Source organism: Eleutherodactylus coqui, chromosome 2, assembly GCF_035609145.1.
Source record: "Eleutherodactylus coqui strain aEleCoq1 chromosome 2, aEleCoq1.hap1, whole genome shotgun sequence".
In the NCBI taxonomy this organism is placed as follows: domain Eukaryota; kingdom Metazoa; phylum Chordata; class Amphibia; order Anura; family Eleutherodactylidae; genus Eleutherodactylus; species Eleutherodactylus coqui.
Genome location: NC_089838.1, coordinates 117,502,273 through 117,631,502, shown reverse-complemented (window position 1 = coordinate 117,631,502; position 129,230 = coordinate 117,502,273). Strand labels below are relative to the sequence as shown.

The following is a 129,230-nucleotide window of genomic DNA, read 5'->3' as shown; positions in this document are numbered from 1 at the left end:
TCAGAGAGGCGGTCATGCGCAGCACACCTTTTTTATTTATATTTCCTGCACCACAGCTTAGCGATGACAGGGGTACCCGCAGCCGTACATAATGTAGTTACATATGGGCTGTGGGCATATCCGCGACCATAAAGCACAATGGGCTCTATGTTGCAGATATCCGCGGTAAAATAATGCAAAAGATAGTTAACTCTTTTAATAGAAACTAACCTATATCTTCATATTAGGAAGGACAATGTAGATTAGATATACACAGCATTGATCATTTATGTGGTTTCAGAGCAAACTAATGGTACATTTACATGGGCAGATAATCTACCTACAAGCATATCAGTCAGCGCTCAAAACCTCAGTGTACACTAGCAGATAATCCGCTGTATAGGGATGACCAATCGTTAACACGATCGTTCATCCCCATACAGCAGTTATTGATTTGCTCCACATCTCACCATTTACAAGGGCAACCAAGCAGCGATCAGACGATGAATGAGCGTTTGTCAGTCGAACAAGCATTCAAAAGAATGTTCGAGAGAATCGAGACCCATAATTGGCCTGTGCAAAAGTATCATTAGGTGAGAAAACGACACACTAAGCAGACCACGGACAGAACTCTGATGCACAATTGCTTGGTTGGAAGTCACAGAATGGTTCTTTTACACAGGCTGATATCGGACCTAAGCATTCCTGTGAATTTTTGTTTGTCCGAGAACTGGGTCATGCAAAGAACCAACAAGCATATGCTCATTCGTTGATTGAGTAACTCATTTATGTGTGCATTAAAATGCTAGTTGCTCGGCTGTACATCTCCCTGTGTAAACAGGGAGACGTGCTGATCAATCACAACTGCATGGGAACGAATGATTGTGTCAATGATTGCTCATCGCCAACAGCAGCAGATAATCTGACAATGTACATGGAGGTACTGCATGCTGACCAATTTGCTAATTTTCAGTCAGTGGTCATTAGCATGGGCAGATATATCCATCTGTCTAAAAAGCACTATTAGACACCATAAAAACATTAACCAGTTTTCCAATCGTAAATCTGAAGAGGGATAAAAATGAATTTATAGACATCTGCCCGCACTGATAACAAAGCAGCCCATTGTAAAATCTCCAAATTTCAGCACGTACTATTCACCTGTCTTAGCTCATATGGAAAAGCACAGGTATTGCTACTGGACCTATGGACATGTGTGTTTCCACCCCCAAATTATTATTATAAATGAGGAGTTCAGAAATTCTCCACATAATGGGATGGGGGTCACTTCACCTCCAGCTGGCCGATTCCTCTTCTTCCTGTGAGGTTACGTACATTGGCTGGCAGTCTTCTGCCTGACAGCCAATGTACGTTAAGTCACAGTTGACAGGCCAGCGGGGCAGTGCCGACCTACTTCAGAGGCTGTTCATGTGAGCGGTCTCAGCAATAGATTAGAACTCCTTCCTAGGCAGTGAATGCTACAGCACAGAGACCTGACCTTCACTGACCCAGCCAAAACGAATGCAGCCTTCATAACAAGCTGGCCAGCGTGTGGTGAGCTGACCCGGGGGCACTGCAGAAGCTCAGCTGGAAGATGATGTGGTAAGGAGACTAACCGGGAAGAAATAGGCGAGTACAGAATTTTTTTTTTCCAATGACAAAACCCCTTTTAAGTGTCAGAAAATGAGATTTAACAGCATATATCTTCTGCGTATGGACCTTGAAGGACATCCAAGGCATACACCCCTGTCAGACATTTTCAAATAAATCAATCACCATAATGAAACACGTAAAATAAAACTGTTGAACATAGGGTAGGAGAAGACTAAGTTGGGGAGGAACATTTGGGCCTTGAAGGGGATTAGAAAAGGAGAACCAACCCTACTGAGTAGGGATGTGAGAAGTCTAGATTGTCATTGGTAATTCCCCAGGAGAATCCGAGGGGTCCCGGAGCAAGCCCAAGAATAGCTGTTATTACGCCGTGACCGATCCTGGACAGCCACTGTTCCAATCTGGAAGACTACCTAAATTCCAGTCAGGGCTGCCACACCTCATAGAATGCCTTAAGATCTAAATCCTCTTCAGCTCTCATCTCTTAACGCGCAAGGGTGTTGATTGCCTTCACCCATTGAACTCTTGTTGGGGAAAGATTGGATCTCCACAATCTAGGGATAATCTGCCTAGCGGCCTGGACAAAGAATGTGATGGACCCCGGAAACAGACAGCAAAGCCATCTCGAAGGTGAGAACAACGGAAGCGCCACATATGCAGTTGTAATAGGCCGAGACATCTGACCACAATCTGCTAATAGAGGGCAATTCCACCATATGTGGCTCATACTACCCCTGCCCCCAGAGCATCTCCAACATATGAGGGAGGTCTGAACAAACATTTAAAGGGGTTGTCTCGTGCCGAAACGGGGTTTTTTTTTTCAATAGGCCCCCCGTTCGGCGCGAGACAAACCCAAAGGATGGGTTAAAAAAAAAAAAGATATATTACTTACCCGAATCCCCGCTCTGCGACGACTTCTTTCTTCCTTCTCCAAGATGGCCGCCGGGATCTTCACCCACGATGCACCGTGGGCTCTGTGCGGTCCATTGCCGATTCCAGCCTCCTGATTGGCTGGAATCGGCACACGTGACGGGGCGGAGCTACGATGACGACGCGGGACCAGCTCTCCGGCACAAGCGGCCCCATTCACAAGGCAGAAGACCAGACTGCGCAAGCGCGTCTAAAAACGCCAGAAGACAGCGAATTTAGACGGATCCATGGCGACGGGTACGCCAGCAACGGAGCAGCTAAGTGAATAACTTCTGTATGGCTCATAATTAATGCACGATGTATATTACAAAGTGCATTAATATGGCCATATAGAAGCGTATAACCCCACTTGCTGCCGCGAGACAACCCCTTTAATGTAAACGCTTGAGAGTTCTGTACCAACAAGACAAAATCTTAAAAGTTAAATCCTGGAGTCTGAAATACACTGTTCCTTTGTGTGTTAAAGTGATAGCTTTTTGCCATTGCTCCCAGGGAATGTGTCGACCCAACTCCCTCTCTCATGCTCCAACATATTCCGGGGCACTTTCCCCCTTCTCCGAGACAGCAGCATCTTATATAAGCACAATATTAGATGTTTAGGGGTATCCGTGGAGATGCATATTACCTCGAAGGACGTAGTATGTTTAATTAAACCTGCACCAGGTGTCAGAGTCCAAGGCCCCCCACAACTGGAAGTAGCTCAACAAGGCTACGGGCGGGATCTGAGTCCCCTCAAAGAACTCCAGAGGCTTCAACCCAACAGGGCTGAGAACATTCCTCGGACGTGGGATGGGGTCCGAATGCATAGACAGAAGATGTGTACCATGTTCGAAGGCCCTGAAATGGGGGTTAGCCAGCAGCGGGGTGAGAGGTCCAGGAATAGAGATCAACGAACTCTTTATAGCAAAGCATGTCCAAGCGGATATTAATTGTGAGAGTAAAGGGGATAGATTAAAGGGACTCACTAATGCAAACCCCTAGAATCCAAAACAGCCCCAGGGCTAAGTGATATATTCTATTTCAACCCAAAGCTTGGATGCTCGATGTTTAAGCAAGTTTCATACACAGTTTGCAAAGTTAGCTTTATAATATAGGGAGAAATCAGGAAGACTGAGTCCCCCTGAATCCTTAACCCGAGGGAGTATATTGTACTTTAATCTGGGCCTGTGACCCCTCCGAAAAAACTTAATTATTAGGGCACAAATGCGAAGCAAGTATAGCTAATTGGCAGGGCTTGGCTTAAGGAGAGAAATTTGGGGAGGGAGTCCATTTTAACAGAGTTCACTCTTCCACACCAAGACAAAGAGGATTCCATTTGTTCAAATCTTTTTCAAGTCTGGAAAGGAAAGGTTTGAAGTTGAGTAAATATGCTTGGGCAGGGTCAGCTGGGAGTTGAATCCCTAGGTATGTAATGGAGGTGCTTTGCCACCGAAATGGAAATGGATTCTTTAGGAGAGACGTTCCGGTCTGCAGCAAAGTGATGTTCAGAATTTTTAATTTTTTTTTTATCTTAAAATTGCTCACCTCGCCAAGCTTATTACACTCCTGAAGCAGAACAGGTATGCCTATGTTAGGGCAGGATAAGTACAGGAGTAAATAGTAAGCGAAAAGGGTCAGTTTATGATCGGTTTGGCCCACTGAAACTCCCCTGATGGAATAGTTTTGTCTGATAGCATTAGCCAGAGACTCCATAGTTAGAACATATGGCAGAGGAGACAACGGGCAACCCTGTCTAGTTCCGTTACGAATACTAAAAGGTTCAGACAGACCCAATGACTCGTACCCTGGTGGACGGATCAGCATATAAGGCCATTATCCAAACCCTCATGCGGAGAACCAGACCCACCTTCTGAAGAGCACACAATGTAGTTTTAAGATTTAAAAAACAAAAAGAAGTGTGACTTCAAGTCTTCTTGAAGTTTTTCTGCACAATTATACACCGGGCTCTGTTCATACTTGTGTCATAACTCGTATCTTCTGCTCTTTCAGAATCTATTTCAATTATGCTTCGTGATCTGACATCTCAATTGACGATTCTGTCATGGGCCTCTAGGATCACTGTTTGACTCATCTTGACTTATAATAGATATGTCAGGTATCAGATTTAGTTAGCTCTTCTTCTTCTTCTTCTTCAAGGGCCAGAATACTGCAACACGCTACACTATTCTGTTTCTCTCACTTTTAGGTAGTCAGAAAAGAGTACAGCCTTAACCCCTTAATGACCAGGTTGTTTTGTACCTTAAAGGGGTGGTCTCGCGAAACCAAGTGGGGTTGTACACTTCCGTATGGCCATATTAATGCACTTTGTAATATACATCGTGCATTAAATATGAGCCATACAGAAGTTATTCACTTACCTGCTCCGTTGCTAGCGTCCTCGTCTCCATGGTTCCGTCTAAATTCGCTGGCAGCTTGCTTTTTTAGACGCGCTTGCGCAGTCCGGTCTTCTCCTTTCAGCACGAGCCGCTTCAGTGTGCTCCCCGCTACAGCTCTTCTGCGCATGCGCAGACGAGCTGTCACTGCTCGGGAGCGCGCTGGAGCGGCCATTCTGTACCTTCCTCTGTTAGAGGAAGGTGCAGAGCTGCCGAGCTGTCCGGAGAAGCCGCCCAGCTGTCCCGCCGTCCAGGTAAGTGATGGGCCGGGGGGGGAGCTGTTGCTGCGCCGGGGGGGCTGTCGCTAGGCCGGGGGAACTAGCGCTGGGCCGGGGGGGGCTGTCGCTGGGCCGGGGGGGCTGCCGCTGTGATGGGGGGGGGGGCGCTGCGCCGGTTACCTTCTGCCTGGCGGTGGGTGACAGGTCGGCCGTGTTCACTCCAGGGGTCCGGTCGGCGGCTGCGGGGCGTCTGGTTGCCATGGAGACACAGCTGGTAGCGTCTCGGGAGCGCGCACGTCAGGCTACAGCAAACGATGCGAAAAGAGCTGGCGGCCATCTTGGGAAAAAGTTTTATAAGTTGCTGAAACGCTGGAACGGTAAGTAGAAACCAGCTAGGAATGTCATTTACAGGGGTAATTAGTAATGTATGTTTAATTAGGGGGACTGGGCAAAAAAAAAAATTCACTGCTTCCTCGAGACATCTCCTTTAAGGACCAGACACTTTTTAGGGATTTTACCCATGTGGCGGTTTTACTGCTCTATTTTTTTTCCTTTAGCTACCAAAATTATTTTTGCTGCGTTTTTTTTCCCGTGACATATAGGACTATTTTTTTTAATATCTTTTTCACTGACTTTTTTTTCCGTTTTTTAGTTTTATTGGGGGTTAAATGCTAAAAAAAAAATGATTTTTTTTAACATTTATAGATTTTTAAAAAATTATTTTTATATTTACACTAAAATAAAGTATGGGAATGGGTTCCTCTATTTGTTTCGGACGTTTCGATATATAGTATGTATGGTTTTGGTTTATAGGGCGCATACGGCGACGTTTTTTGTTGGCGTCTGCTTTGTGTTATTCTCTTTATGTATGTATTGTTGTTTTATTCTGTTGTTTTGTTTTACTTATGTATGTAATTATGTTTTTTACTATCTGTGTCCCCCATGACGTCATATAAGACCTCTGGGGGACACTTTTTTTTTTTTAACTTTATTTGACACTTTCCCACTGTAGCTGGGGCGTCCATAGGAGCCCTAGTTACAGGGGAAAGCAACCCCTGTGGTGACATTAGTCACCTGCAGAGCTGCCAGGGTCTAAGTCTGACCCTCCAGCTCTGCAGTAGCAGGGAATCCCGGGAGGTCACATGACCCCCGAGGCTCCCATAGTGAAAGTACTTCTTACTTTCACTTTGCCCATTGAGCACTGGATATCGGGGAAGCAGAAGTCAGGAAGGGTTAGAAACCCCTTCTGCCTTCTGCTCCGGGTTGTCAGCTGTCACTAACAGCTGATAACCCGTTCCTGCCTCTGACTGATTGCAGAGCCAGGAGACTTAGAGCACCGCTGTATTTTTACTATCGGCGGTCCTCTAAGCCCAGGACTAGCCGCCGTATATATATAGTGGCTGGTCCTAAATGGGTTAATGTAGATCTCGGAACCTGTCCGATTGCCAACTTAGAGTCATGAAAGAACTTCAATTTAGAACAAATTGGTGGATTAAATATTGGGTTCTGCCTCCTCTGGGACTGCTGAGGAGTTTTTTTTTTATAAAGAGGGTAAAATAAATTGCATGGAGTCATCCACCTGTAGGCACTGTTTTTTTAAAGGGGGTTTTCTTCCAACTTAAAATTGCTTCACAACCACTCTGTCCTTCCCACTTTCTGCTGATCAGGACATGTGACTGCTGCAGCCAATCACTGGCAAACAGCAATGACCTTCTATAGCCAGTGATTGGCTGCAGCAGTCACAGGTCTTGGTCAGCGCGGTTTTGAAGCAGTTTTAAGTTGTGGGAAAACCCCTTTAAATATTAGTTCTTACGAATAGATTCACAGTAGTTCTGCTGGTCACAGGCCGGCACAGTCCTGGCTTCCTGCACAGTGATATTCAGAGGGATTATAAAAAACACAAACTCATTTTTTATAGTCATTTTCAGATTTAATTCAAGTAAAAAAAAACAAAACATGTCAGCGGAGAGGCCTTTCATTTTCAATTGCTAGTTACTCTTAATTCTTTTTTTTGAATACACATCATCACTAATATATATATAAAAAGACCCGAACTGTAATTTGTCTACAACAGGTTATATAGCATTTTCAGAAGAAAACTGCAAGTGATTTAAAACCCCCCAAAACATACTCAAATGACATACTGACACTGTACTGCTGTTACACGTGCAACAATAGCTCAAACATAGCACCATAAATAATCAGGATGGAATGACCCTTGTCTGATATTTTCATATAGTCGTGTGCTTTGGTAGAGTTTACAGGGGTGTTACGTTTTCAAACAAAAGTTAATCCCGTGATAGATATTCACTACACTCCGCAGATTACTTCCAGTGGATAGAAATCTGTCCTGGTCATGTGATGGCCACACAGAGCTCCGATACATGTAAGGTAGCGAGCTGATTACAGAACCAGGACAGATCTTTATTTGTGGGGAAGTAAACAAGGAAGGTTGCTATTCAATTACTACAAGCAGAGATCTTGAAAATCATGAGAGAAACCGAAACAGAATTTAATTAGAGCACTGTATAATTTGTCATTATAGAAAGAATAAACCTTTATTTGTTGAAACCTTAAAGCAACAGTTCTGATCCTGGAACAAAGTTCTGTCCGGGTGCTGGAGGGGGGTAGTTATATTACTCGTTGTCGGCCTACTGTGCTGTGGTCCCTCTAATTTGCTGGTTATTTTTAGTCACTACAATCTACCGAATACTTAATCCACACTGTACGTTGGTAATGTTTAAACTACTGATGCACTATACTTGCTATGATTGGCCAGCACTGATCACGTGATCAGCCCTAGCCAATCAGAGACCAGAGCACAGTGGGTATTAGATAGAAGACTGTGGTGGCCATCTTGGATGACTGAAAATGGGGCCAGGACCTGGTGGACTGAAGGCACCAAGGAAAAGAAAACCAACAACACATAGTATAACACCCCACCCCCTCAATTTTGTCACTCGATTGGAGGGTCGCTTTAAAGGAGTTGTTCAGTAGAAGGGGAAAAAGCCCTTAGAGTGTACTGTATTAAATCAACAAACCAACATGTACTCAACTTATGGATGTCTGACTGCTTCCAGTTAATGTGGTCATGGGCCATCTGCTGTGGCCAATCACTGACTTCATTGGTAACGATGCCGAGTCCAATGATTAGCAATGGGGGTCACATGTTTAGACAGCATATGACAACACTACCAAGAAGGCAGACAGAGGCTAGAAGGAATGGAAGGACATCTGTAAGAGGAGTATAAGTTAGTGGTTTTAATGCAATACACTTGGTCAGGTTTCTCCTACTGGACAGCCCCTTTAATACCCTTTCAAACCCATCCTAGAAGCACTCAACCATTCCTCAGCCACAAAGGTTTTTTTTTCCATGTTCTTTTTAAATGAAAGATTTCTGTAAACAATAAAAATACAGTAACATTCTTACAGCTCAGCAGCCCTCAAGCCGGGTGTGAAAATCCTGCTGGTCGAGTATTCTTAGGAACGCTAGCTTGGATGTCAGGTCAGTGCTTGGATTATGTAAAATATCTGGATGTGGCTCATTTTTTTGCCTGATGCATTCTAAAATTCTGTTTGCCATACTATAGCTTGACTCATCCACACTGCAATACTTAAAGTACTGCAGGATGCATTTTAACTACCACATGGTATGACAACTTCACTGTAGCAAAGGAAGAGGTATATGAATTGATTAGCATCAGTCAAATCCTTCCCCCCATGTGCTAAAATGGGGGAGGGGGAAGGGACATGTTATTTGTATAGCGCCAACTTATTCTGCAGCACTTTAAGGTAATTTATTACTCCCCACCAAGCTGGGTACTCATTTTACCAACCTCAGAAGGATGGAAGGCTGAGTCAACCTTGAGTCAGCTACCTGAACCTTCAGGTTGTGAGCGAGAGATTAGGACTGCATACTGCTGCCTTAACACTCTGCACCACACGAGGCCCCTAAAACAAGATAATGGGGTACTTCTGTGAAAAGATATGATCTCACGTTTGCAGGAAAAAAAAAACAAATGGATGCAAAAAAACTGGAATTTGTGACATCAATTAAACACTCCTAATATTTGTGAATATCATTCACACCGCAGTCAGTCACATACGGCAACAATAAATAAATAAATCCTTGCCACTGGATTTAATTACACGGATTCTTCAAGTATAGAAACATTGTAAGATAATAAATAAAACGTTATTGTGATCGTGTTATTTCAGCCACGGAGCAATTTCTATTATTTCATATCAAAGTTTGAGTTTAAAAACATCGGGTAGCTAAACTGGTGTCCAACTACTCTACAGTCTAGTCACCAACCTCTCTGATAAAAAGTAGCATGTGAACAAAAAAATAACCCCAAACAAACAAACACCACATACCTGGCACGTGTCTGGGTATTACTACTGGGCCAAGCCCTTGATCCACAAAGCAGGAAACCATCATCATCCTCATCAGTTTTAAAAAATAAAGTTTGTCCAACATTTACAGAACTACCTTTAACAAATTCATATAAAAAGGCAGTTGGAACAGGTAACATTTCCCTCGAATAAAACAAAAAGCTGCAGTTTGTGAAGAACTGCAATAAACATCAAAGATGAGATTAAAAAAAAAAAAAAAAAAAAAAAAAAAAGAAAATGTACAAAAAAAGTCTACACACCAAGTGGTCTAGAAAAGTTCAAATCTTTCAATATAGCTACTACTTTAAAGGTAAAATCTACTATTAACGCTTACACTAGGATTAAGATCAGAGGTAAATGAGAACAAAAAGGCTTCAGTTCTTCAACTGAGGTTCAGTTCCTTGTCACTGCATTAAAACTGCAGCATGTTTGCATAGCTCGGAGCGCAGCTAGTCCTCAAACGCTGCCATTTTCTTGCTGCTGATCTTCACTATGATTATATGTAGACATCTGTTCAATAAAGGGCTGAGGCATCCATTGTCCATTCTGAGAATGTGCAGCCTCCTCGGAGGTACACAGGGCTATGTAGTGAGAGAGAAGAACAAAATATCATAAGTCATCCTAGTTTTATTGTTTTTTTTTCAACATTTTTGAAATGTTTTTCAAAAATCTACAACAATCTAGTGGTAGCAGAACGATTGCAAAATACGAGGAGGATTCACTTCCTTCTGGTAGTCTTCGTTACCTCTTATAAAAGCTATTCATACCAACAGGTATTGGTTTTCAAAGGGCGACTTCATTGTTCCAGTAGTAAAATAAAGCAGTGTAAGGTGGGTTTCAAAAGAGTATATTACATGTGCATTTCTGTGCCCGGAATATGGATACACGTCCCAGCCTGACCGCGAGGCCTACTGACCTGAACGCACAGCATTAAAGAGGACCTATGACTATGGGTTTGGGCCAGTAAACCCCACAGTCACGCTGGCACACATCCGTACTACAAACAAAGAAATGTACTTTAATACACTCCTCTGAAACCAACCTGGGGTGCCTTCACACGTCGCTGATTGCTGCAGATTTCGGTGCACATCTGCAGCAGATTTCACCCCTTCAGATTTAGATCTGTCTCTTTGCCAGACTCCCCATTGGGTATGTGGAAAGCTTCCTAGCAAAACTGGAACAGATTGGCAAAGATCAGCACTAATAAAAGCTAAAATTCTTTGTGCAGCTGACAGTGTACGCATTTCAAGTATCAGCATGCTTGAAAACACGTAAGCGTCTGTCTGTGTGCCTACCTGTTTACTGTTCAGAAAAAAATAGATCAGGGTTAAGAGTTTTTGCCAATATATTCCATTAAACAAGATGAACTGGCAGCAATCAGGAGGGCCAGGCCCATTACATAGGAGCTGCTTCCTCACTGTACATTACCTGCAGGGTTTGGCAGGTTACCGGTTCCACCCTCTGCATTAGGGGTCTCTTCAGCCGCATTCCCAAAGGCTGCAGTATCATATCCAGGATCAAACTTCTCCTCCTTTATAGCTTGTCTCTTAGCATCCTCTGTGCAACAAAGAAGAGAATATCACATAAATCAGAGGGTTAGGCAACATTGACATTGCTGTATTATATATGAAAGCAAGGGCAAATAGGTCTAGAAACCAATTCAGTTGCAAAGTGATGATCTGTGGCAAACTTTGCTACAATAGCGGTTATGAGACATCTGTAGATAGGGGCCAAGAAAGATGTGGAGTTCAATGTGCTGGAAAACCTGAGGCCATAATAGTATCAGGCTACTGAGATGTATATTGTAGTGCAAGTCTGATCTAGCCACATGGTTCTTTACGTGTAAGAGACGGGCAAAGTGTAAGTGACATTAGTTTAAAAGAAAAAAAAAGAGAGACCACAGCCCGTTACGGTCATCTGATACTGAAAGTGTTCAATACTTCATCAACCATACTTTTTGTGACATCCTCGACCAATAACACATGCTTATTAAAAAAGTTGTACATCCAACCGGTTATTTGAAAGTAGCCCACCTTGTGCCAATTGCAGGTCGAAACTGTATTGCACCTCCTGAATTTCCCGGGGACACTCGACACCCTTCAGTTGGTCTCTCAAATCTTTTAATTTGATGTAGTGATGAACCTTGTCTTGAGCGCGAGGAAACTGTGCACACCGAGCGCTGGATGAAGGCATGACATAGCAAACCTGTATCCCAAAAAGGTGAGATTAAAGGGGTTGTCCCGCGCCGAAACGGGTTTTTTTTTTTTTCAACCCCCCCCCCGTTCGGCGCGAGACAACCCCGATGCAGGGACGTACAGACAGCTTACCGGAGCGCTTACCTTGATCCCCGCGCTCCGGTGACTTCTATACTTACCTGTGAAGATGGCCGCCGGGAACCTCTTGCTTCGTGGACCGCAGCTCTTCTGTGCGGTCCACTGCCGATTCCAGCCTCCTGATTGGCTGGAATCGGCACGTGACGGGGCGGAGCTACACGGAGCCGCTCTCTGGCACGAGCGGCTCCATAGAAGACTACAGAAGACCCGGACTGCGCAAGCGCGGCTAATTTGGCCATCGGAGGGCGAAAATTAGTCGGCTCCATGGGAACGAGGACGCTAACAACGGAGCAGGTAAGTAAAAAACTTTTTATAACTTCTGTATGGCTCATAATTAATGCACGATGTACATTACAAAGTGCATTATTATGGCCATACAGAAGTGTATAGACCCACTTGCTGCCTCGGGACAACCCCTTTAAGAGAATACCCCAGCGGAAAGGTTTACATTACAATCTATCAATGGTGCGTCTGAATTACAGGAATACAGTTATATAGGGGAACTGCTAGAAAACATGATATACTGCGTTGTGTCTAGTGCATGAAGGACAGTGCATGACCCCAGCAGCACCAAAGTTACACATTATCCCCTCAGGCGCTGAACTGGGCCGCGGGAATCAGATAATCGTTCAGTGGAAATGCCGGCAGCGACTGAATGACGAACGATAATTTGATAGTCATTCAGTTTCTGCAGGCATAAAAATCAAATGGTGATTGGCCGGTGTTAACAGGCTGTTGTAAGTCTCTGAATGACGGTTTGTTTAATGTGAATGAAGGCGGGCGGCTGCAGCAATCTCTGGCGCGCTCCACCTCCATTCACTGAGCGATCCTCGCTCCTCTGTGAAAGCACAAGAGTAAATATCGCTGGGACGACTGCAGGGCGCTGAAGCGCCTGATACCCGTCCTGTGTAAAAGGACCATAAAGGTCTGTATAGACCTGCTGATTTCCCATCTGAACGAGCGAATGATGTTAGCGTTCGTTTGGGCAGCATGTTTATACAGCAGATACATAATTGGCTCGTTTAAACGAGAAATCGTTCAGTCCTTCACATTTGCTGTATAACTGAATGAGAACGACTGAATGATTAGAATTTAAAGCGAACAATTAGTGATTGAGCCAACGATGATTTTTATGTCTACATAAAATAAATGATAAACAAAAAGTGAAAGATTTACTTTCGACTGTTGGCTGTGTTTACGCTAAACGATTATCGCTCGTTTGAACATTAATCGTTCCATGTAAAAGGGCCTTCACGCTATAGCTCGACTTTGAACCCTTTCCAGTCCACTGTGACGTCTGAAGACATTCTGATTGAAGGATCTACAGCTCCGATATCGGAAGACGTCCGGCAGGGTATTCTTACTGTATATTACTGGCGTCTCTAGCATGTCCCATACCGCAGTACTGGCTCTTGCCAGCAGGTGGCACCATTGTATAATGACAGAAAGAGAAAGCCCCCTAGAAAACCCTGAATCCAAATTGGATTGCAAAGGGTTAATGTGATGTGATATCATGGTGGTTTATTTACACTTTAAAATTACCTTACAATGGGTTCTGCAGTGTTAAGAGAACAATATCTTTTTAGTGGGATAAGATAACTTTCTGCTATCACAATCAAGCTAAAATGTGTCCCATCTGTACAGCTTTCTGCCTAGTTAATGGGTTTAGGCACCAATACTACTACTTTCCTCTGTAAGGAATCATGCTGTAGCCTGCCATATATAGATGTAAACACAGCATATCACTCTGCCCCTTCCCCTATAGCCTAGCGATGCATTTAACCCATCATAGTACAGCTTGCCACAGGCTGCACAGACGTTTTGTTAAATTACTAAACAACCCTTTAACGATCACCATGTTTCAGTGACTCCGTATATGTTGGGGCTATAAAACCAAGCTATCTGCATAAAGGAAAAAAAAAACTCTAAGCAAAACAAAAAAGTTTTGCTACTGTTATATATAATAAAGATACTGATTTGAATGCATTATACTGACTGTTTCCGTCTCGGGGACTCTGTGCGGCTGCATTCCAAATTCAAATTTTTTAATCTTCACACCAAAAATTTCTTTGCTAAAAATTTCATATATACCTGAAAAAAAAGGGGAGAAAATTATGTCCGAAGCTTATTTAAACTGTACATGAGAATGTTACTGTAATAATTTGGACTGTAAGGAGGGGTCATCTCACATTTTCCATTAAAAGCAGCTATACGTGGCTTGTATTTCTGCAGCTTTTGTAACAAGATTCTTCCTCCTTCACGGAACTCCTTACTAGACGGGACAGAAAATACAATAGATTACATATTTTGTTCCCGCTAAACCAATGCTTCCCAAACTCCAGCCCTCATGACCCCCAACAGGCCAGGTTTTCAGGATTTACATAGTACTGTAAAGGTGATGGTCAGTGCCTCAAACATTGACACAGCTCTTCTCTTTATAGGATATCCTCAAATTATGACCTATTGAAGGGGTCGTGCGGAGTGGAGTTTGGGAAACACTGTGCTAAACAGATGCCACTCACCTAGACAGGTCCTTGCTCCCTGGCGTAGTTCTCTCCACCATGTTTGTGAAGCCAATGCCGTATTTCTCAGGAAGAGCATGGTCATCTAAGTGGTTCAGTTGCTGATCACTAAGCCCTGACAAGAAAAGGCACTTCCCTGGGAGGAAACAAGAAAAAGAAGTCTTATGAAACGCATAAAAGAAAGTTCATTTCTCCAAAAAAATGTTCCCTCTCTCAACTTTGACATCAAGGTAATACCTTCTGTATTCACTTTGTGAACGGATGAAGAATAAACATGAAAGCCCTTCTCCTACGTGTACACAACTCATGACCTTTCCAAGTATTCGCTAATTGGTACAGCAGCACCAATATGCCATTTGAGGTTGGCTGTGTGACTGCAAAGCTCCCGAATCACCAGAGCTCTAAAGTGACTTCTAAGCATCAATCCCTCATCAAATCCACAGCTAATTGGACATTACTTACTGCCCAGCACACCGCAGAAGGGGAAACAACCATTGGCAAAATTAGAGAAGCTGATCAACTTCTACCTCTCTTAGTCCCTGACACAGGACCAAGATGGTCCAGCTGGAGGGTCACATGGAAGCTCCCATGTCTGAACCTGTCGAGTGCTCCAACGAGTCTGTAAAATCAGAAGGGACGAGGTGAAGAAGATTTAGCTCCAAACCGTTGGCCAGTGAGAACTTTCAACTAAATCTTGCAAACCTGCTCGCAAGCTTGAAGGAAAACCCAATGAAAACTGATTGAGAGCTCCCAAAAAAAGTTGGTCATCATCAACTCTCTGACCACATGGTGTCTGGTATCAAAAGCAGTATTGGGACTCTGTATATCAATTACTGTGATGTTTAGTTGGTTATACAGTCCAGAAATCTCCCTCCTTAGGGCCTCTTTCATACTAGCGTATAGCGGCTGCTGGTTTCACGGCCGGCCGATATACGCTACGATCTGATGCATTGGATTCCATTCACGTATTCACGCGGAGTGAAAGCGCCCGGCCGGGCACTTTTCCGCCAGGCAGGAAAGATAGGTCCAGGACCTATCTTTCGGGCTGGAATACGATGGCCGTGGCATAGACTCCTATGGGAGCCAATGACAGCGGCCTGAGAACGGAGGAAGTTTAGGAGCGTGACTGCTAAACTTCCTCCCTCTTCTCTCCTACCCCCCGGCTGTTTGCAATGAAGGGGGGGGGGGGGGTAGAGGAGATAAGCTCCACCCCTCTCATTGCTTGCTACAGCGTGTATGTGCCGGAGCCCGTGCTGTCTAAATGGGCGCACAAATGTTAGATTTGGGATTACGATTTGCAGATTTCGTCTACAGCCATGTGAAAGAGCCCTAACCTCGATGAATATCGGCTACCATCTAATCCTACCGAAATTTCTAATCTTAGTGCCAGCATTGTAAAACTTATTTTGGAAGAGTACTGACATCTCTAATATAAGAGAAACTATCACTTTAATAAATCAAACATTTATTCAGGAAAAATATCTACAAGTAACACATCAAAAATGTTACATAAATGCTGCAATCAGCATAATTATTGTATTTAGCAGTTCTGGAAGAGCCACATGCTTAATTTGTAATCAAATAATTGATAACCCACAAGAGCTTTGTCTACCATTCTTCTCTTTGTTTTACCTACTAGTTATTCCCCTCCCTTTTATTCACTTGTTTATATCAATGGATGTGACTTTCATCTTATAATTTATGGTACATATTATATGTCTATGGATTTCTACAACTTCATTTCTTTACCGTTATATGTGCTACCTTGTTATTGTTTCTTTGGGGAAAAAAAATGACAAACACACAATAAATAATTATTGAAACAAACAAAAAAAAAATGCCACTTGGGAATTATACCAATTAATTCTGCAAAGCTCAAAGCACAGGGGAATCTTTATCTGGGTATAAATAATACACATGGGAGATCTGTGGTGGCAAGATAAAGACTACTTCCAGGGTGATGGACACAAAAAGATTACACATGTTAATTACCTGATCATTAAAAAATTTTTTTATATATATATATATATATATATATATATATATATATATATATATATATATATATATATATATATTATATATATACACACACATACATACATATATATATATATACACACACATACATACACACACATACTGTATATAGTACAAAACTGATATAAAACATCTTTTATTTACATAACTTATGGGAAAACATTCCTATTAGGCTCAGCTGATGCAACCTTCAGCTGTGCTTCGAGACTGTCACCATCTTTCTGCATCCCTCTCTGAGGGCAGTGTAGGGTAGTGACAGGTGATATGATAGCTGTGTGGATCTGTGCAGTAGTAGAAACTTGCCTATCAGTAGCAGCAAAGGCATAGAGGACTACTTAAAAGTATTTCTGGAGTTCTTGAGCTGAGGACTAGCTACACCTCCCCCTCCGTCAGGCGTTTGAGAGTTTACAGTGTGTTATTCAGCACAGCTCTCATAACATTATCATCCTTTTCTTTGATTATACCCTGATGAACCCGAGCAAATAAATCAAGTATAGGGTCCAGGCAGCATAAGATGAAAAGCTTGATAAAGACCCTTTTCTGTCGGGTTGAAACGTCGCTGTTTTTTTTCTATGGAGGAATAAAGAATAAAGTTTTATTTCATCTTATGCTGCCTGGACCCTATACTTTAATTTGGATGATTATTTTGGCCTTGATCCAGACCTGAGTCGGGCTGTGCATTTTTCTCCTTGCCTTGGATGAGGTACCAAGGGACTTCAATAGTCTCTAGCTGCTGCTGCGTATACAACCTTAAGTATTGAACCTGAGCAAATAAGAAAGGGAAAATGCGTTGGGGAGGACTAGGTGTTTGTTTCGACCACTTCTTATGAATGCTGGTGGCACGCTTATACAGGTTAGGGTGATAATATGGAATTTGTGAGGGCCAGACTTCACGACCGTACGAACGCTGTTTTCAGGGCAACCGCCCCGCTGTGAGGAGCACAATAGGGGTATATGTGTAGGGTTATGTAGTTTTTGCTACCTGTGCCCAGATGCTCCCCTGGGATGCCACCTGAACAAAATAGATGAAAATGATGGAGTTCCTTTATTACAGTAACCTGATCGCATCCTTGGCAGTCCGTAAGTACCACATAGTGGGGCCCGTTGTCTTTATAGTTGTATCCATGAACACCTTTTCATATATCATACATGGTTTGGTATGAGCTACTGAGGTTTACGTTACATGGTCCAATTATCTATACGTGTTATTGTGTTTATATTGGGTCAGAGATTTTAATTAGATACCAATAAAAGTGTTTTAAAAGAGGACTGATTATTAGGCTTGGTTGTCTACATTCTTCTAGAGCTGCATTTATGAAATATCCCATAAAGTTTGTTTTAACTTATGGCTTTCACTCAAAGTCAAAAGGAAACAAAAGAACAGTTAGGGTATGCTATTGTTTTGCAAATATAGTATTGAGCCACCCCCATGTAACCTTTGATGCAGGAATGGAAACTTAACAGTTTCCATTCCTGCATCTATAAGGCTTGATGTCCACAGGGACAGATCCGCAGCAAATCACCCGCACGCGTGATCCGCGCCCCATAGGGATACATTAGACACCCACAGGTAATTAAATACCTGCGGATGTCATTTTCCCCTGAGGCGCGGATTGCGTGTGCGGGAAAACACCCGCAGCATGCTCCATTTCAGTGCGGGTCTCCCACAGGCTTCTATTAAAGCTAATGGAAGTGGTCCGGATCCACGGCACACCCGCAGCTGAATTTCTGCTCTCCAGCGCGGGAGAGCAGGAGTTCAAATAAAGAGGGCACACTGCCGGCATGCCGAGCACATCCGCCAGGCCGAAGAAAGAAGATCCGGCCGCAACGGAGGGCAGATCTGCAGCGTCCAGACAGGTGAGTAAATCTTATTTTTAGGCCTCATGTCCGCGGGAAAGGAGGGACCCGCTGCGGGATTCTGCATGGAATCAAACAAGACTGTCTGGCGCTTCAGTGCCTGACAGCCGTCTCAGCGATAATCACTCTTGCACTTTTACACAGGAGTGATCAACGCTTAGTGAATAGGGGCGGAGCGCGATGGAGATTGTTCTGGCCTGCCTGGGTTTACGGATGAACAACTGCTTGTTTACAAAGGCCGATCGTCAATTGATTTTGATGCCTGCACGATCCAAACAATCAATGGATTATTGTTACTCTTCAGTGTAAATGCCTAAACAATCTGAAATAAAAGAATAAAGGCTTTCCGAGCAAGTATTGTAAATGCAGTCATAAACTTACAGAAGTGGTTTCCAGGGCCTGGGTAGTGATGGCCTTTGTATGCTGCCATAAGACCTGGGTTGATTCCGATCTGCGCAAAATTTGAAAAGACCCACAAAATGAGATGATACTATTACGCAGTTCTCACCATACAAGTGCAAACATAGCTTTCCTCCATACTTACAATGACTATGTCCAAGTTAAACGTTAGGATATCTGGCAAGGTTTTCGTTAAGAGCTCAGCTTCAGACACCCCATTAAATCGATCCACTTTCCTCTTCACTTTGAAAGCATCTGTGATCTTTTCTTGCTTCCCTGAGGACTTAGGAGCCTTAGGGGCTTTGGGAGCTTTAGGTGGTTTGGGGGGTTTCGGGGTCTTTGCAGCTGACTTTTTTGGTTTGGGTTCAGCAGGAGCTTTGCCTCTCTTTCTCTTTCCAGTAGGAGGCTCTTCTAAAAGCAGAAAAGTGACCCATAAAATAGCGACACACAGACAAAACGTAAAGACTTTGTACAGTAATAGAAGAACATGGCTGCTTTCATGCAGAAACTACGCCACACTTGTCCATGGCTGCGTTTATATTAGAGCTATGGAGCTTTGTTACACAGTGCAGCTTTACATTAACAATGTTTAAAGGGAACCTGTCATACCGACAAATTACATTATGGAGCTTGAAAATTAGGGAACGGGGAGTGGTGGTCGCTGCTCACCGGGCGCCCTGTTCCCGTAAAGTTGCCATGTGCACAAGGAGTGATTGTTTTTAGTTCGCTCTATATGGACACTCACCCACTCATCTCTATGGGACAGTGTGCACAGAGGTGGGTGAAAAGAGGCACGCTGTGGGCTTGCAGCAACTTCACGGGGACACGGAGCAGGAACTGGGCGCCAACTGAGCCTCAACCACAACTCCCTGTTCTCTTACCTTTGAGCTCCATAATGTAGTTTATCGGGCTTAAAGGTCCTGACCGCTTCCTGTTAACGCACACACATTTATACATTGTAAAAAGCATATTTTCCTCCCTTACCTTGCAGATTTCCCTGAGCAATGTCTGGAGCCCCCATTGACATTTGCATATCGATGGGCTCGTTGGCTGGCACACCTGTCAAGGTGTGCAGAACTTGTGGCTCATTGGCTGGCATACCAGAAAATGCCTGAAGCTCATGGGCTGGGACTCCAGTAAGAGTGTGTAGGGTCCTTTGTTCATTGCCTAATTCCATACTTAATGGACCATTCATCGCTTGATTGAAGGGATAGGCATAGAACGCCTGGGCTTGCTGGAAGTTGTAGTAACTGGAAATAAAATAACAATAGGCATGCCAGTGGTGATGAGAGAATTTGCGAGATATGGGCGAGCAAGCAATTTTAAAGTAAACTTACAAAAGTCAGAGATATTAAACGTAACGATCCCTCAGAGGGAGGCCCTGGATCTTGCAGAGGCCTTCCCCTTCAAGTGGAGATTTTCATCTATCAAATATCTGGGGGTCCAACTTCCCGCAAACCCCGCCCACATCTTTGAGCTAAATTTCCAGCCCTTCCTCTCTAAACTCAAGGAGGACTTAGAAAAATGGAACCCACTCTATGTGTCCTGGACGGGCAGGATCAATGCAGTAAAAATGGATACCCTGCCGAAATTTTTATATCTATGCCAGACACTACCTGTCCAACTAGACCGACGGTACCTGCTAAATATTCGCACAATAATCACCAACTTTATATGGAAGGAACGCAGACCTCGACTCGGCTTTGCGCTCCTCACACGCCCTAAGGAACAGAGAGGGCTGGGACTCCCAGACTTCACCTTATATTATAGAGCGAGCCTTGCCAACGACGTGCTATCACTCCTACGTGAAAAGAGATCGAAGCTATGGGTAGAGATAGAACACAACTTAACACTTATGGTGGTCCAGGGGGCCCCATGGATACCAAGACAGTTAATGAGGGAGATGCACATTCTATCACCACTCCTTAGGGGGGTACTAAGAGCTTGGGGCACATTTGCCCCGAAAATGGGCCTGATCTCCGTTCCGGGACCACTAACACTACTGACAACTAATCCCCAGTTCCGGGCCTTTGAAAGAGGAGACCCTGTCCTGTCCTTGCCTAGCTCTCCTATACCACGAGTAAAAGACATAGTCACACAAACGGGAGTGAGACCCCTAAGAGACTTCTATGGGGAAACTAGACCTCCACCGGGGACTTGGCTGAAATATTTCCAGGTAAGGGGGTGTGTGGAGTCCCTGATGCCCAGAGGATGTGGCACTTTGCCCCTGACACAGTTTGAAACGGCCTGTATGTCGAAGTCCCCCGTGGAACACGGGATCTCGATGGCATATAGAATGTTGGTGACCCGCGAGACAGAGGATGATCCCCCCGGATACACGGCACAATGGGAGCGGGAATTGGGGGTAACATTTACCTGCGCTGATTGGAAAAGGGCCTTTCTCATGTGTAACAAGAGTACCAAGTTTGGTAGAATACAAGAACAAAACTTTAAAATTCTATCACGCTGGTATAGGACACCGTCGAGACTGCATCAAACGGACCCCCAGGTCTCCCCTACGTGCTGGAGATGCCAGGGCAGCATAGGAACGATGCATCACATCTGGTGGGAATGCCCTCCAGTAGCCGAACTGTGGAAAAGTGTAGAACTTCTCTACAACAATATGACCAGATCGGCGGTGTCCATAACGGCAAAAATGGCCCTTCTACTAATGATACCAGGCTCCATGGCAAAGATTAAGTTAGGGCTATTGAGACTGGTTATTCTGGCGGTTAGGATGTCTGTCCCTGGCCTTTGGCGCTCCGCGGTCCCCCCCACAAGGATTGCATGGACAGAAAAATTTAATACACTTATGAGATATGAAGTGGATGGAGCGGAGGAGGAGAAGGAACGCATAAAGTCCTGCAACCTTTGGAGCCCGTGGATCGCCATGAGAGCATCAAAACCTTTTGAGAACTGGCTGAACACAGGTACGCTGGACCCATAGGGACCCGCGGAACCAAGTAACCGAGAGGGGTATGAGCAATCAAACAATTGCAAGCTCAAGCCGCCTACGCTAATCATGCTGGGTGGCTGCTGTGCATGTGGCGGTCTGCTGCTTTCTTTATCTAACACCAGTATCTTTATATGACGCTTGATGAAAAGCCTTGATAAGGGACTTTAGAACCGTGCTGAGCCTTAAACCCCATTAACACGTAAAGATGATCGCTCAAAATTCATTCAAAAGATAGGGAGGATGACAGTTTGAGCGATCATTTTGCATAAGGGTACTAATGCCCATTAATAGATTATTAGTACCTAGCATGTGGTGCGATGCTGCCGCCAGCCCCATTGAGAACAATAGGCAATGCCATGTGAGAGTAACCCCAAAGACACAGGAAAAAAAAAACAATCGCTCATGTGTATGACCCCATTCAAAGGAATGGGGTTCATATCCGTGCATCTCGCAACGCACAAATCTCATGTGATTTTCTCGGTTATGTGAAAACGGCCATAGGGCTCATTCACAAAGGCGTATTGTCTATAGACTTTCATTCTTCCATTCACATCTACGTTGGAACTGCAATAAAATGCAGGAGAAATAAATTTCAGCATGCTCTATTTATCTACGTCTCATATGGAGCCCTTAAAAAAAAAAAAAAAAAAAAAATCAAAACAATCGCCTGTCCTCAAAATGTATTCTGTATCACGGCATCCGTAAAAGTCCAAACTAGTAAAGCAACGCATTATTCATCCTGCAAAGGTGAAAGTCATCAGAAAAAAAATACATATCACCAGAATTTTGCATTTTTGGTCACCCCATCTCCAAGAAAAAATTTTTTTTTTCATAAAGTGATTTTAAAAAACTCATATGAATTAGAAAATAGTACCTATGGAAACCACAGCACATCCTGCAAAAAACAAGGAAACACTGACATGCAGAAGGACTTGGTGGTTTTAGTTAACTGTAAACTTATAGGGAGCAACCAGCGTCAGGTAGCTGCTGCCAAGGCAGATGGGAAAATGGGGGGCATCACAAGAGGTCTAGGGCCACATGATGAGAACATTGTTCTTCCTCTTTACTAGTCACTGGTCAGACCAGACATGGAATATTGTGGACAGTTTTGGGCACTGGTACCCAAGTAGGACATATCAGAGCTTGAGTGGGTACAAAGGCGGGCAACTAAAGTAATAAACCGATGGGTGAACTACAATACCCAGAGAGGTTAAAATTGGGTTATTGAGTTTAGAAAAAAGAAGGCCGAGGAGGGACCTAATTGCTATGTATAATATATGCAGAGATCTCATCCATGATCTGTTTATACCCCGGACTGTGACTAACAATGGGGCACCCTCTTCATCTAGAAGACATGTGTCCCACAGGCCAAATCCAGCCCGCCACGTCATTTTATGTGACCCACAGCGATGTCTGGATGCAGGATTGGCTCTCCACTTTTCCTGGTTGGTAGAGGGGGCAGTGGCAGCACAGGCAGCGGATGCCATCTTGGATTCTGAGCTCCGGCGAACACCTTCACACCGCCCTGTTCAACAACTCCCTACCAGCCACCCTCCAAGGTAGGACGGCTTCACAGCCATGTAAGGGGTAGTTATGTATAGGGCTCACTCATGCAGGCGTATCAAGGTTCAGTAGTGAAATGCACAATGTTTTCACAGACCAAAACGGTGTTCTCACAGCGGAATTGGACCTTCTTGTGTTTTTTTATTGCACAAGCATTCATTACATTATTCAGGTGCTCAAAAAACACCAGCCGGTCCCATAGATCTCTTCTGCATGTGATCCTACTGACTTTAAGGGCTCCTTTCCACTGGCGAGATAATCGTGCGTCTTCAGTGCGATGTGACAGTGCGCGCTCTCGCAGGAAAGTCCTGCACATGTTCTTCTATGACAGCCTTTCCATTAGTGATATTTAAGGGCAAGCTGCGATGCGAGGATTAAAAATCGCAGCAGGGGGATTGTTTCAGCGTTTTGCGTTTTTCTCTCGCACATACAGTGTAATGGCAAAACAGATTCTCGCATCGCAACGCAACGCAAAAACTTGTGATTTTGCAGCGATGCGATTTTAACATTGCGATTTTCCGGCAGTGATTATCGCTATCGCCAGTGGAAAGGAGGCCTAAAGGGTAACTGCAGTCTGTAACATGGGGCTTTTTTTTTTTTAATACTTGTTTGTAACACGGGGCTTTTTGCCTTTCTCTACATCAAGAGCGGAGGTAATAGGCTCAGCTGGGTGGATGTGGCTTTTTTCAGCCTTATGGCCCATTTAGACAACGATTATCGCTCAAAATTTGCTCAAAAGCCATCTTTTGAGTGATAATCGTTGTGTCTAACTGCACTGACATCGTGCAGTTTTCGTTAAGCCGCCGCTCATCGTTGTCTTTCAGTGTGCTTAAAGATCAGCCTTATCAGGAATTCACAGCGGGATACAGCTGATACTATTGTTTCAGCTGTATACCGCTCTCTGATGACAGACTGGGTATGAAGAACAGAGCGTTCCAGCTGTGTTCTCCATACCCGGTACGGGGCGCTCAGCTGTATAACAGCCAGCGCTCCGAGCGGGGAATAGCTGTATACAGAAGACAAGTGGGGACACCATGCTTGTCTTCTGCATCCTCCGCTCCGAGCGCTCGGCTGTATAACAGCCGGGTGCTGTGAGCGGGTAACAGCTGGATGCAGAAGACAAGCGGGAACACCCCACTTGTCTTCTGCATCCTCCGCTCGCAGCACAAGGTGATCTCTCATCTTGAGCGATCATCTTGCGCTGTAAATGACACAACGATTATCGGTCAGAAGTTGCTCAAAAGACATCTTTTGAGCGATTATCGTTGTGTCCAAATCAGCCTTACATACTACGTTACTATGGGGGATGGAGATGGTGAAGTCGTCGATCTGTATAAGGTATACAGCTCTGTAGGCGGTGGTAGAGCAGTGTGTATAGTGACGAGTGTACCCCTCCCCCGCGGCTGCAGCTCTAGGGGGTCTATAACATTATTACATGTCTGGTATAATGGGGGAGAGTTATGAAACCAAGGACACATTTACGCCCTTTCCAGGGTAATTCCCTTGACTAGACCCCATTCGTTCATGTTTGTGTATTTCGGTTGTGTCCCATCTTTGTGCGTATTTATGCCCTGACATGCTGTAATGAGTGTTTGGAGTGTGTAAACACGCTGTGCAAAAACGTACGTAACTGTGTATAGATGCTAAACCGCAGCACTGGAGAATGCAACCTAAGAGAAAAACTGGTCCTAGTTCCCCCTGGCAACCAATCACAGCACCGCTTTCATTTTATAATCTGTTGGGGTAAACTGAAAGCTGCGCAGTGATTGGTCGCTAGGGGAAACTACAAGACTTGCTTTCAGCCACTTCCCTGCATCCTTCATACAGTGTTCTTCCAGCTGGATGGGCACATATGGCGGACCCGCACAGCTCCGTCCACCGACAAACACTAGCCAGTAACTTAGTCTCTAGGACACGTGCAGTCCCAGCAGTCACCCAGCGCTCAGTGCTGGGGAGCGGGAAGTGAGGGGAGGACATGGCTGGCATTTAGGTCCCCGCTTCTTCCCTCCATTCTACACAATGGCAGCGGGACTAGCGCATGCGCACTGCGGTCTCTGTGATCCCAGTAGGCCTCTGCAGAAACCCTTCGGCCTCCGCCGGGCTGAGCGCTCACCTGCCGGGATCCTGCGCCTCCATGGCCGCGCTCGGTGCGGATGTGTAGTAGTAGCCGGCGGTTTTGTATAGGACACGGCTGGACCTCCGAGCTCTCCGCACTCAGCACTGTGCAGACGGCTTACACGTCACCGCCGGCGGGAACCAACCGGCAGCATCCTGGGGGGCACGTGACTGGGAAGGGGGGCTGCGAGGAGGCAATAACGCGGGGTATACGGAGGGGATATGCGCGCTGTTATTACACAGGGGGCTGTATACAGTGTACATAGGCAAGAGCACTTACCTCACAGCAGCCGGCGACTTCCTCACAGGCTGTAGGAGGCGCCACACCGTCCTCCAGGGAATAATTATCCTGGGTGGCAGCCTGGTAGCACTGACCCAAGACAGGAAGTACACAGACACAGGGCACTACAGGTCACATATTACATATATATATATATATATATATATATATATATATATATATATATATATATATATATATATACCCTGTTTCCCAAAAATAAGCCCTAGCATGCTTTTTCTGGATTTTTGAGGATGCAGAATGATTTTTCTGGATTTTTGGAGTATAGTCCCTATGTCAAAATTGAGCCCTAGTTACAATTAATAAAAAAAAGACAAAATAAATAGTGTCCAGGCAGCTATTCATGTAAAAAAGTAAAATGTATTGGAGCAAAATTAATATAAGACCCTGTCTTATTTGAAATTTGGCACGGCCATTCTTTGGGTCCTGAATAGGAAAAGTAAAAAGGTTATAACTTGATTATTATTAAATTTGAATAAAAAGGGGCGCTACTTTTATGGCTAAAAAGTGAGGAGAGTGGGAGAGGTGGCACATTCTGCAGAGGGACATCGGTACATGCAGTCTGAGGAGAATCTATCGCTCCTCTATGTGTATACAGATATTATTTCTCAGGTTCTCTGAAGTAACCACGACTTTAGAAAATTTTCTGTGTGAACAGCAGGCAAATACCTGTACCAAATTAACTCGGGCGAAGCTGGGTATATCAGCTAGTATATATATATACACTCAAACCCTGTATTTTCCATAGTCTATGGTATATTGGCTGCTATCAGTGTAAACAGGCCAGCAGCTGTGGACATGGCACATCAGGTGGCCAGACATCCCAGTATACAGTCCTGAATGAGCATCGTGGATGCCACCATTATAGGCTATATATAAGCCCCTTCGTCCGGTGTTACGTGGGCACAAGCACATTTACACCGCAGATTTGTGCAATAGGTGTTGAAGATTTGCGTACGCATATGCACGTTTTAGGTAGCCTTCACAATGCCGAGAAAATCGGGCTATTTTTTCACAATGCGAGAATGAGTGAAAACGCATGATTCTGAAACCAATGAATTTCAATGGTTTCCTTATCATTTTCGATATTTTCAATCCTGCGAGGCTGCGTGAAGAAAAAAAAATCGCAGCATGTCCAATCTTTTTGCGATATCCCCCATTGTTTCCAATGGAGCCAGCAACAGTTCTGGCCCCAATGGAAACAATGGGAGAACATTGCGATCCCCTGCCGCGGCTGTGACAGCTGCGGTGGAGATGAAGGGAACCCTTCAAATGAAAACACCGCACATCAAGGGTTTTCCAGATGTTATCAATGGGGCTGATGCCAGCAGTGCCCACCCCATTTATATCAATGGGAGAAAATCGTCATCTCCTGCCTTGGCTGTGACAGCTGCGGCAGGGGATTCCTTCAACCCTGCAGTGAAAACGCCTCACATCCAGGGCTTTCCAGAAGGATTGTGAGAGCGATATCGGGCAGTGAATCACAGCTTGATATCGCTCTCGCCAGTGTGCAGGAGCCCTTATTGTACTTTTTGCACGCGCAAAAAAAAACACAAAACCATGCTCCCATTCACTGAAAGAGGCAATCAGTGTAATTAGTTCAATATGTGCTCATTGCCTGCACAAATGTGCAGGAAAATAGAGCATGCTGCGTATTTTTTTGCGCAAGCAAAATGTGAACTAACCCATTGAAATCAATGCGTTCTATGCACTGCATATTGCATGCTGAAATCTTTTGTGCATAGCATAATACACTGCGCAAATACATTTGTGTGAATCTGGACTTAAAGTACTTTTACACAGGACGACGATCGAGCTCCAAGGCGCCCAACAGCCGCCCCGATGACTGTCAGTAGGTGCGTCAAAAAATTGCATTTTGACACCGAGATTTCTCTCTGTCAAAAGATAGGACATGCCCAATCTTCTGATGGCACGGCACCGGCGGCTCCCGTAGAATCCTATAAGTAGCTGAGCGTTAAAACAACGCTTGTGTGAAGGAACCCTAATTCTGCCTCATGTGAAAGCACCCTTAAGTAGTCTGACCAGTACCTGTCACTGTGTTCGCATATCGACAACCACAGTGACTCCATAACACTGAAAGCCACCGCAGTCCCGTCACAGTGGTAGCAGCAGTGTCCGACAAGAGTTAGGCCGGGCTTACAGCGGAATCCCGTTCTGTTCCCGGCTGGCAACTCCATGTACCTGGTATTGTCTGTGTTGCGGATGACCGCAGCAGCTACCCGCCAGTAATGCGCAGTACAGATTTTTTTGAAAATTTTGTTTTTCCTGCTTCATCGCTACCCGTGACCTATCTGCAATGGGCCGCAGGTTGGATGGCTTCCATCGATGCCGTCCGTGCGGAATCCGCACAGAAATAGAACATGCTGCGATTTTATTTCCACAATGCCATGCTATGTGAGAGATAAGTCACAGCCTGTTCTATCTAGCTGTGAGATCTCGCAGCGCAGCCTCATTGATTTCAACGCTGCAGTATTGGCTTGATTAAAAACAATGGGAAAACTGCGCAATTCTCTGCCATTGCTGCGACAAGGAATTCCCTTCTTCCCCACTGTGATGTGATGCTGCTTTCACTTGAAAACGCCTTGGGGCGTTCACATGGTGGGAAGGGCGGCATTGCCCTTGCTAGTGTGAATTAGCCCTCAGGGCACATTCAGATGACCGTATATCGTCCGGGTTTTCACGCCCAGCCGATATATGGCGTCTCTCTGCAGGGGGAGGAGGCTGGAAGAGCCGGGAGTAGTGCTCTGAGCTCCTGCCTCCTCTCCACCCCATCTCTGCCCCTCGCCACTATTTGCAATGGGAGGGGCGGAACGACAGCTCATCACACCACAATCAAGCCCTTATACGGCTATGTCAATAGAAATGTTTGAAAAATTGAGAGATGAAAGTCCTCAAAAATGGTTGCGGCCTTAGGACACTTTCACATGGCCCAGAAAAAAGCACAAGATGTGTGCGTTGCAAGACGCACGAATATGAACCCCATTCTTTTGAATTGGGTCATATAGATGAAGGAGTTTTTCCGCATTGCATTACAGTGTGGGAAAAATTTGTGGCATGTGCCATCTCGGGGCTGGAGGTTCACACGAGTGCGAAGCGACATATCCCATTGAAAACAATGGGAAACACTTGCCAGAGGATCACTACTTCCCAGGAGTGGGGGAAGGCGTTTTTAACACAAAAACGACTTGCATCCACAGGAAAATCGCACGTTCCTGAGTGTCATATTGACCCGGGTTCCACGGCCCGATATCGCACTTGCCTGTGTGAAATTAGCCTGAAGGGATTTGGCTGCCGGCGGCGGGCGGGGAGCAGCTGGGGAGAGCGGGGAGGAATGGAGGGAAGATCTCCCCCCCCCCCCCCCTGCTCAATGCCACAACTCACCCGCACCAGCAGCCGAACCTTTTCTCCCGAGCGGGCAGGTACTCGCTAAGGGCAATGCTCGATCGAGTAATTGTTCTTAGCGAGTATGCTCGCTCTTCTCTAATAAGCACCTATATGGGGTGAAGGGAGTCTGGGGATGTGCTTATTAGGGTATAATAGAGATTCCTCAGCAGACCATATAATATAAATGCCTCACTTAGACTACTAAACCAAATATATTAAATTACATACATCGCCACATATACAGAAATACATTAAGATCATTTTAAAAAGTTTCCAAACAAGGAACAGTAATAAGAGTTAACAGTGACCAAACCTTCCACACCTCTCCCATAGGACCCAGGGGGTTCTCTTTTGTGGACTGGGGCTCACTAGGCTAGAATTGACCCGCTGCGGATCCCAGTTCTGCATCACAGGTCCAATTTCCACAGCTGTTTTTTTCCGCATTGTGTAGTGAAGGAGCTGCTATTATTAGGCCTCCTGCACACGGGCGGATCGGACCAACGCATGCAGTATTCCCCCAGCGGAGATCGACCCAGCGCCCGCACAGTGACTCTAGCTTACCGCTCTGCTGGTCTTCACCTCTGCGCGGAATGTGCCAGCCGGCACATGCACAGTTGAGAGGTCGTCGTGCAGTCGCTATGGCGATGATGCGGCTCCTGCGGCCATTCTGTTGACTTCAATGGAAGCCAGCTGTGCGTAGCCCACACAAAATCGCAGCATGTTACGATTTCTCCCCCGTGAGCGGAAAAATCACAATCGATTTCCGCTCGTGGGCAGGAAATTGCGTTTTCTCATAGCATGGTATGGGCTGGATTTGCTGCAGAATCTGGAGCTGAAATCCCGCTCCGCATTTCGCAATGCAAATCCGCCCGTGTGCAGGAGGCCTAAATGCTGTGGATTTTTCGTGCGGAGGGTCTGCATGGAGAATCCACTGCAAAGCTTCGCCGTGTGAACATATTCTAATGACTCATTCACAGGGGCGTAAGCGCTTACCATTTGCATAAATACACGGCATATTTACAAAAAGTTGCTTACAAAACAGCGCATATTTAGGCAAAAAAAATATGCAGCAGGCCCCATGTATTTGCTGCCTAAATATGCAGGTTTCCTGTATATTCACCGCATATTCGCACCAGACCATTCACTTCAATTGCCAATTGGGGTGCGTAATACGCCTCAAAATAGGCTATACCATATATTTTTGATCGCTCATGTGAACAAACCCATTGAGATCTATGGGTTCTAGTCACCGCGTATCAAGCGTGTGAAAACGGCATGCATGATATGCTGCGTAAATACGCTTGTGCGAACCAGCCCTCGTGCTCAACTGTTTCCGCATGGTCACTGGTAGAAAATGGCGCTCAGTTATTTTGACTCTCTCATGCAGTGCGCACGCAGGGGTAGGCTGCATTCACGCTGGCGAGAAAATTGCGCGATTTTTGAGCGATGCGAGAGTACGCAGAATTATGAAACCCATGATGTTCAATGGCTTCATTCCTGTTTGCGATTTTTCCTGTCCTGCGATGCTGTGAGATCCGTAAATCGCTGCCTGCTCCATCGTTCTGCATTTTGCTCTTTTGTTTCCCCTCGCCCAGGTTTCCCTATGGAGCCTCCGATTTATCGCATCGCAACACACAAACGTGCTTTTTTTTTTAACATTAGCAACACATGTTGCCGTCTATCGCGAGAAAATCGCAAGCGGCAACGATGCGAGATTATTTTTCCGATAAAAGCATTGCTGACGCTCAGGCATCACATGAGCACATATGCCATATTGCTGTGATTTTCTCGCAGCGATATCTTGATCGCCAACGTGAAGGAGCCCTTAGGGATCAGTGGGAGGCCGCGCTCACGGGCTGACAAAAAAAAAAAAATCGACCTGACTGACTTGCTCCAACTTCCACAGGTGATAGCGCCGGAATAGGGAGCTAGGTGAGTGGAAAGAGCACATCCCTGACCTCCCTGTTCTCTGGCCTGTACACCATATTGCCCACGCCATACATTATAAGACGCTCAGGTACCAAGCACATTTTAATGAAATATTCTCTGTGGTATAACATTTCTATTCTGAATTATGAAGATAAACGCTTAAAACAGAATAGAACACAAAGTAAGCGTCCTCATGTAGCGGCCATATTGGTGAAGTCCTACTGTCATGTAGGCTATTTCCTCTTCGCCTCTAGAAAAATGGTCGCTGCTGTGAGAGTCCTGACTCTGCGCGGAGACAGTGTGGGGAAGTAGAGCTCTACCTCTAGCAGCTGAGGCGTGCCGGGCCGGCCGGGCAGCTGTGTGCGTCACGTGTTGCGCGCAGCAGGAACTAGAGGACAAGGTGAGCAGGGCGGGCGGCTGCGGGTAATGTCGTCGCTCCACAGGGCTTTCTATGAAACCTTGTTAATGCACTTATTAGTTTCGTGTAAAGACCAGTTTGTGCCGCATTAGGCTTATACTATAAATGTCCCGCAGGTGTTTATCACACGCAGCATATGACATCTGTGACCTTAGGTCTTCCAGACATGGAAGCTTTCCCTGGTGTCACCGGGATGTATGGTGGTCCACTCATTAGCAGTGGTTCTATAGGGTTCTACCTGAAGTACAAGTTATCCCCTGTCCACAGGATAGGAGATAATGTGCTGATTGGTGGGGGTCTCACCGCTGAGACCCCCACTGATCCAGAGAATGGGGGTCTTGTCAATTTATCACTGCAGGGATCGCTTCTCCCACCCGCAGTGATTTGACAAGGAATGGAGCGCTGGCCAAACATATGCGATTGGCGCTGCAGTCATTTTAATGGGTTTGATGGAATTACCCAAGTGCTCGTACTTCGTCTGTCTCCGCAGTGCCATTGAAAATGAATGGAGGACCAGCGCATTACGTGACCTTTGCCCCATTCATTCTCCTCAGTAAGGCTTTATTCCCACGAGCGCATATACGGCGCGTTTTCACGCCCGGGCGCATATATGGTACCCATGTGAAGCATTGATTTCCAATGCAGCCGTTCACATGGGCGAATATACGGCGCATAAATATGTTGGCAGCGCGAAAAAATAGAACATACACGCGGCCGGCGTATATACGCTCGGCCAAAGCATAGTTGTGGAACAATGTTTTTGCCAATATATGCCGGCGGGTCCCATAGACTCCTATGGGAGCAGGGAAAGAGAAGGGAGGGGGAGGCATTTTTGCAGCGTCCAACGCTGTGAAAAGCTTACAGGTGTCTCTATATAAGCACTGGAAGGCATCCTGACGATTTTGGCAGAGCGAGAGTTTTCCGGGGTGCGGCGTATTTTTTTCCGCTAAAAATGATGCTCGCGGTCGTGTGAATGGACGAGAAACCGCTGGCCGTAATCGCGGAAAAAAGCCCAATCAGGCGCTCATATGGAGCAGGCGTGAAAACATAAAAACGCCGTCGCCGTATGTGCGCTCGTGGGAAAGAGCCCTAAGACGGTGGTAAGGAGGACAAAGACCCCGAATTCTCGGGATGGGTTGGGATTTCAGCGGTGAGGCCCCCCACGATCAGCAGGTTGGCCCCTATCCTGTGGAATAGATTAATTCACACGTGCAGTTTTTCTCTCGGACCAATAGTCTGAGTTTGAAAAAAATTGTAGCATGTCCTCTTTTTTGGGGATTCTTTTTCAAGAATTGCCCTTTATATTCTATGGGAGCGTTAAAAAAAAAAAAAAAAAAATACAACCCCCAAAAAACTGATTGCACTTGCATGCCACATGAGTGCGACCTATTGTGAATGCATGTTACTATGGAGGCCCCATGGAAAAAAGAGCAAGGAAGTGCAGATCAGTGTAGAACGCGTGCAAATCCCCCATGAAAGTCACATTAACAATTACATGAACAATTACGTTTTTCAATAACCAAAATCGCACTCGCCCGTGTGAGAACAGCTCTACTCTGAGAATGGCTTCACAGCGACATTCACAATTCTGTTTTCCTGCTTTGCCATCTGGAATGCCGGATCCGTCCAATAACGAAAGCAAGCAGCGCTGGACAGACTCCATGCACTACAATGGGCCTCATCCACCTTCTGTCCGTGGTTTTTCTCTAACACATGCTGCGCTACTTCATCTGGGATTTTAGCAGAACTACGATTGAGGCTCTGAAGGGATGCCCAATGTAGATGTGAACACAGTCATAGTCCTGCTGTGGCTGTTCTGCTTGTGGTGGCTTTACTTTGATCATTTTCCATATCCCTGAGTGAAGCACTCTTTATTGAAATAATTTGGGCGGTCGTGACTGGCATTATTTTTTATTAGTAGTTTTAAAGTGTACCTAACTTTTCCGACAAGGAGTGCAGGGAAGCCAAGCCTGTGAAGGCCTCTTCCTCACAGCTAAGAAAATGCCCTAATGTCCCAGTTGCTAGAGAAGCTGAACGCCTAACGATAAGCAGTGGATTGCAGAGGGGTCACACTACGTCAAGCTTGATTTACAGTGGTAAAACCAAAATTTTTAAAATGAAAATATACACTCATCAAAAAAAAAATCAAGCATCTAGGAGGAGTTGTTGGAATGGAATGAAACTATCTTTGTGATTGTAACATTGATATAAGTTAGTGATTACATTGTCAGAGCAAAAGGATCATTTATTGTGAAAAAATTGAACTTGCGAAGGAAGACTCTAGTACACTGTTGGGCCGCCTCCAGTTTGTATGCAAGATGTGATACAGGCCAGCATGGAGGCTCTAGTACCCTGTTGGGCCACCTCTAGCTTGGATACAAGATGTGAGACAGACGGGCATGGAGGCTCTAGTACCCTGTTGTACCGCCTCTAGCTTGGATACAAGATGTAATACAGGCATGCATGGAGGCTCTAGTACCCTGTTGTACCGCCTATAGCTTGGATACAATATGTGATACAGGCATGCATGGAGGCTCTAGTACCCTGTTGTACCGCCTCTAGCTTGGATACAAAATGTGATACAGGCCAGCATGGAGGCTCTAGTACCCTGTTGTACTGCCTCTAGCTTGGGTGCAAAATATATGGGTGGGCATGGAGGCTCTAGTTACCCTGTTGTATCGCCACTAGATTGGATACAAGATGTGATACGGGTGGGCATAGAGGCTCTGGTACCCTGTTGTTTCGCTTCTAGGTTGGATACAAGATGTAAAACAGGCGGGCATGGAGGCTCTAGTACCCTGCTGGCCTGCCTCTAGCTTGGATATAAGATGTGATATGGGCAGGTAGGGAGGTTCTAGTTCCCTGTGGGGCCACCTCTAGCTTGGATATAAGATGTGATACAAGCGGGCATGGAGGCTCTAGTACCCTGTTGTTCCACCTCTAGCTTGGATATAAGATGTGATACAGGTGGGCATGGAGGTTCTAGTACCGTGTTGTTCCGCCTCTAGCATGGATATAAATGTGATACGGGTGGGCATCTCTTCTACAATATATGGCAGTATTTCTATATAGTGTATATTGTAGCTTTCAATGCTAGTCTAATAAGCCTTGCCTGTGGGACGCAGTAGCTGCTTTGACAAGTTGTGCATCACCTGCTCAAGCATAATATTCAATAATATATGGATGAAAAACATAAAAGTAGAGCCTTATATGAAGCCCCTCCTAGATGTCATGAGATTATAGTAATTACATTCACTGTACATTCTTATTGCAAGGTATGATAAATACATGATGCAATAAAAGGCTGCCTGTTGCCAAGAGGTTGGAGATGCTGGAGAAAAACTCGAGATGACGACAGTTGCTGGAAAATCTACAAGATCTAGACTTTATAGTATTAAAGAATCCTTGTTGACAAAAAGAAAATTAGGGGGACCCCTACCAGTTTAGGCCAAGTTCAGACATAGAAAACTTCAGCGTGCTTTGATTTCTGTGGAAACATTTTTTGACTCGTATGCCTGAAAACTCCATCAACTTGTATTGTACTGTAAATTGCTGTGGATTTACGGTGCAGAATCCACAGTGCAAATTTGCTGTATCTGGACCTCGCCAAATTATGTATTTTTCTTTTTAAATAAAGGCTAAAAACCAGTATTATGCAGGACGCAGTAAAATTAACTAAGACCCCAGATGTCCAACTCAAACTTTATACAGGAGGTCCCATACAGCAAAATTAATTCAGTCCCTGCAGTAAATTAATTGGACCCCTACAGCAGACCTCTCTTTTAATTTAGCCCCCCAGCAAATGCCATCACATCCAGAGCTCCGCTCCCCCACAATAAGCACATCCAGAGCTCCGCTCCCCCACAATAAGCACATCCAGAGCTCCGCTCCCCCACAATAAGCACATCCAGAGCTCCGCTCCCCCACAATAAGCACATCCAGAGCTCCGCTCCCCCACAATAAGCACATCCAGAGCTCCGCTCCCCCACAATAAGCACATCCAGAGCTCCGCTCCCCCACAATAAGCACATCCAGAGCTCCGCTCCCCCACAATAAGCACATCCAGAGCTCCGCTCCCCCACAATAAGCACATCCAGAGCTCCGCTCCCCCACAATAAGCACATCCAGAGCTCCGCTCCCCCACAATAAGCACATCCAGAGCTCCGCTCCCCCACAATAAGCACATCCAGAGCTCCGCTCCCCCACAATAAGCACATCCAGAGCTCCGCTCCCCCACAATAAGCACATCCAGAGCTCCGCTCCCCCACAATAAGCACATCCAGAGCTCCGCTCCCCCACAATAAGCACATCCAGAGCTCCGCTCCCCCACAATAAGCACATCCAGAGCTCCGCTCCCCCACAATAAGCACATCCAGAGCTCCGCTCCCCCACAATAAGCACATCCAGAGCTCCGCTCCCCCACAATAAGCACATCCAGAGCTCCGCTCCCCCACAATAAGCACATCCAGAGCTCCGCTCCCCCACAATAAGCACATCCAGAGCTCCCGCTCCCCCACAATAAGCACATCCAGAGCTCCCGCTCCCCCACAATAAGCACATCCAGAGCTCCCGCTCCCCCACAATAAGCACATCCAGAGCTCCCGCTCCCCCACAATAAGCACATCCAGAGCTCCCGCTCCCCCACAATAAGCACATCCAGAGCTCCCGCTCCCCCACAATAAGCACATCCAGAGCTCCCCCTCCCCCACAATAAGCACATCCAGAGCTCCCGCTCCCCCACAATAATGCCCACCCACGGCTCTCTTCCTCCCCCCCACAATAATGCCCGCCCACGGCTCTCTTCCTCCCCCCCACAATAATGCCCGCCCACGGCTCTCTTCCTCCCCCCCCACAATAATGCCCGCCCACGGCTCTCTTCCTCCCCCCCACAATAATGCCCGCCCACGGCTCTCTTCCTCCCCCCCACAATAATGCCCGCCCACGGCTCTCTTCCTCCCCCCCCACAATAATGCCCGCCCACGGCTCTTCCTCCCCCCCACAATAATGCCCGCCCACGGCTCTTCCTCCCCCCCACAATAATGCCCGCCCACGGCTCTCTTCCTCCCCCCCACAATAATGCCCGCCCACGGCTCTCTCCCTCCCCCCACAATCATGCCCACCCACGGCCCTCTCCCTCCGCATTAATCCCACCCAGACCTGTGGCCCCCCCCCCCCCAATAATGGCATCCAGAGCTCTCTCACCCCCTCACATTAATTCCATCCAGAGGCCCCCCCCCCCCCCCCCAATAATCCCACCCTAGATCTCAATTGCAGCAGAAGGAAAATCACAATTGTGCCATTTGGATTAGCTGAATAGTCCCGTGGGTATTAGTGTATCTTGACGCCACCGGAATCTAGGGGTGTGAGAGGAGGAACGCTCCTCTCACACCCCTAGCTCCTGATAGGTACAAGGAAGGAAGGTCCTTCTACAGTCAGGATACATTTCTGGCGGCCATGGAGGGTTAAGCTGATGGTTACTGTTCTTCTTACAGGGCTTACATTATTACCTGTAAATGCTGCCATGTTACCGCGGTGACATGCCAGCATTTACATTTGATAATGTAAGCCCTAAGACGAAGAACTGTCAGCCCCTCCCCACGGCCGCCAGGAATGTATCCACACACTGCAGTGTCTCAGCTCTGTGCCAGCCGGCATTTTAATGCCATGCGTTGCAACCGCCGGCCGCTGACTCACACCTTGGTCCCAGCCTCAGCCCTCCGTCCGACACGCCAAGTGTCAGCTTTGTGTTGGCGGCCGCATATGTCCTCCGTCACTCCGGCTCACCCGCTGACAGCTGGCAATTAACTTCGCTTTGGCCTTCCTGCTTCCCGACACCGCGCAGCTCTTTCAATACTGACCTGGGTTCCACCTCCTGCCCCGGCAAAATGGGAAAGATACCTGCATCTGTGGGTGCGCGGCTGCAGCATCGGCCGGGCCGCTGCATCCCTTGTCACGACAAATCTTTAGTGCCCCACCCCCACTCACCCCCGTGTGCTCAAAAGGGGCACCGAAATGTGTCGGCACCCTGGTTAATAAGTGCTGGAGAAAATGAAAGGTAAAATGTCTAAACAATGACAGGTGCCAGAGAAAAAAGGTACTAAATCCAGACAATGGCAGAGGTGCTGTGACGGCATGAGATTAGATGACATGGACCACTTTTTCAGACAGTTAGTCATTTTTGCCCGTAGGATTTGCTTACTGAAGTGGTTTCTGGAAAAGCTGCGCCTTTCTTCTAATCTGATGAAACTCCTTTTAATATAGAATTCCTTGGTTGGTGAGTTTAATATCATCAGATCATACAGAATTGTTAGACATTTGAAGATTAATCACCGGAAAAATCCACTAATATGTTTTTATTTCTCTTTAAGGACGCACCCCATCACCATGCCTGCAGGTGTAAGCTGGTCTCGATACATAATGCTGATGAGCGCTACCCTTGCATCTATGTTTGCAGGAGCAGAGGTTGTGCACAGATACTACCGGCCGGATCTTGTAAGAATGCACGGAACGGCGTCATATTGTAAAATGGTTAAATGCATTGCAGTTGATTTCAAAGGAGTTGCATCAGGTTTCCCTAGTAAATCTTAACTAGACGTATGTACTCTAATTTTAGTAGAAGTCTGTTAGTTGGCACAGTGCACTAGACCGGCGTGTCCTCTGCATGTACAACCCGAATAGCAGTTTCACATCCTGCAGTAAAGCGACCGAGCTCTCACTTCAATACAGCAAAACCAAGAGTCTAACCAACAATGAAAAAAAACTTGTTTACATGCCATTAGTCCCTTTTTTATCATTTCACTGGGTTCATGCTGCCTGAACCACGGGCAGCATGAACCCAGGACAGGTATGCCCATTGTCCCCATGTAAGTGGTGTTCTAAAAACGCAACGTTTCAGAATGGACACATTTTAAAAGTTTGACCAACAGAGTCAACGGACTCGGTGGACCGAGCTTGCCTCTCGCAGCCCACAGAGTGACAGCTCTGTTACCTTTCGTGTAAAGGGAAACATCTGTCACTCAACATGCTGTGGGTGCGGAGAGGCTGGTATAACCGCCTCCTTGAGTCGGGGCTCTGTTCCAAGGCAAAACTTTAAAGTGGGTGTGCTCTGAAGTGTTGCAGCGTTTCAGAATAGCACATCCACTGGATCACTGTACATGCCTGTCCGAGGTTCATTCTGCCCATAGTTCTGGTAGCATGAACCGTATTAGGTTCTCTTTAATGTTTACCAGCAGCATCCATCTCTATTCACTGGCATGAAGTGCAGTGCTCTTAAAGGCCAGTTTCTGATAAGTATATTATGGGTGCCTTCTTATACACACATTACAGACGAGCGTCCTGGCCCAGCTGTGGGTCTATGAGATCTTTGATGATGTGCTTGTACATCCGTAGATGCATACATGTATGCCCTCTAGCATTTGGGATTGCATGGAGTGGGATCGAGAGCTGATACCGCTACATATATGGCAGCACTGGATGTCTTTTGACAGCTGACACCCGCCAGCAACAGCTGCGATCAGCACTGATGCTGATCGCAGCTGTTAAGTCTTTAAATACCCCAATTAGAGTTTGGGGGTCTTAAGCCCCCACCACAATGAGATTATGAGGTGCTCTTCGATTGTCATGGCAGCCCAAGGTCTTTTGAAGCTGCCATAAATTTCTGCCTGTTAAGATGGGCTGTCCTAATAGAATGCTGGCAAAAATTACATATATTGCAATACTGAAGTATTGCAGTATATACAATTAGTAAATAGACAAATAAAAAAATAATAAGGCTGGGTTCCCACGGGGTGGAATTACCGCAGAATTTCCGAACAGACTTCATGCACGGAAATTCCACTGGCAATGTCTACCCCAGGATAAAGCAGCAAAGTGGATGAGATTTGCACACGCTGCGGAGAAGCTGTTGCGGCCAAGCTGCGATGAAACTGACATGCCGCAGGGAATTCTAGCCGCAGCATGTCAATTTTATCGCTGTCTCTGCTATGGCTTTTCTATGGGAAAATATGGCAGCAACAGAATGCAGGTGGCGAGTGCAAGTGCGCATTTTGAAGCTGCATTTCTGCTGCGGAAATCTTGTTGTATTTCCATTCGGTCTTTTCGCGGGATTTACGCCTTGTGTGAACTCAGCCTTAAAGTTTAAAAAAAAGACTTTTTCCGTGTTCATAATATAAAACCCACAAAGTTATGCCAAAGTTATGTATACAGTAAAAACAATACCCCTGCATAGATGGCGAGATTGCATTTTTTTTTCACTTCAATTACAATTTTCTTTCAGTAATTATTTGGGACATTAAATAGTACCATTGAAAAATACAAGTCATCCCACAAAAAACAAGCCCTCAGACAGCAACATCAACAGAAAAATAAGAGTCATGATTTTTTTGAAAGGAGGTGGAGAAGCCCCCCCCCCCCCCCCCAAAAAAAAGGGCCGCATCCTTAAGGGGTTACGGAATCCCTGTGCCAGTGAGCTTCTGAAAAGTACTGCAGTATACTGTACTTGGTATTATAAAGCTTTGAGAATAATGGTGAATGGTGTCAGTTTATCTTCTGCTGACAGCTCCTATAGTGCAACTGCATACAACTCTCTGCTGCTAAAGGTCATTCTCAATTCATTTGTGTGCTGGAAATATGCATTGTATTACAGTACAAGCAAAGTGCATGAGATTTAAAAGAAAGTTCAGCGCTGTAGCAAGAATTGCGCACTTGAGCTGTGATGTACAATTTAAATCCAGAGTATGTCAATATCCACTGCAGATTTCACCCTCTTAAAGGGAACCTGTCACCCCCCTACAGCACCATAAACTAACAGAGAACCAGGTTGTGTGTGTAATATATTGTTTCTCAGAAAATAAGACCTGTCTTATATTGTTGCCCGAAAAGAGGCGCTGGGTCTTATTTTTGGGGTATGTAGTAGTATACTTACACAGCAGGCTCTGTCCAGTCCTTCCCATTGCTCTCCAGAGCGCCGACGCGCTGAGCTGCAGCATTGATTGGCCAATTTATAAATATCCACAACATGATGGCTGTGATTTTTTTTTTCTTTGACCGCTGCTCAGCCAATCAATGCAGCGCTGAGAACCAATCACAGCCATTGCTTCCTGGAGGTGGATTTCTGAATCCTGTAACCAGAAAGTGATCCTCTGTGGGCGGCCGAGGACTGCAAGAAGCACCTTGGAGCTCTGGAGAGCAGTGGGAGGAACCTGGACCAAGCCTACTAGGTAATATATTCCATTTGTAAAAAAAAATGTAATGCAGCTAGGGCCTATTTTCGGGGTAGGGGTTATATTTCAAGCCTCCCCAAAAATCATGGTAGGGCTTATTTTCAGGATAGGTTTTATTTCCGAGGAAGCAGGGTTTTAGTGTGTGTGTGTATGTGTGTGTGTGTGTATGTGTGTATATATATATATAATATATACACACACACACACGGTATAGATGTGTGCATATTGTTATATGCCTTATGCTTCCATATAGGGATGGAGGTGCAGTAAAGGCTCCATGAACTACTATGTGTGCCCTACCCTGAAGAAGACCTATCGAAACACCTGAGTGAGAAGTAGGAACTGTTAATTATCTAGAAGTGAAATGTCCTTTTTAATAAGCACTATCCAACTAATAAAATGTAAGGCCAGTTTCTCATGTTAGTAGCTAAACTTTATCTTCACAGGTAAAAGCATTGTTACATAGTAGTGAATGAATAAGGTCAATGTGCTTATTAACCCTTTGCAATCCAATTTTGGATTCAGGGTTTCCTAGGGGGTCTTTTCTTTCTGCCTTTATACAATGGCGCCATCTGCTGGCTAGAGCCAGTACTGTGGTATTGGACATGCTGGAGAGGCCCCCAAGAACATAGCAGCCAGTAATATACAGTAAGAATACCCTGCCGGAAGTCTTCCGACATCAGAGCTGTACAGGCTTTAATCAGAATGTCTTTAGACGTCAGACAGTGGATTGGAAAGGGTTAATCCAAGTATCGTATGTTTTGCAGACTGTGCCTGAGATCCCACCGAAACCTGGAGAACTAAAGACAGAACTTCTTGGACTACAGCAGGAGAAAGGAAATAAACAGACAAGCTAGCAAGTCAATGCTAATACTTCCATGTTCTAAACAACGTTTTTATATAGTGAATTGTGCTGGAGGAATTTTACTCTATATTAGAGGTGATCAATCTGCGGCACTACAGGTCATGTTCAGAATAAAACAAAGATGCACGTTTATAACCTGTACACTTAATCTAATTATACACATACAATAGGTGGAATGATCATTATGAGATGAGGCTGTGCTGTCAATGTTTATTGTTTTGACATGTCTTAGCAGGGATATTCCACTTCTAGCTGTTCTGCTGTAGACCGCTCCATACATTGTGCAGTGGCCTGAGTTGGTACTGCAGGCTGAGTCCTGTTGAAGTGAACGGGAATTGGCTTGTACTGAGCTGTCTGCTTCCTGCACCAAAACAGCTAGAAATGGGACAATCCTTTCTATTCTAAGCACAGACTGTGTATAGAGGTAGTATAAAGGTGTTCCTGTTTTCCTCTAAATGGTCGCCACTCATGCCTTTAGTAAGAAATGGGGATATTGTATACGGCACTCACAAATTTTAACAGATTTTACAGAATGCGTAGGTGAATAATTCTGCAGATGCAGAGACATCAGAGTCATTAGGCAAAGGTTGCTGGCATTTAAGACACAATGTTTTACTCCTCTTCACCCCGTGGATATAATTTTGCCATATTAGGATAAATACAAAGTTGCTGGCAGGAAAACAGTACAACACCTGTACAAAGCAGATACAACCAAAGCAACCCCAATGCAGAGTGTGTGTCCACAAGGTTTGCCTGTGTTGTCTCAGGCTGCATTCACACAGGCAAGCTCCATATCGGTCTGAAAAACCCTGACTAATATCGTGCTTGTAAACTTGTGATTCTAGATATGAGCACAAATAAATAAAGGCATTGTCTTGCATCTACTTTGTTTCTCCAAATATAAGACACTGTCTTATATAAATTTTTGCCCCAAAAGAGGCACAGTGTCTTATTTTCGGGGGGGGGGGGAGTCTTAATACTCCCCTAGCAGACACTGTCGGGGGCCCTCTTGCTGCTCTCCGGCAGTCTTCTGTGTAGTCCTCAGTGCTGGAGAGCATTCTCTTCCTGGTAACAGAGCTTGAATACCCCGCCTCCAGCAAGAGATTGCTGTGTTTGGTTCAGAAATGCCGCCTTAGCCAATCAGAGACAGCGCTCAATGAACCAATCATAGAAATCTCTTGCTGGCCCTCCATGAAAATCAGGGTAGGGCTTATTTTGGGGGAAACACGGTATATACATGCTATTTTCATTCATATGAAAAGGTCAAGTGCTTTCAATATATTTTACTGGTAAAACTCTCACTCACATACAAATTGCATGGCATCCGAGTGCAGTGTGTGTCCTATCAGAAATAATGGGTGATTCCTTACGAAGAATTGCCCAAAAAATGAGACCTGCAGCAATTTTTCAATCTCGCAGCATCAAACGTTCCAGGAAACCACTTCCTACATCTACTGTAATGGAAAATGATAATGGTAATTTCAGTAAACAGAACAGGAAACCGGTCTTTCCATCACATCAGTGGTTGACAGTCTGAGAGGTCACCTAATTCAGTTAACATATATTATACACCCTTTTTTTTATTTTGCAACACCATGCAAATACCACACAAACACCAGAAATGCAAGGGAATGAGGAGGGTGCCATCATGGGTTCTGGAAAATCCAATTACAGGTGAGTGTAATTATCGTTTTTTCCTTTACCCATGTACCAGCACCAGGAGAGAGAGTAGAATAGGAGCTCAGGGTAGGACAACTGCTTGAAGAACCCTCCTCACAAAGGACAGATCAGAAAATGAACAAAGATCTACGTTATAATGTCTGTAAAAAGTACAAGAAGACCAAGTGACCGCTGTTCAAATCTGGTCAATTGTTGCAGTAGCCCATGAGGCGGCCATAGCCCTAGTAGAATGGGCCCTAAGCTCCAAAGGAGGCGACTGACAGGCCAAAGTGCAGACCAGCAAGTCTGATCCATCCTGCTATGGAATTCTTTGCTGCTGCTAGGCCCTTATTTGGCCCCCTGACAAATTACAAATCATTTGTCTTCTCTATTCATCCGTAACCTTAATATACTCTTAAATCTCGAATATAGAACTCTTTCTCCTTCTGTGTTCTAGAGTTGCCACAAAAAGAAGGCAAGAATAATCTCTTGGCTTCTATAAAACGTGGAAGCCATATTTGGCAGGGAAAGTGGGATCCGGAATAATGGTCACGCTATCTTCTGGAATAAAGGAGAATTGATTGACGTGGCTTGCAATTTGCCGATTCCACGAGTTAAGGTTCTCATAAGAACTGTCTTAAGTGTCCTAATGCATCCAGTGTCTAAAGGTTCGAAAGGAGCCTTAGTCAGACTATTATGGACCAGGTTGAAATCCCAAGGAGGAACTCTAGTTTTGATCACTGGTCTGGACCTAGAGGAAGCCTTCAACAATCTAACTATGTAGGGATAATCGGCTAATTTAAAATTAAAAAAAGCTCCTGAAGCCGAAACTTGGACTTAGAGTACTTGTTACTAGAGATAAGTGAGCGTACTCGGTTCGGGGTTTTTTTTGCACTCGAGCACCTCTTTTTAACTGACTACTTGGACGAAAAGATTCGGGGGCGGCGTGGTGGAGCGGGGGGTAGCAGTGGGGAACGGGGGGGAGCTCTCTCTCCTCTACCATGTGATGCAGTCAGGGGTTTGAATTATATGTGTAAAAGGTACGTAATTAATATCACTTATCATAGTTCGCAACAATATAATGTCCTAGAATGTGTGGGGTGTGAAGGACAACTAAAATATACAGTTTTTTTCATCTATTCAACAATTTGAACCAGCTATTGTTTGTCTATTAGAAACACATTTAGCCAAAGAGGCTGTACGCTTGCTTCACCATTCTGTGGACTTGAGTTATTAGCACAGATTAAGTGTACTGATTCATAAAAATGATCTGTAAGTGTGATTCATCTTTTATAGATTCTACGGGGAGATTAGTTTGTCTTCAATTATTGCGCAAAGAAATATTTTTTTGGTGGCAATATATATTCCCCATCCGTATTCCTGAAAATGTATTAAGATGATGATGGAGTTTGTGGCTATATCCACTGCTGTTCCTTCATTGATTATGGAGGATTTTAATAATCTACGTTTACACGTATGTTATGTGATCTGTGCAGGTTGAGAAATCCAGAAGTCTGACAATACTCTTGCTATTCAGTTCACATAATACACTTGCTAGAGTAGATCTCCGGATAGGTACTCCATCTATGCTTCCTTATCTTTGTAGAGTGAAACTGTGTCTAATCACTCCCGGCTTTATTTGTTGTTGATTATGAATGGTGGAGGATTTGGACTGGATAGTGTTTTGAAGGTTAAATCCTAGAGATGAGCGAGTATACTCACTAAGGCACATTACTCGAGCGAGTAGTGCCTTAGCCGAGTATCTCCCCGCTCGTCTCTAAAGATTTGGGGGCAAGCGGCAGGGGAGAGCGGGGAGGAACGGAGGAGAGATCTCTCTCTCCCTCTCCCCGCCACAACACACCTGTCACCTGCGCCGGCCCCCGAATCTTAAAGGGGTTGTCCCGCGCCGAAACGGGTTTTTTTTTTTTTTTTCAACCCCCCCCCCCCCCCGTTCGGCGCGAGACAACCCCGATGCAGGGACGTACAGAAAGCTTACCGGAGCGCTTACCTTAATCCCCGCGCTCCGGTGACTTCTATACTTACCTGTGAAGATGGCCGCCGGAATCCTCTTCCTCCGTGGACCGCAGCTCTTCTGTGCAGTCCATTGCCGATTCCAGCCTCCTGATTGGCTGGAATCGGCACGTGACGGGGCGGAGCTACACGGAGCCTGCATTCTGCACGAGCGGCTCCATTGAAGAGAGCAGAAGACCAGGACTGCGCAAGCGCGGCTAATTTGGCCATCGGAGGGCGAAAATTAGTCGGCACCATGGAGACGAGGACGCCAGCAACGGAGCAGGTAAGTAAAAAACTTTTTATAACTTCTGTATGGCTCATAATTAATGCACAATGTATATTACAAAGTGCATTAATATGGCCATACAGAAGTGTATAGACCCACTTGCTGCCGCGGGACAACCCCTTTAAGAGACGAGTGGGGAGATACTCGGCTAAGGCACTACTCGCTCGAGTAATGTGCCTTAGTGAGTATACTCGCTCATCTCTAATAAATCCCTTTTGGTTGAATCTGCTTGATGGTAATGCTAGAACGGAGGAGGCTCTGTTGGAATTTTTTCAGCTTAACATTGACTCTTCCGCAGTCTCTGCAATGTGGCATACTATGAAGGCATTTATACATGGGTCATTATATTCAGAAGATCAGTCTATATAAGTCTAAATATTAGGATGCTATTATTCTCCCACTAATCGGGTGGAAATAAATTGGAAAGGGGCAGTCTCAACTTGCGGATCAGCTGAGAGGTGGTGTAAAAAATTTGTATTTTTTTATGCAGCGGAAGCAGTTTCAGGAAAGGAAAGCGGGGTGGTGGGGGTGGGGGGTTGGCTACTATAATTAAGGCACCGAAATCCTCATCTTATGTGGCAGCATTATGAAGACCTGAAGATTCTTTGGTATGAAGCAAGATGACATTTTGGAGACATTTTTTTTCCCCTCTATTTTAAAAACCTGAATGCTTCTAAATTAAGTGTGGATTGTGCAGATCTTTATGAATTATTTGCTCGGGTGCAATTGCCAACTTTTATGATCCGAGTGCGATATTAGAAGCTTAATTGAACACTGATAGAGTTGAAAGATACAGAAGCAGCACTTCCTAATGAAAAGTCGCCTGAGTTGGATGGTCTTCCAAATTAATTTTTTAAGCACTACCATGCTATGCTTCTGCCATATAGTGGCAATGAATGGTAATTCATGAGGCAATGGTAATTCCACTATCAATGAGAGATGCTATGATTGTCTTAATTCTTGTCTCTTCCTGGCTCCTATCGTCGAATATCTGTTGACCACTGATGTTAAAATCTTGGCAAAGATACTTGCAAATAGATTACTTTTAGTTGTTACTCATTTAATACATGAGGATCAGTCCGCATTCATGCCAACCAAATCAACTGCTATTCATTTACGGTTAGATCTGAATCTTCAGGCGGATCATCGACTTTGTGGAAGCAGGTTTGTATTTGCACTCGAGTTTTCACGTGTTGTCTGGAACTATTTGTGGGCTGCTCTTAACCCTTTCCAATCCAATGTCGGGCCTGCCCCGACATCATTTTCCTCCACAGCTCCAATGTCAGGGCAGGCCCGACACTGCAGTGCAGGAGTGCATCTGCACCCGATCGGCAGACACATCGGGTGCAGATACACTTGTGCACTGGTCCCCATCGAGGACCCCCTAGGAGAAGGCAGAAAGGATTTTTAACCCTTTCTGCCTTCTCCTTTACACATTACATAGCGCTCAATTAGCGCTATGTAATGCAGAGATTCCGGCCGGCCGGCGATCATGTGACCGCCGGTGTTACCTGACCCCCGGCGGTCACATGAACTCCGAGCCGGGAGCCTGCACTGTGGGACCTGCTTACCTGACCGGCGTCTTGCGCGTTCTCCTTCTGTCTCCCGGCCCGGCGATCATGTGACCGCCATGTGCCACCTGACCCCAGCGGTCACATGATCGCCGAGCCAGGAGGCAGAAGGAGAATGCGGAAGACGCCTGACAGGTAAACAGGTCCCCCCACGGTGCAGTGAGCACCTGCACCCTCCTGAACTCTGTCAGTTCAGGAGGGTGCAGGGAAAATGTATTTTTTTCTCACCCATTTTCCCCAGCTCCAATTTATTTGGAGCTGGGGAGAATGGGTGAGAAAAAATAAATGGATTGGAAAGGGTTAATAGGATGTGTTTCGGTGAGAAATTTGTGGCATGGGTTTAACTGCTTTTTTCAGTGGCAGGGGCATGACTGAGGGTAAATGGTCATATTTCTGGACAGATGTGTTACAGAGTAGAATAAGGCAAGAGTGTCCCTGTTCTCTTTGCCTTGGCAATCAAGGCCCTGGCTGATTTGATAAGTCAATCACCCAATATTGTGGATTACAGTATGGAGAAATGAACGTATATCACTATTTGTAGATAATCTGTTGTATACGGGGGATATGAGTAGAGTAGTGAGGCCTATTATGTCAATTTTTTATTTATTTGGTAAGATGTTGGGTCTCACTAGTTACTGGGGGAAATCTGTGATTATTCCTTTACATCCCTCGCTGGTGGACTATTCATTGGAACATACGTGTTTACAAATAGAGGGCAAATTTAAATATTTGGGAGTTGTGGTATCTTCTAAGCCTCAAGACCTATATTTCTGCCAATTCGCTTACATTCAAACGAATGTTTGAGGATGAGGTCAGGTTCTGGAATCGTCTCCTGTTGTTGTTTGGTAGGGGAAATTTGTATCAAAATAGTTTGGATGCTGCAACGTCTTTGCATACTTCAAAGTTCTCTGGATTCTAGCATAATGTTTTGGTTTGTTTTAGACTCCATACAATATTTAGGGGTTTATTATGGAATAAGAAATTTGATAGAATTAAATTGTTTATCCTTCTAAAGGGTCTCTAGTCTAGAGGGTTGGCAATTCCATATACTTGGATATATTTTCTGGTGTCTCAATTGCAACAGTTTAAGCAGTGGGAGAAAAAATGGGGTGGGATTGAATGGTAGATTGGTTTTTAAAATGACAGGCTGTAGCCCCCTCTATAATAGTATATTATGGAGGAATGAAGGGAGGAAAAATGGATTATATCAGATAACATGCAGGTCTGACCTCTTGCATTCTTCCTCCATCTTTTCTGTAATCAAGAAGTCTTCTAGATGCAGTACAAAGCGAATATTATTTTCCCTTGTATGAACTGCCATCTCTGATCTCACCTTTGTGAACACCTGAGGAGCCATAGCTATCTTCTCTGAATATAGATTGCTACACTCAGAATTTTTTGACAGTCTTTGTGAATGGGTTTATGGGAGCATGCATCCCTTGGGCCTCATGTCCACGGGGAAAATCAGGCCCGCTACGGATTCTCCATGGAGAATCTGCAGCGGGTCCCTCCTGCCCCGCGGACATAAGAGCTGAAAATAACAATTACTCACCTCGCCGCACGCTCCGGATCTTCCCTTCTTCGCGGCTTGATCTTCTCTCCGTCGCGGCCGGATCTTCTTTCTTCGGCCCGACGGATGTGCTCGGCACGCCGGCTTCAGGCCGTGCGCATGCGCCGGGCACATCCGCCGGCCCGAAGAAAGAAGATCCGGCCGCGACGGAGAAAGGATCAAGCCGCGAAGAAGGGAAGGTCCGGAGCAGGTGAGTTTATTCTGGTGCGGGTCTCCCGTGGATCTGGACGACTTCCATAGGCTTCAATAGAAGGGAGACCCGCACCTAAATGGAGCATGTCCATTTTTTTTCACGCTCCAGATTTTTTTAAAATCACTTTTTTTGACCATCCGCAGGTATTTATCTACCCGCGGGTAGTCAATGCATCCCTATAGGATGCGGATCCGCTGTGGATTTTAATTGTTCTTTTGCACGTGGACATGAGGCCTTAAATCTATTACGACTAGGAAACAATAGTCTTATATTTGTTCTTAAAGTGTTCACCTAGAATGTTTTATTTTTTTCAAACTTCAAATATTGATGTAGCTAACTCAAATTGCTAACGCTTCTAAATGAACTATCTGGGGTGGGATAGTTCCTCCTGGCAGAGGAACAGTAGCGGCGGCCTCCCGGAGCTCCTGGATCCTCGGCTCGCATAGCGGTGACGTCACGCGCTCGACGTAGGGGGCGTGGCTACCGGTGAAAACCCAGAAATGGCGCCAAATTCAAAGTTTCTCCCATCTAAAGCGGGCTCTACTCCATGGAGATATCCTGCTGACTGACTAGAAGTGCCAAACAGCATGTCTACCCGCGACAGCTCAGCACGAGAGGGAGAAACAGATACCCTACAAGCCGTGAGTAGGCTATATGCCAAAAAACGGAATGCAAATTAACGCTGTACTGGATTGGATGCATATATGTCCCCCTTTTCTCTCCCCTCTCCCCCATTGTGGTATGGGCTAGAGTCCAAAGAGTAAGGACTTACCGCACGCTGTGCGATTCCCCCTAGAGGGGTAGAGGTCGGGGCCGCACACACTCACAAGTCCCTGCATCCCCGACCTGCGGCGCCGACTGAGCCGTAAGTCGCCTCAGCAGCGCAGGTCTCCCTCGCACGGTCCGCATGTTCCGGCCGCCGCTGCAATAGCGGACCCAAAAAAAAAAAAAAAAAAATACCCTATGCGACGAATGCACAGGGAAGATACCAGCAGAGGCATCCGCTGTAGGATCAGGGCAGGCCTCTATGGCATCCCTTCCCCAGGCTCAGCCAGGTCCGTCACGGGTCCCTAAAAGGCCAAGACAAACCGAATTGGCGAGCCCAATTTCCGGGAATCCCTGCAGCTCCCGTCTGAAGGGAGCTAGAGGACCCGCCAGTACTTTTAGAGGATGAGGAAAAGTATTATTTCTCCTCAAATGACATTGCGCACCTCATCAAGGCGGTGAGGGAGACAATGCAGATAGAAGAGGATCACCCGCCGAGGATAGTGCTCGCTTCGGCAGCACATATACTAAAATTGGAACGATAGACGCACACGCAAATTCGTGAAGCGTTCCATAAAACAAAGATAAAACGCTCGGCGGCCTCCGGTCAAGGGAAAATACCATGTTCCCGGTCAACTAGACCCTACAACAGGTAATTGCCGATGAATGGCAGGAGCCTGAGAAAAGAATAGCGGTATCAAGGTGGCCAAAAAAAAACCCTTTGGCCCCTGAAGATACCTCACAACTGTCTTATCCAATGGATAAGAACATAGCCTCGACTTCTGTGGCCAGATCGATGGTCCTATGCATAAATAGGCTGGAAGCCTCCATCATAGATCGGGCCCCTAGAGAGGAGTCAGCCGGTTGTCTTTCCCTCCTAAAAATGGCTACCGCCTTTCTGACCGATGCATCAGCGGGTATAGTAAGATATGATGCACATTATGGCTGAAGACATGGGCCGCAGATGTGACATCAAAAAACAAGCCCTGCACCATCCCCCTCTAAGGGGAATACATGTTGGGCCCGTCCTGGACAAGATCCTGGAGAAAATCAGCGACAGAGGCGACAGATAGCCTTACAGGAAACCATCCTTTCCGAGGCGCCAGCCACCTCCCGAAGTTAAAGGGAAAACTGGAAGATGGCGTACCCCAAGGGAGGTCGGGTTAAGGAAGCTCAACCCTCTCCTGAACAAACAGGGGGTAGATTAGCACGCTATCTAAATCAGTGGCAGGGGATAACATCTAACCCCTGGGTACTCCGAATAATTGAAGCAGGGTACCGAATTGAGTTCCACTCTCTACCCTCTAGGAGATTCCTCATAACCTCCCCTGGGTCCCTACAAGATCAAGGGAACCTCATAAAAGGTGTACAGGAACTCAAGGACTTAGGAGGCATTGCACAAGTCCCTGATTATGAAAGGGGTGAGGGATTCTATTCTCCCTTATTTCTAATCAAAACCAAACGGTTCCATTAGGACTATCCTTAACCTTAAGGCCCTAAATAAATTTATTTCATATAAATGAAAATTTTTTTTAAAGATGGAAACAGTGAGGTCTATCATCTCACTAATAGACCGGGATACTGTAAAGTGCACTATGCATCCCAAAGATGCATACTGTCACGTCCCAATAGCTGCAGTCCATCACAAATACTCGAGATCCGCTCGGCGGGAGGCGACAGAATCCAACATTATCAGTTTATGGCCCTTCCATTCGGAATCTCCACTGCTGCTCGGGTGTTCACAAAGATAATAATAGAGATGGTAGCCTATTTCAGACGGAACCAAATCCGTATATTCCCATATCTGGATGACTTCTTGTCAGTGTCAAGGACAGAAGGACTAGACGTATAGACCTATCTATGGTCCTGTATACCCTAAACAGTTTAGGGCGGATAGTCAATAAACAGAAGTCCGACCTGAACCCTGGTACACAGAAGTTATACCCGGGGGTATTATTAGACTCCCACATCCAGGAATCTCGGCTTCCATCATCTAGGAGGAAGACCTCCTCCAAAGAGTAACCTCCCTCTGTCAGGCTACGACGGTTTCTATCACAGAAACAATGAAGGTGCTCGGCATCCTAAACAGCCTGCATACAGATAGTACCGTGGGCACAAGCCCATACTCGACAACTACAAAGGTTCATTCTTGCCAGGTGGGACAGACGGCAGACCTCCCTGGATAATAAGGTGAGCCTGTCCGTCCGAGTCAGAGTCCCTACGCTGGTGGACCTCATAGAGGAACCTAAGCAAAGGTACCTCCTGGTCGCAAGAACCTACTATACCCATCACAACAAATGCCAGCAAAACAGGATGGGGAGCGCAAGTAGCCGACCTAAATCTACAGGCCAAAGTAGCTAAGCGCTCATCAAGCTACAGAGAATTAAGGGCAATCTGGGAGGCCCTTAAGGCAGCAGAACCCCCTGTAAAGGAAGGCATATCAAAATTTTGACTGATAATAGTACAGCTCTGTCGTTTGTTCGCCACCAAGGGGGAACACGACCCACACCTGCAACAACTGGCGATAAAAATACTCCGCTAGGCGGAGTCCAACGTGCTGTCTTTTTCTCTCAGCAATCCATCTAAAAGGGTCCACAAGCGTTGTTGCCAACTTCCTGAGCAGACAGAGCATCCTTCCAGGAGAATGGGGGCTGAACCAGCGAGTCTTCGACCAACTAAGTTGCCGGTGGGGAGAACCGCAGATAGACCTGTCCGCCCCGAGGGAAAATTCAAAATGCCGGGACTTTTACTCTCTGAATCCAAGAGCCAACCCGTGCGGGATAGATGCCCTGTCCCAAAGCTGGGATATGGACCTAGCATACGTCTTTTCCCCTTTTCCCACTGATCCCTCACATCCTCAGGAAAATCCAGACCAGCCGGGTGTCAGTCATACTAGTTGCCCCTATGTGGGACAAAAGGCCCTGGTATCCCCTACTAAAAGCCTTGACTATTCGGGGTCCACCTCTACTACCAGTAGTGGATGATCTCCTACTCCAGGGCCCGCTAACATATCCGGGGGTCGGAAAAATTGAATCTAGCAGCATAGATGCTGAAAGCATGATATTGCGTGGGAAGGGACTCTCCCATAATACCCCGACAAAAAGCCGTAAACCTATCACGACAGCCATCTATGATAGGATACGGAGGAAGGTCACAGACTTCTGCAAAATAGATCCAGGGGAAATCCCAGGGATTGACATACCCGCAATCCGGGAATTTCACAGGCAGGCCTAGAGGAAGGCCTTAGCCCGAGAACCCTTAAGGTTCATACAGCAGCACTAGGATCTTACCTAGACCTCCCCCTAGCAGAACACCGCGGGGTGTGTAGGTTTCTCAAAGGGGCAGAAAGACTTCGACCCTTTATTAAAGAAACCTTCCCTATCTAAGACCTAAACTTAGTCCTAAATAGTCTTGCCAACCCCCCTTTGAACCCCTCTCCCAACTCTCCCTGAGACTGCTTACGCTAAAAGTTACCCTTTTAGTCGCTATAACTTCGGCTCGAACAGGGGAAATACAAGCGTTATACTGTATTGAACCATACATGATAATACAAGATGACAGAATTACCTTTAAACCGGACCCAGCCTTCCCACCGAAGGTAGTGTCAAAAATTCATAGGGAGCAGACAATCACTCTGCCCTCCTGTCAAAATCCCCGCAATGGAAAAGAACGAGATTTTCATAGCCTAGATGTTAGGAGAGCCGTCCTAGTGTATTTAGAGGCTACCTGCTCCTTTCGCAAAAATAAACTCTTTTTCCAATTTCAGGGGCCGGAAAAAGGAAAGACGGCATCTAAGGGCACCATTGCGAGGTGGATCAAGACTGCCATCCAAGAGGCATATAAAGCCAGGGGCTTCGATCCCCCGGGGAAAAAAATTAGAGCCCACTCCACACGCTCTCTCTCCTCCTCTTGGGCAGAAAAAGGCCAGGCGTCTGCCGAGCAAATTGCAAAGCAGCCACCTGGTCTAGCAACATACGTTTATCAGACATTTTAGGGTTAACGTCCAGTCGGACAAAGACCTGAGCTACAGACGAAAAGTCCCTCAGGCAGTAGTCCCGCCCTAAAACCACGTATAATTTGGTATACTCCATATGTAAATGGGGCCGTCGGGATGACGCTCTGGAAAGATACGGATTACTTACCGGTAGTCCCATTTCCAGGAGTCATCACGACGGCCCATAGTTCCCTCCCTTATAGAATAATTAATGTTCTTTCAATGTAAATATGACCGAATGAAGGTAAAATTTGGTTTAGTAAACATTGTCCACCGTAATAATTTGTAAGTCACTGAAGCACGGGTGGAAGGGGAGGTGCTTTTAAACTCTTCCTGTCCCTACCTGGGTCAGAGGGCAACCTCCATATGTAAATGGGGCCGTCGTGATGACTCCTGGAAATGGGACTACCGGTAAGTAATCCGTATCTTTCTCTGACTTATTCCATTCTTTCTTTATTAGCAAGAGAACATTTTTGGGAATTGAGAAGGTTCTGGTTACAGCCTTCCAGGCATTATATTGGCATACTTGCAGTATAGGGGGGCCATGGTTGAAGGACCTGTGAGGGGTGGGGCTAGATCTACTGAAGCTGGGCATTGGGTCGGGGCTTGGATGAGGCAATCGCTTGGGCGGGAACCTACGTACCATAGTGACAGAAAAATGTGTGCAGAAGCGAAAAGGAATGTTTTTGAAATGAATTGGATTTGTAAGGATGATTTATCAGCTATTGAATACTTGTGCAGCCGCACAATTCTACACAGGAAGGTAGAATGTATTCCTTGTCAACGGGAAGATTCACAAATAAATGATACAAGTAACCCCAGGTGCCTCTCACACGCAGTGTTTGCAGCACAGCTGAAACCAGTGCCCATTCATTTCAATGGGAGACACACAGCTGAAACCGCCCAAGAATAGAACATGGAACCCTTTCAAAACACAGCGTTTTCAGCCTTGTGTGAACAGCCCCACTGAAATGAATGGGAGCCTTGTAGAGCGTTTAGCACAGCGCTGAAACTGCAGCACTAAACGCTGTACAAAACCACCTGTGTGTGAGAGGCCTTAGTGGTTATGTGTGGAGATGTCCGGCTGCAGAAGCAAGCAGTCCGTTTTGAGGGATAGTTTGATTGAAGGAGCCAAAATTGCGCCCGCCAAATTCATATATTTAGTGTTCTATTGGGTGACTAAAACGCCTCAGCAAACAATGCAGCATTTGGATATTACAGTGCATACCCCAATGGACTATCACAGCACTGCTCATTCATCTTGCTGGTTCCCACCCCAACAATCATGTCATACAAAAGCCCCACCCCCAAAGCTCCTAACCCATCCCAATTCCCAGCTTCACTAGAGCCAGCCATCATACAGCTACATCGATGGATAAAGGAGATAGATAATCTAATATTTTAATAATTTTTTTTTTTTTTTTTGGGGGGGGGGGGGGGGAGAGGAGACAAGAATGGGGGAAAAAAAGCTTGGTCATTGAGGGGTTAATCTTTAAAAGGGTTTTAAATATCTGATCTTATAAAAGACCCAATATCTTAATATAGTGGGAGAGTCTTCTGAATGTTTGTTCAATGCAGTCCAAAACATCAGATCTAACAATGGCCGTTAACTCACTATCCAGAAACTTCCAGTTATGGAGGAAATCCAGATCCTACTCCACATTAGACACAGGCAGGGACCGAAGACAGAACTGCCCAAACTAAACCCGTCAAGCAATGTGGGTGGCTTTTAAGTATGGTGCGGTAACATACCTCCACATTGCTATACATCCTACTGTATCACCAGAGAGGGCTAGAACTAATGATACAATCACTTCCAGAGTACTGTGCCAACATACTGCTCTGAAGCATGACAATGTAGGCACCAGCCCTCCACTGACACCCGACTATTAGGCTGGGCTCTCACTGGGCGAATTAGCCGCAGAAATTCTATCCGGAATTTCGCTGCAGCAAATCCACTTGCGACGGCTAATCCCGGAATTAGCCAGCCATGTGGACGAGATTTCTCAGAAATCTCGTCCACACAGGACGGCGAATCCGCTGCGGCGCGGATTCGATGGCCGCAATATTCATTTTCTTCCGCTGTGGCCGCACTCTCCTCTATAGGAGCGCCGGCCGTTGCGGAAGAATGTGCGACCAGGCAGCTTCAAAACACACGGTAAGTGCCGCGGGTTTTGAAGCAGTTTACCGGCGGAAAGCTCGTAGTTTTTCACTGCAGCCAAACCGTGAGACCTCTGCCTGGAATCCGCCCAGTTTGAACCCAACCTTCAAAAGATGATTCCTACCTAGTGGAACCACCAGGAAACTGCTTCCTTCAACGAATCTGCTATAGAGAAGCAGAAAAGAATCACCCAAACACCAGGTGAGAACTTATCCAAAAACCATCCTTTCCACCACATGCCAGCATAGGAATGCAGGTTATTTGCCAAGGACAGGAAACCACAGATGCCATGGAGGCTCCACCCTTTTATAAACAGGTTTCCAGATTGTGGGGTGAATGCGCTCTGCTGGTGCCAACATGGGCACAGAATAGAGCCCCAGATGCTGTGCCACTGCTGGCAGTTTTTTATTTTTTTGTTATTAAGGGAGTGGTCATATGGACTTTTCTTCTACATATAGGCATTGTGACAGTTGCACCCAACATTTGTGTGCCACTTACATAGCATAGCCCAGAGCCCGTGCGTGTGTTATAGTAGATCTCACATCTGCAGGTTTCTATTCTCATGTCACGGGAGGGGTAACTTCTCTCCTTAGGGAGAGCACCAAGATGGTTAGTGAGGAGACTTTATAAGACCACCCATACTCCTCTGGGTAATATGCAAATTTCCCAGAGGGGCATGGATGGCCTTATATAGTCTCCTCACTAACCTTCTTGGTGCTCTCCCTAAGGAGAAATGTTATCCCTCCCGACCCACATCACAGGCCTCTCACTAGCCAAGCCAGGATCTTACTGCACACTGATGAGGGGCAAACACCCCGAAACAGGTATACGTGTATGGATTCTGGCTTAGTTTTCAATTACCAAACATTGCTCTACAGCCCTGTATAAAGGGTCAAGCATAGATTTGAAGGCATGTTACCATTCAATAGGTGGTGCTGCAGACTTAGGCTGGGTTCACACAGGGCGGATTTGCCACAGAAATTCCATCTGAAATTTCGCCACGGCCGCTAAGCCTGGGATTAGCCATGTGGATGAGATTTCTCAGAAACCTCATCCACACAGGACAGCGAATCAGTCACGGATTTGCCGGCTGCAGCATGTCCATTCCCCCCCCCCCCCCCGTTGCGACCACGCTCTCTACAGGAGGGCCGGGCGCACTGGAAAAACGTGCAGCCAAGCAGCTTTGAAGTAGCGCTTTCCCAGCGGAAATATCACATTTTTTTGCTGCAGCCAACCATGAAATTTCCAGTGGGAACCCAGCCTTATTGTTCCATCTTCCTTATTTGCATATTCTTGTGAGAGACTCGCCTAATAGAACATGCTGCAGTTTTTCCATCTCGCGCGAGTTAGAGCCCATGCAAGAGGGTTGTATTTTTGAGTGTCTCGTAATGCAAAAAACTTGCAGTTTTCTCACCTGTGTGAGCACAACCTTAGCAATAGCTGGGAGGAGCAAAGGCTAAAGAGTTGTTTGAAATGCTAAATCTTAATAGCACTGAGAAAATCTTCTGCGGCTTGGGAATTTGCAACAGATAGGAAGACATACTATGAGTCATATGCAGAACTGAAGACGTTACTGGCTTCAAGGGGAGGATAGATTTCTAAGGGAACCCTGCATGTCCTATGAGCCCCATAAACTAAGTTAAATGGTACCAAATCTAGGTGTGGTATTGTAATACCTGCCTCCTCATTCTAGCACTATCAGCCCACAACTGCATTACTTAGGTCATTAAAAAGTGTCTGCATATAGTTAACTGAAGCCTAAAAGGCCCTTCTATACACAAAGATAATCTTTCAAGCAAGTGAAAGATTGTGATCATGTGCATAAATTGTTAATGGCCATTAACAGTTTTACATGCAAATGAAGATAAAGGACCTCTAAGAGTTGTTTGCTGAGCTGGATGTGTTTAAACATTCCATTGTTCTCCTCCAGGCTAGTGTAAACATCCTGCAGTCTTTTGGAAGATGAATGAAATACATTCAAATAGAATGTACATGCTCAGTCTTTCAGAGGCTGCAGATTAAGTAAACTAAAAATCCATTGCCTAACTGAAAAGTGCATGATGCCCCCATTTACATGTAATTATTGCTCTTTCGGCCATTTGGACGAATTTTGAGCGATTATAGTTGCATATAGAAGGCATGTTCATTTGACAGGTGTATTGTAGGGTATAGGCAAGGCTATTCTGGGAACATCTGTATTCTTAATGTACTTAAGACTTCCATAGCCCACTATCGCACTCATGCATTGTTCCCACAGATGTGCGGAGTTAACCTCCAATCACTTCTGGGAAAGCTTTGGCAAGTGTTTTCAATGGGATAGCTTTGCTCCATTGAAAAGCCATGCACAAGCCCCCCAAAAATAAATCAATAAATAAATAAAAAAAAAAATATAAAAAAAAAAAAAAGGTACACTTTCATTATGAACCCTACAGCAAAGCATAAAATCGCCACACTAGTCTTCACAACTGTTCAATAACAAAGTCACTGGCAACTTTATTTTTCAAAGGCAAATTGCTGTGGAACGTTATGGCAACATTGTGACAACAGGTAACTGGGAAAAGGTTACAAGATGTTGCAACTTTGCTTCTAAATTAGGGCTCATGTTCCCCCAATAAGACAGTTACCAGTTTACAAAAAGAAGCAAAGTTAACCATTATGCTGTGAACTTCACATTTGTGCCGAGTCCAGTCCTTTTCTACTTCAAATCAGCATGTTGATGGGAGATTAGTAACCATTAAATATCCAGTCCATCTCTGGTAAGTGCAGGGTGTCCAAGATATCCCTCCAACATCCAAGTGCAGCGCTTTAGAATATGTTTGGTTGATGGAATTGCCAGAATCGTGTTCATGTGAAAGATTTTCCCACCGTACACTCATAAATAGGACAAATTTACATTCATGGGGAATGTTTGTGTAAAAAACAAAAACAAACAAACTAAAAAACCCTCCCAACACTGTCAAAAACCCAACCCCCCACTAAACTGCTGCAAGATGGTATTTAGAATTCATCTTTTATGTGTGTGGATTCCTGGAGAAGAGAAAAAACAAACAAACCACATTACATAAATGCATCAGTGGCATTCACAAATCAGAAATAAAACAGCGATACAACATATTGGTTTGCAGTGCGTGAAATCGCATGACAGGGAGGGCTTGTTAATCTCCACCAGAGTATAAAAAGTGCAAGGCCTGATAGTCATAATAACTCAATAGGAAACAGGATCCCAAGCCAAGGGCCATAGCATTTAACGGGGCCTGTCCAGTCAAATAAAAAATATGGGGCAATACGCAATCTATCAGTGAAACCTTTTCACTACAGCCTTTGACTTCCGTTTCCCACATGACCTGAAGATTGGTGTCTCACTAATGGAACATCCTGCTACAGTATGCCCTTTAGAACCACATACGGTCTGCATAGTATTGCAGTTTCCCTAACCAGGGGTCTGTCCTGGTGCAATTAAAATTCATGAATTCTGGAACATGACTGCTCACCTGTTTGTCTGTTTCTTCCTCTGCTTCTGGCTTTTCAGTATCTTCCTCTGCATCAATGTCTTCAGCATCATCTGACTCGTCCTGTTCCGTTTCATCTGCTGCCACTTCCTCTTCTTCTGGCTCTTCTTCCACCTAGTGACAAGCACCCTCATTAAGTTATAATGCCCCACTAATGAAAGACTAGACATATACATTACTATCCTGTAGTTTCATTAGAAAGATAATAGGGGTTGGTTAACTCTTAGCATGCCACAATTTTAGTAACCACACTCCCCCTGAAATAAAATTTATATAGTCTTCTCCATCCTCTACATTACTGATAGCAGATCTCAAAATTACATAATTGCACACAGCATCCATCAGCTTGAGAATTTATACTCCAAGCCTGACTTTGGTAACTGGTAGCCAACATCAGCCCGGTATGTAAATTTCAAGATCATACAAATGTGAAGGCGTTCAACTATTACCTTAGCATCAAGGTCAATATTAAGGCTTAGCCGTAACATCCTTTCTATCCTGTCGCCGTATGCTTTGGTGTCTGGCAACTGGTATCCAGACCGCAGTGTGGCAGTCTCAAGTAGTACGACTGCAAGGTCAGCCACAGTTTGGTCATCGTCGTTTTCCTGTGAATACAGTAACAGTTAATATATGGAAGAACCATGCACTCATCTCATTTACAGTTTGAGTATAAATCAATCATTTGGCATTTTAAGAGAAAGGGGTCTGATGTATACATAGATGCAACAGACAGGAGGACACAGCAGGTCTATCAGATTGCTCACCTTTACTCTTCTCAACATATCTTTAATAAGGGGATGTCTTGGATTAATTTCAAGAGTCTTCTTCTGGCTTGAGTAATAACTGAAATTAAAGTTGTATAAAAAGGTTATCTTGACCATGGCTTTTCCAACAGGTCTGAATCCTTAGAAGGTAAACAGAGTATTGTGTTGCTGCAGTTTAAAAACCACCCAGGGTCTCCTTTAACCCCTTAACCCTTTCCAATCCAATTTGTATCCTGGTTTTCCTAGGGGGCTTACTCTTTCTGCCGTTATACAATGGCGCTATATGCTGGCTAAAGCCAGTACTGCATGAGGTGACACATTGGATAGGCTCCGACAGCAGAGAGGCTGGCAATATATAGTAAGAGAACCTCAGACGTCTTCCAACATCGGAGCTGTACAGCCTTAAATCATAATGTCTTCAGGAGGTCAGACAGTGGATTAGAAAGGGTTAAAGCTCGAGGATGAACATTTGTCACAGAGGTTCAGCTTTGAATGGACAGGGAAAGGGCAGGTCTCGCAAACAATGCAGGTGCCAGCTGTTTATTACATCGTGCACTTACCTGGTGGAAATGTCTTTTCCAGTTTGATATGCCTGAGCCTTCATTATTCTTTCCATGTTGCCAGACCAGCCATATTGACTTGCCACAAGAGCACAAGGTGATTCCGTCAAACGCTGAGATACGACTGCCTTTTCAATCTAGAGCAAGACAAAAAATAAAGTTATTAAGCCTGGCTACTTTTCACAAAAGGTAATTAAAAAAAAATAAAAAATATGTAAGAGTGACTGCTGTTAAATCTACCTGGTCTTTAAGAGCTTTATCCTTCATCCATGTTAAAAGGGGTTCATACTCCTTCTCCAACGCTTCATGTGCTTCTTTTGCCTTTTCACTTTCATCAAACTTCAACCCTTCCTTAGCAACATTTTGGAACCTCTTGCCATCAAACTCTGGTAATGCCTGTATGCAGTACTCATCCACAGGCTCCGTTAGGAAGATTACTTCATGGCCCTTCTTCAGAAGTCGCTCAACAAAGGGAGAAGAGTCCACCTAAGGGAAAAGCAAGATCTTAAATACTTCAAAAATCTTCCAGACTGCAGTATATGTAAGGAAAGAGGACAGCAAACCTCACCTCCTTCCTGCTTGCACCAGCCATGAAGTAGATTTTATCTTGTTTCTCTTTCATTCTTTCTACATAGTGCTCCAAGCTGGTCAACTCTGTCTTGTGGTTGGAAGACTGAAATCGAAGAAGCTTGGCCAATCGGGTTCTGTTAGAATGGTCTTCAATCACACCAAGTTTAACATTGGTACCAAATTCCTTCCAAAATTTATCATTGTATTTGTCATCTGCAATTTTTTTAATCATGTCTAATGTCTTCCGCACTAGCTTCTTTCTGATAACCTGAAGGGGAAAGGACAAAAAAAAAGTTAATAATGCTGCAACGTAGCGGTGTGTAATTGATGCAATCCCACCCTACACGTTTAACTGACTTCAGTTATTGAATGCCTCAACTGCATAGACTTCAACGCTAATATATATTTTTTTAATTTGCTTTACACAGGACGACAGTAGGGTAAACGGCACGAGCGCAGTCACCGCTAAGGTAGTTAACGTTCATGCGGAGTGTTTAGACAGAGTTTGCTGCTGGGTTCTCGCTCAGCACTTCACATTTTAAGTGGGGAGCATTTACAGCGAGAAGCCAGCAATAGTTTTTATGCTGACCAAGTCAGCGATGACGAACGAATAGCGAGGGATTTTTTGCATTTATATTGCACGACCATCGCTCAAATTTGTTCATTTTAAGGAATTGAGTGACAGTAGACCCATTACTCTTGCAGGTTTCTCTTTGGTGGTACATGAAAATTACTGTAGAGCACAGACTTTTCTTCTACAACACTATTACTCTAGATAGGGTCTGTATTACTGCTAATTAAAAAGGAGTTAACGAGGCTGCCATGCAATGTCAGAAAAAGTTATAACATTTATCTTGCACAACTTACTGATTATAGAACAAGCCAACATGCACTTTTTTTTTATATAAGGTCACATTTCCTCACATATGGATATAATTTTAGGTCAACTCACTGGCCATATTGCAGTGATGAGTTTTGTACAGGGTTTAGCAAGCCTACAATCTTGGTTCTACATTTCATTAGTTGGTTATAACCACCAAGATACATGTCAGCATACTGGTTTCTATGGTGTTTAGAAGTTTCTTCCTTTTATATAGCCCCTTTGGCCTTAAAGGGGTTGTCCCGCGCCGAAACAGGTTTTTTTTTTTTCAACCCCCCCCCCGTTCGGCGCGAGACAACCCCGATGCAGGGACGTAAAAAAAAAACAAAACTGCTCAGCGCTTACCTTAATCCCCGCGCTCCGGTGACTTCTATACTTACCGGTGAAGATGGCCGCCGGGATCCTCTTCCTCCGTGGACCGCAGCTCTTCTGTGCGGTCCATTGCCGATTCCAGCCTCCTGATTGGCTGGAATCGGCACGTGACGGGGCGGAGCTACATGGAGCCCCATTGCAGAAAGCAGAAGACCCGGACTGCACAAGCGCGTCTAATTTGGCCATTAGACCATTTTAGACGGCGAAAATTAGGCGGGCTCCATGGAGACGAGGACGCCAGCAGCGGAGCAGGTAAGTGAAAAACTTTTTATAACTTCTGTATGGCTCATAATTAATGCACAATGTACATTACAAAGTGCATTAATATGGCCATACAGAAGTGTATAGACCCACTTGCTGCCGCGGGACAACCCCTTTAAGGCTACATTCACACAAGCTTATGCATATTTGTATGCGCAGAGTGTTTACTGTACTTTGCATGCACAAAAACACATCAATGCACTCAGCCACTGAAATGGCCAATACGTTTAATGCGTTCAAGTTGTGTTCTCTCGGTACAAATACGTAGGAAAACCTTATGCAGGGTTTGTTTTAGCAATGAAATTGCAGATGCCAAATATGTGCAGGTGAATGCACCCATTGAAATCAATGGGTTTCATTTTCTGCATATTACTCGCACAAATACATCCGTGTGAATCTTGCCTAAGTGCTGTATCAGATTAGAAACATGGTATACTTTTTCCAGAAGCAGTGTCACTTATCCTGGGCTTGTGTGCAGTATTGTAGCTGAGGTTTATTTGACTGGGGCTGAGCTGCAGTACCAGACAATGTCCATGGAGAAAACTAGTACTGCTCTTGCAAGAGGGCACAGAGTTTTCCCTAATCTGATCCCTTTAAGCAGTGCCATGTACGGTCACTTTAAAAAAACAAACAAACACGTCTATCAGGCTTACTAGATGCGTACCTTTAGCAATTTATGCTGCTGTAATGTTTCTCTGGAGACATTAAGAGGCAAGTCATCAGAATCAACCTGTAAACCAAAATTCAGATTTTTAGGGAGGGAAGTGTATGAAAGGAAAAGTTCAGTGGCTGTTTTTTTTTTTTTTATGAAAGAAAGGCAGAATTTAAAAACAAAACTACAGATGACTGACTTACCACTCCCTTGACAAAGTTCAAGTATTTGGGCATCATGTCATGGAAGTCATCTGTTATAAAGACTCTTCTGACAAAGAGCTGGAATGAGAATTTGACAGTTAGAAAGCTAGTAACGTTTCTGCATGCTCTTATGCAATCCATGGTGACCATTACTGAATGTTTATTATACCTTAATAAAGTCACTCTTCTTTGAGCCGTATTCATCAAACAGCCCTCGTGGAGCACTGGTAGGAATAAACAAGATGGACTTGAAAGTGACCTCTCCTTCTGCAGTGAAATGGATGTAAGCCAAGGGATCGTCACTTTCCTAGCAGAAAAAGGTGTTTGTAATTACTAAAAGTAGGAAAACATCTGGCTAAAATGCCAAGTTGTAGTTATTCCCGATTGCCTTATACAAAGCTGTTCTCCGCTCACCTTGGAGAAGGATTTGTAGAAGGCTTTGTATTCATCTTCCTCAACTTCCTTTGATGGCCTCTGCCAGATTGGTTTGATATCATTCATAAGCTCCCAGTCCCAAATGGTCTTCTCAACCTGAGTTATGGAGATACTAGTGTTAGAGCTTGTGTTGCTATAGTACAATGGGGAAGACAACTTGATATTTGTGTCACCTCCATTTCTGACAGAGTGAATACATAAAGCCTGCAATACAACAGACCTTTTTAGTCTTGGGTTTCTTTTCCTCATCTTCTTCCTCAACAGCAGCTTCTTCATCCGTTTCCTCTTCCTTTTCCTCCTTTGCTTCCTCTTCATCTATTGGTTCTTCTACAGTCTCCGTCTAGACCAGATCAGAAGTAATCCATTAAGTTCTGTGTGCATGCATATTTATTACATTTAAGACACTAAACCTTTCTTTACCTTGCTACTCCAGACATAGATGGGGAAGTTGATAAACTGTGAATATTTCTTCACAAGATTCTTAATAGTTTCCAGCTCAAGGTAATCATTTGCTTCTTCTTTCAAGACCAAACTATAAATAAAGATTGACATTTAATACATTTGGAGTCTTACAACCCATTTCAGTTTTACAGTACAAGTTCTGCAGATCTCTGAATGCTAGGACAAGTCTTCATGCAAGTTAAAGTGATGCCATGGCTTTTCAAGACCTGCCATCTACAAGGCTTCTGCCAACATTGAAAATTATAAATTTTAGCAGCAAGTGTTTCATTTCATGCACATAACGTTTCATCATTGTGTAGCAGCAACCTATTAAACTGTGGTTTCTAGCCCTCATGATGAGCAGCTCTGCTTGCAGCAAGTAAAATGGAAATTGCTGGTTTGTTGGGTGCTAATGGGACCGCAGGAGATAGCCTAGAGCCTGCACACATCCATCTCTGGATCCTTTTAAAACGAATGGAGTGGTGATTCACTTATGCGACCATTTCCCTATTCATGCAGCAACACTCCAGACCTAAAACAATCAGCTATGGTGTATGGATACTTAAGGGGTTATGCAGTTAGAAATGCACTAAGTTTAGAGCCAAATCACAACAAATTGGTACTTGCCCTCATTTTCAGCCCTGGCGATCAAGCTGTGACTATATTAGTCTGTTAGCAGCGGAACTCAGGTGACTGCTGAATCACTGGTAGAACCCCTAGCATCAGGGCACCCAGCATGTGAACACTGATCCCAGGAGAATGGGTGATGACACTGCAGTCTGTTAAGAGACCAGGAGACTCAAGGGGCAGCATCGCTGGGGCTGAGGAGAGCATGTACCCGTTTTATCATTGTAAACGATTTGGCTCTAAATTTAGAGATTGAAGTTCTAGCTGGACAACCCCTTTAATGGGAGTCAATCACCAGAGCAGGCCCAATTAAATTGGTTACCTGCTCTCTTGAACAGATGACCTATTCTCTGAATAGGTCATCAGTAGTTGGACTGATATCCAGAGCTGCAGCCACTGCCCATCAGCTGAAGTTTGGGCCCACTGTACAATGCAGCAGGCCGGACACTCAGCCAATGGGAGGATATGAGAGAGCTCGCTTCACTCCCATTATAGTCAACGGGAGTGCCGCACTGTTCTACTTTCTGCTTCTATTTTGGTCAGGACTCGATAGAATGTCCTGACCAGGAGAGAAGCAGGTGTATATGAAGCCAGCACTCCCCCTTCCTGCCCCATCCACCGATGGCAACAGGTAGACTATCAGCTGATTGACAAGCATTTGAGGGCTGTCGCCATCCATCAACTACTGCCAACCCATCTAGAGGATGAGTCAAAGAGGATAGAAAACCCTCCAATATCCAACAGCCAGCTGGTACTACTTGCAAAGTGCAGATAGTGGTGTTCTAAGCAGTTTGACTTCTTTCCTCATGTCATCCATTACATGCCCATCAGCATCTCTTCTGGTAGCCGGCAATTGTAACTGTAAATATAACCGATGACCAACTTACGTTATTGTTGTGCCTCTGCCCAGTGTGTCACCACGTGGATCATCTGTCACAAAGAACTCATTAGAATCGGACTCCCATATGTGTTGTGTATCATTGTTATGCTTGGATGTTACAATCACACGATCTGCAACTAGGAAGGCAGAATAAAAGCCAACACCAAACTGGCCAATGAGCTCAGAAGTAGACTGGCCTTCTTCTTGGGCTTCTGTGAGCTTATTCAAAAATTCACTGGTGCCAGATTTTGCAATTGTACCCAAATTCTTCACAAGTTCTTCCTTTGTCATGCCAATGCCAGTATCAGTAATATGTAGCATATTCTTCTCTTTATCAGACTAAAAGGAAAAAAAAAAAAGAAAAGAAAAAAATCAAGGCATGTTAGTTTGCAGGCTCCTTATGAGCAGACACTATAGTGTATAACAGATTAACAAGTTGGTACCATGGCGTTTTCTTAGTACATAGCTTTGTCACTTGCTCATTAGAAGGCCATATGCATAGCTTTGTTTACTGATCTCTTCCTTCTACAGGTTAGGACCCCACACAACAGCAACCTACCTTGATTTTGATGGTCAACTCTTCATTAGCAGCAAGAGCATTGTCATCAGTTAAAGACATCAACCGGATCTTGTCAAGGGCATCTGAAGCATTGGAGATCAACTCTCGAAGGAAAATCTGGGCAAGAAAAAAAAAAGTCATAACCGTTCTAGTTCCCATTTTAAAAAGGAAAGTCTGATATAGAAGCAGGATATGAAAGTTACCTCTTTGTTCTTGTACAGAGAGTTGATAATAAGTTTCATCATCCTGTTAACTTCGGCTTGAAATGCAAACTTCTCAGATTTCTCCCTGATCTCCTTAAACTGGGCAGGATTGAGTCCATCTAGTTGAATGGCCTCTTCCTCTCTGTAAAGGTAAAGACAGGAGTGGTCAGCCACCAGACTACTTATTAGACCCTCCGCTGAGGTATTAGACATTTTCCACCTGCTTGTCTATGCCACCAGAGCCCGAGCCCATTTTCTAATCCATTAGCTTTGCCCCTGTACACATGGGAGCTGAAGGAGATCTGCAGTGCTAAAGAGCAGACGCTACACTGGTACGAAGCATGAATACTAACCTGCTGACAACTTCATCATCCGTCCGTGAACCTTCTCGGCTCTTTCCCAGGTCATCCTCCACGGTTCCATCAATGTCGACGTCATCTTCGGCTCTGACAGAAGCTGGAAGACATTTACAAAGTGAACAATAGTTCAGTTATTTGTCCTTGAAAGTGTTCCGTTAAAAGCAGCAACAGCTGACGCACCATCAGTAATACGATAGCAACAATTAGCATCAGAACGTCAGCGAGTCATTCCACTAGACTGAAGCAGCGAGAGCTACCCGCTACATCCGCAGCGGAACCACAAGTCCCAGCACACCACGCCAGCTGATTGATTATATAGCACCAACATATTCCACAGCATAGTGACATGTTTTCACCTCTCATCGCTTATTAGTCTAATGTATGTAAATCTACCAGCTGGTTTGTAAAGTGCTGCAGAACATGTTGGCATCGGGGCTGGCAAGTCAGCACAAAAAAAGTTTTCATTTTAAAGGCCGGGCTCATGCGACTATCTGGCAGTGAGATATACGGACACGGCGCGCAGGCAGTACACAATGACATTGCATACTTGCTGCGTGCCGCTCATCACCATATACTATCTTGGTGTATGCATCAAGTTAGGACATACTGTGATTTTTCTTGAGCTAGACTGGTATAGCGCATTACGCACAGAAGACTCGCACGCGGACTACGCTGTAGTGACACGCTGTGTGAGCCCAGCCCAAGTCTCTGCTTGATTCTCTTATTGTTGCTAAACAAGCTAAAACCACCAAGACGCCTTTACAGGAGAGAATCGCTTACACAGCAGTTTCTTAATATCTACTGATTTTTAGATGAATTGGACAATATCAGATAATCAGTACTGAAGATTGCCAGGTAAAGTTCAAGCCTGATATTAGCTCCACCCACAGGGGCGGGGCCAATACTGATTGCACAATTCTGATGAAAGTTAAAATTGAACCTCAGGGAAAAAAAAAAACCAATTAATCCAATTTGAATAACTGCCCAGCCCAAGTTGGCAGATATAAAGGTGCCAGGCCACAGCGGTACAGATGTGATGGACCACAAGCCTAGTGCAGCAGGAATCCCTTCACCACTGTACAGGAGGCCTCCAGCACTTACAGCCATGGGCACCAGCTACGGCTAGGATAACCCTGCCAGTCACACGGGGGTACAGTATGGCCAACTCATATTATTGCCACCTTATTCCTAAATGTGTAGGCGCCCTTGATCTTCCTGCAAGGGACTACAAAATACAGTAACAAGTGGGAGTCAGATCAATCCCCAACCCCATGATGGCCATTACTGTCCCGCTGTGCAGAGACCCTGGAAACTCCCGCTTGCAGAAGGGGGTTGCGTGTTAAGGCCCTCTTACACAGGCCAACAGCCTTATAAATGACTGCAGGAGCGCTGCTGTCACCGCTAAGGCCGTCAGCACTCGTGCAGAGCATTCAATCGGAGAGACTTGCCAGCGGATCGTGGGGTTCTCGTTCAGCGCGTCACCTCCTATGGAAGGCGCTGCGCATTTACACGGGACGAGAAGCCAGCGGGTTTTTTTTTTTTTAAAGTGGACTGAAAAGTCAGCTTGACAAACTGCGAACGAGCAATATTTTCACACTGAACAATTATCACTCATTCGTCTGATAGAATTTTGAGCGCTAATCATTACGTGTAAACGGGCCGTGGGACTGCAGGCTCACCCGCCAGGACAGCTGTGATCAGTGAAAAACTGACCATTTTCCCTACATGCATGAAAAACATAAATTCTGTGGTTCTTTACGGTCCACGGTCGCCATAGTAACCCGGTGAAATGTAGCACGCTCACATGAAAGGCATGCAAGCTGCATGGCAGGCAAATGCAGGTTTTTTTTTAGGGTTTAGCACACTGCCATAGAAAATACCAATTCTTAAGACTTGGACAAAAAAAGCTTGGCCTATTAGTTCAAGATAAAAAACCTCACTTGTGTGAATAAGTGATCAGATGAATGAGTTCTCCTCCCGGGCATTCCAGAACCAGACAGAGCGTGAGCAGGAACCCCCCATGTGACCAGCGAACACCATGAACACCACCACCGGTTTTGGTCAGGGACGATGTAAGTCTAACGCCATCATCTACACACAGGGCAGATGAGCAGAGACCCCATACAGCTGCCATGTGGGGGGCAGACCGCTGACATATAGAGGGCCTGTGTGGCCGGACTTGTCACACCAAACCCAACATGTAGCCAGGGAACTGCATTAAGCAGCCCCATGTAATAAGGCAAGTTATTACACCCCTCACAGGCCAGTGCAGGAGAGCACAAGGAAGTAATGGGGCGAGGGAGTATGGATAAAGAAAGTTCTAGATCCCCCTTCCTTCCGCCTAGTGATAGGTGCAGGTGAGGAAGCTTCTAGAAGCGGCAATAGAACACTCCCGGCTCGGGCTGCACTTACCACATGCCAGAAGGACTACGCACAGGCCGATAGCCCACAGCTTCCTCATTGTGCCGGCACCGGAGCTGTCCACGCCGTACTGCTCGTTCTCCACAGATAACTGCGGCTCCCGCACCGCCTCCAATGCTTTAATATCTGCCTCTGACAGGCACCGGGCGGCATCACAGCGCCCTCCAATAGCGGCCAACCACGCACAACAGCGAGCCAATCACCACCATCTTGCACTGCGCGTCACTGTCACTCCCGGCCAATAGGCTTCTTCCATGTACAGTGTCGAGCGCTAGGAGCGTGTCTCGCTCTGATTGGCTGACGTCCACGGCTTTCTGACCAATGGAAATAAGCAGATTCCAGTGAGCGGCTTCAATCTGAGGGAAGGAAATAACTGAAAAGGAGGAGGCGGTGAGAGAACAGCGAGGGTGGGGCATGGAGGTCACTGAGAAGCACTTCCGGGGCAGTAGTAAAGTGGTTACTGGGACGGCTGGGGTTACTATGGGAACAGTTTAGGTCACAGATAGCAAGGCGGCCGAGGGACGGGCAGAGAGCGTGTTCACATGAGCCGGTAACTCTCCATACCGCTACATAGACAGCACAGTTATAATACAAGCCTCCACACCTGAAGGGCCCGCATATTAGGAGGTGCTGGAGCCACTGTCTCACAGTGTGCATGGGGCTCAGGTAACTCCTCTGGGCAGGTGTTACTATGACAGACCTTTAAGGCTATGTTCACACGCCGCAGGTTTGCAGTGGATTTTGTAGATATGTTTTTGTGTGCAGAAAATCTGCTTCCACACTGCGCTGCTGCTGCGGATTATATCTGCCTATGTAACATGCAGAAAATCTGCTGCGGCAAATCAGCACCAAACCTGCAGCTGTGATGGGGATTTACTGTGGATGGCAGACTCTCCATTGAAGTCCATTGCCTAAAATCCGCAGCATATCCTCTGCTGTAATTCTGCTTAGCCCTGGAATCCCCTCTCTGTGCCCCCCCCCCCCCCCCCTAGCACTGCCGTTTTCCCTCTGTGGCTCCCCATAGCGAAGTAATTATCATGGGGGACTTTAATTATCCAGATATAATATGGGAAAACGAAACCTGCAAATCTCACAAGGGTGATACGTTCTTGAGATCAATTAAAGAAACATACCATACCCAACTTGTGCGGGAGCCAACTAGAGGGAGGGCCACTCTGGACCGAGTACTAACTAACAAACCGGACCGAATAATGGGGGTACAGGTTGAGGGGCACTTGGGGAACAGTGCCACAATGTAATCAACTTCCAGCTGTCATTCAATAAGAAGCCTTATCAGGGAGAGACAAAGAAACTAAACTTTAGTAAAGCAAAATTTGATGAGCTTAGAACTACTATCGGCAACATTAATTGGGACAACACCCTCAAAAATATCAGTACAAACGACAAATGGGATAAGTTTAAAAGGATTATAATCACCTCATGTGAGCAGTTCATTCCCTTTAAAAATAAAAGAACTTCGAGTAAAAGAAAACCAATGTGGCTTGACAAGACTGTAAGAGGGGCAATAAACGAAAAAAAAAAGCGTTCAAACTACTAAAGCAACAAGGCAGCGAAGAAGCGCTAAAATCGTACAGGGAAAAAAACAAAATATGCAAAGATAGGATCAAAATTGCTAAGGAGGAGGCAGAAAGACGGATCGCAAAAGAGAGCAAAAACAACCCGAAACTATTTTTCAACTATATTAACAGCAAAAGGATTTGCAGGAAGAGCACTGGCCCTTTAACAAATAATGTAGGAGAAATCATTAAAGATGATGGAGGGAAAGCAAATCTACTAAATAGTTTCTTTTCAAGCGTATTTACAATCGAAAAGGAAATGCCACATGAGATGCAGGGAAATAAAATGAACCCCTCACAAAATATTTCATACCTAACGCAGGAGGAAGTGCGGAACCGGTTAAAGAAGATTAAAATCGATAAATCGCCAGGCCCAGATGGAATACACCCAAGGGTTCTAAGGGAACTAAGTGATGTGATAGCTAGGCCGCTATACCTAATATTTGTGGATACTATCAAGAACGGGGTTGTACCACTGGATTGGCGCATTGCCAACGTGGTTCCAATTTACAAAAAGGGGACCAAAAGTGAGCCTGGTAACTACAGGCCGGTAAATCTCGCTTCAGTAATGGGAAAAATATTTGGGGGGTTTCTGAGAGATGCCATCGAAGAACACCTCAAGGAGAGCAATGGTATAACTCCTCACCAGCACGGGTTCATGAAGGGTCGATCATGTCAGACCAATTTGATCAGCTTCTACGATGAAGTAAGCTCTACGCTGGACCTGGGAGAGTCTATTGATCTCCTATATCTGGACTTCTCTAAAGCATTTGACACCATGCCGCATAATAGGCTGATATATAAAATGAGGCAGCTTGGATTGGGTGAAAACGAGTGTATCTGGGTTAAGAATTGGCTCAATGATAGAAAGCAGAGGGTGGTAATGAATGGTTCATACTCTAATTGGGCCACCATTGCTAGTGGGGTGCCACAGGGTTCAGTATTGGGCCCCATTCTGTTCAATATATATTTATCACTGACCTGATAGAGGGGCTGCACAGCAAAATATAAATATTTGCAGATGACACAAAATTATACAATATAATCAATGCAACGGGCGACAATGTACGGCTGCAAACGGACCTAGATAAGCTGGGGGCTTGGGTAGAAAAATGGCAAATGAAGTTCTATGTTGAAAAATGTAAGGTTATGCACCTGGGCAGGAGAAATAGATGTTACCAATATATACTAAATAGGGTACTGATGGGGAAAAGTGATATGGAAAAAGACCTGCGGGTACTAGTGGATTGTAGACTAAACTGGAGTAACCAATGCCAGTCAGCTGCTGCAAAAGCTAATAAAGTCTTGGGGTGCATTAAAAGAGGTATAAAGGTGAGGGATGAGAACATTATCCTCCCACTATATAAGGCACTTGTCAGGCCCCACATGGAATACTGCGTACAGTTCTGGTCACCGGTGCTCAGGAAAGATGTTACAGTGCTGGAAGGGGCTCAAAGAAGAGCAACTAAACTAATACATGGAATGAAGACACTGGAATACCCAGAGAGGCTATCCAAATTGGGACTATTTACTCTAGAAAAAAGAAGGTTAAGAGGCGACCAAATAACTATGTATAAGTACATGAGGGGACAACACATGGATCTCTCCCATGATCTGTTTATACCCAGGACTGCGACGGTAACAAGAGGGCATCCGCTACGTCTAGAAGAAAGCAGGTTTCATCACCAACACAGAAAAGGGTTCTTTACTGTGAGAGCAGTTAGACTGTGGAACTCTCTGCCTGAGGAAGTGGTGATGGCAAAATCCATAGAGGAGTTTAAAAGGGGACTTGATGTCTTTCTGAAGCAGAAGGATATTACAGGATATAAATCTTAGGTTAATTGTTAATCCGGGTATACAGGCAGGTAGGAACTATTAGAGGTTGATCCAGGGATTAGTCTGATTGCCACTAGGGAGTCGGGAAGGAATTTTTCCCCCATAAGGGCTAATTGGCTTCTGCTCTTGGTTTTTTTTTTGCCTTCCTCTGGATCAACAAAACAGTAGGATAGACAGGCTGGACTAGATGGACATTGTCTTCTTTCGGCCTTACATACTATGTTACTATAACACTGAGTCCCACCTCTGTGGCTCCCCCACAGCCCTGGAATCCCCTCTTTGTGCCCCCCCCCCCCGCAATAGCACTGCTGTCCTCCCTCTGTGCCCCCCCCAGCATTGGAATCCCATCTTTGTACCCCCCCCCCCAGTAGCACTGCTGTCCTCCCTCTGTGCCCCCACCCATCCCCCAGCATTGGAATCCCCCCTTTGTCGGCCCCCATAGCACTGCCGTCCTCCCTCTGTGGCACCCCCCATAGCCCTGGAATCCCCTCTCTGTGGCCCTTCATAGAACTACTGTTTTCCCTCTGTGGCCCCCCATAACACTGGAGTCCCAGCTCTGTGGTCCCCCCATAGCACTGCAGTCTGTAATAGTCCAATTAGAAGTGGGCAACACCCTAAGTTACACCTTTTTAGTATAAAAAGTAACCTCTTTTTCAATTGTTCAGTTGCTACATGCATTTACATGGAACAATTATCACTCAGATTCTCGCGGGAGCCTGAATGATAATCCCCCCCATGTAATATGCTCATAACACTTACATATGGATACATTATCTTTTATGTGGATACATTGGCTAAGTATGGTCTCTGGGAATGCTCAAACCTCCCCACCAAGAATAGCTCAGTCAGGTCTGTGCTGCCTTAAGAGCTTCAGACTTAAAGTTGTATTAACCCACAAATGACAAGTGCAACATCACCTTTAATACTTTCACACAACCAAGACGAACAGTAGCAGTACCTTCTACAAGTGGTTGAAAAGCACCAAGAGCCGTACCAAAATCCAAACATACTCACAATTGTGCAGTGCATGTAATAAAAATGGAATTGATTGTGATATGAAATCTATATTCTGCAGACCTGTAAATAGCATTTATTGTACAGGTAAATCCAGTGACTGACCGCTAGTGATATTCCTGATTAGAATCATTCACTTTTCTTCTCTGTCCGGCCCAGACAGCCATGATGACTTGTTTTAGCCATGACTTCTCTGTGCAGAACTTAATGCATGGACATTTTTAGCTCCTTGCTTTTCCAACACAACCCCACCTTTTCCCCATCTCTGCACAAACACTACACCCATAGTGCCTCAGATGGTTATTTTGCTGCCCCACACTGTAACAGAAAGTAATGGTGTTTCTCTGAGAGTCCAGGAGCTCCTGCACTTGGCAGAAGCTCCACCTACTGAGCCATCAGCCCTTTGGATAGCTTCCTTGCTGAACTTAGCTTAGCCTTGTTTCCAGCTCCTGCAATCCAGTTCTTGTTTTGGCTTGGCCTTGACTCCTGATTAGAGACACTATATGAACCTGGCCCCGTCTCTCCTTCAGTGTGTGGTTATTCACTTCCAGTCAGTAAGCTAGTGCCATGTCTTCCTGCGTCTCCATTTATTGACAGATACTACTTGGATTTCCACGACTCCGCTACTTGCCTGCTCCTCTGGAACTGCAACAGATACTACTTGTGCACCAAGATCCGCTTTCCACGACCCCGCTACTGATCTGCATAGGTTACAACCTAGTGATCCAACCTAGAACTGGGTTGTTACACCTGCACAGTACTGGTACCCTCTTTGCACCTCCACACAGTAATAGTGCCTTCTTTGTGCTACCATACAGTAATAGTGCCCCCTTCTGCCTTCATATAGTAGTAGTGTCTCATACATTAATTGTACCCCTATACAGTACTAGTACTGAGCTGCCCAGGAGCCTGAAAGCTCTGTGCTCTCCAAATCCCATCTAGGCGGCATGCACACGGGTCGGTCGGATTCCGCATGCGAGAGCCCGCAGTGCCTGGTCAGCATCTGCGCGTACCTGCTTTTTCCCTCTTTTTCTGTACAGTGGATGGTCCGCACGGCTCGCCATCGAACATGTGCAGTACGGATTTAAAAAAAAAAATAATTTCAATGGATGTCGTCCGTATGGGAACCACAGTAAAAGGGAGCATGCTGTGATTTTTTATCTGTGAGCGGAAAACGCAATTTGTTTCCGCTCGTGTCCATGAATAATTATTTTTCCATAGCATGCTATGGAGGGTTATTGCTGCGGAACCCAGAGGCGGACGCTTGCTCCGGATTCCGCAACAAAAATCCGCCCGTGTGCATGAGGCCTAAATGTAAGAGGCAGGGCAAGGAGCCAGCGGCTCTCAAAACCACCTTAGATTTTAACAGGACCAGTAGTTGAGTGCAGCGCTTGCCGGGGGATCAGAGCGGGACCCCTACGTCTTCAGGCCTATTAGCAGATGCTCCCCTTGTGACCGTGATCATTATACCCCTGCTTATACACGTTTTTTTAATAAAGAGTAGCATTGGTTGTATTGTGGACTTAGAAATGACAGAGACCTAAGTGCCACGTTACTGAGAGTAGCAGCGTCCATAGTGGTTGCCTTAAGGCCCTTTTACACGGAATGATTACCATTCAAATGAACAAAAATGAACGATAGTAGCTCAGTGTAAACGCAGCCAACGAACAAATGGTAAATGATAAATCGTTCGCTTTTCATTCATTGTTCATTTTATGCAGGCGTAAAAATCATCGTTGGCTCGTTCACTTATTGTTCGGTTTACATACTGATCGTTCAGTTGTTTTCAGCCACTTATGCAGCGATTGTGAGCTGCCTTCTATACGGCTGGGTTCCCATATGTTTGACTATCCAGCTTTATTCTCTCAGCCATTGTAGTGAAACGCTGGAAGGAAACTGATGCCTAAACTGATCCCCTAGTTTTCTAGCATCTGGCACATCAGTTTGATGCCTGGTGCCTTCCTTGACGGGCAGGGAAACATTGTTTGTACCATTTTTATGTCTGGCTATGGATGCCGGACCTGTTCACAAAGTGTACCAAACTTATAAAAGTTGTGTCTGGCTCCAGCGTAAAACCACTGGCCGGACACAACTGATACATGGGAAGCCTGCCTAAGATGATACTGTAAGTGATTATTTGATGCTGAATTGTGTTTCTTTGCATTAAAATAAGTATTCATTAAAGAACCACTTCTGTGAAATGTATTTTTTCATTATATAGCTAGTCCCTTCCCTCAGTATATATAAATCAGCTACAGTGTTACCTTGGTTAGTTCCTTTCTATATAAAACTCCTGGCCTCCTTCTCCTCTGATGGTCATGTGATCTCAATTCTGACCAACTCAGATTTACTTGAGGTTATGTATTCTCAGACTAGTACGTTTCTCAATCAGCATAATCCATGTGTGATGATGTTACATGGAGCGTACCAACTGTTTAGAGGGCGACACAGACACTTCTATCACAATTACTGATGATGATCACACAGACATAATAGAGCAGATCACAGCTCATATTCCTCACTGTATACGTATGGTCCTTATTTTGGTGAATGTACAATACGAATGGTAATGGCAGTGTCCTCCTTGCAGACAGAGATGGTACTGGCTTTAACTTGTCATGTGATGTTATACTGATGCATCATTGGAGTGCTAGCAGAGCTTAGAGAAAGTGAGCAGGGAGAAATTCTAGCTTCTAGCTGATAAGTATCGGACAGGGGGCTGCACTGCATAGAAGTGACTGCAGTATACAAAGGAGATCTCTAGAGTGTGACAGGCAATCCAGTGAGGCTAGCAGAGCTGGAAAAATGTGTTTTTGCAGGAGTGTCCCTCTAATACAATGTAATAGCTCTTTGTAGTCATTGTATATGTAATGCTTCTCTTTTATATGTAGAAATAGGGGTTCACCTGCCTCCTCTGCTCATCCCCTATCAATAGCATTGTTCCACAGACACTTTACCTTTTAGTTTTCTATTAGTAAGGGTGCCTCCACACTTGCTTTTTTTACGCGAATGTCAATGGGATTTTCTATTGTTAAAAACACATCGCACAGAAATCTCAAAGCACAAACTTGCGTTTTTTTTGTTGGATGTGTTTTCAATATTAGAAAGTCCTGTTGACATTTGCATTAAAAAACGCAGCAATATTGCGATCGCAAGTGTGAAGGCACCCTTAGTGGAACATTTGGAATTTTGTTCCAAAAATGTCACCTTCTTCCTATATTTTACTATATTAATTAATTACATCCACCTATTATTCATTCTTTAAAATGACACTATCCCTATATGTTTTGCAGTATCTCCACCGTCAGGTGGAACAAGTGAGACAATGGTACGATGCCTGAAGCCACTCCTGAGTGAATGCTTCAGCTAAACATATCCTTATAGTGTCACTTTGAATATTCAGTGCCTATGTCTAATATACTACATTAGTACCAGTGTTTCTGGTGGCGCAATGCGCCACTTTCTAATATAATATAGTGAAAGGGATTGGAATTGGTCAAAATATTTCCGTACAAATAATAAGCTATTGCCTTTACTTGCAATTTTGCTGGCCCTGTGATTTACGAACTTCACCTGCTCGCTGAGGAGACATGTTCGCTCGTTGCTTTCACATATGAGCTGCACATGGTTTACGAACTTCAGCATCTCACTGAGGAGACATGTTCGCTCGTTGCTTTCCCATGAGCTGCACGTGATTTACGGACTTCAACTATTTGCTGAGCAGACATGTTGACTCGTTGCTTTCGCATATCAGATGCACAAGATTTACGTACTTCAGCTGGTGACTAAGGTGAAATCGTGGCTTGTCGCTGTGTCATGTAAGCTGCATTAGCTTCATGCCGGCGTTGAACCTTCTGTGGCGACATGTTTGCATGACAGCGATGGTTTGTTCCAACAATTGACAACGGTTGACGATTAGATGAAGGGTGGACTGGTGTTGGTGGCTTTAGTGCTTGAGATGACATGATATCACATTCAGGAGATGTGAAAATAGCGGTGAAGGTCTAAGCTTCAATGTTGTTGGTCAATATGCACCGCCAGCTATGCATGTGTATATTTTTTTGAGGTGTCATTTATTAGAGTCTGCACACAGGTGTGCAGCTACAAACTGCCAGACTGAGTACTGCTGTATCCATAGCAACTAAGGCCGCGGGGGTTTGTGGGATGTAGTCCACCCATCATCCCTCATTCAGTGCACAAGGATGAAGGACCTGTGATGACATCACTGTCATGTAATCAGGGGCGGAGCTCAGAGCCACGGTGACTGATCACATGTAACTCAGTCACTCATCACTCACAGACAGGTGGTCGTTAGTATTTTGACAAGGGGTGTTGGCACTGTGAATACAATAATGTGGCCATGTCTGACAGCAGTCCTACCTAGCTTCTACTCTGGTGCATTATCATCTGTCCACATTGGAAAGAATGGAAGACAGATGACGTTTCTCATGATTATGGCTATTTTTAAAAGCTTAATTTGAATGCTTATGGAGGGGAAAAATGCTGTTGGACATATATCTTGTTTCTAAGACAAAGAACAAGTGTGATATTATAATAATAAAAAAATCTTTGTATAGTGCCAACATATTTGGTGGCTCTTTACAAATCAGAGGGTACATAAAATGAGATTGTTTCATACAGTAGTAAACTAATAATTTGTAGAATAGGAGTGAGGGCCCTGCTTGTAAAAGTTTACACTCTATGAGAAAATTGGGGTTACACAAAAGGTAAAAGTGCTATTTTTCTACAATGGTCTTGCCATGCTTCTACTAAATAGGGTAGTATACATAAAGCTGTACGAGCCGGTTAGTAGACGATATCTGTATACCATATGTATGGGATATGAAGTGCCTTTGCAGAGTGCTAACATACTGATGGATGAAGGGGATCAGGTTCTGAGAAAGAATGTAGAAGAGGGGTAAACAGAGAAGATTCTGATTAGGGAATATGTTTGCTTCCCCTAAAGAAGTGTGTCTTCAGGGCAGTCTTGGAATTTTGGAGATGAGACTGAAAGGATCAGATTATGGAGGAACTCAGTCAGAGATCAATAGGAGAGCAGAGGTAGGGTGGTAGACAGAGATGAGGGAGGAGATTTAGGACGGTGCAGCACTGAGGTGAGCTTTATGGATGATGCGTTTGAACTGTATTTTTAGTACACAGGCAAGCAGTGGAGTGACGGGCACGGGGTAGGGTATCAGTTAAACCGTTGGCTAGAAAGGTGAACCTGGCTGCTGTATTCAGTATGGTTGGAGATGGGAGAGTTTTTAGTGAGTTACAGTAGTCGAGACAAGAATGGTCAGGGTAATAAGGGTGTTTGCTATTTCCATAGTAAGAAAAAGACAGATTCAGGAGATGTCTTTGAGGTGCAGGTGACATAAGAGTGCTAGTGATTGAATATGGAGAGTGAAGGAAAGATTGGAGTTAAATATGTCCCCAAAACAGAGGGCGTGCTGCCGAGGAGTTATGGTAGTACTACAGACTTTAATAGAAATATTAGGGTTAGGTAGGTGTTGAAAGATTACTTTTCAGATAGAGGACATTATGATAGATCTCCCTTAGGCTGGGGTCACGCAGAGTGGAATTTCCATGCAGACCCTCCGCATGGAAATTCCGCTGCATTAAAGGGGTTGTCCCGTGCCGAAACGGTTTTTTTTTTTTTTTTTTGCATAGGCCCCCCATTCAGCGCAGGACAAACCCAAGGGATGTGTTGAAATTAAAAAAATAATTTTACTTACCCGAATCCTTCTTCTTCCAACTTCTTCCTTCTTTTCCTCCAAGATGGCCGCTGGGATCTTCACCCACGATGCACCGCGGGTCTTCTCCCATGGTGCACCGTGGGCTCTGTGCGGTCCATTGCCGATTCCAGCCTCCTGATTGGCTGGAATCGGCACACGTGACGGGGCGGAGCTACGCAGTGATGCGTAGAAGGGGGCAGAGCCAGAACGCCGCTCGTGCCCGGACCGACCAGAAGGGAGAAGACCCTTCTGCGCAAGCGCGTCTAATCGGGCGATTAGACGCTGAAATTAGACGGAGCCATGGAGACGGGGACGCCAGCAACGGAGGGGGTAAGTGAATAACTTCTGTATGGCTCATATTTAATGCACGATGTATATTACAAAGTGCATTAATATGGCCATACAGAAGTGCTTAACCCCACTTGCTGCCGCGAGACAAACTCTTTAACAGTAGCAGCAAAATGGACCCAATGCGGAAACTGACTTGTGGCACGGAATTCAAATTATGTCACTGTCTCCTCTGCGGAATTCATACCCTCTCAATGAAGGAGTGAATTCCACACAGGAATTCGCGATGAAACCCCCTTCACAACCCGCACCAACCGGTTTGGGTTTGGAGGCAGACATTCCACGGCTGATCTGCAAAGGAATGTCCGCTGCGGACATCCCGCTGGAAATCAGCCCCGTGTGAGGGCAGCCTTAAGGTGCTATAGAAGCTCTTTACATCTGTTATCAAAAATATGAATGCTAAACTTTTCTTCTCCTATTTTCTTTAGGTAATGATGAAAGATCGCGAATGAGACTCTTTCCAATGCCCTAATAATTTTTCAGCAGTGAACCAATCACCTATCACACGAACCATGCAAAAACATGCCACAAACCACGATCATCAGCATTATTTTACCAGCAGACCGCCTTTTCGCCCGTATGTATGTTCAACAAGAGGAGACTTTATAGAAGAGAGAGATTATTTGGCTAAAGCAATATTCCCTCAGCTTGACTACCTCTGTTTTACCCGAGGGACTTCATTTAAAGCTGTTGATCTCAAGTGGCAAACAGAAAAAAGATCTAATATTGTGGATTTCAAGTCTCACGTACAACATGACATAACACACAAGCAGTTAAAGCTGTGTTTGGATCATATTAACAATTCATCCCCCTTTCTCATATGCGTACTCGGTCATACCTATGGTGAGTTTGTGCCAAAGAGCCAGAGCAAAGTATCCCCTGGTTCCGCTGATCCATCAGGTGATGCTGGTCTATCAGAAGTAGAGAAGAATCTTCTGGTGGCAGCTAATGGGGGCTACCCCTGGGTCCTGGAGGGAAGAAACAAGACTTGTAGCTTTATAGAACTTGAGGTTCTTCAAGCTTTATTTCTAAAAGATACTCAGTCTCAATTCTTCTACTTTAGAGACTATCAGTATGTAGAAGACAAATTGCAGCAAGCTAATGAACAAGACAAGTGGGGGATTCTGTCATCTTTTGCAAGTGAAAATGAACTAGAAGAATTAAAGATCTGGGAACTTAAAGCCAGCATTGTAGACGAAGGATTACCGGTGAGGTTTTTTAAGACAAAAGAAGAACTTGGGACTCTGGTTCTTAAAGATTGGTGTGATGTCATCGAGAAACTGTACCCTCTGAGCTCCACCCCTGGAAATATAGGTCAGTCAGATTGGTATTTAATATGTAAAAGTACTAAGATGTGCAGTAAAAGCTTTGTATTGTGACAGATGTCATTGTTGAGTACTGTAACACTAAGGCTGGGTTCACACAGGGCGGATTTGCCATAGAAATTCCATCCAGAATGTCGCCGCGGCAAATCCGCCTGCGTCCGCTAATCCCAGTGTTGGCCAGCCCTGTGGACGAGATTTCTGAGAAATCTCATCCACACGGGGTGGCGAATCTGTCGCGGCAAAACTGGCAGAAGCGGGCGTTGCGGCTCGGATTCGCTGGCCACAGCATGTCCATTTTTTTTTCCACACTGCGGCCATGCTTTTCTCTATGGGAGCGCCAGCCGCAACGGAAAAGCGTGCGGCCAAGCTGCTTCAAAACCTGCGGCTAAGTGCCGCGGGTTTTGAAGCAGCGCTTTCCCGGTGGAAATCTCGCGTTTTTTCGCTGCGGCCAAACTGCGAGATTTCCACCAAAAATACGCCGTGTGTGAACCCAGCCTTGTTTTTTTTAAACTCCTGCTTTTCCCGCAAAATCCATTGTCTTAAATGGAAGCCGTCCGTGCGGACACTGCAGGAAAATGGAGCATGCTACGACTTTTCATCCACGAGTGGAAACCACAATTGGTTTCTGCTTGTGTACATGGAGAATCACTTTACCATAGCATTGCTGCGGAATGTGGAGGGGGTTCCCGCTCCGGATTCCGCAATTCAAAGCCACCCGTGTGCAGGAAGCCTAAGGCCTCATGTCCACGGGGAAAATCAGGCCCGCTACGGATTCTACATGGAGAATCCGTAGCGGGTCCCTCCTGCCCCGCAGACATGAGAGCTTAAAATAAGAATGAACTGACCCGCAGCGGACCGGGCAGATCTTCTCTTCTTCACGGCCGGATCTTCTTTCTTCGACCCCCGGATGTGCTCGGCACGCCGGCTGCGTGCCGCGCGCATGCGCCGGGCACATCCGCCGGGCCGAAGAAAGAAGATGCGGCCGGGAAGAAGAGAAGAACTGCCCGGTCCGCTGCGGGTAAATTATTCTTATTTTAGGTCTCCCGCGGATCTGGACGGCTTCCATAGGCTTCAATAGAAGCCTGCGGGAGACCCGTACGAAAATGGAGCATGTCCATTTTTTTTCATGCTCCTCTTTTTTTAATTCCCTTTTATTGACCATCCGCGGGTATTTATCTACCCGCGGGTGGTCAATGCATCCTTATGGGATGCGGATCCGCATGCTGGTGATCCACTGCAGATTTAAAATCCTATTTTGCCCCTGGACATGAGGCCTTAAGGTCCATTGAGATTAAATAATTATTGTTAAAATATCATTCAAAAAATGAAAGTGAACATAATCGCTCAGTTTAAACGTGAGTCAATGACGAATGAGAATTGTTCACTTTTCGTTTGTCGTTCAGTTTCAACCGGCATAAAAATCATCGCTGGCTCGTTCACTTCTTGTTGCGTTTAAACACTTCTCGTTCAGTGTATCACATAGGGATGTGAAACACTGAGCAATTCTAAACAATGACCTGCCAGCCTGAACATACTGCACAAGTGCGAACACCAGCCAATGACGCCACCAGCTCGCTCACTTGGGCAAACAAGAATTGTGCATTTCTGATTGCGTGTAAAAGGGCCATGAGAATCCAGTTGAACAAACTTTGTTTTCTTCTCATTATATAAAGTCATTGTACCCAGTATACTTTCTTGGAGTAGAGCTTCTAATGAGAGGTGTCCAGTGAACATTTACAGAAAGTTACCAAAACATTGCACATCTAGTGATACTATCCCTCAGAACAGGGAAGAAAGAGGCAGAAGAAAGGGATTAAAAGTGTTCATGGTGAATCCGAAAGAGAAAAGCGTGCATGCAGTCAGATAATACCAATGATAAGGGGGGATTAGGGGTAAACGTGGTTGGCTGCCTCACACCGACGGTACATTTTTCATATGCAGACTGGATAATATAGGACCACACTGTCCATGAACGGTAGGATACATTGGCTACATCTAGAGATGAGCGAGCATACTCGCTAAGGGCAATTACTCGATCGAACATTTCCCTTAGCGAGTACCTGCCCGCTCGAGGTAAAAGGTTCGGCTGCCGGCGCGGGTGACAGGTGAGTTGTGGCAGTGAGCAGGGGGAAGTGGAGGTAGAGAGAGAGAGAGAGATCTCCCCTACGTTCTTCCCCGCTGCCGGCAGCCAAACCTTTTCTCTCGAGCGGGCAGGTACTCGCTAAGGGCAATGCTCAATTGAGTAATTGCCCTTAGCGACTATGCTCGCTCATCTCTAGCTACATCACATTCACAGCTATGACTCTGTTGGTGTGCTCTTACCTCTTTCAGGGATTTTCTTTCATTTTACAAGTATTGTAAATTTTACACGTGTTTTATAGTCAATATAACCATTACAGATTCTGCAGGGCCATTGTCCAACTTTTCTGGCAAATGGACCTAGTTCTTTAATGGTACATAACATTATGATCTGTCGCTGCATAACTAGACAGATTTGCAATGTCTAGGTAAGCTGAATGACAACCTCCTTGAGAACTATAATGAAGGGCATATTGGTTGTCATCTAGCCCTTAAAGGGGTTGTCCCGCAACAGCAAGTGGGGTTAAGCACTTTGTAATATACATCGTGCATTAAATATTGGCCATACAGAAGTTATATACTTACCCCCTCCGGTGTTGGCGTCCCCGTCTCCATGGCACCGACCAAAGCTTTCTTCTGCCTCGATTAGACACGCTTGCACAGTCTGCCCTCTTCTGTCTCGCTCCGGCGTGCTCGCGCCGCACAGGTCTTCTGCGCATGCGATGTATATTACAAAGTGCATTAATATGGCCATACAGAAGTGTATAACCCCACTTGCTGTTGCAGGACAACCCCTTTAAGAACCAAAACATTCAACTGGTAAAATACAAGGTGTTTCAGAAAGATGGACCCAATCTGAAATCGCTATATCCCTGCACCCACGAACCGCAGGTGGCGGGCACAGATGATTTTATAAAAAGGTTGCTAAAATTTGGTAACTCATTGAACTGTTTGTAGCTTTTTGTGTAATTGTAACATTGTGTCCTCATGAAATATACTGCTTTGAAATTAGGTCCATCTTACTGAACCACCCTGAATCATTCTCAACAACCTGACCAAAGAGGACTTTACTGGCAGAGGGTAATGTTCTTGCACGGGTCATCAGATTACACTGCTGCATTTTAAATCGAAGAAGCTCCGTGATGCCAGTGCAGAGCTGACCTTGGGGGCACTAGGAGGGCCGCTTATACCCCCTGATTGAATATAGGTAGTCAATAAGGGGAAATCCCTTACTGGTTTCAGTTCTTCTAGGCCCCCCATATCTTCAGAGCCAATGCACACTAGTATCCAGATTTACTATTGGCGTCTTCTTCTCCATATGTTCTTTATGCAAGAAATCTAGAAATATGTACTTTGATTGAAGGCTTCCAATCAGTATTGTCGCTTGTATCACTCTCCTCATGATGGTAGCTCTGGTAGGACTGAGTATGGTAAATCACAGACCCTCTCTGCCAACAGTTCTCTAGAGATGAAAGTGTGAAATCTAATAGTTTTTGCTATATTCTATTACAGTTCAGCACAAGATAGGAGACGTTGGCCTTTTCATTTAATCAGGAAGCGGAGTTTACAAATTGTGATAAGATTTTCCATTATGTAGGCAGGAATTATTTGTCTAACAGCGAGATCTTGTTCCTTACTATATGTGTATTTAAGGTCATGAACATAACCTTGTACAAGCATACCACCAAGCCTACGCTGGAAGTCTTCGCAAAGATTTTGTGGCCTCAAGAGGGTTGAAGGAGCTCTTCACAGTCTTGAATACATTTGCTTGTGGACACCTGATGAATGAACAGTCAGACCACTCTGGTATTGAGTATTTTAGTACAGCATCTTCCAGGTATGATGTCTTGTACTGAAAAGGAAATTCATTAAGATAAGTTGTCAATGATACAAGTAATAGAATGTACATTTTTGTATGTTTGGTGTAGCCTAGAAGACAGAACACTGATCGCCTCCATCCTATCCGAAAAACCCCAATGAAATCAATAATAATAGATGATTATCTATCTATTGTTGCCGGTATAGCACCAACATACTCTATAGCACTGTACAAAACATGTCACCGTTCACATCAGTCCGTCCTCAATGTAGGCTCTCAGTCTAATCCCCCTATCTCGTATACACAGCAGTTTCATAGGGAGCCAGTTGACCTAAAGTATGTTTTTGGAGTTTGGGAGGAAACCAGAGAACCTAAAGGAAACCGCGTAAGCAGGGTGACACAGGTTGGTTGAAACAGTAATTTTTTTTTTTTGGCCACATGTGAACAGGATTTCTTAAAATCCCATTCACTGTGACAACCATGTTATCATATATGTGCCCCATCAATTGCAGGACACGGAGCACTGTCAGAGTGCTGGTCATGTGACCCTGAGTACTGAATACACAGTCATTAGACATTTGCCCTCTCTAGTAACAGGGACGTGGGGACACTGCTAGTTACTACATGCAATAAAGGGGCGGGCATTCAGATGGTGTCTTGTAGCTGATTGGAGCAGGGACATGCAAGGCAGCATGGGAAGTGTGGGAGATGAAGTCTTGGTCAGTGCAGTACTGGCAGAATGGCTGCTTAGGACACCCCTCACCTGTAAGTGGATTACAAGCATATGGCCGTGTGAACCTGGCCTGTATGCTGTGGGTTTTCCATGCAGAAATAAATAGCATTTCCGCCCCGTTCTTTATAATTATATAGTACAAATAAACACTTTCATCTGTGCACCTGCTTTCCTTCTTACACGCAGGTTGGAAGCAGAGAAGTCCATTCTGCTGTTGCATGACGCGAGAGGCTGTGGAAAGTCTGCAGCAGTTGCAGAATGGCTGCATTTATTTACAAGACACGGCCCAGGAGTTCCAGTAATCTCCTATTTTGTCGGAAGCCGTGGACGAAGTGATGACATCATGTGCTTCATGCGACATTGCGTTATTTGTCTGCAGTGCGATTACTTTGGTAACTATTATCATTCACAATATTCTAAAATCCGTACATTAGAATTTCTACATAATATATTACCTGAATAATTAATACAAAATAGCATCTCAGATTCCTTGCCATTTGCAAAATCTGTGTTTGCTGTCAGTGAATGAAAAAAAGAATGTTTACACAATGATGGAAACCCCATCCTGACTTGGGTATGTTCACACATAATGTATTTTGTTGTAGATCCGCACTGAAATCCGCCATATATTTTGCGCTGTAAATTTTGGTGCAGATCCACGTTGATTTCACCATTTCAAATGAAGGGTTGAGGTTTGCTGCAGACCTGCATGAAAATCTGCAGATTCGGACGTGGGTTTTGGAGATTCTCCCTTAAGGTTCTTTTACATGAACAGAATTCCTGCCCACATCTGTGCTGATTTGACGATGTCTAACAAGTCAATTGGTGCCTATTTAAAGGGCCTTTAAATGGACTGATGGAAACTTTATGATGACAAACAATCATTAATGGATTACTTGGGACTCATACAGTTTTCTCACTGTTGGCAGCACATTGCTTTTACATGAGGAGCTGTGCTGCCGACAAATGGGTGATTTACATCTTGCTAACATAACACTGCTTAAATGTAACTTCAAACTACTAACAACGACCTGTATGTGAGTGCGTTAGTGGGTTTGTGAGTGACTTACATGCTCTGCCCCGATCACATGACCATCACATCATTAAAGGTCCTTCATCCCCAGTGAGGGAGTTACATGCTCCACCCCTGATCACATGATGGTGACATCATCACAGGTCTTGTACGCACACGGCTGCTGTCCGGCTAGGTGTTCGTTTGTATTCCATAGCAACTGACGCCGCAGGGGGTCTGTAGCCCACCCGTAATCTGCATAAAGATGCAGGACCTTTGATGACATCACCGTCATGTGATCAGGGGCGGAGCATGTAAGTCATTCACATATTCCATAGCAACTGAGGTTACAGGGGATTTGTAATCCACCTGTAATCGGCACAAGGACACAGAACCTTTGATAATATCACCTTCATGTGATATAGGTAAGTCATTCACTCAGGATGAACGTCACAGTCATGTGATCAGGGGTGGAGCATGACAGTGACATCATCACAGGTCCTTCACCTCCAGTGCTGTGCGGCATCTTATCCCTGTTGTATGGGATGAACAATGTATGAAGCAGTGCTGTGTGTGTCATGTGCATGTAGCACAGCTGTGTGGCACGTTGCTCCACCAGAAACGCTGGTACTATAATTTTCTAATAATTACTTGCGTGTTTCCCCGAAAGTAAGCCCTACCCCTGTTTTCGGAAGAAGCTTGAAATATAAGCCCTACCTCGAAAAAAAAGCCCTAGCTAAAAAAATTCAATACTCACCTGGCCCGTGGCGTCTGAGTCCCTTGCGATGGTCGCCGACGCTGCAACAGGTTGCCGTGTCCTCTGCGCTGAGAAATCCTCTTTGAATACCCCGCCTCCAGCAAAGTGAGCACTGTGATTGGATCGAGCACCAGCCAATCAGAGCCGGCGCTCGATTATTTACAGCCATTCAGTGAATGACATCACTGATTGGCTCATCGAGGGTCGGCTGTAATTGGCTGGCGCTCGATCCAATCCACTCACAGTGCTCACTTTGCTAGAGGCGGGGTATTCAAAGCCTCGTCACCAGAAAGAAGAAGATACCTCAGCGTGGAGGACACAGCAGACTGCCACATCGCTGCTGGAGACCAGGTGAGTCTAAGCCCCCTCCCCCCTGAATATAAGACACTGTGCCTCTTTTGGGGCAAAAATTAATAAGAGTGTGCCTTATTTTCAGGGAAACATGATAGTTAGTATATATCTGTTTTTTGGGAAAGCCTGGTGGCAACTAATACTTGTCACGTCACCGCCAGCACACATTTTCTTCAGTTGCTCCTGTTCTGACTAGTAAGTGTTAATATATCCTTTTCTGACTAGTTAGGGTTAAAATCTTACTGCTGTTAGCTGAGGTTTGGGCTGGTGATTGACAGCTCTGTCAGCTAACCAGTAGGTTCATTAATTTTGTCAGCCGCTGTGCTGATTGACATCAGTTGCTCTCTCATCAAATGTGTAGTCCAAACTAAGTGCCTAGTTCTCCAGATACTTGGTCATAAGCAAAACACGTGGCCTTCCCTCCTTCAGATATGGACTGAACCAGAGGTCGGACTGTGCATCTGTGCACCACGTCATTTTTAATGGAGGGTATTACAGGGGGTCCAAGCCAATGTGCAATTATTCTAATATGTGCTGGTATAGAAAAAGCTTCCAAGGTTAGGGAAGCTTATGGTAGAAGAGATAACTGCTATGCCAGGGTCAGCTGTGCAGGATACGATCTATGGGAAAATCCAGGGGAAGATCAAAGTTGGTGGAGCACTTGGGCAAAAAAATATAGTGGAATTCCCATCCCAGTAAAAGTGGTTGTACATGGGGCAACAAATAACCAAATAGTTGCTCCATGACCAAATATAAGCAACAGTTGTTCCATGTAAACACGGACATCAACCAGGTGACGAGTGACAATTCCTTCACTCTGTCTGCGTATCGCAGTGACATTATCCTGGCACTCTGGTTCTCCCGGGCTAAACCAGGGCTGAAACGTCAGCACAGCCTGATGGGCAGTCACACCCCAATTCTGCAGGTGTCAGCGATCATCCTGGTGGAGCGTCCTTGCAGAGCTGTCTTCACTTCGCTCTTCAGGCTCCCACTCCTGCTTAAGATCAAGCGGCATAACAGGGTGATGAATAGCGCAAGCATCACATCAAATAACCTGGAGAAGCTCTCTGTGTACCTAGAATGTAGAGAAGGTCTCACTTGTGGACCGTAAAACCTGAATTATTGGTAGCTGCTTACGACTCTGCCAGTGTGAAGGAGAACATGCCCCTGCAGAGGAGCATGGCCTTCCAAGATCAAAATGAAAAACCATCTCCAGGATTCCTGTGCCCAGAAAAGTGTCTGCATAGAATTCTGTTGTGAGAGAAAATCGAGCGCAGATACTTCTGTAAGGACACTGCATCAGGATGCTCGCTGACACGTGCAGAATTAGGTCTTGTCTACCCTGGACTGCTGCAAAACTGTGAATAACAAGGTACTGGAGCAGACAGGACAGGCGTGTATGCTCAGTACTAAAAGGTGGCATAGACGTAGGAGCTGGCCGAACAAAGGGGTACCGGCCTGAACGGGACACTCTGAACCCCTCTGACAGAGCCCGCCTCAAAGTGGAGCACCTGTCCTGAAAGGGACGACCCCACTACTTGCGCAAAGCCAGGTCCAGCATCAGTTAAGAACCAGAGGACAGAAACCAGAGACAAAACAAAACTGACAACAAACAAAAGACAAGAAAACACAGAAAACAAACCAGAAGACAGACAGGTAAGCTGAGAGTACTGACAAGACCAGAGAAGTATAACCAGCACTTCCAGCCCGGGAGAGTCAGATTATATAGGGAAAGGGGAGAGGTTGATTGGCTGTCAATCAACCCAGACAGCACAGTGGCTGACATGCAGCGAGGATATATTAACCCTATCTAGTCAGGACAGGAGATATTAACCCTAACTAGTCAGGACAGGACCAACTGAAGAAAATGTGTGCTGGCGGTGACATGACAATATTGTTGTTATCACTCCTGTACATGAATTTTTACACCGGGTTCTGGGTGGCAAATAACAGTATACAAATATACAGTATGTCCTCTGGTGTCTCTGCTTATTGCTGTTTCATCAAACTTTTCATCAGCTTTTGATTTCTGCTGCAGCTGTTCTTTAGTGTCAGTGTGTACTTGAAGATGTATAAGCCACTGGGTCTAGGATTCCTGCACACCGGCGGGTTGGACCCTGCATGCGGGATTACCCCAACGAAGTTCAACCCGGTACCCAGCCGGTGACCCCAGCTTACCTCTCCGCCGTCTTCTCCTCTCTGCTGTGGATGCGTGGCCGGCGTGCTGGCGCACCAGCTCAGTGCAGAGGATGCCACGCCGTCATTATAGCGATGGTCACGGGAGCAGCGTCATTCTGCAATCATGTTTGCACAATGGCCGCGAGATGGATGGCTTCCATTGACTTCAATGGAAGCTGACTGTGTGTAGTCTGCACAAAATCGCAGCATGCTGCGATTTCTTCCCCACTAGCGGAAAAGCGCAATCGATTTCCGCTCATGGTCAGGAAATCGCGATTTGCCATAACATGCTATGGGCTGGATTTCCTGCAGAATATTGAGGCGGAATACCGCTCCGGATTTCGCAATGCAAATCCGCCCTTCTGCAGGAGGCCTTAAAATTCCCTTTATGGCCATTTCTTTATTTATTTGAAGTAAATATGAGATATTTAATATGATGAATATGGAGGAAAAGCTTGTAATATTGATTGTAGTAAGCTATTTAAACTGTCCTTGTTTGATTGTTTTTTGAAAGTTTGTAAATTTGGCAAATAAACTTGCAATGAGAGTTGAATAATTTTGACTGCAACTATATATACCAGCACTGTATTTATTGATTGTATTTGCTTATTGTTGAATCATGTAGAAAGTGATCACAGACAGCGATAAATGACTGTATCTCCCTGCGATCTGGGGGGGGGGGGGGGGGGGGTACGAGGGAGGGGTGCAGCGCCCTCTTCAGAGCAGCAACTCTGCTTGGTAAGTAGTGAGCGACAGTGTGCAAATAGGAACAGGTTATTAATCCTGTTATTCCCCGCATGCAAAACCCTTCATGTCTTGTGATCTATGCTCCAGAATTATGAGTAAAATGAAATAATACCTGTTACGATTTGTTTCTTCATCTGATTTGATGTGGATTGTCTTATATGTTGTAAATCAGGGATTTATTATTATACTCCCGTTATGTTTCTTTTGCATGTTTGTATCTTTAGAGCTGCAATGTTTCAAAGGTATGTATTCACCTGCTAACTAAGAGGATATGAAAACCCCTTTAAGGATACATTCACAAGTAGCGGAAATGGTGCGGATTTTCTGCACCAATGGTCAGTCATTCAGGCAATGTTTTTAACAAGTGGCTGGACTTTTCTATGTTCAGTTACGCTTCTCAGGATCCCTAGACGGGTGGTTACTCTGACAACCTGACGTGGGTAGGTCTTATGCTGTTTTCAGGTACGGTAATTATCATGAACATGTATTCATTCTGGGGCTCTTCATTCTTCAGGTATCCAGACGGATGATTTTTACTCCGGCGAGAATATTAATGACTTGTGGGAATTCCCGCTGCTTGTGGAGGCTTTCCTGGCATGTGTTGCGCTGAAACCATGCGTCCTTGTTCTTGATGGAGTGGATGAGTTATCTGGAATTCATGGCGTAAACGCACAGCAGGTATAGATCTATTTGCTTTCACTAAGGGCTCATGTCCACGGGCAAAATATGATTTAAGATCCGCAGCGGATCTCCCGCATGCGGATCCGCATCCCATAGGGATGCATTGACCACCCGCGGGTAGATAAATACCCGCGGATCGTCAATAAAAGGGATTTTAAAAAAAATGGAGCATGGAAAAATCTGGACCATGCTCCATTTTCGTGCGGGTCTCCGCGGGAGACCTAAAATAGGAATTTCAAGGATTTACTCACCCGCAGCGGGCCGCGAAGCTCTTCTCTTCCTCACGGCCGCATCTCCCTTGCTTCGGCTCGGCGGATGTGCCCGGCGCATGCGCGCGGCACGTCGACGACGTGCCGGCGACGTGCCGCCGGCGTCAGGAATTCATCCGCCGGCCGAAAAAGAAGATCCGGCCGTGAGGAAGAGCAGAGCTTCGCCGCCCGCTACGGATAGGTAAATTCCTTTTTATTTGTATTTTCAGCGCTCACGTCCGCAGGGCAGGAGGGACCCGCTGCAGATTCTACATGTAGAATCCGTAGCGGGCCCGATTTTCCCCGTGGACATGAGGCCTTAAGGTCCATTGAGATTAAATAATTATTGTTAAAATATCATTCAAAAAATGAAAGTGAACATAATCGCTCAGTTTAAACGTGAGTCAATGACGAATGAGAATTGTTCACTTTTCGTTTGTCGTTCAGTTTCAACCGGCATAAAAATCATCGCTGGCTCGTTCACTTCTTGTTGCGTTTAAACACTTCTCGTTCAGTGTATCACATAGGGATGTGAAACACTGAGCAATTCTAAACAATGACCTGCCAGCCTGAACATACTGCACAAGTGCGAACACCAGCCAATGACGCCACCAGCTCACTCGCTTGGGCAAACAAGAATCGTGCATTTCTGAGGGAGATCCGCTGCGGATTTTAACTCTTCTCCCGCGCGCGGATCCGCACCCCATAGGGATGCATTGACCACCCGCGGGTAGATAAATACCCGCGGATCGTCAATAAAAGTGATTTTAAAAAAAAATGGAGCATGAAAAAATCTGGACCATGCTCCATTTTCGTGCGGGTCTCCCGCGGGGACGGCTCCCGCGGGCTTCTATTGAAGCCTATGGAAGCCGTCCGGATCCGCGGGAGACCTAAAATAGGAATTTAAAGTATTTACCATCCGTAGCGGACCGGAAAGGTCTCCTCTTCCTCACGGCCGCATCTTCCTTGCTTCGGCTCGGCGGATGTGCCCGGCGTAAGGAATTCGTCCGCCGGCCGAAAAAGAAGATCCGGCCGTGAGGAACAGCTGACCTTCCCCGCCCGCGCCGGATAGGTAAATGCTTTTAAATTCTTATTTTCGGCGCTCATGTCCGCGGGGCAGGAGGGACCCGCTGCAGATTCTACATGGAGAATCTGCAGCGGATCTTATTTTCCCCGTGGACATGAGGCCTTAGAAGTGAGATAAATATGCTTAAAACCAATTACAGCACATCAAATATACTATAAATAAAAAAATACAATGATACAAATATGCAAATAAAGAAGTACAGAATTCCAAGTGTGTGTGTGTGTGTGTGTGTGTGGGGGGGGGGTTATGGGAATCCTTCACCTTCTCCTGAAATATGTAGTGGCTGTGATTGGTGCATTCAGTGCTGGCTATGATTGGCTTAGAGGGCTGTCAGTCAGTCAATCAGAGTAATCTCTTGCTGGAAGGTGGGGAATTTAATCTCTGTCTCTAGCAATAGATGCTTTGCCGGCTTGACAAGTGCCCGGCAGCCGGCCCGAAGCTCCGAAAACACAGGTGGGGACCCCGACGACACCTGCAAGGTGAGTATTGATTTTTTTTTTCTCTGTTAGCTAGGGCGTTTAGCGCTGCCAAAAATGCAGTACTAAGTTGTACCGTGTTTTCGGCAATGCTGAAACCACTGTCCATTCATTTCAATTGGCGATGGCAGGGCCGAAAATAGCCAAAGATGGAAACCCTGTGCTTTGACGCTTGTGTGAGCAGCTCCATTGAAATTAGCATTGTATAGCGTTTAGCTGAAAAAGCAGCGCTAAACGCTGTACAAAAAATGCCTGTGTGAGGGAGACCTTACAGTACCTTGCAAATATATATTCACCCTCTTGGTGTGTTTTTTGCTTCATTGTAGTACAACCTGGAATTAAAATGGATTTTGGGGATTGTACTATTTGGTTTACATAACATGATGACTATTTTGAAGGTGCAAAATATATATATTTTTTTTTACTCTGACTCAAACAATAATTAAGACGCGAAATGGAACTTAAATGTGCATAAGTATTCAAACCCCCTTCCCCCTTTGAAAGTCAGTACTGTATGGGTCACCTTTTGCTGCACGTACAGATGCAAATCTCTTGGACTATGTCTCTCTTAGCTTAGTACATTTCAACATTGAGATTTTTACCCATTTTTCTAAGCAAAACTGCTTCAACTCCTTCAAGTTATATGGGTTGTGTTGGTGTACAGCAGTCTTCAAGTCATGCCACAGATTCCCAGTTGGATTGAGGTCTGCACTGGGATAAGGCCAGTCCAAGGCATGTTCAGTATTATTGTATCTTGGCGCCACCGGAAGCTAGGAGTTTGATAGGCGGAACGCCCCTCTCAAACCCCTAGTTTCTGATAGGGTCAAGGCACAAAGGTCCTAGCAGCACAGTGTGGGTTGATTTGTCCCAGCGCTGCAGCCGTAGCCTGAGGGTTACTATACTTCTTAGCTGTACATTAGTACCTATAAATGCTGACATGGTACTGGTGTAACATGGCAGCATTTGCATGTCATAATGTAAGGCTAAGAACTATAGTAACCCTCAGGCTAAGGCTGCAGTGCTGGGACAAATCTATGCATACTCTGGAGCCTTAGTGCTCCATCCTGCCCGGCATTTAATACATGCGTGCTACGCTCCCGGCTGCCGGGTCACCTCTCCATCCCGCCAAGCGTCTCACGCCTCCGTCCAGGCTGCCGAAGTTCCATTCCGCTGGCCCCATAACTGATTCTTGACGGGCACTCCGTAGGTGAGTAATGTTTGCCCTCCTTGCTCCCAACATCGCGCAGCTCTTGAACAGCGAGGGCGTATTCCATCCTCTGGCTGGGAGCCGCGGCCCACGCTGCTGGAGAGGGCATTTGCTGCTGGGGGTGCGCAGCTGCAGCGCCACCGGATGCTACATTGCATTTCTATTCTTCTTTAGTGGCCTTGCAGGACCTGCTGCCTAACGCCCTGTGCAGCCAATCAGGTACAGGGGGCATCACCCCCCTGTCAATCTTGTCCCCAACAGGAATTCCTGGTGGCGTCAAGATACAATAATACCGGCATGTTCTCAATTAGACCCTTCCACTGTAGTTTTTTTATGCTTCTCTAATATCTTTTTATTTTAACACTAGGCAAAGGGGTTTCATTGGCTACCTACCAGATTGCCCCGTCACTGCAAAATGATCATCACAACCAGGAATTCTCACCTGTCCTACAAATATTTGGTGTCACGTTCAGATGTCCAAATAGAAGAATTGGAAATTGTATTGGATACAGATGAATGCTTACGCATTTTCCATAAGCACTTAGCAATGCCAAGCAGAAAAGCGCCCCCCTGCTTGATGGAGAGCTTTGAAAACAAGAACAGGAAAATCAGCCCTCTCCAGCTTGCAGTTCTGGCTAGTGAGCTCCGTATTTGCCCAGACGTGGCCAACTGTATTGATAGTCCCCTGGAAACACTGTCCACAGAGCAGCTTTGGTCATTGCTCATAAAGCATTGGGTGAAGCACTACAGCTGGCCTTGTGAATGGAAAAAGAAGAGTAAAACACCCAAATCAGCATTTGGCAGTGAGATTCATAATTCAGGTAAATTGGTGGATTAAAGAAACAGAAGACCAATTAGTTGTTGTAGTCTATTGTTCCTGAGCCTGTGACTGTAAAGCTGTTTGTCCACAGAAGATATTCCAGCCAAGAGTTGGTGCCTAAAGGCCCATTTACACCAGCTGATGATCGCTAAAAAGAAAAATCGGTGATCGTTTTAGCAATCATCGGTGCGTGTAAATGTGCGCCCATCATCCGCTTTTCAGGCACTGTTAGCTTTAAATTCAAGCTAACCTAAAAATTCACTCTTATCAGAAGTTCTCCACAGGGAGTGCTGATAGCATTGTTTTGCTGATAGTATTGTTTTCCCTGTGGAGAACAAAGGATCTGAGCACAGATAAGAGCCTTGGGCTATCAACTGTATTCAGTGAAGGCTTCATTTGCACACCTAATTGGTAGGTAAGTAGCTGAGTAGCTACTTAATACTTTATGCAAAATGATCATTGGAAGCTGTCACTCAAACGATCATTTGCTAGAGTAAATAGGCCTTAAGTCAGTTTGGCTGCCCCTATAAATATTAGATGTCAGTGGATTTTACCAAAAATGACAGGTTACACTGTCACTAATCTAATGTCTATCGGAGGCTTTTTTGTGAATGCCCACACTTGAAAACCGATTCCTTTTATCTAAATGGGTCAAAAATTCTATGTTTTGGATACAGAGCTCTAAATCCCCTGCACAGATATAGAGTTAAAGGGGCTATTTGTAAGGGCGCCCCACTAGAACCTTTTTTATTTAGTAGCTGAAGAGTGGTACAGCCTTTTTAGTAACACGCATCAGAGTTAACAGTATGACCACTTTAAGTACCATATGGGAATCAGCAGTACGGGCACATCAAATAACATACGGGCTTCAACGTTCTAACACAGTTTAGAATACTTTGGTATTATAATCCATAATATTTGGCAACACAGACTTTGGAATACTGGTAATACTGTAGGGGTTTGCCGGTCTTTGCAGAATCAAGTACAGTTCCTCAACTACAAAATTAACTTTTCAAGCGATCACAGCCATTTTAATATACACACTTTGTAAGAAAAAGAAAAATCAAGCACCAGGAAGGAGTTGTTGTTTTGCTACAAAACTCGGCATGCAGTTCCATCTCAGGCAGATATGTAAGTGATTAGAGTTGTACATGATTAGATGAATAGTCTTGCCACCTGAGGACCTAAAAGTTGTTCCTCTCTTGGCCTATAAAAGGTTCTCAGAGTTTACTTGTTTATAGTAGACTTTTTTCCCCACTTGTGTAGGGTTTGTTGGCCTCTAGACGCCTCTATGATGCAAACGAAGAGATTTCACCCAGTTAACAGAGTTTGAGAGAGGTGCATTATGAAAATGCAAGAAGCTGGATATCAATGAATTGCCACCACCTGGGTCGTTCTAACCAGACTGAGATGTTGGGAGCAGTGAATGCATGAGGGCACGAAGGCAAGAATAGAGAGGATTGTCTGATGGTCCAACAAGCACGAGCAGCTCTGTTTCATTGTCAACCAGCCAGAGACAGGTGGCACCATCGATACAGGTCTCTGTCGGAACCATTTCCAGGCACATGGCTGAAGGACATTTGGTCTCACGGTGCCCATTACGCGTACTGCCTTTGACACCCACCCATCGCCACCTCAATTTGCAGTGGTGTCATGAACAATGAAATTAGACTGCTATCAAGTGGAACTGGGTTGTCTTCAGAGACAAATCCAGGTTTAGTTTGGGCGCTGATGATGGCCATGTTTGTGTCTGGAGACCCAGGGGTGAGCGGCTCAATTCTCCCTTTACTCTGGAGCAGGCCACTGCCCCCTGCTGGTGTGATGGTCTGGGGGGCAGTATAGAATTGTATGGCAGGACGCTCGCATGAGACTCTGAAGAGTCAAATTTTTTAGTGCCGCATGGTCTTTGGAGGGCAACAACCTTGGATTGCGGGAGTGGGCGAGTATAAAAAAAATACATCACCCGGCTCCCTGTCACGTCCCCTAACAGTACCATAACTTACTTTACAGGTTCCCTTTAATCATAGCATATCGCCTGTACAAGAAGCAAATGATTTAAAGGCAAATGTAACAAAAGCATGAACACTCCTACAAATTAATAAATGTTGAGAAAACGAAAAGCAATAAAGAAACATTAGTATATAAACATAAGATCAGATCTAGGGTTAACACCACGTGGAAATCTGGTTTTTAGGCAAATAGTTAAATAAGCCGCTCTTGACAGCAATTTTTTAAACCAGTCTCCACCTCTAGCTGGGCCGAACACCCTTTCAATGCCAGTAACTTTAAATGAGGATATATCCCCTTGGTGGATTTCCCAAAAATGTCTGGATGCTGTAGATAGTGAACATATGAATATACCCACGGAGGGATTGGAGTCCGATATATGCTCAGCAATATGTGATTTTAATTTGCGTGATGTACATTTGACATATTTCTCACAGCAGATAGTACATTCAATAACCTAGATGACATGAGTGGTGGTACAATTTATAAATGAATATAAAAAGTCTGGGATGTTGTAGAGCAAGAATATGTTTTGGGAGCACAGAGCATCGTTTGGGACTCCAATTTTGACAGCCTATGGGTTTGCACGATCTAGAGGCTCAGTTACAGCAAATGTGGACTAATATGCCACAGGATACCATATGGAACTTGTATGCCTCCATGCCCGCCCATATCACATCTTGTATCCAAGCTAGAGGCAGTACAACAGGGTACTAGAGCCTCCATGCCCGCCTGTGTCATATCTTGTATCCAAGCTAGAGGTGGAACAACAGGGTACTAGAGCCTCCATGCTCTCCCATATCACATCTTGTATCCAAGCTAGAGGCAGTACAACAGGGTACTAGAGTCTCCATGTCCACCCATATCACATTTTGTATCCAAACTAGAGGCGGTACAACAGGGTACTATAGCCTCCATGCCTGCCCATATCACATCTTGTATCCAAGCTAGAGGCAGTACAACAGGGTACTACAGCCTCCATGCCCGCCTGTGTCATATCTTGTATCCAAGCTAGAGGCGGTACAACAAGGTACTAGAGCCTCCATGCCAGCGCATATTGAATTTTGTATCCAAACTAGAGGTGGTACAACAGGGTACTAGAGCCTCTATGCTCCCCCTATCACCTCTTGTATCCAAGCTAGAGGCGGTACAACAAGGTACTAGAGCCTCCATGCCGGCACATATTACATTTTGTATCCAAACTAGAGGTGGTACAACAGGGTACTAGAGCCTCTATGCCCCCCCTATCACCTCTTGTATCCAAGCTAGAGGTGGCACAGCAGGGTACTAGAGCTTCCTTTCCAGTGTTCATTTTTCCGCAATAAATTATCCTTTTGCTCTGATATTGTAATCGCTTACTCACATCAACGTGAACGGGGAGATCAGGTGTCCAAGTTTTGTTCGATTCCAACAACAACTTCTCGGTGCTTGATTTTTGTTGACAAGGAGTGTGTGTATACAGGACATTGTTCACACCAAGTAGTCCACACCTTCAGACAGAAGGAAACCTCACTCAGTACCTGATGCATGCATGGATAAACAGGAGGTAGTTCAAGTGTCCACACACCGAGAAAGGGACAAGAGTATCAGACACCAAAAGGAACCAAGTGTCAGATATCATCCACCTGACCAAGTACAGGACATCAGATGTCTGGAGGCCGCACCTGATAAAAGGAAAGGGAGCAGGAGGCCTGCAGAACATGCAGACGGGGAGATCAGGTGTCCAGACCATCTTCAGGGAAGGTTGGGGAAGCAACTTAAACTAGCAGGATGCAAGACACAACCACAAAGTACTGAGCGGGAATGATGTAAATGGATAAATGTCCAGCACCCTCTAGCAAAAGGGTCTGGTACTTATCTGCACAGACCGATGGTGATTGGCTAGATGGAGGAATTCACAAACCCAGGCAGCTCAATCATCCCACACCTGTGAAAGTGTGCTCCTGGTAACTCATAGAACTACAGGTCCCAGGAGCAACACTTGACATCACACCTATCTAATAAGCTTCAGCAACTACATCACTCTATTGCCTTCTATACACCTACAATACCCCATTATACCTATGCAGTCATATAATCATCACAGCATTTCCTATGCTAAGCCTCAATATTTCTTCTCAATACACATTAGGATTTGCATAATAAACAGTATTTCCTGCTTACGTATTATCATTTGCATCACTCTATTCACTAAACAGTACATTACTTTCCTAAATAATCTCTGTTATATTATATTATGTATGCCAGTGATTGTGATCTTTTTAGAGACTGAGTGCCCAAACTGCAACCCAAACCCACATAATTTATAGCAAAGTACCAATATGTCAGGGGGCGGGGCTTATCACGCCGTATGATTTTACCATCGTTGTTCTAAAAAGGACAGGACCGCTTCAAAATAGACAGCGTGCAGATTTTGACCGCTTTTCTGATGCAGAAATGATGCAGAATGTCCTCAGCGGAAATTTCTTTGGAAAATTCTGCAGCATTTCCGCATTCAAAAAGCAGTCAAAATCTGCACCCTGTCTATTTTGAAACAGCCCTGCCCATTTCCGCCACATGTAAACATACCCCAGTGGTAATATGGACCTCCCCCAGCAATAATAGTGACCCCCCCACAACGGCCCCAGCGATAATAGTGCCCCCCCCCCCACACACACAGCGGCCCCCAGTATGACAGTGTCACCCCACATTGGCCCCCGGTATGACAGCTACATCCCACATCGGTCCCCGGTATGACAGCGACATCCCACATCGGTCCCCGGTATGACAGGGACATCCCACAGCGGCCCCCTAGTATGACAGCAACATCCCACAGCGGCTCCCTAGTATGACAGCGACATCCTACAGCGGCCCCCAGTAGTAATAGTGACATCCCACAGCGGCCCCCAGTGTAATAGTGACACTCCACAGCGGCCCCCAGTGTAATAGTGACACCCCACAGCGGCCCCCAGTAGTAGTAGTGACATCCCACAGCGTACCCCAATAGTAATAGGGACATCCCACATCTTCCTCCCCCTACTCTCGCGAAACCAAGTAGTAGGAGATGTTGGGGGAGGGCGGGAGGAGGATCCCCGCGGCACACTGACGTCACAGTGTGCTCCGGGATCAGCGCTGCAGCTGAGTGGATGCCGTCAGTGGAGCTGCAGCCCCTGCCGGTATTCACAAGTAGTGAGCGGCCGATGGTGGCGCATGCCAGCAGGGAGGGCACTGCGTTCCGCCTCTGGCACGCTTGCCATAGGTTCGCCACCAGTGATCTATACAAATAACATAACTATCTGCTTAGGTTAACTTTTCAACATCCCTCTTATGTTGAACCAAACAAAAAATTCTGAAAGCTGCACACCGGTTTGGAAAAACCATAGAAGAAGCAATACTTATTTACATGATTTCCCACCACTCTTGGTTTGATGGTGCCCAGTCCCCTCTTGCTGCAGCAAGTCAGGTCACTGACACTACAGACAGGATGTGACCACTGTAGCCAATCACCAGCTTGCTCTGGCTGGTCATTAGCTTCAGTGGCTACATGTCCCTGTGCAGAAGCAGTAAGTTGAGAGCAGCGGAGACCGGCACCCCATGTTTTTCCTTATAGAGTGACAGTTGCATAAAAGCTACATATACGCCTCATGTCCACGGGCGGGTTAGAATCCGTGTGCGGGAGTCCGCAGCAGAATCTCACCCTGTCTGCGGCCGAGGACCCTGCATACGCACGGACCTCTGTACTTCCAGGTTTTCTGTACTGCGGATGGTCCGCAGGGCTCACCATCGGACATGTGCAGTACTTTATTTTTCTTTAAATCTCCTGCTTTCTCGCAAGATCTGCAGCACGTCCGCAGTGTCAGCTGTAGGTAGGCGGTGGATCAGACGGCTTCCATTGATTTCAATGGAAGCTGTCCATGTAGAAAACGCACTGAAATGGATCATGCTGTGATTTGTTTTCCGGACCAAAAACAAATCCGCATGTTTTAATTCATTTGTGGATACCCATGCCTCCCTATCGGCGGCTTGATTTGCGGATCTCCCACGTGGGCATCCCGTGCAATTTCCACAAATCCGCCCATGGACATTGGGCCTTACATGGAACACTGCAGTCCAAAGATGTAAAATGTCACTTTGCTATTCCTATAGATGGCAACTATAATAGTAATGACACTACATATATTTACTGACTTGGTGACTTAGTACATTACTATCAGTCCTGGTGAAAGTTTCTTACATGCAGGATGTGATTTTCTGCTATCTTTCTTTCCATGTGGTTATTATATTGTTGTCCTTTGTGTTTTGGTGTAATAGGGTGGGTAGTAGACGTCTTGTGCTTGCTTGCCACCTCACGCCGAGGTTTGTATGAAGATGACGTTCTTCAGTTGCTGAAACAAATGGGTTACCAAAACCAGTATGAAGTAACTCCACTCCACTGGTCTGTCTTTCGATTAGCGACTTCAAAATGGATTTGGGAAAAACCTGATGGGTTGCTGCAGATTCACCACCAGTCTTTCCATGATGCTATTGTCCATTTACTATTTGGTAAGCCAAGAAAAAAAATATTTTTTACTAAAAAAATATCTATCAATCAAATTTGGATTGGAGACGCATATGCAGCTTTATAACAACCTTTTCACCACTATGACTATAAGAATATTTTCCGCCATATTCGTCCCAGCTGATAAAACATCATTTGTAGGCTAGTTTTCATTTTTGCTAGTATCCTGGGTTCTGCACTTGCTTGATTCATTACTGATATGACGGATACATTTTGAAACAGCTTTCAGTGGATCCTATTGGCTTTTCCATCTGGTTTCATCATTGATTGATCAATATGGAACAAGACAATGATTCCAGTATAAACTATACCGGTCAGGGGCAACACATACCAGACTGAACTAACCATGAACAGAACCTAGGTTTGCCAGCCCTCTCCAGCACTGTAATAACATGGCCTCTACAGTAGAAAACCATGATCGCGGTAGAAATAAGATGCTCTTTATTCTGTAATTGGTCTTATTGCATTTTTACAAAACCACAGCGAAAACACTGATATGTGACGAAATGGTCAACTGTGTCTAAGGTAGGTGATGGCTGAACAATTGATTGTCCCCGCTGCTTCATAAGCATGACTGTTTTAGGAGCCTATAAGGTCTGTGACAGGGCTACAACAGTCCCTTTATTATACTCCTAATAAGAGCTGCCCCAAAAACTGTGCCAACCACAGTGCCTTTATAATAGTGCTAATAAAAGCTTGCCAGTTAATAGTGCCAGCCATAGTGCCCCATAAAAGTATCATCCACAGCCTTCTATATATAACAGTGCATATCACTGCTCATACTGGTATTAGTATCACTGCCCTAGTGATGTCATTCAGTCTTCTTTATAACCATGCCAGCCACAATCCTATAGAAAAATGCCACTCGCAGTACTCTTAAGCAGAGGGTTACATTTCCTTTAAAATAGTCCTAGCCAGAGTGCCCAAATAGAAATGCCAAACACAGTGCCCAATAGCGGTGCTAGCCAAAACTCTTGCCATAATATTTCCATCCATAGTGCCCCTGGTTTTCCAGCATAGTTTGGATTGATGACATTACATTGATTTTACTTGTGCTATGACATCATTTGGTGCACATTCAAGTTGTCAAGCAGTCAGTACATGAAAAGGTCAGTATGGTAATCAATTAAAGCTGATATCTTTTCTGCTCCACTAGTGGCTATCAGAAGGGTAATTTACTCCTACTGCTCTTGTTGGTGTTACTCAGTAGTGCCACTTACTATGTGCTTCTTGAGGCTATGTGGAGAAAGCTGCATCCTTCTTAGGGCTCCCACCCACTGGCGATATTTTCTTTCTTGCGCTGCGAGAGCACGAGAAAACTCTCGCATCACAGTGCAAGAAAGAGGCCGGTATAGAACCGGCATATCGCAAGTGGTTTCAATGGGGCCAGCGACAGCAGCGCTAGCCCCATTGAAAGCATAGGCAGAATGCTGCAGACTTCTGCCACAGCTGTGACAGCTGTGGCAGGAGTTTCCTTCATCCCCGCAGAATGATTATTGGGGAAGGGCTTGAAATATAAGCCCTTCCCCGATAATCAGCAATAAGTGTTAAAAAAAAATTTAAAAATTATTATTCACCTCTCCTGCGCTCAGCCGCGTCCTCCTGCTGGCTCCCCGGCACTGCTATTAAGCTCTTTCAGCAGTCGGGGATTTAAAAATCTTCGCTTCCTGAAAGGGCTGTGCAGATTGGCTGAGGGCTCAGCCAATAGCAGCTACTGCTTAGCTATTGGCTGAGCGCTCAGCCAATCACACATAGCCCTTAGCTATTCATTCTTGAATAGCTATATCTTAGCTATATTTCAAGCCCTTTCCCTATAATCATTCTGCGGGGCTTGGCTGAAACCATTGCTTTCAATGGGATCGGCGGCAGTGCCGATCCCATTGAAAGCAATGGAATGGAATGCCGGGGACTTCTGCCACAGCTGTCACAGCTGTGGCAGAAGTCCCCGGCATTCCCCATCTCTTTTCAATGGGGCTAGCACTGCTGCCGCTGGCCCCACTGAAACGACTGGCAATATGTCGGCGTGATGCCGATATCCCGGCGTCATGCCGATTTTTTTCTTGCACTGCGATGCGAGACTTTAACTTTAGTCTTGCATTGCAGTGGAGAAAATATCGCCAGTGGGTGGGAGCCCTTAAGCATTGACAGGAGTACTATAGGAGCTTATATCATATAACAGGAACTTTATACTACAATATTGCTGCCACTTAACATTTTCTTAAAGTGCACCTGAGTCTCTAGTAACAGGGTCATGGGGACACTGCTAGATACTACATGCAGCAAAAGGGTGGGCATTCAGATGCTGCCTTGCAGCGGATTGGAGCAGGGCTATGACAGGCAGCATGGGAAGTGTGGAAGAGGAAGTCCCAGCCAGTGCGGTACTAGTAGAATGGCTGCTTAGGACATCCCCCAACCTGTAAGTGCATTTCAAACAGCAGGGCAGCAGAAAAATAGAAACATCCAAACGGAAAACTGAATTGATGGAGCTTAAATTGGGTGCAAACAGCAGCAAAAGAGCAGCCAATGAAGACCTGAGCTCCTTTGGAAATTTTTTATAAAAGTGCACCCAAGTTTTATAGAAAATTTCGAAAGCAGCCCTATTGTAAAGCTGTTATCCAGTAAACGGACAACCCCTTTAAACACACTTGTGGTCACTATGCTCAGTGCCAGTCATCTGGCTGGTATGTCCTTCCTCACTCAGTGTTCCCATCTTGCAGGTGTCACTATGCCGGGTGATGACAGTCTGGATTACACTTTTCAGAACACTGTAAATCGTAAAAGGAAGCATTTTCATCACTGTCTTCTCAAGTACTTCCAGCAGAGAGCACTTTCTCGACAGGTGTATGAAGAAGTACCGTGGCACCTGAAGATGACCGGCAAGCTCCGTGATCTGTACAGTTTTCTTTTCAATCCAAAGTAAATATTCCACTAAAGTGTAAAATCCTCGTGTCAGATTACCGTCATTGGTAGAGAATGTGCAGTGATGAACCAACACAATGTAACACACGTTCTCCAGATTAACTTTGGTGTTTTACTTCCTATCGTTATAGTTGTATAGGTTTTTATGCAGCAGTATTTAACCTCAGAAACTTTATTATAGTTCTTTTAGTTTTTGTGTTTTTTTTAATACAAGAATATTTAACGTCACCTGTATTGTTATTCCGGTAGTTGTTGGATTTCTTTTGCCCTCTCTGTTCTTATCTCTTTATCCTTGTCCTATCTCAGGACACTAGACCTGATCTGTCGTAACATGAAGCATGGACGGCAAATGAAAATGGATCTCATTCACTACTGGCAAATGCTGTTATATTCAGGAACGGATCCGGCAGTGGGATGTCAAACATTGTTACACAATATAACAGGTGATGCTTTATGTCACTTACCACTGACGGCCAGCAGATGGCACCATGTTGTAGGGAGAGAAGGGTGTAGGGTTCTTCACTGATGTGGGGTATATTGAGTGACACTATAATCATTTCACTGGGAGTAATACATATAGGTTCAGGTAATAATTGGAAGCAAGCGTATTCAGTTATGCCCTGATAACAGGACAGTATAGGCTCGGCAGTTATTTTAGGCTGCATTAACCCTTCCATCCCTCATTATACCCCTAAAATGAGAAGGGAGGGAAGAGGGAACCCACCCTGCGGGTGAGGTTGGGGTAATGTTTGGACCAGCTCTCATTTCTGGTGTCTAATAACAGACTGGGGAACTGTTCTCACTAATGGCGGTGTGAATGTAGGGCTCATGCACATCAATATATTTGGCATCTGTGCTAATTCTGTGGGGTATGGATCTCTGTAGGGCAATATTACCCTAATATCTCCAAAGCATTAAATGCCATGTATTCTGAAGGACTTCTAGGGGTGTAATTAGGTCCAAGCAGTACAGAATACAGATTGCAGGACTATAGTACCGTGTTGAACACCATATTGTGCCTAGTGGTGTACACATAAGATAGCTACTGACGGTGAACTTGTAAGTCATCTATATATAAGATATGGCCAACTCCATTTATAATCTGTAAGAGTTAAGAAGGAAACAGAAGATTGTCCCTATGAATGCAGGGAGTGTCTGTTCCTTATTTGGTGAGGCTACGATGGTGCTTGTGGTAAAATGAGGTAAAACAGCGCTACAAGCGCCATGTGGAAACCCAGCCTCATAGCTTTAACAAAGGCTGTGCTTCCAGACAGCAAAAACTGCTTGTGGCCCAAACTCCTCCCACCTGCAGCAGCCCGTGGCCAATTTGCCAGTAGAAGGGCAGCATTATCAGCAAGAATGCATGGCTTATTGGCTGCTGCAAGCAGTTTTTGCTTTCTGGAAATTTAGCCATAATAAAAAATCGCAACGATCTGAAGCATTGGATTCCAATGCATTCATTCAGATGGCCGATTTATAGCCACTTTAAAACGTCACGGCCGAAAAGATAGAACATCGTCAATTAAATACGGCGGACGATTTTATACGTGTCCGGAAAAAAAAGGTCTTGCCGTATCTTTCGGCCGATATACACTGGCGGCTCCCATAAACTCCCATGGGAGCTGCAAAAAAAAGAGGGGGAGGGAGTTTAGCAGTTTAGCAGCAGCCAGTGCTATGAAAACATGACAGGTTTCTCTATTAGAAGTAATTCCAAGGATTTATGCCAACCGGGGGAATTCTGGGCCATGTGAGTGGATGAGAAAATGGTAATTTTCCCGTTCATGCATTTTGGCTGCTATACGGCCAGCATAAAGGCACATTGCCTGTGTGAATGAGGCTTTAAGGGCTCATGTCCACGGGCAAAAGAAGAATTAAAATCCGCAGCAGATTTTAACTCTTCTCCTGCCCGCGGATCCACACCCCATAGGGATGCATTGACCACCCGCGGGGTAGATAAATACCCGCGGATGGTCAATAAAAGTGATTTTAAAAAAAATGGAGCATGAAAAAATCTGGACCATGCTCCATTTTCGTGCGGGTCTCCCGCGGGGACGGCTCCCGCGGGCTTCTATTGAAGCCTATGGAAGCCGTCCGGATCCGCGGGAGACCTAAAATAGGAATTTAAAAGAATTTACTCATCCGGAGCGGGCGGGGAAGGTCTTTTCTTCCTCACGGCCGGATCTTTCTTGCTCCGGCTCGGCGGATGTGCCCGGCGCATGCGCGCGGCACGTCGGCGACGTGCCGCCGGCGTGATGAGTTCATCCGCCGGCCGAAAAAGAAGATCCGGCCGTGAGGAAGAGAAGACTTTCCCCGCCCGCTCCGGATGGGTAAATTCTTTTAAATTCCTATTTTCAGCGCCCATGTCCGCGGGGCAGGAGGGACCCGCTGCAGATTCTCCATGTAGAATCCGTAGCGGGCCTGATTTTCCCCGTGGACATGAGGCCTTAGGCCGTATTTACACAGCTGAGAGCAAGTTGTGCCCAAGATTCTTATGCGCAACTCGCATCACACATTATGTCTTATTCTTATGCAGGACTCACACAAAAATAGGATATGTGGCAATTTTTCAAACTCGGACTATTGGAAAATTGTTGATTTGAATGAACCAATTCAAATGAATAGGTTCTTTTTCTGTGCCAGTGCTGCCCGTCTCAGGCACAGCCAGAACTTGCATGAGAATATCGTCCATCTAAATACGGCATTAGACCATTTTTCACAAGGACAGCACGTGTAATATGTCGTTGGTTGTTACAGAGGACGCCCCTGATGTCATCAATCAATGCCGAGTGATATTATTTGCTGCGCAGTGTCTCAAAGATATTGGTAAGACCAAAGAAGCTGGCTGTCTGCTCTCATCTATTGAACATCATCTGGTGAGTTGGGAGTCGCATGGAGGACAAAATTGCATTGTGTGGGTGGGAGTAAAAAATGACTGAGCAAAGTGTAAAGCAGGATCAGTCCCCTGGAGCGTAGCTCTGTAGGTAGAGAACAGGTAAGAGTGACCCTAACAAAGTGACAGTGCTCTTCCTTACCTTTATCATAAGCATCTGTCAGCACCATGCTGGGGATTGTGCTGATGTCAGCAGTCTGCCTCAGATTCCCCCTATGGAATATAATGGCTATAGTCGCAGTAGTTGCTTTTATAAATTACAATTTCATTAGCAACTTTTTGCCACTTCAACAGTTTTCATAGAAATTGTTCGTTTTTGCAAAAGTGACAACAAAGTGCAGCCATATTAGTTGTCAGCTTTGCATTAGCTGTTGTAGAATTTGATACAGTACTCGTCACTTTTTACTTAATGAACATGCTGACAAAATAACGGTTTACGTAGCAAAATAGGACATACTGCGATTTGTTTTTTCCACACGTTTTTTAAAACCCCAATGCAAGTCTCTAGGGCTTCAGCACTGTGTAACACTTACGAAAAAAATGACGCGCATAATACGCAGACAAAAGGGTTTATTTACATGGCTGTTTGCAAATTTGGGCCATATAAATTGGTCCAATTATGCAAGCAATTTTCCAGCAATTTTTATGCGCACTTGTAGTTTTTCTTTAGTGCATTTTTCACGAGCGTGCAAAAATTTTTTTATCTTGCTTCTGTTTCTTTAATTTATAGTTTGCATGGTTACATACATTAAAATTGGATCACAATCCTATTATGTGTGTGCAATCAAATGTTTAAACGCAGCCATAGGGCTTATTCACACGTCCATATATCGGCTGGGTTTTCACACCCGGCCTATATACAGTGTCCTTTTCTGCAGGCGGAGGAGCGGGCCTGGTCGGGAGCAGTGCACTGAGCTCCCGCCCCTCTCCACTATTTGCAATGGGAGGGGACGGGGCGGAACTTGGCTCCACCCTGTCCCGCCCCTTCAATTGCAAACAGTGGCAAGGGGTGGAGAGGGGGCGGGAGCTCAGTGCACTGCTCCTGGCCCAACCCGCCTCCTACGCCTGCAGAAAGGGACAGCGTATATCGGCCGGGTGTGAAAACCCGGCCGATATATGGACGTGTGAATAAGCCCACAAACTGCACTAAAATAGAAAAAGCAGCAATATTTCTTTTAACTTGGCTGCTCGTTCAAGTAGGGGCTTCTTCACACAGGTGTCCACCCACCGCTCTAGAGCATAGTTGCGCATGAACAAGGTAAAAATGTATTTTTTTATCTTTCAAACTCTGTGCTTTTCTGTGCGAGTTTGAAAAAAAAAATCAGGAAGATTGGTCCTGCTCTATCATTCTCGCATATAGGAAAAGTCCTCTCCTTTCTTGGGTGTAGTATTAACACTCGAGAATCCCGATAGTGGAAACGAAACCATTGAAATCAAGTATAGATAAAGTGTCATTATGACCTATCTATTTCTAGTAGAATAAGATGACAAAAGAAAGACTGATGTACATATGTTGATATTATTTTCAAGCATATTGTTCTTAGTTACACCAGTTGTCCCCTAGATGGCGCTAATCTGTCAGTTTAGAATGACCTTTTATTGCAGGATAGGGCAGCCTGTTGGATACAGTACATCCTATAGGAAACATAACAAGGTCAGTTCATACTAGCGTTTTTTTCTTCCCGTCTAGTTATTACCTTGTGGAAGCAGCGAAATGGTTAAAAAAGACTTCAGATTTTGTGCCCATAGACATGCATTGGAACTGAAGACCTTCGGGTTTCAATCTGTTGGTCAATTTTCCATCTCCATTTCATTTGAAGCAAACTTGTGGACTGCTGCGACTGTACCTGTAGTTTAAAAACCGGAGTCACAAAGGAGTGCTAGGTTTCTGTTTTTTCAATATGGTAGTCAATGGGAGACAGAAGCAGACTGAAAGCTATCTGTTTGCTTCTGTTTTTCATTTAGGGTTTCTTTCCATTTACTTGCTTTCACAAGTGAACTGCTAGACGGAAACAAGAAATCCTAGTGTGAACTGGCCCATAATGTTACTCTTGCGTTTATGGCCAATTTACATGGGCTGATTCTGAGCACTGATCGACAGACACGGCAGATGGCTGCTTGCATGGGGACAAACGATCATTAATATGATTATTTGTCCCCATGCAGATAGCATTCATTGGCAATTTCCACTGAGGGATCTGCTGCTGAAGAGCCAGCATTTTGATGCCTGCATGAAAGATCCAATCAGAATGCGAATTAATTATTTGTTCGTTGACTGATAGCTTACATCTTCAGTCGGCTGATGATCAGATAAATGAGCGTTCAGCCTTAAAAGTCCTAGATTGAATGTTTGTATGTAACCACTATACATCATGTGTGCACATGCCAGTGTAATACCGGTAGTATGTGTTATGCTCAGGATTCTGGCTTGGCTTTCAATCCCTAGTCATTGTTACAAAGCTTGTATAAAGAGTCTAATATTGACTTGCAGGAATGCTGCCTTCCAATAGGTGGCGCTGCAGAGGTATTGTTCCATCTCCCTTATTTGCATATTACCCAGAGGAGCATGAATGGCCTTATAAATCTCCTCACTCACCTTCTAGGTGCTCTCCGTAAAGAGTAAAGATAGCGTTCCTGACCCACGTCACAGGCCTCTCGCTAGCCAAGCCAGAAACCTACTGCACACTAGTGAGGGGCAAACACCCCAAAACAGCTGTCTGTGTATGGATTCTGGCTTGACGTTCAATTCCCAGTCATTGTTACAAGGCTTGTATAAAGAGTCTAACATTGACTTGCAGGAATGCTGCCTTCCAATAGATGGCACTGCAGAGGTATTGTTCCATCTCCCTTATTTGCATCCAGGATTCTGGCACTAGGATATTATTTGGGCTGTTGATTCCATGCTAGAAAACGTGCGGTACTAGTGCAATATGTCGCTCACGGAAATATGGGTGGTGATATGGGTTGGGCAGCCAGACTGACAGGAAACACCCACATAGCAGCTTAGCTGTGATCCGCACGGCCTCCGGAGCTTCAATGGGCACTGACAGCCCGTGTTCCGCCCCCCCCCCCTCACCTGGAATGTGCCTTCTTGTGTCGACAGGAAGGCACATGAGCGCCCTGTGGTCCCTCGCCACCACCAGGGAGCTACAACAAGGTCGGCCTCTGGGGCTGGACATGCCTCTTGCTGGCCCCTGGACGATGAGCTGACATGTGCCATCAGTAGGGTAAATCTTAGCCGCCACCACTTCTCCGTGCACCTGGCGGGGAGATGCAACTATGTCGCCCTGTCGGTCTCTACCGTGGAACACCAAGTGACATGCGGCATCAGGGGGGTCACTGTCAACCCACATAAGTTCTAAGTGCACCCGCCGGGGAGTTTCCTTCCCCCTGCAGGAGGAGGAAGAGACAGGCAACATCAGTCACTTTATCCGTGCAGCCGCAAAAGCTTACTGTCCGCACTTCAGAGTAAGCTCACCGCCGCTGCATCTGCACATCTGCCGCTATTGAAGGATCCACTTGTGGGGGAATTCGGAACACTGTTCTTTATGTGTCCACCACGGTAGCTGAGGGGGGCGTGCCCTGGGAGTTCTCTGTCACTGACACCAGTCAACCCATGTCTCCACCCATAGTTCTGGTGGAGACATATTACACTAGTACCAAGAAGTGCTGCATCTTCCCAGGAAGTTTTCTTTTCTAAGTGCATTGGGTTCTTCATGTACGTTTGCACTGTGTATCAAATGTACATGATGTAAATGCAGTCCAGTACATGCAGACTAATGATCATAGTACACTGTATGGACATATTTATGTATCTAAGCTGACTTGTTTGCAACCCTTTTGTTTAGGAAGCTGCAGAATGCAGAAACAATAAAGTTCTGATGTGGACAGAGAAAATGTCTGGAGATCTGTATGGAGACATTGGTTCCTGGCAAGAAGCAATTATTTCTTATGAAAAGGCGCTGAGTATCCTTCAGAGTCTTACTGAGAATAACCTCCAAAGTAATTACAAGCTGCTGAGACTCAGAGGTATTCTGTGTGTCTATAAAAGTTTGCTACATTTTAAATTAAAGGGGTTTTCTGAGACTGAAATATTTTTTAAAAAACAGAAATTACACTAATATACCCCCCAGCGCTAAGTGATATAGCACCCTCTCCCCACTGCAGAAATCCATGACGCACGTAAATAGTACCACTGTAGCGATGTGGGCATCCTGGTCATATCACATTCATGCAGTCATGTCAGTCATGTAATCTGGCTATGGATGCACCTCTGGGAATGCCCTTTTATGAAGCATGCTGTGCTGTATGATCTCATGGAGGATACAGTGATACATATGGCATATTCGCGGACGTTATGTCACAGGGATAAATGTCATTCGTCACTGTAGCCATATCACTTACATAGAACAGCAGCCTTCCGCATCAGTAAGGCCTGGACAATCTATTGAAGAGTGTGACAGACAAGCACAAGCAGCAGTACACATTCATACAATGTATAAGAAATGTGACAAGCGGTGTATCTTGTGCACCTGTCCAAAGTATTACTAGAAAGAAAGCTACAATGTATTCATTAGTGTATGTGCCTGTTTACTTCCACACTGATCTCTATATACTGAAAATGTTGGCACTAGGCAAGGGTATTTTATTTGGGTTTTTTTCTCACTGACTCGTTACTCATGATTCTATCTCAGCTGTAATTAATAGTTTCATAGAGCAGTCATTTTGAACAGATGAGCTGGAGTATAAAATAAGGAGAGGGACAAACTAGCATGCAGAGCCCTTGCTGAGAAAAGGTGGCTTTTGGACTATTTGAGTTAGTTGAGCAGTCCAAGTTAAAGGTGTTGTCACATACACTAACCTAATAGGGCATATAAACATCATGGTGTTCCCCATATGAGATCCCTCTCTATGGGCTAGAGCATAAAGCCATATAAACATTGTCTCTTGCTCTGGCAGATCCAGCCTGTTGATGCATTAGTATATGGATGACCATTCACGTAAAATTACATCCTGCATATAAACAGCATGCATGAGTAATGTAATGGCCAGCCAGACCTTTCCCCAACAAGGACTGCTGATTGGTAGTACTTTCTTAGGGCGCCCACCCACTGGCGTTTTTTTTCACTGCGAAATTCGCAGGTTTTTTTTTTTCTGCAGGGGGTCTATGGGACTTGTAATGTAAAAATCGCGATCGTGCAAAATCGTGATTTACCGCGATATCGCGATTTTGCGCGATCGCGATTTTAGCTTTGCATGTCCCATAGCCCAAAGACCCCTGCAGAAAAAAAAAACGCTGCGAATTTTGCAGTAAAAAAACGCTAGTGGGTGGGCACCCTTAAACTGGACTCATGGCAATGCCTGGTCGGTTTAAAGAGCCACTCCAGTGAAATTTTGGAGTCTGACAGTTGCTGTCACATATGGGAAAAGAACCTTACAAAAACAAGGGTTTGTGCACTTCTCAAGGTGCACAAACCCTTATTATACGATGTAGTAGATGTTGTATTAGCTCATTTCAAATTGCTTGTGTTTAAAAACATCCTCATATTCCAACAACAGTTTGTAAGGAACCCATGTAAGACCTGCAAAGAGGTACAAAAACCTATGTCTTACATGTCACAGATATTAAAAAGAAGATGAAAGAATCACATAATTACTAATGACTTACAGGAATTTGTTTTACTTGTGATTCGAATTGCACTTAGCGCCCCTATTTCACTCTTAGGTAGACTACTGTGTTTAAAAGCAACCATGGAAGCCAAACTTTGCTATGAACAGGGACATAAGATATCCAAAAATGCTATTGAACCATTCCACCCACACATCACCGGGCCGTATGAACGAGCTGCACTAAAACTTTGGCAAGGTCTTTACAAGTAAGTTCATATTTCCTATCCAGATTCATTCTTAATTGCTTAAGATGACAATGAAACCTTATACCATAACACATTAGAGAATATTAATTACAAGGGGCAGCCCTGCTGCAGGGAGGCAATTTGGCATCTACAATGTACTTAAAAGATGTGATCATAGCTGTCGGCACTTCTATCCTGTAGGTGAGACAGTGGCCTCTATGTTATGACCATTATGCGTTCTCTGCTGTTTTCTGATGTCATTGCTAAGTGATGATGTAACTACTAAAATTGGCTAAAAATTTGCATTCTAAAAAGTAATACTTAAAGGGGTTGTCTCGCGCCGAAACAGGGTTTTTTTTTTCCCATTCGGCGCAGGACAACCCCAAAGGATGTGTTAAAAAAAAAAAAATTTATTACTTACCCGAATCCCCGCTCTGCGACGTCTTCCTTCTTCCTTCTTCTTCCTTCACCAAGATGGCCGCTGGGATCTTCACCCACGATGCACCGTGGGTCTTCTCCCATGGTGCACTGTGGGCTCTGTGCGGTCCATTGCCGATTCCAGCCTCCTGATTGGCTGGAATCGGCACACGTGACGGGGCGGAGCTACAATGACCAGCTCTCCGGCACAAGCGGCCCCATTCACCAGGAAGAAGACCGCACAGCGCAAGCGCGTCTAAAAAAGCAAGAAGACATCAGAATTAGACGGATCCATGGCGACGGGGACGCTAGCAACGGAGCAGGTAAGTGAATAACTTCTGTATGGCTCATATTTAATGCACGATGTACATTACAAAGTGCATTAATATGGCCATACAGAAGTGTATAACCCCACTTGCTGCCGCGAGACAACCCCTTTAAGGACTTTAAACTTTGTAACATGCTTGTAGTTTTCTATCGCCTTTGTATTATATACTACTGTGTTTCCTCAAAAATAAGATCTACCTCTAAAGTAAGCCCCGGCTACACTAGCAGGCGCTGCCCGGGTCCCTCCTGCTGGTCTCCGCAGTTACGGCAGGTTTCCTTGCAATTCTCAGCACCGACAGAAGATCGCTTGCTGGTAACGGCTGTGATTGGTTCATCGTGCGCCGCAGTGATTGGCTGAGCCACGGTGTTTACTTGCTGGAGGCGAGTTTAAAAAAAAAACATTACCAGCAAGTTATCTTTTGTAGCTGTTAAGAACTGCAAGGAAGCCTTCTGGAACTGCGGAGACCAGCGGAGGCACCGGATGGCGCCTGCTACTTAAATGACATTTTCTGAAAATACGACCTAGTGCCTCTTTTGGGGCAAAAATTAATATGACAGGTTCTTAGTTTTGGGGAAACACAGGTACTACCATTTTGAATGGGGAATAGTGAAGTGTGATATTAACTGGACCTTGTGTTTTAGTAAATTATAAGGAAATACGTATTGTTGGAAATACTGATCTATTTAGAATTCCTAAATGCTAGATGACGTCAATAAAAGTCATATAAAATATTTAGGGACCTTCCACACAACCCAGAATTAGTCCGCAGGACGCACTCAAATCCGCAGCTGCAGAATTCTACAACTAACAGTGCATTCAGACGATCGTATATCGGCTGGGTTTTCACGCCCAGCCGATATACGGCGTCCCTCTCTGCAGAGGAAGAAAGCTGGAAGAGCCGGGAGCAATGCTCTGAGCTCCCGCCTCCTCTCCACCCCCTCTCTGCCCCTCGCCACTATTTGCAATGGGAGAGGCCGGAACGGGGCTGGAGCTACGTCCGGGAACTTAGGGCATTTTCATGTGGGATTGCAGGCAGGTTTCAAGCCATTTTCAATTCTGCATCTAAATCCACAGGAAGCCAGCGGATTTTGGTGCAGAATTAACTTTTGCTTGTGGTGAGTCCTATGGGCTAATTCCAGCCCTTATAAAGGTACTAGAGATGAGCGAGCGTACTCGGAAAAGCACTACTCGCTCGAGTAATTTGCTTTATCCGAGTATCGCTGTGCTCGGGTCTGAAGATTCGGGTGCCGGCACGGAGCGGGGAGCTGCAGGGGAGAGCGGGGAGGAACGGAGGGGAGATCTTTCTCTCCCTCTCTCCCGCCCGCTCTCCCCTGCGACTCACCTGTCAGCCGCAGCGGCACCCGAATCTTCAGACCCGAGCACAGCGATACTCGGATAAAGCTCATTACTCGAGCGAGTAGTGCTTTTCCGAGTACGCTCGCTCATCTCTAAAAGGCACCCTTAAAAAAACATGTTCCGGCTGGATTGTAATTATGGGCAAAGGTTATATGAGGGGGAAACAACTAATAAAATAGATCCATGGTTGGGTGTAAATGTAGCGTGCCCAGGCACATGGTATGGTTGTGTTCAGCAATGTATCAGAAATATTAACTGTATTGCTTCTTAAAGCAACCCTCTGGGCCTGGATAAACAAGAATTGCCGTACCGGCTTCTCTAACTAACTCATGCACACAGTGTACAGTATCAGTATGCTTTGGTAGTCTAAACCCCCTTTAACACATGACCACTGGCAGCACTAAAGCACCAACAGCTATCCAGCTATAATTACTCCTATGCTTTGACACATTGAATGAAGACAGAGTTGCCATTGATCTTTTTTATCTCATCCGCCCCCATTCACAGTAAACAGGCAGTCATTGATAGATGAATGACTGCGTGTTTACACAGGTATATGCAGCAGCAGACCAACAATGATTTTAGGGTCTGCATGAGGGATCTAAACGTTCTTTCACTGAACGTGTTTACTGTGTAAAGCCCATTTAAATGCAAAGATGATGGCTCAAAATTTGTTCAAAAGATAGGGAGAATGACTGTTTGAGCAATAATTTTGCATAAGCTGATAATGGGCACTAATGCATGTAAATGACCCTCCCTGAGCTGTATGCAGATAACAACAGGTGGTCTGTAGAGATGAGCGAGCGTACTCGGAAAAGCACTACTCGCTCGAGTAATGTGCTTTATCCGAGTATCGCTGTGCTCGTCCCTGAAGATTCGGGTGCCGCTGCGGCTGACAGGTGAGTCGCAGCAGAGAGCGGGGGGGGAGCAGGCGGGAGAGAGGGAGAGAAAGATCTCCTCTCCGTTCCTCCCCGCTCTCCCCTGCAGCTCCCCGCTCCGTGCCGGCACCCGAATCTTCAGACCCGAGCACAGCGATACTCTGATAAAGCAAATTACTCGAGCGAGTAGTGCTTTTCCGAGTACGCTCGCTCATCTCTAGTGGTCTGTTATCTGCATACAGTGTCTTTGTTCTGCCGCGGGACTCCAGCTGAATACAATGTTATCAGCACTTCCATAGAGAATCACAGCGTGCGGTCCCTGCTATCAGCTGGCTGGCCGAATGATGGATTTTAAACTCAACATAAAATCATCGTTCGTCCAAAAGCAAATGATTGTAGCATTTACATGCAACGATTGTCGCTTAAAATACATTGTTTGAGTGAATTCGGATTGATTATCGTCCCGTGTAAATGGGGCTTAAAAGGGCCATCAGATACTACATGCTGTGACTTGCCAGCACTACTCATGTGGACAGCACTGGTTAATCAACCCAGGGGTAGTGTCATAGACTAATGATGCATACTAATACACTGTCTACATCAGGGAGCTAGGGGAGCTGTTGCGGCCGTCTATGTTTGTCCAGGCCCGGAGGGTCACTCTAAGATTATTACTTGTTTTATCTCCGCCCCTGTCCTGCCCCTGCCATTGGCGAGGCGTAGAGAGGGGGCGGGAGCTCATTGCACTGCTCCTGGCCCGCCTCCTCCCCCTGCAGAAAGGGACACTGTATATCGGTCGGGCGTGAAAACCCTGCTGATATACGGACGTGTGAATAAGCCCTAAGAGTGTTTTCACAAATAGAAGTGTTAATACTTTATTTCTGTCAATTGACAAAATGCAAAGTGAATTAACAAAACGGTCTGTCTAAGATTTCACGAAGAGACAAAAGGATTGGAGTAAGCTACATCCATAGGGAGTCTGTGGTTAGTTCTCCAAGATCTTTGGGACAACCTTCCTGCCAAGCTCCTTTAAAGACTGTGTGCAGGTGTGCCTAGAAGAATTGAGGCTGCTATAAGGGTCAGACCAAAAATGGATGTGAATTACATTTCTCTTTTGTTCATTCACTTTGTATTTTGTTAATTGGCAAAAATAAACTATTAACACTTCTATTTTTGAAAGCATTCTTACCTTGCAGCATTTTACCCACCCCTGCCTAAAACATTTGCAACGTTACTGTAGAAGCCAATTATGTCCCTTTTTTATGTTACAATTCGCCTTTGAAAATTTAACGGGGGTTTCTGAGAAAGAAAAATAAAATGTAATGGGCAGTGAATGGACTAAAATAAAAAATAAGTAGTAATCACTCATTAACCCCTTCAGTCCTGTACAACCCCCCTCACCCTTTCCCTGTTGCTCCAGGGCCAAAGCGCATGATATTCACTGGTCACATGACTGTTGCATCTAAACCATAGCTTCAGCAATCACATGATCAATGAATGGCAGATCACCAATGCAGGAGCTTCCAGCACCAGACTGATGGTGACAAGGGTGCCCGCACTTGACCGGGGGCATGTGTACTGTTCATTTTATTTTATTTTTTTACACTGCTCCTTGCACATACATTTTTGGGGCTTGGAAAAACCCCTTTAAAGTTGTAACCTAAAGAGACTATAGGACATCAGACCGCAGCAGTTTGGGTTTTAGAACACCTGTACACCAAGAATTTAAGTCGGAATCTCCAGATCACATTGTTTATTGTCTTGCATGTTATACAGCGATGACCTGTTTTTTAACATCCATTCATTTTTTTCTCAGTTTTTTCCTTGGTGACATCTCTGAATCAGTAAAATATCTTAGTGAGTGTTTGGATATCAGATGCAAGCTGCACGGCAAGAATCACATCCTGTGTGGAGAAGTCCAGGAGTACATGGCAGACATACAAATGCATCCAGGAGCCAGAAACTAGTAAGGAAGTTTAATGCTGTATGCAGCACTATTGGTAGGAAAAACACTTTTAGGTCCTGCTCACTTCCGCATCCATTAGGAGCTTCCATAGAAAATTCCGTGTGCTGCATTGCCACACCATTTTTCTTGTCCAGCTGAAGGGGCACCTCAGTGGAAACTGACAGATGTCATTATAAGTCGTGGCAGTCTGACAGGTGCCGCTACATATGGAAACAGAACCTTACAAGAACCAGAATGTTAACTACAAACTACATGTGTTGTTACCCCTTTTACACTTAGGCCTTTTGGAGCATTCAGCTGCACAGAAAGCTATTTTGTTGCTGCTCCCATGTTAACCCTTTCCAATCCAGTGTTGGACCTCGTGAATTACCAGCGTCAGCCACTGCACAAGGGTTGGAGCCATTTGCTTCCACTCTGTCACTCTGGTGACAGCCGACACCCGAATAGTCGACCCCAGCCAATCAACTGTTCATGGCCTATCCTGGGGATAGGTCTGCAATAAAAAATGTCCTGAAAAAACTCTTTAAAGGTTTGCTATTGCTCCAGAAAACATTGTTAGCCCCAACCCCGTCCCGCCTCCTTTCATTGCAAATAGTGCAGAGGGGCGGAGAGGAGGCAGAGAGGGGGGCGGGAGCTCAGTTCCTGCTCCTGGCTCTTCCATCCTCCCCCCCCCCTGCAGATGAGGACGACGTATATCGGCTCGGCGTGAAAACCGAGCCGATATACGTTGGTGTGAATGCAGCCTTACTATGTGTTTTTAGACCCTTGCAGTGAATTTTTCAGAATTGTGCAAAAAAGTGGCATGGTCTAAATTGCTAAAATTTTGCCATAATTTGGCACAATTTTTGGTGCACAGTTCTTGTCATAACCGAGCCAATTAATAGGTGGTCTAAACTTAGCTTAGACAGTCTTAAAATTCTACAGATTTATCATTTAGCAAAACTAATGTGATAGGCCCCATCGCACGGCGCTTTTTACCACGATTGGCCCGGCGCTTTCAGCACTGCACTCATCGCAGTACAATGCTCCCATTGTTTTGAATGGGAGATTCTCAGATAGCCGCTTGATCGCGACACTTTTTAGAACCGCGATTTTTGAGTGGTGCATCTTCTATTTTTGGGTGTTCAGCGCTATATGCTGGCGTCGGCCACAGCGTCAATACGGCCCAAACCACGATTTAAATTGCGGCGCTTTCAGCAACACATGTGTGATGGGGGCTATAGACTATACAGTCTTAAAATACACCAGATTTACGTTTGCACTGTCTAACGTTTACAACAGTATTAGTAAAAAAGTCCCAATGTGTATTAAATAAAGCCTAATGTACCGCAAATGAGTAATCTCTGCCACTTATTTCCAGGCTCTGCCAGGAATTACATGGCCCCAGGCATGAGCATGTTGCAATGCTACTGTGATTGTAAGCTCTGATAAACCAGCAGGAACACAGAAAATGTTCTATTTCTAGGCTAGACATGTTGAATAATGTAAAAATATTTTCCACACTCCACAGATTTTACAATAACAACGATATAACTTGTAAGAATGGTTTTGTCTATCATAATTATTATTTTTTTAACGTTCTAACAATAAAGTCATAAAAAGAACATGGACATACACTGAATGGCCACTTTATTAGAGACCTTCCCTTTCATGATTGTATGGGGATTAGACACGTGACCCCAGAGTGCAGTATAAAATCAAGTGCGCACGTTTCCAGGGATTGGTTCCCATGTGAATACACACTAGAATGGGAAAATTGAGTGATGTGAGTAACTTTGACCGGGGGGCCAAGATTTCAAAAGCTGCCAACCTTGGAAGATTTCTTATGAAATGTGTCTAGAGTATAGCGGGAGTGGTGTGATCGAGGAAAAACCTTCAGTGAAAAGGGGTCCTGTGGTTATAGACAACTTGTTGAAGAAGGAGGTCAGTGGGGAATGCCAAGAATCGTTCTGTTGTACAGGCGGTGCACAGTCAAGGAAGTTAAATCCGAGGCTGGTGCTTCAGCTAACACATCCAGATGCACAACGTGTTGTTCCTTAGCACAGATAGGCTATAACAGCAGACGACCAGTTTTAGTGCTGTTACTGTCTAAGAGAAAGACGAGACTCATGTGGTAAATAAGCGAACAAGAATTAGATCACTGAGCAGTGGGAAAATGTCGTCTGGTTAGATTTCTGTTCCACTGTGCTGATAGGAAGGTCAAATTTGGCGCAAGCAGGATGAATCAATGAGTCCTTCCTGTCAGAACATGTCAGTATCTTCATCCAATTTGTGGGAAATGCAAGCTTCCGATCCACATGAGCCAATATTCCTGCAGAATGATTTTAACACCTAGTGGAATCTATGTTATGGGAATTGCTGCAATTAAGCAATTCAAAGGAGGTCCAATACACTACTATATGGGTACCTCTAATAAAGTGTCTATTCAGTGTGTAGTATAGAAATCCAAGGAAATTGGCATTAGACAACATTTTACCAGATTGTTATCACATTTTTTTGGATCTGTAACTGCTAGCTCTAAAACGGCACAAATTGGAAAATTCTGTTCCCGAAGGAGAGGTCAACATCCTCCATCTACTACGTCATACTCCAGAAAAGCGCCCTGCGTTCTTTTCTCAAGGGGGTATTCCATCAAGGAATAGCTGCTAAACCAGCACCGTTCCCCTTTATCCTCAGGACGAGCAAGTCCCTCAGCAATCAGATAGCAATTGCCTATTTCAGTGAAATGCCATAACTTTCTTTATACAGATACCCATATAAGCAGCGCAGGGACTTTTGTGAGTACTGGTTGTTATTGCCACCTGGCAGGCTCACCAGGTGGAAAAGGGACGCCATGGTGGGAGAGCAGGAAAACGTACACCATCATGATTGACCATAAATTCAGGGAGACAGAATGCCCTGAGCAGCATTGGAGATGAGCTGCTTTCATAGACGAGAACGCTAGATAGGGCTATAATAGCTGCTATCACCTATGAAGTATCTAAATATATACTTACTGATCATTTTTTAGGGAAAATACCAACAGTATGGTGCGGCAAATTAATGAATTCAATGGGCTGCTTCAGTTTATATCTTTATCGTTTCATTTCCTATATTTTCAGCTCCCATAGCCAACGCACCATTAAAAACTACAGGAATGTTATAAGAATCAAAGAAGAGACTGCAAAGTGTTCTGCGTCCCCGGAGAGGAGGCAGTACCTGAGGTTAAGTCTCAGCAACACGTTACTCAAATCAGGTGAGATTTGATTTAGTGTTAATGCTGTATATTGCTGCATGATGAGGCTTTACTTACCTTCTATGGGAAAGAGTGGAAAACAAAAAAAAAACAACAAAACTTGTTCCTTAAGGTCACTTTTCTAGAACCCAATGTTCCAAGAAATGTTAGACTGATTTTATGTTGGAATTCTTGTCTGCAGGACATGCATCTTAAGAAAGGCCTGCACAGTACATGTGGTGATGGATTTGGTTAATCATTTCTGAAGAATGCTACTGGAGTTATACTTCTGAAACAACTACCTGTTTAATATAACTGACATATAAACGACCTTTATATCAGCCGAAGGGAAAAAAAAGAGTAATAGAGATTTGCGTCTGATATTGACTCTAATGAGACACGAGGCATTGCTATGTGCAACCTCGTTGAGATCACCACCCATAACTTTAGAGATAACCATCTAGTAACTCGTTGGACATCTGTTGGCCTTCAGACCCACAGCAGTTTGTCATGGCATAGATTCCACTCAGAGTTGAAATCGTTCTGCAGGAATATTGGCCCATGTGGACAGGAAGCTTCATGCAGTTGGTGGAAATTAGACGGCGGTATTGACCTTCTCTAATGGAAAGGGTTCATCGATTCATGCTGATTGTATCAAATTCTAACCCTGCCATCAGCACGGTGCAACAGAAATCTGGATTCATCTGACCAACCAAAAATTTTCCACTGCTCAGTGATCCAATATTTGTATTCTTTCCCTACTAGAGTCTTCCTTTTTTTTTTTTCCTCCTAGGCATTAATGGCACTCAATCTGCTCAGCTGCTCTTATAGCCCATCCATGCTATGGAATAATGAGTTGTGCATGCAAACACGTTAGTTAGCTATTTTTCCGTCAACATAATTGTCATTTTTGGCGGGACGTCCCGTAATTTCTGTTGGTCCCATTCTGGAGTACATATGACTTATTGATCGTTTTCTATTAATTTTTTTTCTTGGAGAACTTCACCATGTGGGATAAATAATGCTTAACTTTGATAAAACGGACTTTTACTGACGCAGCAATACCAAATATGTTCTTTTTATTTTGAGAGTTTTTTTAATTATAAATATGGAGATATGTTTTTTTAACTTTTATTATTTTTATAATAATTAACAAAACTGTTTTAAACTGATTTTCACGTTTTTTTAGTCCACGTAGGAGATATGAACTTGCGATGGTTTGATCTCTCCTGCAGTATGATGTAATACCATGGTATTAGATAATACCGCAATCTGACAGGCAATCAGATGGCTCGTCAGGCAATCTGCAATGAGGGCTTTTAGAAGACCCCTGCTTCCACGGTGACTGAACACCCCACTATCTCATCACAGGGAGGCCGTTCTGGACCCCCAAACAACGATTGGGACATTTAAATGCCGCAGTTAGAATTGATAGTGGCATATAAAAGGTTAACAGCCAAGATCAGCGTAAGCGCTAATTGCAGCAGTTGCAGGCAGATGTCAGCTTTGAGAAACAGCCGGCACCCGCATTGCAGGGGGCGGGATCGGCCCCAGATCCCATCCATACAAACTCTACAAGCCAAGGCTGTAATTGTACGTCCTGTGTCGTTACGGGTTTCATAACTTATATTGAACTTTACATAGTAAGAACATGATGATGATATAATACCATTGTTAGTTAAATTACACACATGTCAAAAATAAATATAAAATGTCTTAAAAAAAGAGTTCTCTGCTTTGGACAATTCTTGCTTGCTAGAAATGTTTTTGAAAATAAGCAGAAAACTAAATGCCCCCCTGCTGGGACCCCTTTAACTTGGTGATATCAAAGTTTTCTGGCAAAATAAACCAGCTTTCTGATTTCTTTTTTTTTTAATGAATTTCAATAGGAAAGCTACTTTCATATGGTAATTTAGGAGACCGGAAGGAGTCTGTTGAGATGCTTCAGAAATCCCTGGACCTCAGAACCAGCATTGTTGGCACAGATCATCCTTTGGCTTATGAAGTTCAGCTGTGAGTTGCATCTTGTGCTTCTCTAAAGGAGCCCATACACTTTGTGGATGATCCACTGTAGCTGCAAGTGGATCACCAGAATTGCCTGCTGGCATCTGGACTTGCTGTTTTTTCAGTTGTCAAGTTTAGGTGTCTCCTGGCATTCAGCAGTCAGTCGCACGCTGTTATAGTGGATCATCCGCAGAATGGACTGATACCCTTAATCAGTCCTTAGTAAATTAAATATATGATTTATGTAAATAGAGGATACTCAAAGCTGCTGTAACCGCAAATGTTACATTTAGGATGTACAAACCAATTGGTTTCCATGTGTTCGTATCGGTATATCATTCGTATCATGAATTAAGTCTTACCATCCTGAAATAATCTAATTTGGGACAACTCTAAAAAAATTACAAAAGACTAAAATGAAGAAAAATTGAATACACGCCTATCCTGGTGGCCACCCGTCCAGTGCTGCAGCCCTTGTGCTCACCTTATGGGACCTGGACATTGTGCACAAGGCTGCTCAGCCACTTACAGGCTTCAGCACCCATGGTAGAATCACCGCTGAAGCCTGTGAGTGGTGAATTTGTCTTCATTTTAACGATTTCTATTTTTTTATGTCCTAGAAATCCCATTTAATTAAAAAGCTGAAATATCAAGTTTTAGTGTAAGTAAAAGATAATCTATTATTATGAAAATATAGTCCAACCTACTGGCAGAATATTGTAGAGCAGGTGAAGCTAAGCAGATTGATATATAGTTACCTGTAAAATATGTTTATTGATTGAAATCGGATGAAACTGAAAGGGAGGAGACACAGATTAGATATTAGGCAACACTTTCTGACAGTGAGGGTGATCAGTGAGTGGAACAGGTTACCACGGGAGGTGGTGAGTTCTCCTCCAATGGAATCTTCAAACAAAGGCTGGACAAACATCTGTCTGGGATGATTTAGTGTATCCTGCACTGAGCAGGGGGTTGGAGCAGATGACCCTGGAGGTCCCTTCCAGCTCTACCAGTCTATGAATCCAGTAGGTTATGCCACACAAAGATTGGCAGCCTTCCCTATATGACTGGGCATTCACAGATAGCTGGCAATCAGTACTAAAACCACTCAGTGGACTCCTAAGCCCAGAATGAGCAGGGACTTCAATCAATAGGTTACAAGTTATACTGAAACATTTGCCACAAAACTATATATATATGCTCAGCTCTTCCTGCTCTATAACATGCTGCTGGTGCTCAATGTGGCAGGTTCCCTTTAATGTTGCATACTATGGCCTGTGTTATAAAAACTAGGGATAGTGGAACATTTTCTCATAGAGACCAAATTCCAGCTCTCATTATCCCTGTGAAGGCTAGATAATAAAATATGTTCTGATTGGTTGCTATTTGCTCTTTTCCGTTACACTTATCTATATAAGAGACCATTTAGATATTAATTTAAAACATAATGCTTAACATTTAATGCATGACTGAGTCAGTGATGCCTGGAGCAACGTACTGTATGCTAACAGATGGTGGAACGGAGATCAGCAGGTATACAGATTGCAGACCGCTGTAACTTTAGGTTTAGAAAATAGCAAATCTTTTCTGGAAAACTTCGTTCTGCCTTTTTTCTGACTTCTAGATATTCCTATGTATTTGTCTCCTGTCTTGGCACCTCATTGTACGTCTGACTGCAGCCCAGTGTCTGGGGTACTATGGGGTGCATTCAATGAGAATAAGTTCATACATAACCTACTTGCTGAATTTTTATGTGACTGTAGTAGTCAGGTGCTATTAGCATCATAGGTTATGGGCTCATAGAACAGGGGCTGCTGAGTCCCGGGGTGTGTTTTTTAAACTCGCCTGCCTCCCCATTCCCACATTGTCCACTAGGGAAGTCAGCACTTGGTGCATGCATTGGATCTATCTCTTCATTTAGTGCAAATGGGAAGATGGAACAATAACTTTGCAGCACCACCTATTGGAAGGCAACATTTCTGCAAGTCAATGTCAGACTTTTTAAACAAGCCTTATAACAATGACTGGAAATTGTGAGCCAAAGCCAGAATAACCATGCACAGACAGCTGTTTGTGGGTGATTGCTCCACATCAGTGTGCAGTAGGTTTCAGGCTTGGCTAGTGAGAGACCACTGACTAGTGCACACTGACAAGGGGCAATCACCCTGGAACAGCTGTCTGTAAATGTTTATTCTGGCGTTGACTCACAATTCCCAGTCATTGTTATAAGGCTTGTTTAAAACATCTGACATTGACTTGAAGAAATGTTGCCTTCCAATAGGTGGCGCTGCAGAGGTATTGTTCCATCTTACTGTTTGCATATTTCCCAGAGGAGCATGCATTGCCTTATAAGTCTCCTAACACACCTTCTTGGTGATCTCCTTAAGGAAAAACGATAGCCTTTTTGACCTTCATTTAGTGCATGCACACACCAAATGAAGAGACGAGTCCGATGCACGCACCGAGCAACCGCTGTCCTATGAGTCCATTAACTTAGTTTATGGTGCTCATAAGACCTGACAGGTTCCCTTTAAAATTCAATATTCAGATATTACATGTAAGTGAATAGAAAAATGTACATTTGCATTTTTTAATCATTTTCCAACATTGAATATAAATGGAAAAACTTGCACTGCATATATAATATCCACATGCGCTAATCACTGTCATATAAGTGTCGGTCTGACAGCTTTTATACCTACTGATCCCAAGAACCAGTGGATGTGAGTCATAACTTTAATTGCAGTGGCAATTGTCACTCCGCACTGAAAACCCTCCATCTGTCCTCGTCTTCTAGCCAATTATTTCATGAAGTAGAATAAGGTTTGCCCTACTCATTCATTACCATGATTTGTGCAATTGTTATAATACCTGTCCAAGCGGATTTTCCGTAATTGGATAATTATACAAGATCAAATAATAATTAATGAAAACAATCGTTAGTAATTGATGAAGTATTATGATCAGAGACATAACTTGAAGCTTCTGGGCCCTGATGCAAAACCTGTAACGGGGCCCCCAACTATAATGCTTTACTCATAGTACTGGGCTCCCTATATGGAGAAGAGAGGCCTTATGGGCCCCCTAAGGCTCCTGGGCCCGGGTGCAACCGCATCCCCTGCACCCTCTATAGTTACGCCCTTGATTATGATTCCCTTCACTTATAGGATTGTAATGCATTTTATCTTTTTGTCTAGTTGTCTAAAAGAATTAAACTGCAGACCCCACTGGGGCAACAACGTTCCTGCATTGTTGGGAGATGATAAACAGCCTCTAATTAGAAATGGAGTGACACAGAGGAAATCGTATAGTGCTCAACCAAGCAGACGCCATGTTACCCCTGAACACGGCAGAACGACCCCACAGCTGTTACATGCCTCCCGTGACAGTAGATCAGGTGACTCTTCATTAAGGTGTAACAGCAAACATCTCAAAAAGCGCAATCAAGAGGAAGAATTGTTACGTGAGCAAATCAACGGTTTAGAAGCAGCCTCTCTGTTTCCGCTACCAAAATCCTTTCGAAGGCCGGCGTCCGTAACCAGCTGCTTGACCCGCAGCCTGTGTTCTCGGCCGGAGAGTGTTTGTCAGACCGCCCTGTCCGGTCCCCGCAGCCATCTTCTCTCTTTAGTTTCACTTCATAGGTCATCAAAATCTGAAGACTGTAACTTAGTTCATAAGTCTGCTTGGTACCACGTTCCTGGACGTTATCCAACACCGCAAACCGCTTTTCCACCCAAGAGACATCAAATCCGTGAAGACCCCTAGCCACGCGGTGGGGTTTATCCGGTGTCACAGACTTTTCATTCATATGTTGAACACAATATTAGAGATATTTGATCTCTACAGAATTCCCTTTGGTTGATTAAAATATTACTTGGCTCCTTTTTGGCCTGAAACATTTCATTGTCTTCTGCTAATTACATTGCCCTCGGCTGTCTACAGTACATCATTACAGCCCACCTCAGAACAGGTTGTGGCTGCCAAATGTTATTTAATTGCTTTAAGGCATCTGAAGTGGGGAAAAAAGCTACTCTACAAAAAGTCTTCATTAAGAATATCTAACCGTTTTGTGTGCGCAGCTCCTATACAGGTAACTATGTGTCTGCATTGTAACAGAAAACCCTTATGCCCCGTTTAGACGGAATGATTGTGCAGAAAATCATTAAAATGATCAAAGCTGAACAATAATAATCGTTCAGTTTAAATACAGCCAACGACTGAACGATGAGCGAGAATTGGAAGAATGTGAAACACTGAATGGTAAATGCCCGAGCGTGGACAAGCTGGTGAGATCCTCAGCCCCTGGAAAAGGTCTATTAGGCTTCTTTCACACGAGCGCATATCAGCCGGCCTTTTTCACGGCTGGTCGATATGCGCTATGATCTGATGCATTGGATTCCAATGCATCAGATCACATGGCCGTATTCCTGAGACGTAAAAGTGCCCGGCAAGGCCAATATAGCGCCAGGGGGGTTTAGGTCGGGTCCAAAAGATAGTCCTGGAACTATCTTTTGGGCCGGAATACGTCTGCCGATGCATGGCCTCCTATGGGAGCCCATGGCAGCAGCCGTAGGTGGGAGGGAGGTTAGTAGCGTGGCTGCTAAACTCCCTCCATCTGCTCTCCTACCCAGAGGCGTAACTTGAAGCTTCTGGGCCCCCATGCAAAACCTGTAACAGGGCCCCCAACTATAATGCTTTATTCATAGTACTTGGCTCCCTATATGGAGAAGAGAGGCCTTATGGGCCCCCTAAGGCTCTTGGGCCCGGGTGCAACCGCACCCCTGCATCCTCTATAGTTATGCCCTTGCCCCTACCCCATGCAGGCTCACTATTCTTCTTCTCCCTGCTGCATCTCTGCAATGGGAGGGGACGGGGGCAAAGCTACACACCGGCCCGCCTCCAACAGGGGATGTGGGCAGAGCTAAGCTCCTTGTCCATAGCCATCAATAGGAAGAGGCGGGATGGGCCCACACTTAGCTCCGCCCCCTCCCATTGCAAAACCAAGCGGAGAGGAGAGGACAAGTGAGCCTGCGATGGGGAGGGAGGGGAAATTTGCGACAGCATGGTGAGCTCACTGCATATGCATCAGGCCAGATTTGTGCGCCCGTTCACAAGCTTCTACGCCACAGATGGAAGCGTACATTGGCCGGCCGTGAAGACGCCGGCCAATATGCGCTCGTGTGAAAGAAGCCTTAGTCTGATCCTGCAGATATACAGGGTCCGGCAGAAGTAACTCCTTTTTTTACATTTTTTAAAACTATTTTTAATAATGTTACTTCTGCTGGACCCTGTATGTAGTACATTTGATAATGTATCCTATTCCTATTCTCTATGGTCTAGCTGCATGCTCACTATTATAGAGGGTGCTGTTAGTGGATGAGTATAACATGTGGAGAATAGCACTATAGTGAATGTGTATGTATTCATTACAAACATGTCAGCTGTGAGCTGCTCAGTAGAGATGAGCGAACGTACTCGGTAAGGGCGATTTCGCA

The 129,230-nt window shown here is 45.1% G+C and overlaps 4 protein-coding genes across 7 annotated transcripts; 2 read left to right on the top strand and 2 right to left on the bottom strand.

The window, feature by feature from the left end:
- Positions 1–9,236: 9,236 nt before the first annotated feature.
- TDG (thymine DNA glycosylase) lies at positions 9,237–25,444 on the bottom strand. The gene is made up of 10 exons (XM_066591441.1): positions 25,289–25,444; positions 19,641–19,906; positions 18,802–19,067; positions 18,639–18,708; positions 14,361–14,496; positions 14,028–14,110; positions 13,835–13,929; positions 11,539–11,710; positions 10,934–11,062; positions 9,237–10,086 (listed from the first exon to the last, which is right to left on the bottom strand). The coding sequence occupies exons 1-10, from the start codon at positions 25,309–25,311 to the stop codon at positions 9,962–9,964; spliced, it is 1,365 nt and encodes a 454-aa protein (XP_066447538.1). The 5' UTR covers positions 25,312–25,444; the 3' UTR covers positions 9,237–9,961.
- A 5,787-nt stretch (positions 25,445–31,231) lies between these two features.
- Positions 31,232–42,309, top strand: UQCC6 (ubiquinol-cytochrome c reductase complex assembly factor 6). Of its 3 annotated transcripts, none has more exons than XM_066591433.1 (3): positions 31,232–31,325; positions 37,712–37,835; positions 41,332–42,309. In XM_066591433.1, the coding sequence occupies exons 2-3, from the start codon at positions 37,728–37,730 to the stop codon at positions 41,419–41,421; spliced, it is 198 nt and encodes a 65-aa protein (XP_066447530.1). In that variant the 5' UTR covers positions 31,232–31,325; positions 37,712–37,727; the 3' UTR covers positions 41,422–42,309. The 3 variants fall into 3 exon arrangements, with proteins under 3 accessions (XP_066447530.1, XP_066447532.1, XP_066447531.1); XM_066591435.1 differs by lacking the exon at positions 31,232–31,325 and adding an exon at positions 31,327–31,348; XM_066591434.1 differs by lacking the exon at positions 31,232–31,325 and adding an exon at positions 37,532–37,617.
- Positions 42,310–58,109: 15,800 nt separating this feature from the next.
- HSP90B1 (heat shock protein 90 beta family member 1) lies at positions 58,110–69,484 on the bottom strand. The gene is made up of 18 exons (XM_066591432.1): positions 69,329–69,484; positions 66,911–67,013; positions 66,558–66,699; positions 66,355–66,471; positions 65,803–66,134; positions 64,268–64,379; positions 64,068–64,187; positions 63,827–63,943; positions 63,582–63,719; positions 63,413–63,490; positions 63,222–63,287; positions 61,043–61,312; positions 60,715–60,960; positions 60,475–60,611; positions 59,915–59,993; positions 59,600–59,755; positions 59,133–59,264; positions 58,110–58,668 (listed from the first exon to the last, which is right to left on the bottom strand). The coding sequence occupies exons 1-18, from the start codon at positions 69,375–69,377 to the stop codon at positions 58,639–58,641; spliced, it is 2,424 nt and encodes an 807-aa protein (XP_066447529.1). The 5' UTR covers positions 69,378–69,484; the 3' UTR covers positions 58,110–58,638.
- Positions 69,485–69,838: 354 nt separating this feature from the next.
- Positions 69,839–127,611, top strand: LOC136611663 (putative tetratricopeptide repeat protein 41). Of its 2 annotated transcripts, XM_066591430.1 has the most exons (16): positions 69,839–69,887; positions 80,276–81,161; positions 84,905–85,088; positions 85,990–86,195; positions 91,363–91,526; positions 94,915–95,368; positions 101,665–101,895; positions 104,629–104,827; positions 105,137–105,273; positions 107,585–107,703; positions 111,569–111,749; positions 113,446–113,596; positions 118,368–118,517; positions 121,619–121,752; positions 123,621–123,744; positions 126,933–127,611. In XM_066591430.1, exons 2-16 carry the CDS (start codon positions 80,360–80,362, stop codon positions 127,498–127,500), a joined length of 3,804 nt encoding a protein of 1,267 aa, XP_066447527.1. In that variant the 5' UTR covers positions 69,839–69,887; positions 80,276–80,359; the 3' UTR covers positions 127,501–127,611. The 2 variants fall into 2 exon arrangements, with proteins under 2 accessions (XP_066447527.1, XP_066447528.1); XM_066591431.1 differs by lacking the exons at positions 123,621–123,744; positions 126,933–127,611 and adding an exon at positions 121,934–121,969.
- The last annotated feature ends 1,619 nt before the right edge of the window (positions 127,612–129,230 follow it).

Coding starts and splice junctions, on each gene's coding strand:
- TDG (XM_066591441.1), bottom strand. CDS start 25,311: ATGGAGGCGCAGGATCCCGGCAG. Junction 18,709..18,801: donor TTAACTTGGACATAGTCATT/GTAAGTATGGAG, acceptor AATTTTGCGCAG/ATCGGAATCAACCCAGGTCT. Junction 13,930..14,027: donor AGCTGCTTTTAATGGAAAAT/GTGAGATGACCC, acceptor CTTTTTTTTCAG/GTATATATGAAATTTTTAGC.
- UQCC6 (XM_066591433.1), top strand. CDS start 37,728: ATGCCTGCAGGTGTAAGCTGGTCTCGATACATAATGCTGATGAGCGCT. Junction 37,836..41,331: donor GATACTACCGGCCGGATCTT/GTAAGAATGCAC, acceptor TATGTTTTGCAG/ACTGTGCCTGAGATCCCACC.
- HSP90B1 (XM_066591432.1), bottom strand. CDS start 69,377: ATGAGGAAGCTGTGGGCTATCGGCCTGTGCGTAGTCCTTCTGGCATGT. Junction 66,135..66,354: donor AGTTGACCATCAAAATCAAG/GTAGGTTGCTGT, acceptor TTTTCCTTTTAG/TCTGATAAAGAGAAGAATAT. Junction 61,313..63,221: donor AGCAGCATAAATTGCTAAAG/GTACGCATCTAG, acceptor TTTCCCCTTCAG/GTTATCAGAAAGAAGCTAGT.
- LOC136611663 (XM_066591430.1), top strand. CDS start 80,360: ATGCAAAAACATGCCACAAACCACGATCATCAGCATTATTTTACCAGC. Junction 81,162..84,904: donor CTCCACCCCTGGAAATATAG/GTCAGTCAGATT, acceptor TGTGTATTTAAG/GTCATGAACATAACCTTGTA. Junction 105,274..107,584: donor ATTGTTACACAATATAACAG/GTGATGCTTTAT, acceptor TGGTTGTTACAG/AGGACGCCCCTGATGTCATC.